At 36.7% G+C, this 116,194-nt stretch overlaps 9 protein-coding genes and 1 long non-coding RNA gene across 15 annotated transcripts in view; 5 read left to right on the forward strand and 5 right to left on the reverse strand.

Moving 5' to 3' along the window:
- Positions 1–1,259, reverse strand: part of LOC148912789 (uncharacterized) — a 1,373-nt gene extending 114 nt beyond the window's left edge. Inside the window, exon 1 of the mRNA XM_089026295.1 lies at positions 23–1,259. Within this exon, the coding sequence (XP_088882421.1) occupies positions 23–1,259 (1,237 nt within the window). The remainder of the gene's footprint in view (positions 1–22) is intronic.
- A 6,099-nt stretch (positions 1,260–7,358) lies between these two features.
- LOC116293844 (endoplasmic reticulum-Golgi intermediate compartment protein 2) lies at positions 7,359–19,255 on the forward strand. The gene is made up of 14 exons (XM_089026533.1): positions 7,359–7,685; positions 9,611–9,719; positions 11,110–11,156; positions 11,313–11,383; positions 12,458–12,498; positions 13,138–13,233; positions 13,844–13,948; positions 14,149–14,204; positions 14,894–14,992; positions 15,427–15,530; positions 16,175–16,217; positions 17,227–17,346; positions 18,416–18,492; positions 18,806–19,255. The coding sequence occupies exons 1-14, from the start codon at positions 7,568–7,570 to the stop codon at positions 18,968–18,970; spliced, it is 1,251 nt and encodes a 416-aa protein (XP_088882659.1). The 5' UTR covers positions 7,359–7,567; the 3' UTR covers positions 18,971–19,255.
- A 138-nt stretch (positions 19,256–19,393) lies between these two features.
- On the reverse strand, positions 19,394–20,802 carry LOC148912790 (uncharacterized). The gene is made up of 2 exons (XM_089026296.1): positions 20,772–20,802; positions 19,394–19,971 (listed from the first exon to the last, which is right to left on the reverse strand). The coding sequence occupies exons 1-2, from the start codon at positions 20,785–20,787 to the stop codon at positions 19,394–19,396; spliced, it is 594 nt and encodes a 197-aa protein (XP_088882422.1). The 5' UTR covers positions 20,788–20,802.
- Positions 20,803–25,531: 4,729 nt separating this feature from the next.
- LOC116293848 (CD151 antigen) lies at positions 25,532–39,175 on the reverse strand. Its single transcript, XM_031701337.2, has 7 exons — positions 38,945–39,175; positions 32,497–32,688; positions 31,636–31,710; positions 30,234–30,332; positions 29,041–29,199; positions 27,844–27,927; positions 25,532–26,924 (listed from the first exon to the last, which is right to left on the reverse strand). Exons 1-7 carry the CDS (start codon positions 38,999–39,001, stop codon positions 26,874–26,876), a joined length of 717 nt encoding a protein of 238 aa, XP_031557197.1. The 5' UTR covers positions 39,002–39,175; the 3' UTR covers positions 25,532–26,873.
- A 1,979-nt stretch (positions 39,176–41,154) lies between these two features.
- Positions 41,155–48,763, forward strand: LOC116293849 (leukocyte surface antigen CD53). 5 transcript variants are annotated; one of them, XM_089026611.1, is made up of 9 exons: positions 41,156–41,484; positions 42,747–43,023; positions 43,799–43,888; positions 44,236–44,424; positions 45,456–45,530; positions 45,834–45,923; positions 47,002–47,166; positions 47,939–48,022; positions 48,301–48,763. In XM_089026611.1, exons 3-9 carry the CDS (start codon positions 43,829–43,831, stop codon positions 48,343–48,345), a joined length of 708 nt encoding a protein of 235 aa, XP_088882737.1. In that variant the 5' UTR covers positions 41,156–41,484; positions 42,747–43,023; positions 43,799–43,828; the 3' UTR covers positions 48,346–48,763. The 5 variants fall into 5 exon arrangements, with proteins under 5 accessions (XP_031557200.2, XP_088882737.1, XP_031557201.2 ...); XM_089026610.1 differs by lacking the exon at positions 41,156–41,484 and adding an exon at positions 41,722–41,898; XM_031701340.2 differs by lacking the exon at positions 42,747–43,023 and having other exon boundaries at positions 41,155–41,484.
- Positions 48,764–49,859: 1,096 nt separating this feature from the next.
- LOC116293847 (CD82 antigen) lies at positions 49,860–58,467 on the forward strand. Its single transcript, XM_031701336.2, has 8 exons — positions 49,860–49,942; positions 52,425–52,482; positions 53,786–53,983; positions 54,364–54,438; positions 55,088–55,174; positions 56,745–56,912; positions 57,002–57,085; positions 57,489–58,467. The coding sequence occupies exons 2-6, from the start codon at positions 52,432–52,434 to the stop codon at positions 56,802–56,804; spliced, it is 471 nt and encodes a 156-aa protein (XP_031557196.2). The 5' UTR covers positions 49,860–49,942; positions 52,425–52,431; the 3' UTR covers positions 56,805–56,912; positions 57,002–57,085; positions 57,489–58,467.
- Positions 58,468–60,197: 1,730 nt separating this feature from the next.
- LOC116293836 (choline/ethanolamine kinase) lies at positions 60,198–70,462 on the reverse strand. The gene is made up of 9 exons (XM_089026700.1): positions 70,268–70,462; positions 67,564–67,798; positions 66,316–66,449; positions 64,925–65,026; positions 63,939–64,003; positions 63,043–63,248; positions 62,384–62,478; positions 61,868–61,949; positions 60,198–61,349 (listed from the first exon to the last, which is right to left on the reverse strand). Exons 1-9 carry the CDS (start codon positions 70,390–70,392, stop codon positions 61,287–61,289), a joined length of 1,107 nt encoding a protein of 368 aa, XP_088882826.1. The 5' UTR covers positions 70,393–70,462; the 3' UTR covers positions 60,198–61,286.
- Positions 70,463–70,542: 80 nt separating this feature from the next.
- LOC116293850 (large ribosomal subunit protein uL15) lies at positions 70,543–73,947 on the forward strand. The gene is made up of 5 exons (XM_031701342.1): positions 70,543–70,589; positions 70,766–70,829; positions 70,901–70,976; positions 72,416–72,590; positions 73,769–73,947. Exons 1-5 carry the CDS (start codon positions 70,587–70,589, stop codon positions 73,895–73,897), a joined length of 447 nt encoding a protein of 148 aa, XP_031557202.1. The 5' UTR covers positions 70,543–70,586; the 3' UTR covers positions 73,898–73,947.
- A 1,682-nt stretch (positions 73,948–75,629) lies between these two features.
- Positions 75,630–92,203, reverse strand: LOC116293845 (E3 ubiquitin-protein ligase TRIM33). The gene is made up of 7 exons (XM_031701333.2): positions 90,181–92,203; positions 82,256–82,416; positions 80,340–80,392; positions 79,681–79,760; positions 79,146–79,220; positions 78,037–78,189; positions 75,630–77,443 (listed from the first exon to the last, which is right to left on the reverse strand). Exons 1-7 carry the CDS (start codon positions 92,080–92,082, stop codon positions 77,288–77,290), a joined length of 2,580 nt encoding a protein of 859 aa, XP_031557193.1. The 5' UTR covers positions 92,083–92,203; the 3' UTR covers positions 75,630–77,287.
- A 13,757-nt stretch (positions 92,204–105,960) lies between these two features.
- LOC148912791 (uncharacterized) lies at positions 105,961–114,216 on the forward strand. Of its 2 annotated transcripts, none has more exons than XR_016119221.1 (3): positions 105,961–105,977; positions 110,552–110,852; positions 112,423–114,216. It is a non-coding gene; the product is annotated as an uncharacterized LOC148912791 (long non-coding RNA). The 2 variants fall into 2 exon arrangements; XR_016119220.1 differs by lacking the exon at positions 105,961–105,977 and adding an exon at positions 106,459–106,663.
- Positions 114,217–116,194: the final 1,978 nt, after the last annotated feature.

Here is a 116,194-nt window from a genome sequence, read left to right on the forward strand (position 1 = left end):
GCAACAAGTTTATTTAAAATACCACAGTTTTCAGTGAGGAGCTTATCAGATGTTCTGCCACCCCAGGCCTTTGATACAAAGGAAATGGTGCCTTGTGGAGTGATTCCAATTAATACCTTTACAGTGTTGTGGTGTTTGTAGGAGCTGAAGGTCTGGGCTCTTGCCAGCAGGTTGGTAGGCCTTTCTATGAAGACCTCAAAACAATCAATAATCACTGTTGTCTTCTTTCCAAACGAAAACTCGAAGCATTGAGGCATTGTTCTCCATAGTTCATCCCGCTCAGGCCAATATATTAGTTGAGAGAGTCGTATGTCCATGATTGTTATCCAGGTAAAAAATATCCTGGAGACAGTTGGTGCAGACACTTCAAAACGGTATGCAAGATCCAAGTATGGCACATTAAGTCGGAGTTTCATCAAGACCATGACAAGTTCCTGGAACTTCGTTAAGCTCAACAACTTTCTTGCTACATGAGGGGCTACATGTTCATATACAGCTTGTAAAATAGTAGCTGAAGGCAATCCAGTGTAAAATAGTACCTTCCCATCTTCCAGCATATCTTCGCGATCGAAAGGGGCTTTCTTTGGCTGAGAAAACATATAATCTAACTCCTCAGTTTGTGTGCTTGACTCGGTCATTTCTGGATTAACTTCGTTTGTTTGTGTGCTAGAGTCAGTGATCTTACAAAGTTCCTCCAGCTTCGAAGTAATCCCGTCCAATAAATCGCCATCTTGGCAGTGCAACTTTGATTTATCACTCGCTGATTGAAGGTCATTTGCGATCTGGCTGATTTCCTCAGTTAAAGAAGGAGAGTCAAAAGAAATATTGTCGATTGTAGCGCCTTCTTCATCCAGTTTCGCTACCTTTGCAGCTGACTCGAACAATGCTCTTTCCTGTTGTCTCTTCCTTCTCACTTTTGCACGTTCACTTTGCGCGGCTTGAAGATCGGAGTTTTTCTCACTTACTACTGTTTTGTTGTGTCCCAAATTTAATGTAGGCACCCAATCGACGTTAAACTTATCCCAATTGGCAGCAGGTTTTCCAGAAACGAAGTGACGGCTGCAAATTCTCCCACTGTTGATGATTTCTTCGGATAACCCAACCCTACTAATGGCGGCCAACCACTTTCTACGTCGTTCAATCGACAGCTCTTCTGCCTCCTCTCCTTGACTTTTTCTAACCGATGGAACACGAAAGAGGGAAATTCCCTTATCACGAACACTCCTGGTATGACAATTTACCATTAAACAAAGAACCATTATAGAAAATGTGCTGAAAATATTGACTTTTAGTCGCTCGATTGTGATGAATCTCTTTTGTTTACACTATGTTGTGCACCAATATGGCGGTTAGCAACCGTTGTCATGCACCAAGTCACGTGGGTGAAAACCGAGAATAGGTAGTATGATGTTTACATGTCTCAAGAAATATAAAAGGGCCATTATATGTATACATCATGTATATTAAATTAATAATTTTTTTGTATGAGATTAATAAGATAGTATTTCTAGATGAAGCTGCTGTTAGAACTATTCACACCAATGACTAAATACAGATGTTAAGAAGCATTCACAAACACAACTACCTACTGCAGTGAATATGTTTGAAAACAACTTTGTATATAGAGAAAGCATCCATTACTGCTATTTTTGTATTTAATTGTATAAATATTTAAATAACTTTGTATATAGATGAAGCATGTATTGTTATTTTTGCATTCGAGTGTATAATATTTTAAATAACTTTGTATATAGATGAAACATGATTTGCTATTTTCACATTTTTAAACGATTTTGTATATACATCAAGCATGTATTATTAATTTTTTACATACTTTTGAGGGCACAAAAAATTTCTAAATAAATTATTTATTTATAAAGTTAGAATCATCATGTTATGGGTTGTATATAGGGAATAATCCAGCTATAGATTGGGACATCAAACTAAAACAAAGATCAATTAAATTGATAATGTACGAAACTTACCATGAGAAACGACAACTTTTGTCCACCAATTATGATGACAAGCTAATGTATTATAAGCCTATCAAATAGCTTATAAATACACCCAGCAATATTACATTGTCTGGAAGCAAATACAAAATTAGTGTTGTAGCAAATTTCTGGAGGCAATCACTGATAAAAATACGACGCAACAACAATTCCTAGGTTAGAAGAACTCGGTATTGTGACCTGTTTCATCCGCAAAACATATAAGATTTATAAGTTCAACTTGTAAACAAGCAGCAAAAAAACCCGGGCAAAAAAAAAAAACAATGGAAAATTTGAAAAACGTTCTTACAAAGCTTGGTGAATAAGATTTGCATCGCTTTGGATAAGCCTTATTGTGTTTAACCTTCAACGGCTCTAATGTTTCTCAATTCGACTTGTAGCAGAGTCAAACAAAAATGCAAACTTCGTGATAATACGGTTTCATTACCGTTGCGTTCGAATCTTTAAAATTTTAATTGACCTTAAAAGGTCAAGTTAAAACAACAACTTGGTATCACTCACCTTCATTCATCATATCTCATGAACTTCTGTTGTTCCCATCTTCAAACATACAAACTCAGCTTTGTACAACCAAGAAAGAAAAATACCTTTCATAGCAAACAACGCTTCGAATCTCATTTTGAATCTTCGGCCGCGTGTATCCCTAAGCATCCGCCATCTTGGATTTGCCAGCAAAGGAAAAAGCTTCGCGGGGGATATTTTGAAACTATTTACCAGGCCTTAATACACCTGATCACACTTTACGGGTCGCACTTCAACGATAAACATTACTTAGTTCGCCATTATACTTTTATGAGATCGAGATACTATATTAAAGACAATATCAGAAAATTAGCCTTGAGTTTTTTCAAGGATTGACTTTAAGTTTTGGCATTTTGTCAAGTCCATTTATCAAGAAATTTGGAAAGTCAAATTTATACATATTTTTATACACATTTCTCCAAAATTATGGCTCATTTGTGTTATCGACAGTAAATGTCGTCATATTCATCATAAGTTGCAAGAGAACAAACTCAGCTGACAACATGGTTGACGTAAAGTTCAGAAAATAAATTTGGCAAACAACGTCGGAAAATTTAAGTCAGTTTACAAAAAAAACCACGCCAAGGTTTCACAGAAGGGTTCCTGAGTCAGTTTACAATAAACCTACGACTAAGTTTCACAGAAAAATTCCTTAAAGGTACCGGTTTTCCCATATTTTTCAAGTTTTCTGAAATCAGGCAAGCAGGCATTGTGGCCCTCTTTCTTGCAGTATATTAGTTCGCCAGAAAGTCCTTTATTCTGTAGATAAGTGACACTGTAATACCGTCTGAGATAACGAAATATTTGCATGTACGGGATCCATCTGCCATTAGTTTTGACCTTCATAACACTCCCCATCTTCTCACTGTGAACATAAATAGTCACGATACCACCAACTTTCCATGCAATATTTGGAGGATAACAAAAAAATTCAATGGCTTCCTTGTGAGTATTAAAAGAAGTGAAGTTTTTCTTCTTAGCAAATTTGGCAAGTACTTCGTAAAAGGCATTTCTGTTTTTATAAAACACAAACATATCGATGTCTCCTGAATCCCAGGGCAATACACCTCGCATTTTGACTGCACCAATAGCAACCCCACCATCAATACTGTACGGGATTCCTTCGGACTCTAAAAAGTCCGCTACTATGAATAAACAAGACTGTAAATTATTTACCATGAAGGGGTAAGTAAATGTTCCTTGATGTGCCCAATGTCCGCCGTCCAGCATCACTTTGTGGGCTGTGGGCTCATCACAAATGTCTTCACCAAGTATAGGACTGTCGCGACTGCACAGGTCAAGTGTTTCAGAATCGGAATTTTTAAAACGAAACACTTTATGTTTATGGGCAAAAGGAAGGTGTTTTAGGAAATAGTCACGCGCGTTGATAGTCATATTAGAGTTACACTTGCTGTCTTGGCAGACTTTGTGGATTGCCTCTGGACGTACACCACTCAGCGCACCTCCTTTCTTAACTTGAATGAAGAAATCGGTAGTTGCTAACGCTGTCATCTTGTCATCAAAAGCATGTGCTTTATCAACGAATAAACGCTTAATACTAGCCGTTCTTCCCATAAATGAAGCACCGATGTTCTCACAGATCATAAGTTCACCGATGGACCGTTGATATTCATATCTCTGAGATAAGGTCCAGTTACACAATATCAAACGGTAACATGGGATTTCAAGATGGTCACCAGTCAAAATAGACCCACTCACAAAGTCTAGCTCGGGAATGCTTTCCAGTGCATGTAACAACCAACCAGAGCTGTGGTCGGATGTATGAGGAAACAATCCATGCTGGCAATCTAAAAACAAGAAATACTTCGTACGAACCTTTTGAATGAGCGAGTTGAATGTCGATCCAACAGTAGAACTATTGAGTGAGAATAGTATTTCAATCTTTGGGAACGAACGAAGAAGAGCTTGCTGCCTGACTTCAACGCATGAAGAGGGTACGTTGTTGTTTCCTTTGTATAGTATTATGGTCACAAATCTAGCAAACAGCTCGATGTTATTGGCTAAGTCGTGTTTCTCAGGTCGTGGAAGGGACACTGTTCCTCGTTTGGCATACTTTTCGTTTGTGGTTTCAATGTCTTTGTTTGTCGTGTTTATCGATTCTTTACTTAATATTTCCATATCCAGTCGTTCTTGAAGACGCTTCAGCTTCTGTTGTAAGCCCTGAATCACATGAATTTTGTCATTGCAATTACACTGAGATACAGGTATCAAGGAAGAACTTTTCTTGACACTAATACTCCTGAAATTCGCTATATTCAAGAGAATATACACGATACACAGCTGAGAAAGAAGAATGAATGCTAGCGCTATGATCACTAGTCTTAGAGCACTGATGCGCCATTTTTCTTTCCGTTTCCACTTCAATGCCACCGTAAGACTGCGTTCATCATTATGTATACCGCAGAAGGGGGGAGGGTGGCAGAAGGAAATTTAGGGGGGATCATAAACTTTTTAAGGTTTTCAAGGGGGAATGTGTAGGTATTAGGACAAAGAAGTGTTTGTATTTAGGTATATGGGGGGGGGGGGGGGGGGTACAAATATTTTCCTGCTAAAGGAGGGGGGCATAATTTTTTTTTACATTAAGTGGGAATAATGAACGCAGCCTAAACTCCATAAGTTACTGAGTTTATGCCCTTTTAACTTTTCACTAGATGTTTTATTAGCTCACTCATGGCTAGTCTCCTCAGCAACCGTTCGTCAAATCGGTCCGAAAGCGAATCAAACTGTCGCATTTTGTTAACATACATAATTTAACAGATGTAAAAAGTAAAACGCATGGGTTAGTAGCAAAGTAGCCTGAGCTAGTTTCGAAACTAATCCATTAGGCTAAAGGAAAATACGGCTTTCAGTGTCTTTAGTTAATAAGACTGATATATACATGAATTTGTCATTAAATACTACGCGGTAATGAAGCTGATAACATTGGCCGTAAACGAAAGACTTTCCATTATTTCGTCAGACGCCACGAGTCTTATATGTTATTATAAAGTTAAAGCGTGGTTTTCACTATGACATTAGCATAAGCATAAGAACATGTCGCTCACTATGACATAAGGTAAAATAAGCACAAGCAGAAGCATAAAAAGAAGGCAAAAGCTATCATATACGGCTGCTGTTTTTTTCCGCGAAATCAATCATATGAGGCAAAATGAAAGCAACAGACACCTTTATGGTTGCCGAAATGTGTCAATATTCAATGTCGTGAATATGCGTTCGATAATTTCAATATATTCACAACTAGACGCTGATCTGTGTGACCTACTCCCGCCCTGCCTCGGGCTACTTTTTGAACATTGAAAGGTTTGAAGGGAAAATGTGAAACTGTTATCGATATCACACAAAACGCCACAAATAAGAGCAAAGTAATTGTTATTTATTGTCATTTATTTCTGATTATTTATACTAATTTCAGTCAAAGTATGTTTCGTTTACGCGCTCTATGATTGGTCGAAAACCATGTTTGATGAGAGTATCAAAACACGCTACTGTCATTTTTAGTCTATCGCGCGCGCTCATTGGTCAGTTTGAATAAGGCCAATGTTTTTGATAAAATCAATAGAATTTGTCTGTACCAAAAAAGTCAGAGGCTTATACTCTGTAACTAGCTTATAGGTGGGATACATATTGAACAGGAGGTTTTTGTGGATTATATGGGGGCCCAGAAAATTGCGACCCTCCCTCTAGCATGCACCCAAAATTTTTTGGTCCTCCCTAATGGAGGGCGCAAAAAATCGCAGCCCTCCCTATAAATTTACCGGCCCTCCCCCCCCCCCCCAATAATTAATGACCGCTCCCTTACAACAGCGAACGAAGGAACACGGACACAAGATAAGTCAAACAAGTATAACGTTAATTTAATTCAAATAATCGAAAGGAAAAAAAACTATAAAAATCCAACCACATTCGGTGTCCTAGTGCCCTTGGTCCGGCTGATAACTTTTTGTATCAATTACATGGGAAACCACTTACATTACAACCATTATCGTTGAAGTGCGACCCGTAAAGTTTGATGTCTTAATTCGCCGACCAGAATTTCAACAACCATCAATCAAAGATCTGAACTATAAAATATTTCAGAGATTTTACAAGTTAATTAAGGACGTTCATGGGCAAAAGATCCCATCGTCAGATTTTTAAAATTTTGAACGATGACAGAACATCATACTATTAGTAAAACAAGCAAATAAAAAGGGGGTCCCGACTTCATTTAGCTGGCAGAATATGTGGAAGTTCACCCTTTTTACGTTTAAAACGCTCGACATCGTAAACGTTTTTGTGAGATTTTGCTTATTAAAACATTGTAATGGCATACACACACATAAATAGAGTGAAGTTATTAAACCCGTGAAATAGATATTAGACTAACACACATTAGTAGACACGAACAAATCTAGCCCCTGGGGGTGGAGGTAAGTTATGTACAAAATTCCTAAGTGGGAGCGAGAGTATACTCGTAGCGCGCAAAAAAAAAAAACAACAACAAAAAACAAAAAACGATGTAGTGCATTTCGATTCGATTTCACTGCATGGTTTTTATAATTGGGAGAAATTATCATCATTTCGAATAAAAAATAATTGAAGATTTTTCCCCCGATCTTATTTTTACCCTTCAGTTTCATTCAAATTGTTCTCCCTGTGACTTCCGTATCGGGAGCTCCGCTTTTAGGCAGTGCCTAAATATATATATTATCTTTTGATCAGGTATATATTTATCGCCAAGCAAAACGATTGTTCTGGACTGTCTGTCTGTCACAGCTCACGTTACCACACACACGCAAAGCCTCCAGGTTATTAGTGCTACAGCGCATGTGTACACGTGGAATCCAACATGGCGTCGTGTTAGTGCTTTTTGTTGTTCTTCTTGTCCATCTGTGTTTTCACCTGCTGTTTCAATTCTTTTTCAAACTTTCTAACTAATTATACAACCCAAAGTCCAATGTCTAAAGCATAATAATTTTAAAAAGAATATTTAGAGTCGTTAAACGGCAGAATTCAGAGAATATTTCAGTAAGATGCATCGTTTAGGAACTCTTAGGAATCGTAAAAAGACTTTGAAAGCTTTTACAGAATTAGATGCATTCCCTAAAATACCCGAGAATTACCAAGAAACAACGGCATCTGGTGGTTCAGGTAAGGATTTAAGTATAAGATTGCAGCTCAGTTAATTGTAAGCTTTTTTAAGCTTTATTATACGCGGAAGTTAAAGAATTTGCAAGTCAGAGTTTATTATTTATTTATTTCTAAATTTATATCTTTGAAATAAGCTTTGAAACATCCGAGAGAAGTTGTATAAAAACTATATTTTCCATATAGTTTCTATCATGGAATATTATTTATATGTATTATTGATACTTGCTATACAATGGATTTTTTAATTTATGTATGGTTCCAGAATGATATAAATAATAATAAGAGTGTATACACTTATTTCAATAAAGTTAGTCACCTGAAAAGCTATAAAGCTGAGGCCGACAAGGATTATGGGTAGATTCATTTTACACGTTCAACCGCTCGATAACTGTTCATGGACTTGAGAATCTTTTACCGGTTACAGTCTCACCTCTTCCATCATCATCAAGCTGCAGTTTGTATTAAAAAAAGCTTTGTATATATATGCTTTTTTGATATGAAAAGTTTCCCATGATGCTCAGTGATCTCAGCTTTCTAGGATTTTGGCGACTAACTTTATTGAAATAAGAGTATGACCCGAAAAAAAAAAAGGTTGTTAGTAGTGATGAATATATCGTAATAAAATTTGTTTCAAAAGCTTATTTCTTGAGATATTTGAGAAAATTAAGCCCAATTTGTGACGTCATTTTGTTGACACATACTTTAGATTCGGTAGTAAGGTACTAAATATAAATTGTAATTTGTATAAAATAACAACAAAAGGCATATTCTATTCCGCTTCATTTGATAGCTTACGTAGTACTCTTTAAATGTTGTGAAACTGAAAAGTGTACTACCTGAAATTAAGATTCTACATTCAAACAACTAAATCTGAAGACTTGTAAACAAAATAACGTCACATCTTGTGCTAAATTTTCTTGAATTTCTAGAGAAATACGTTTTTAAACAAGTTTAACTGTGATATTCTTATTAATGCCAATAAACTACGCATTTTTAACATAAAAGTTTTTTCTGTGTCATATGCACTTTAAGAAGTAATATATACAATATGAGTGGCCGTGTTGTATCAGCTATACAACAACGAGCCGAAGGCGAGTGATTGTATATCTGATACAACACGGACACGAATATTGTATATTTCTTATGAAACATCTAGGTGTATACATACATGTTCTACTATAATTTTAAAGATAAAATTGAATTTGGCTAAGAAAATTGGAGTTAAAGTTTATGCAAATCAGGACGATTTTGTATCAGATATACAACCTCCACGGACGATGGTTTCTATTGTGTTTTCCTCATTAATTATTCATGAGTTTTATAATAACAGATAATAGAGGTTCTCATATAGCCATAGCACATTTTCACATCATCTCAATGCACTTTACTGACCAGAGGATGATTTTTTCAGGCTGTTTTTCTCCAATTTTTTCTCACTCCAAAAAAGTCAACTTCTTAATTCCAATTGGAATCTACATTGAAAGAAGAGCCCTCAGCAGAAGCTCTGTTAAATGTGTAGATGGGGGTCAGAGAAAAAACAAAATTACAGAGTTTGTATGAAAGAAAAATGGAATTTCCAGGGTTAGGAGGGGGTGGGTCAAAGTTCCTCTGTGGGGGAGGGGGGAAGGGTATGGATAATTTCTGAAACTACACATCCCCATTTATTTATTTGTTCGTTTGATGATTGTAAATGATGATGGCGATGTTAATGTTGAAAGTAGCAATGATGATGATGACAGTCTACTGTACATTATGAATTACATGTATGTAGCATATTGATTCTACACTATATTTTTACCTTTGTTTTATTTAGTTTTGACAACAGTTTTGGTTTGTAAATAAACCATAGATTTTACACTTTTAGTATAAGTTAGACCTCCAATTTTTTTCAACATTTAACATTTTGGATTTTCTCTTTATTTTAGTTACTTTGGTGATATCAGTGTTTATATTTATTCTGGTGTTATCAGAATTTTGGTATTACCGAGCAATAGAATCAAAATATAGTTATGAAGTTGATACAGATTATGATAGGTGAGTCAATACAGTCAATTCAAAAAATGTTGTCGTCGACCGGCTCAAGCCTACGCGACTGGACCAAAAGGAATATGGGTAAAAATCACTGAAGCGATTGAATATTCGTTCTGAATAAATTGTTCCCGCTAGTAATAAGGTAATAATGGCGAGAAACAATCCATCAAATGCATGTCTTTGGGTTTAGGAAAAGAAAAACCAAGTAGTTATGATTCAGTTCACAATTTCGAAAATATGAGGGCATTAAAAAAACGTCTTCTTCAACACTTCCCTGCTCGCCTACGAAGGTTCGTGCTGTAAACCAGGCATAATTAGTCAGATAAAATAATGGAGTCAACTCGGCTTCAATGATTGCTACCCAGAATTCCTTTCGGTCCAGTCGCGTAGGCTTGAGTTGGTTGACGACAACATTTTTTGAATTGACTGTATATATGTAATGCATGCATATGAATGCATAAATTTTCTAGCATAATGTCCAATAATGAATTGAATAATGCAGTCTAGGGGGTGTAAGCTTCATGTCCTTTGACTAAAAACCCATTTTACATCACATGTTATTCTCTTAAGAATAAGATTATTATTTTGTTTGAGTTCTTATGTTGTCTCATGCACAACTGTTAAACAAAGAAATGATACTCTAGGTAATGACACATGGTCTTGAGAATAAGAATCTTTGTTTGAGTTGTATCCATATTCTTATGTCGTCTCATGCACAACCGTTAAACAAAGAAATGATACTCTAGGTAATGACACATGGTCTTGAGAATAAGAATCTTTGTTTGAGTTGTATCCATATTCTTATGTCGTCTCATGCACAACCGTTAAACAAAGAAATGATACTCTAGGTAATGAAACATGGTCTTGAGAATAAGATTCTTTGTTTGAGTTGTATCCATATTCATGTGTCTTCTCATGCACAACCGTTAAACAAAGAAATGATACTCTAGGTAATGACACATGGTCTTGAGAATAAGATTCTTTGTTTGAGTTGTATCCATATTCATATGTCTTCTCATGCACAACTGTTAAACAAAGAAATGATACTCTAGGTAATGACACATGGTCTTGAGAATAAGATTCTTTGTTTGAGTTGTATCCATATTCATATGTCTTCTCTTGCACAACCGTTAAACAAAGAAATGATACTCTAGGTAATGAAACATGGTCTTGAGAATAAGATTCTTTGTTTGTGTTGTATCCATATTCATATGTCTTCTCATGCACAACCGTTAAACAAAGAAATGATACTCTAGAGAATGAAAAGTGGTCTCCCAAACTTTTTTTGAAATAACTGTACAGGTATACTGAGTATGGCTGCAAGGCGGTGTTTGTAAAGTAAATTAAAACCATTTCTCAAGTCTTTACCATTTTTTTTTTCATTTTTCTACAGCAAACTTTTAATTAATGTGGATTTAACAGTTGCAATGAAGTGCGATGGTAAGTAAAAAAGTGAATTTTGCAGCACACCCCCCCCCCCCCCCAATAAAAACATATCTTCCCTAGAGATCTTCTTTTATTTATTACAGTATGTATATGATATCAATGTTATTTTTGGGTTGCATGAAGTTTAAGGTAGATGCTATTTGTTTCCAGATTTAGGCGTAGATGTGCTTGATTTGTCTGGTTCTACTATGGATCTTGAAGATGGAATTAAGCTGGAACCAGTGAGTTAATACAAAAAAATGATATTTGTATTTGAGATTGTTGCCCTTACTGCATAATGGCAAATCAAAGATTCCTCTTCATATCAAGAGGCTGTGGTGTAGTGGCACTTCTGCCACTGAGTTAAATCAAACCAGTCCATAGTTGTTTCAGGGTTTAATCTGTGAGTTAGTCATGCCCTGACTTAGATCAGCCCAGAGGTTGTTTCATGGTTCAATCTGTGAGTTAGTCATGCCCTGACTTAGATCAGCCCAGAGGTTGTTTCATGGTTCAATCTGTGAGTTAGTCATGTCCTGACTTAGATCAGCCCAGAGGTTGTTTCATGGTTCAATCTGTGAGTTAGTCATGCCCTGACTTAGATCAGCCCAGAGGTTGTTTCATGGTTCAATCTGTGAGTTAGTCATGCCCTGACTTAGATCAGCCCAGAGGTTGTTTCATGGTTCAATCTGTGAGTTAGTCATGCCCTGACTTAGATCAGCCCAGAGGTTGTTTCATGGTTCAATCTGTGAGTTAGTCATGCCCTGACTTAGATCAGCCCAGAGGTTGTTTCATGGTTCAATCTGTGAGTTAGTCATGCCCTGACTTAGATCAGCCCAGAGGTTGTTTCAGGGTTCAATCTGTGAGTTAGTCATGCCCTGACTTAGATCAGCCCAGAGGTTGTTTCAGGGTATGATCTGTGAGTTAGTCATGCCCTGACTTAGATCAGCCCAGAGGTTGTTTCAGGGTTCAATCTGTGAGTTAGTCATGCTCTGACTTACATCAGACCAGGGCTAGGTTGTTTATACAAAAAATTAAAGGTTTTATTTCTGATTAGGCCAAATAAAAAAATAAGTGTGTTTCCTGTTGCATGAGAAAAAATAATTGGGGTCGGTAGGTTGGATTTTTTTTACTGATACAACAGTGGAAATGAGCTTACTGGGAACCCTGTGGTGCATTAGGGAATGAAAAAATATTAGTGTCGGCAAAAATCGACAAGAAAATTAGGGTTGGTCGCACAACAGCAAACCACATTTTTTTTGTTTGGCCTTACTGCACGCTCATTAGGTCTGCTAATCATGTTTGTTTCTCGTTCATAGGCATACTTTGAGTTGACAGACGAACAGAAGATATGGATGACGTAAGTAGTAATTAAAATTGATAATAATCTTATTCATAATATTTCATAATCATTGAAGATCTATTTTTTTCTATTACTGAAAAGTAATATCTTCACACGATACATATAATGTACTGTACTGTACATTTAATTAATCACTGTTGGGGTTGATTCAATTTTAAAGAATTTTTTTTGAATAAAGTTTTTTGAAAGATCGTTACATACTTTCCAACTTCAAACATTTCACAGGAATACACCTACATTATTTAAAAAAATAATTGTTGCAGCTAAAGGTGATAGGAGATAGCTGGAAGGATATATGTATGTAACATGCATCTAAACTCAAATAACTGAGGCATTTAGATAGCTCTCTGAGGTACAGTAGCTCACTACAGCCAACTCTGAATATATCTCAACAGTAACCTCATTGTTCTTGATGAGAATGATAAAAACATCAAAAGTCATTCAAGCTCTATTCTTTAATCTTTGAATCAACTATTCCCTATCTTTTATTGCCTATTGCTCATCTCTTTTGGCTCTGACAACCTCACACTTGGAATAGGTGAATAAGAATAAGGATGCTCTTTATTATACATGTACATGAGACATTGGTGAGCTACTGTAGTTACAAAATAACAGTCTTATTGTTTTTTTTCACAGAATGTTCAAAGATTTTTACTACTTTTTTGAAGGCTATCGTTCACTTGGTGAAATGGAGTCATTTAAGTCAGGGATGCCTACCTATATGCCTAAAAGGTAGTCAGAAATATACTCTACTGTAGTATTCATTTTAATGGATCTTACTCACGCTGGCAGCCATGTTGACTGGAACAATAGCTTTCCTCCGCATAACCTTGCATTCAAGTGCTTGAAAATTTATATGGTTTAAACAAATGTAGGTTTCTATTATCATGAGAATAAAGATGGCTGCCATGTGAGCAAGGCCCATAGACTTTTTACCTGAGATGTAACGTTTTCCCATTTCAGACCACATGTCATTCTCTTGAGAATAATATTCTTTGTTTGAGTTGTATCCATATTCATGTATCTTCTCATGTATAAAGATTTAAAAAAAAGTAATGATACTCTAGAGAATGACATCTGGGTTGAAATGTGAAAACATTATGTCCAAGCTAAAGTGTTCTACTTTGTGTCAACCCACAAAATGAATGATTTGGAATTTGTGTATTAATCCATTTGGGTTTCTGGTTACCTCCCTCCTTGGAAACCAAGATGAGAGTTGTTGGTTGTAAGTTGTAATTAAAGAATGTAGTGAGTACTGCATGTAGAGGGAACCTCATGGAAGAGCCTGTACAGGGAGTAGTGGTTGTAATATATAATTAGTAAGTTATTTTTTATAAATTAGGAAAGATAGTGATAATCAGGAAGGAAAGCCTCATGATGCTTGCAGAGTGTATGGGTCATTTGAAGTCAATAAAGTGGCTGGAAATTTCCATCTTACTTCTGGAAAGTAAGTAGAATCTATCTTGATCAATACTAATGTAATGTTAGATAGTCATATTAATAATTAATAATTAAAAATAGTAATTAGAAAAATAAAAATTTGAAATTAAAACTTAAAATAAAAAGTATTTACTTTAATTAACTATTACTTTAATTATAGTGTATTTAAGTAATTATTATGAAGGAATTTTAAACTTTTATTTCTAGATCCATTCAACATCCACAGGGACATGCTCATCTAAGTGCATTGGTTCCTGAGCAAGGTAATGCAACTAACCCTTCCCTCCCTCCCTTGCTTCCTTTCTACCACCCTTCTTTTGTTCTTTCCTTCCTTCCCTCCCTACCTCTCTTCCTTTCTCACTCCCTGCCTTTTTTCTTCCTCCATTCATCCGTACCTCCCTTCTTCATCCCTCCATCCCTCCCTCTCTTCCCCTCTCACTTTATCTTTTCCTTCCTCATTGCCTTCTTTCCTTCCTTCCCTACCTCTCTTCCTTTCTCAATCCCTGCCTTTTTTCTTCCTCCTTTCATCTGTAGCTCCCTTCTTCGTCCCTCCATCCCTCCCTCTCTTTCCCCCTCACTTTATCTTTTCCTTCCTCACTGCCTTCTTTCCTTCCTTCCCTCCTTACCTCTCTTCCTTTCTCACTCCCTGCCATTTTTCTTCCTCCTTTCATCTGTACCTCCCTTCTTTGTCCCTCCATCCATCCCTCTCTTTCCCCCTCACTTTATCCTTTCCTTCCTCAACTCCTTCCTCCCTCACTTCCTTCTTTCCTCCCTTCCTCTCCCTGTCCCTCAATTCCATACATTTATTAATACCAATCTCTCACTTTCTAACTCTATCCTTCCTGCCACCTTCCTTCCCTTCCTTGTTAAATAAATGACCGTTCACTCTACCATTCTAACTGCATCAAAGGAAATCCTCATAATTGTTGATCATAATTTCTCTTATCTTCAGCTGTGAATTTTTCTCATCGCATTGACCGGCTTTCTTTTGGACATCACATGCCTGGCTATGTTAACCCTTTAGATGGGGATATGCAGACAGCAGACAAGGGCAAGTAAAGTTCAAGTCTTCTCTCAATTGAAAGAGTACAGGAAGAGTATATTCCTGGGTAATAAGCCTAAGTGACGAGGTTAAAACAATGGTCCAAAATAGGGACCCGATTTGATGAATTAAGGTGGTGTACATGTATACTGGTACATACCCCCTCCCTCCTCCCCCCTCAGAGACCTGTTCAAATGCTCAATGCTGGCGGTCTGTAGTGGCAATTTCTATACACAAATATGTTTTTTAGCATACATGCAGACAGACAGTCCATTCCTTTCTGTCATTTGGCTTTTAGTTTTGGAGATATTTGGGGACAAAATCTAAGATTTCATTTCCAGAGGTGGTGGGTACTGAGTAACACCACCCCTCCCCCCTAAATCCCTAATCTAACTCCTACAACTGTTGTTTGATAATATGTTTTCATAAAAATATTTCCCCAGCTCGCATGATGTACCAGTACTACATCAAGATAGTACCAACTAAGATCAAGTTCCTCGGCTCTTCACAGGAGGTTTTGACCAATCAGTACTCAGTAACACAGAAGGTAAGTCCTGTTTGAACAACCTTTTGTTATATTTATGGTACTTATTTTAATAAAGCTTGTCACCATAACCACCTACAAAGCTGCAATCGCTGAGGATCATGGGAAATGTCATATAAATTGTCCTTGTTTTACGAGGGTAGCACATATCCAGTGGCTAACAAACCTGTGGCACTTGTTCCATGATGAAATTGGAATTTAGGAGTTGATTTTTGTGCACAGAGGAAAACCAGAGAACCTGGAGAAAACCCTTGATGCACTAAAGAGAACCAACAAGCAACCACCAACACTAAGTTTGGGGATTGAACCCGGATTGCATTGATGAGGGGGGAGTACTTTAATCGCTTTGACTACTGTACTTCTCACAACAAGTATCAAACAAGTTTTTGATACAAACTGAAGCTTGAGGATGCATATCAGGGACTGTGGAGGGGGTTGGGCTGGGGGGCTCCCTTGTAAATACCCCTTGAAATGCTAGAAATTGATTTCCAAGGGTCAAAATTTAAAATATTTTTGTGGTTTTCGTAGTCCCCCCCCCCCCCCCCCCGCAACAAAATGAATTATGTTCCGTGGGTCCATGCATATTGGAAGTAAAGCTGTAACTGGTAAAATAATATCCATGCTTTTCATTGTATATCTGATTACAGAGCCGTGAAATAAGTCATAACAGGGGTAGCCACGGTATTCCAGGTACAGTGCATTATCACCCTCTTCTAGTTTTTTTGTCATATTAATATTTTATAATTATAGTAGTTTTTGAGAGTTTTTTTGAAAGAATTATATGGCTGAGAAAAATAAATCCCAATTTGAAAATTTTTTTTTTTTGCATTTTAAGACTTATATGCCTGAGAAAAGTAAATCAAATTATTGCTATTTTCAAAATGTTATTTCCTATTCCCAGTGCAATTCCTTTTTTATAATGACAAAAGTAGCTAACGATTGACACTGTCAGACCCTAGATCCTCCAATATCGATGATAATTTAATACATTATATAGCATATACTACATGTCGGAATTTTGATACAATATCCCACATTTCTATATGAATCACATGAATTATAAATACTTTCCTGTTATTCTGTTTGCCTGTGAGAGGTGGTCTTTTGGTATTTTCCACCGGACCATCTCCTCTAAATGATGCAATATCCCATATTCTTCAAGTGCGTGTGTGTGTGCATACAGCCATTTCAAAAAAAGGCTGTTGAAGGTGTTTTGTTGCATGTTGCATACCTAGTCCCAAATGCACTGTGGGTGCTGCGAATACAATCAGCGAAAGGGTAACAATATAGAATTTTGTCTGTACGTTTTTCCGGCATAAACTCTTCTGTCCTGACATTATTTACATATAAAGATAATACATTTTGAGCTTAGTAAGCAACATGCAGCATGCAATATGCAACATGCAGTATGCAGTATGCAACATGCAACATGCAGCATGCATATTGCAACATGCAACATGCAGCATGCAACACGTAACATGCAGCATGCAACACGTAACATGCAACACGTAACATGCAACATGCAGCATGCAACACGTAACATGCAACATGTAACATGCAACAAGGAACATACAACATGCATCTTGCAACATGCAACATGCAACATGACCTTCATGAACCTTTTTTGAAATAGCTGCATAAAGTATTGTTTTATTTGGTTTTCTCGTAACATTCAATAACGCAGTGTATTTTTTCACAGGTATTTTCTTCAAGTATGATATGTCTTCCATCATGGTTCACATCAAGTATCAACATCGATCAATGGTCGCCTTTTTAGTGCGACTCTGTGGTATTGTTGGTGGGATATTTGCCACCTCAGGTAAGAAATTTTAATAGAATTAGAATTATGATTATACAGCTTCTCATTAATCCCATATATGTAACTAGTCCTCATAATTTTCCCTGTCCAACTATTTCTTAATTGGACAGCATGGAGTCCTATTACATATACAAATTAGCCATTTTGAGGTTGAAAACTGTATTAAACTGGCATTGCAGAACATTTTGGGGCTATATTAGACAGATGAAACAGAGGTCATCTTGGAAATATGTCACCTCAAACAGTCCCACAATGCACTGCAATATAAACTCGACCCAGTTTTTTCCCTCAACCTCGGAATGGCTAAAACTAAACTGAAACATCTAACCCTTGTGGATCACCAAATACATTCATACAATACAGTCTTAGTGGAGTGGTACTCAATGTATGGTACAAACGTGTGGATCTCCAAATACATTTATTGCTAGGAGCATGATAATGTACCATATACAAAGTTTATACCTTTCGGCAATAAGAAAATTTTTTACAGCACTAACACTACAGATAGTTTATATGTTTAAGAAAGCCTCAGTATCTTGCTAGAATTTTCATATCTCAAACTAGGCCTATTCGTAATGTTTAATCTGTCTCACGCGACCTTCATTTTAGAAGTACTGTAGGTGGTCAGCCATCCTTTCATCCACTGACCCAGAGAGCCAACTCGCTAATCTTCGTTCTTATTTTTTAAGTATATGAAATGAAGTTATTCATCGATGGCAAACATGTGAAATAAGAACGAGGGAAAAATCTGAGTTTTAGTTTTTTCTAAGGACTTATTTCATATGGTTGCTACAAGTAATTTTATTTCATATATTTCCAGAATCTATTACTCTTCATCTGCTTTAAGTATGATACCCCTCTTTACCTTGGGAGTAATAATGTTTTGCTATTTCAGACCACGTATCATTCTCTTGAGAATAATATTCTTTGTTTTAGTTATATCCATATTCATGTGTCTTCTTATGCACAACCGTTAAACAAAGAAATTATACTCTGAGAAATTACAGGTGGTCTGTAGTGTAAAGACATGCCCAAGCTAAATAGGTCTATTCGTCGTTATCTTTCTCAGGTATGTTGCACTCATTTATTGGATTTCTGGTTGATGTGGCAATGTGCCGATTTGGATTCAAGAAAGAAAAGGAAAAGGTACGTCTAGAGGTCAAAACAAAATGCTTATTGGATTTCTTCTTTTCTTCTTTCAAGAAGTACTGAGTACTATGCACGAAGCCTCGCATTTTTGTGCGTGACAAGGGAAACATATTTGGGAAGTGGGCTGTTGTTTGAACTTAGGCGGAAACATTGTATATGCTTCAAAACTGAAGGGCGCTATCAATATTGCTATAGATAGAGTTACACTGTAAAAGATATGTGTACCCATCATATACCATAATGCACTGCACTTCCTTCCCCAAAAATAGATTTCATTTAAAAGCCCTTGATTTGTGGTTTTTATTTTCAGTTACCATCCGAGAGTACTGATGCTCCTGTCGTACAGTCCAACGGACCTCCATCTCCTACCCTTAACCCAGGCCTCCCAGTTTCTACAGATGAACTTCAGAAGGTTCCAGAAGTAACGACTATTACTCCCACGACACCTCTCTTACAAAACCAAGCCAATGCATGAAAGTCCTATGCCACTTGATGAAAGCACTAGGAATAGACCTCTTCGTTTTGGGGTAATGTTTTCCCATTTCAGACCATGTGCCATTCCCTTGAGAATAAGATTCTTTGTTTGAGCTGTATCCATATTCATGTGTCTTCTCATGCGCAACCGAGCGCAAACTTTAAACAAAGAAATGATACTCTAGGGAATGACACGTAGTCTGAAATGGGAAAACAGAAGAAGTCTATTGTAGAACTGTATTTTAATCTTCGGAAATTCTAATAATAAAAATTGATAAATCTTCAAGCTTTGTTATGTTTACTTGTTTTGGTGCTATTATTATTTGGAGCGAAACTCATACTTGGCCAGGTGTAGCACTTATTGTAAGCCTTGATTTGGTATGGAATTACTTTAAATATTCAACGCTAGATGTCTGTGATTGTTCTAACGTACTGATATCTGTAATATATCTCCCTTCTCTCCAACTGATTTCGAGCCATCGTCATCACATCTGAGATTTTTACCTGCAATTCCAAATATGAATACTTCGTTAAGAGGATTCTTGTTAATGGAGAATGGTCTAGCATTGATTCGTGTTTTAGTGTTGTAGAGCTGATAGCTCCATTTGTTGACACGGAGTTGTCCAGTAAAATCCTTGCCCCACATAGCGCAGTTCTGAGCCAAAAAGGACGTGTCTTCGGGTAGTCTATCGAACGAGCCACATGCATCAGGGAAGGTGGTGCTTGCATATGTATCGTTTGTAAAGAACTTTACTACATCTTGTCCAGCTGTGTTGTTCTTGGTCATGATACTCACTACTCGACCCACGGATTTCTTGTGACAATAGAAGTGAATCTGGTGGAATCCCATCTTTTGCAGGATGTCCAACATGGCGACTCCTTGGGGATAGACGTTCGAGTCAGTGACGTTGTAATGAGAAATACCTTCATAAGTCAAGTAGCGCTTATTCGCTGGCACATTAGACTCCTGAAGTATTAAGCGTTTGATCACCGTCCAGCCACCTGTTTCAAAAAAATATTATACGTTATTACTACCAGCAATCATCTATCTCCCATACTGGGTCTCTGAGCCAGCATATTCCCAGATCAGGAGCCCATTACTAGGAGCATCCATCTCCCATAATGGGTCTGTGAGCCAGCATATTCCCAGATCAGGAGCCCATTACTAGGAGCATCCATCTCCCATAATGGGTCTGTAAGCCACCATATTCCCAGATCAGGAGCCCATTACTAGGAGCATCCATCTCCCATACTGGGTCTGTGAGCCAATATATTCCAAGATTAGGAGCCCATTACTAGGAGCATCCATTTCCCATACTGGGTCTGCGAGCCACCATATTCCAAGATTAGGAGCCCATTACTAGGAGCATCCATCTCCCATACTGGGTCTGTGAGCCACCATATTCCTAGATTAGGAGCCCATTACTAGGAGCATCCATCTCCCATACTGGGTCTGTGAGCCACCATATTCCCAGATCAGGAGCCCATTACTAGGAGCATCCATCTCCCATACTGGGTCTGAGAGCCAGCATATTCCATATTCCAAGATTAGGAGCCCATTACTACTAGGTGCATCCATCTCCCATACTGGGTCTGTGAGCCACCATATTCCCAGATCAGGAGCCCATTACTAGGAGCATCCATCTCCCATACTGGGTCTGAGAGCCAGCATATTCCAAGATTAGGAGCCCATTACTACTAGGTGCATCCATCTCCCATATAGGGTCTGTGAGCCACCATATTCCTAGATTAGGAGCTATTTTGTTTGTTCCTAAAATATATTTCATTCATTTCCAACTCACCCCCATCTGTTGTCATATCACAGTAAGCTTGTATTGGGCTCCCTGTGTTGGCTGGGTCTAACCAGTACTCGTCTGTCCCAGCTGAAGCGCCGCTCTTCAATACATCTAGACAAGACTTGGCAGGATTGGTTCTTGTTCCCTTTTCTGATACTATGTATGAAAATAATTCAAGGCAAGAATATTAAACAAATGAGAATAGGGAAAAGAAAAAAAATCCAAAGTAAATTAAACTACCTCTAGGCGACACTAGAGAAAAACGTTTGCGCATGCGTGCACTTCAGCACGTTTTCTAAGAATTTTGAAGAGTCTGAGAAAATAAATGTTTGTTTTCTCCAAGATATACAAAAACGTTCGAGAGGATATACTTTTGTCAGACCACGATACTGTATTAACAAACACAATATGAAAGAATTAGCCTTAAGTTTCAAGCATGGACACTAAATTTTGGCATTTTGTGAAGTCCAATTTATCAGGCATGTTTGAATGTCAAATTTACTTATGTTTTGACTAATTTGCATATGGATTCAAAACATGCGCAAACGTTTTTCACTCGTGTCCCTCTGGGCTGATCTAAGTGAGGGGCTAGGACGGGTAATCCACAGATGGAAAGAAAACCGGAGAACTTGGAGAAAATCCCTCTGCAACATGGGAGACACCTAATATGAATAAACTCTACTCCAGAGCCGATGAGAAGGGAGTGCATGCCCTATATCGTTACCGTGGCATTTAGTTTTGGAGTCTTTTTTATTATTTTTGAAGTTTCTTTTTTTTAAGCGTTATGGGCAAACAAATAAATAGTACTCAAGAAAATGATACAGGATTCCAAACGGGATAAACATTGGATTGACTCAAAGCAAAAATATGATGATTTGTGCAGAAGGAATTCATCAACAAAAAGCTTGAATATTTCTGAGGATCGCACTAAATAATGTATGGCTGTCACTCGTTTCAATTGCAATGTTTGTCCACAGCCAAAATATTTTTAGGGGGGGTGGGAACTAATTGAGTTTCTTCCGTCAACACGACGGAAAACAATAAAAAAAGCATCTAATTCTCCAGTTTTGTTTTATTTTGTTTTTCTGCTGAAGGGGGGCCTTTTGCCCCCCTTTGCCCCCCCCCCCCCCACCCTGGATCTGCCCTTGCTTATAAGTTTCTGGTGAGACCCAACAAAACTTCGGAGGTGAGGCGATCGAATATACCGTCAACGAGAAGGGGGAAAAGAACCAGATGTTTGACTCTATAATACTTGTAATCAATAAAAAGATCTTACTTGTTCTTCCAGAAGGGTTGATGGAATAGATACTGTTATGTCTCTGTATAAAATATCGTGGTGTAGACTCCTTGGTCTGTGTGTTCAGATCGCATGTGCTGGTTGACATGAGAAAGTTTAGGCTCATACAAGTCATGTCTGTTTCACAGGCCAGCAGACATGTAGCAAAGCTTGCGGTGCTGAAGGACTTGTATTCGCTGCAACACAAAGCGAATCCATGCACTTGCTCGTGCTCTGATTTATAAGGCAGACATTGTACTGCAAGACTGCTATTCAACTCCAGTGCCAAAATGAAGAATCCGAGATACTGAATGGATAAAAAAAATACGTCTTTTCAAGAAAAAATCTTTTTCAGACAAGTTCATTTACTCAAATAGAGTCAAACATTGGCTACGAAATCTTTCTACAGATTATTTTCCAAACAAGTCATTCACTCAAATAGAGTCAAACATTGAATACCAAATCGTTTTACAGATTATTTTCCAGTCAAGTTCATTTAAACAAACAGAGCCAAACATTTGCTACGAAATCTTTTCTGATCATTATCAACATAGTGGAAATCTAAAGTCTAAGTATTCATGGCAATTTTCTTTTTTGTATGAAAGAATATGTTGATCAAAACAGAACTGATATAAACTTTTGAAAAACTAAGGACAGGAGCCCGAGCCAGATCTCAGGAATCCATACAAAATTCTCTAACGTTAAACAGTTCAATATCTTCAGACTGTTTGCTGCTGCTATGCTTATCTTATTCAAACTTTCAACTTTCATTGATCTTTTACGGCGAATTGTGAAATTTAGGACAACTGAATATGCCATTGAAATAAGCTCGTATAAAAAGCGAACTTCTTCTTGAATCTTAGTGCAGCTTTACTGCCAACAGCGTTATTCCAGTGTTGTAGACCATCAAAAAAGGCCTTCTCACTATCAAATGGATACAAAAAAGTATACCAAGTTCCTGGCAAAACTTACGGTTTTGTAGGATGAAAATATTCTACCCATGTCCATCGTTTCGTTGGAATTTCTTCTCTGTAGCTAGTACTGTAATTCCCAAACACTTGAAGCGAAAAGGAATAAACATTAAAGAGCTTATAATCCACTCACATCGTTAATAGGTGTTAGGAAACGAGTAACAGCTTTCATTGCAAATGAGAATTTCAATGAGCTTTTCAGTAAAGTTTAATTAACGTTATATTGATGGGATCGTGCTTGCCATCGCTGTAAAGTTTTGTGCTATATTTGAGTCTTCCTTACAGTGTTTTTTTCTTTTTCTTCTTCTCCTTCTTTTTTCTCTTCTTTTTTCCTACTTGTATTTCTTTGTTTTTTCTTTTTTTCCTTACTTTCTTGTCTTGTCTTTTTTATTATCATCCTTTTCTTCCTTCTTTCTTACAGTTAATCCCTCCATTATTCCTTTCTCCTTTGAATCAACATTGCGATAAATATTTAATTATATTCTTTGTTACAAGTTGCTTTGAACGTCAACATTATAACATTGAAGAGCCTCGTAGCATTAAAACAACTCCTCCCAGGTGCAACTCTTGTCTTAGCCTCACTAGTCCTTCTACTTGCTGTCATTAATTATCTTCTCTCAATTACTTATTAGTTATATTGTTTTCCCCCTTATTGTTTGTGCCCACAGAAATTGGCTATGCTGTTGTGTTAACCCTATCATTTGCTTTTCGCACTTTCATTTTATTGTAATTATAATGGCATGTTAGTATTAAAATAGCGAATCTAATTTTTAAAATGTTTTTCTTTCCTTTCCTTTCCTTTCCTTTCCTTTTCTTTCCTTTTCTTTCCTTTCCTTTTCTTTTCTTTTCTTTCCTTTCCTTTTCTTTTCTTTCCTTTCCTTTTCTTTCCTTTCCTTTTCTTTTCTTTTCTTTTCTTTCCTTTCCTTTTCTTTCCTTTTCTTTTCTTTCCTTTCCTTTCCTTTCCTTTCCTTTCTTCTTTTCTTCCCTTCCTTACTTTAATCACTTACTTTTCTTTGTTATTTATTATTTCGTAACTTATAAAGTTAAACCATTGATATTTCTAATATCATCAACAATAATAGCCAATTCCAAGGAATTAAAACACGTACACAATGCTGTTTGATTATTACCAACTTTACAATCATCTCTAAGCTCCTATAAGGTGGCTGACTATTTTGGTAGATAATAAACAGAAAATTTAAAATCGAAACTTCTTTAACCTGAAATTCAATGCTGATTTCAAAAATGCAAAGAAAAATGGGGCGTCCCGAGCTTGTTTTTGAGATAATCAATCCGGAATGACATGCGTTTGTACAATTTTGGAAAAAAAAGCAAAAATCAAGCTCTGTACAAAAAAAAAAAAAAAAAAAAAAAAAAAAAAAAAAAACAAAAAAAAAAAACCTAAAACCGAAAGTAAGGAAGAAACATGAGCAATTTTTTCCCCGAACACTTAACTTACATTATATTTATAAAATACTGATAAAAGTTGTTTTAATAAACTATTGTAGACAATGGAAAAACTTTTTTTGTTCAGGTTGTATGGTGTGCAAGTTATCGCAAAAGTTGAGCACAAAAAAAACAGAACGATTTTTAACATTGTTCTAATAAACAGGATTGTCTTAAACTTTCAAAAATAATGGAATATTACCTGTTATTCTGGAAAATAACTAAACAAATATAGAATCCCGTGCAAAATTTGAGGGTTTTGCCCTTCTGAAGTTCAAAACGTGTATGGTTCTTCAATAAAATCGTGAAGATCAGTATTCAGCGGTTTTTGAGCGCGCGCACATCGTGGGCTCAAATCGAATGGTGAAGAGTAGTCAGCCACCTTAAGCTGTCATTTGCAAGACACCCTGTGAAACATTGCATGCAACGCTTAACATTGCACACAACAGGACTGTTGTAGCGTGTCTACCCTCTACCCCTAAAAACTTGTTGCACGCAGCGTTGCATGAAACAAATCTGAAGTTGAATCGAGCTCTACTCTTGCAATTGTGCGTAACAAATTCCATCGTGAACACGGCTGCAACATAGCCTGCAACATTTTGAACCAATCTGCTTTCAACAATTGTATTACCAGTGGCCTAAGTTCTTAGCATAGCGCGCTGACACAAGCAATGTTGCGTGATTTTGTTGCAACGTGTGTAGTCAACCCGGTTCAAATTTGTTGCGTGCAATGCTGTGGCAATCTTGCACCGTGTGTATGCACCTTTAGGGAATGGTCATACAGTAAAGTTATTTTGCACTGCTATTTTTTTAGGAAACAGTGACTATACTTTATTGCTCTTTGCTCATATTCAGCATTAACGATTCATTGGTAAATTTCGAAAAGAAAAAAAAATCGAGTGTATTTTTCTGGATTGAAATGCTGCCTGGGAAAAGTTGACTTACTAGATCTTTTGCTCCACATAGTCATTTTCTGTTCATATGGTACTGCGACTACTGCATCATCTACCCAAAAAGATATTTCCCAGTCCTCGCGCATAGAGCACGCGCCCCCAACCAATCATAAAGCGAGATTAATAACAGCTCATGCAATTTTATTGATTAATATAGTCTATAAGGATAAAAGACTCTAAGAGTTTAAGTTTAAAGTATAGTTTAAAAACGAGATCGTGTTTTATCAGGCTTACGCCTCGTGGTTTTAGATCTGATAAAACACGATCTGCAAGTTTATTGAACACTTTCAAAACTTCATGAATAATTAATGAGTATTTAGGGTCCTTATTCGTGACCTGCTCTTGTACTCTTTTGGTCCTTTATAAAAAATTTCAAAATCTTTATATAAAGATATCCATGTTGAACTATTATCAGGTATTAAGGATCCATGCACGTGATGGATTTGAAGGACCTGATAGGTCTGAATGATCATTAATTATTCATGAGTTTGAATAATTCTTAGAAACTACCTTGTTACCTCGCTAGGGTGTTTGACTAGTGAACCGTTTAGTAGTGAATACAAACACTTTGAAATCCCATGGACCTTCACTGCAACACATGAATATTCTATACAAAATGGAAGCTAACAGACCCTGAGTTCCAGAGGGCTTCTAACTCCCTTCAGTGATTCTCGGTCGTAGATTCCAAGAAGCATTGAAACGAGAGTATTATTTTCTGGGTATTAGAGACCTTTAGCATCAGGTTCATCACTAACCTCTAGGGATCAGGCTCAGAAACAGTCCCGCAAACACAGAGAAACAGTCAGCATCCATAAAATTCAATATGGCGGCTCGTCCAGCTACAACTTCGTTATGACGCCTTGCTACATGTCGACAGTTTGACGGAAAACGCTGGAAGTCGAACTGTAGTTTGAGGTTTGCAGAGCTCGCAAGAACGTCTTGCTAAAAGTCTCTAATGTTGAAAGTTTGACGGAAAACGCCAGACGTCGAGCTTCATTTTGAGGTTAGCGGCACTTAGCAGAAACGTAGTGCTTCTAGTCTTTTGTTCTTAACTTGTGTACATTTACATCGAGAAGGTATTATGTATATATACGTGTGTGTTGTGCACATTTACATTGAAATAAGGTAATATCCTCTTTATATAGGTGTGTGTGTGTGTGTGTGGAGATGTATTTCAAATAGGGATCCTATTCAAATAAAGGATATAGCAACGGAAAACTTTGACATATGTGGAAGCAACGATGACGATAAGAGATTGTTGTAGCATGTGATTGCAATTAATACAATTTCTGAACTCGTAAGCTATTCTGGACCTAGGTTATCTACGAACAGAGGAACCAAGAAACTCCTCAGTTAAGGTGAACCAATGGCTATGATTCTGGAGAGTTTTGGTTTGTTCTTCAGGTCGACGAGCAAGATAACTAACTGTTGTAGTTTGAGGTCAGTGATATACAATATGTCTTCAGTCCACGATAGAACAGAATAGGCAACACGCGAATACCATCCCAAATAACTGAAACAAACGAGGGAAATGAAAGAAGTTAATAGGCAAATTAAAGAAATTAAACCTTTTAAACAATATATGAAGAGAAAACAATTAAAATTATTACTAGTATACGACGCGATCACACTGATGATGATGAGTGGTAAAAAGTAAGGAGCCTGAAAATGATATGATGATGGTGATGATGATGGTGATGATGATGGTGATGGTGACATGATGATGATGATGATGGTGACATGGTGGTAATGATGATGGTGATGATGGTGGTGACATGGTGGTAATGATGATGATGATGATGATGATGGTGATGATGATGGTGTGATACTAGTGATGATGATGATATGATAATGGTAATGATGATGATGGTGATAATGATGATATGATAATGGTGATGATGATGATGATGGTAATTATAATGCATTAATAGTGATGATGGTGATGATTATGGTAATGATGATGATGATGATGATGGTGATAATGATGAGGATGGTAATGATGATGATGGTGATAATGATGAGGATGGTAATGATGATGATGGTGATGATGCAATAATAGTGATGATGATGTTGTGATGATGATGATGTGATGATGATGGTGATAATGATGAGGATGGTGGTAATGATGATGATGGTGATAATGATGAGGATGGTAATGATGATGATGGTGATGATGCAATAATAGTGATGATGATGTTGTGATGATGATGATGTGATGATGATGGTGATAATGATGAGGATGGTGGTAATGATGATGATGGCGATAATGATGAGGATGGTGGTAATGATGATGATGGTGATGATGTAATAATAGTGATGATGATGATGTGATGATGGTGATGTGATGATGTGATGACGTGATTATATTGATGATGATGATATTATGGTGATATGATGATGATGATATGATGATGATGATGAGTCTTACATACCTGTATACCCGATATCCCTGCAGCAATGGCTCCTATCAGAACCATGTGGTTATCTGCAAATGTTTTAAGCTCAGAAATACATCCCTGGAATCAAACAGATATGTTATGAACGACTTAGTAATGTCGCCAACTGCGGAGGGAAATCATGGTTCATACTCACAGGATAATCTATTCCTAGGTGGAGGTAAAGACTGGGTTGATATGGCATGGCAGTGCATCTGGGGCTGTTTTAGGGTACGAAATAGACGCCATTTTGGAAATATGTCCCCTAAGACAATTATGCGCTGCAACATCCAATCGACCCAATTTTTTCCTCAATGGCTTATAGCAGACCAAACGCCGTTAGAATTAAAATGTTTCCATACACCGGCTGTTGGGGTTCAAGAAAGGGCATCCCCTATTCTTATCACTTAAACTTGGTTTTTGCTTCGTTAAATGACTTTTATTCGCAAGAATTTCAACTCAACCACGCTTGGGTTCAATCCGTCGCGGGTAATCGGTGATTGGTAAAAAGATCTTGCGGGATTTAGTGAGTTCACATGGAATTTCCTTCCAATAAAGGACAAATAAACGCATCTAGGCGCCTTAACTAAACATCAAGCGAACGTAACTAAACATGGCACTGGCTGCATAAGCCTATTTCAAAAAACGTTGTCGGTCGCAGATCTAAAACTGAGTAACACGCTGCAAAATGTGATGTATTCACAGCCGAACACCGTAGCTTCCTTTTACATTGAAATATAAAGCATGATCTTTGAAATGTGACAAAAAAAAGTCAGACAAAAATTCCGCTATATCTCAGATCGTCCATCCCAGATCTTGCTACGCTCTTGTTTCCACTTGAGTTTGGATCATATGCTGATGCCATTCCATGTTCAATAAGAGTACAGACCACAGAAAAGGGAACTCGATTTGCTAATTTGCAAATGATATGCTTTTAAGCTGAGGCAAAGCTTTGTGCAGGAGTCTTTAGTGACACAACACAACGGTATTTACAGAATTGATGGTTTTCACGGCGGCCATGTTGGAGGAACTTAACAAAAGAATTGTCAATGAATTCTTTTTTATATCCTCCAACATGGCCGCCGTGTCAATTCTCTTGGGAATGGTTGAAAACCATCAATGAGAAAAGGGACTATTAGAAATCGTTGGTTTCCTTTCACGGGTATATGGTGTGCTCTCCATCTCACACATTACCTTTTCGTAAACTTGATCGTAAGAGGAATCCTTATAACAAGACGTTTTGTTCGCATTCTCGATGCAGCAGCTGAGAGGTACTAGCTTGTTGGGGTTCAGTTCCTTGCGCCATCTGCTCTCCTTGTAGTCCTCTCTGTTTTTCGCACCACAACATTTGAGCTATTGACAAAAAAAAAACATTGCCTGTTAGAAGTCCCTTAAGAATTGGGTGATGGACCTTCTACTGCGCGTGCACTGGAGCCACTTTATAATGCTAACAAATCGTTTGTAGAGTAAAAATAGATTTTTTTCCCTTGGGCGTAATGTTTTCTCATGTCATTCTCTTGAGAATCATTTTCTTTGTTTGAGTTGCATCCATATTAATGTGCTTCTCATTTATAACCATCTAACAAAGAAATGACAATTTAGGGAATGACATGGATGTGGTCTGAAATGGGGAATGGCCAATTAGGAGCATAATCGGTACCATATTGATCTCAGAATCATAATGTGCAAAAAGCTGTTTGTCATATATATAATCAGAACCTGGCTTCATTGCTCGCTCCTGATTGGCTCAAGTTGGTGTAGAAAATATTCTTGCCTTTCATCGAAATTAACTATGCTTTCATTGATCTATATTTATTGGGTCCTTCATGCAACTCGCATTCAATACATACATCTATTTCCTAATCAGATTAAACGAAGATTCATTATCTCTCATGTCGTTATTATTCCATAAGATAGAAATTCTCGAAAGTATGCTGTGTTGATGCGTCGATGTGTCGTGTATCGATGCGCGGTTCACTATAAATACAATCAAAGATATTCTTAGAATCAATCTGTGTGATCTAATACAAACTATAATAGACTTACCGAATGTGTCCCTATCGAATCCAAAAGAAAAACTCAATAACAATCTCCCATATTCCTCTTAATAACTAAATTTCATAACTAAAGTTCACGTGCTGCGTTAACTATCTTAGTTCTATCGCAATAGTACCCAGTGTCTCTCGGACAACTCTTCTGGGCCTGGTGACCTGTCGCGTACAGTTGGAATTTGCTTTGTTTTTATTCTACCTTGTGATTGGTTACCTTTGTCAAATTAGTCCCTGTGGCCTCCACTCTACAATTTTGTTTATACCTACCCCCCTCCCAGTTGGTTAGGGAATGGGGTGGGAAGGGAGAAGCTTCCAATAAATGACAAAGATATTTACCCTTTGTTGAAGTATGTTGACATTATAATCAATCGTTGAAGAAAAACCATATTCGTTTTTGATTTGTTTGGTGATTTCAGTACTGATTTCTTTCTCTACCTGAAGAGTTAAATAAATACAGGATATTACATGGGCGAAATTTGTCTTCTCGTTTTGAAAGGAGAGGAATCTGCGTCGCATGAATACTACAGAATAAAGTGAATATTTGAACTGGCCGTACGTTGAATCAGGTCGGGTCCTTACATCGTGAATTCAGGCGAAGGTCGTCCAAAAAGAGAAAAATAATCCAGCTAGATTCCATCGAAAATAAAGTTGCTCACACACTCACCACGCCAGGCAAAGTCACTCTGATGCATTTTTATTGCTGTTTTATAATTTCTTAAGGCCGGTTTAGACGGTACGATTTTCGCCTACAACTATCGTATACAACACGCTCGCGTCTGTCGTAGGCGAGTTGTAGGCTTGATTTACACGCTACGACTCGAGTTGTAGTTTGGCGCGAGCGTGTTGTATACGATAGTTGTAGGCGAAAATCGTACCGTCTAAACCGGCCTTTATCAACAATCAACCATTTTTATATTATATACAATTGTATGATATCATTATACATTTTACTAAGTATCTCAATTCTGATTGGTCGAGAGCCCTCAGCCAATCCCTGATAGGTTTTCCTACAGATAATACATTTATCATGTCAAGTTCATTCAAGGTTACGCTGTGGTAGCTTTGTTTTTATTCATTATGTGTATTTATTTCCAGAATTATGTACAAAAACAATTATTTAAGGAATCCTTAACTTATTTTCATATATTTTATGGAGAATTCTTAATATATTTTTGAATTTAGAATTTTGCGTTTTTCACGCTACATCATGGCGTTCACAATTCTTGTCTCTATAATTCAATGTTCATGTTCCAATATAAAAAAAAAGTATAATAAAGCAATTATTGAATTCGGTATCGCATAATATCGTAAATATCAACACCTTGGCTGTGTTATAACGTAGCCTCGGTCTTGATAATCTACGATATCATGCTCAACCTCATCCAATAATTGCTTAATAACAGATTTTCATATGCATGATGGATGAAGGAATGGGTGATTGGGTGCACGGTTGGAGGGGATTGTTTATTCTTTTTAGTTGCTTGGTTATATGGCTGATTCTCATATAGATGGATGAAGGAAGGAAGGGGTGTTTAGGCGCATGCATCAGGATTGGAAGGTTTCTTGGTTGGTTGTTCGTTGCTTTTAGCTATCTACTCTTTTAATTTTTGTTTGTTCAATTGGTTGTTTGGAAGTTCGTTTTTTGGTTCACGTTTCTGAGTGGTTAGTTAGTTTGTCTGCGGGTTTGGGTCGCTTGGTCTATAGCACAGACATGTTCATTTGAGCACAAAAATCTTACCTGGTCGCGATAAATAAATCCAAGGATTCCAGCAACAGCTTCAGCACAGAATATGAGAAGAAGCACCGCAAAAAACTGAAATTTGATAAAAAGGTTCATTTTTGAATCTGTGTTTCTATTTATCTTCCTTCTTCACCTATTTTTTTTTTTACCCTCTTTCTTCGCTATTTTCATTTTCGTTTCTTTAGTTTCTCGTTCTTCTTTCAAAATCCACGGCTTTTCATTATAATACGAGCACAACAATCACTCTTTCACGTACGTATTGAGTGAAAAACGTCTGCGCATGCTCTGAATCCGTATGCAAATTAGTCAAAACATATGTAAATTCGACTTTCAAACATGCCTTATTAATTGGACTTCACAAAATGCCAAAACTTTATGTCGACGCTTGAAACTTAAGGCTAATTCTTTCATATTGTGTTTGTTAATACAGTATCTTGGTCTGACAAAAGTATACTCTCAAACGTTTTGCATACTTGGAGAAAACAAACATTACTTTTCTCACTCGAACTCTTCAAAATTCTTAGAAAACGTGCTAAAGTGCACGCATGCGCAAACGTTTTTCTATGGTGTCATCTTCGTCTTCGACTGAAAATTCACCAATGAATTTAAGCCCTCAATACTAACTGACCAAGAACCGTGGATCACTCTCAGAATAGGACATTTTGTAAACAAAGTATTCGACAAACAGTTTTGTAGATTGAATACTGTGGAATTTTTTTTCATGACGTCACGTGCAAGCCAAGAATTGGGAAAGGAAAAATCCCATTTGACAAGTAAAGAGTAAAATGTCGTAAAATGTTGAGAGGTTTAAGCCCCAGGCCCTTTTCTGCGCGGTCCATGCTTACGTCTAATACTCACCGTTCCCAGCATGCATCGGTTTTCTCTGACTGCACCACAGCATCCCAGGAAAGCAACGATCACCACGAAGGCACCGGCTGCTATCAAGATATTGGCAGATATAGCATATCCACTAGTCCCTAAGAACGAATCAAACTGTCCAGCATCTATCTTGGTCCAGATACCAATACCAAGTACTGCTAACCCTGATAACTAAACGTAAAAGACATTGACACGTTAAGACACTTTGGGGAATGGGTTTCCTGTGTAGTTGGTGAGGAAGGCGCTGGAGGACTCTGGGAACGAGATTGGAAATTTTTCTCATCCTCTACTTTCACATCCCCATAATGTCTTGCGTTTTTGGGGGTAACCAATCAAAACACTGTCCCAAATTGAAATGTTTCCTAATTGAATTTATACTATGCCTGCTTTTATCTGTACAATACTGATTATCAGTTTATTCCAATTATTTTTGCGTGTACAGATCATCAAGAGTTTTGGTCTTACAGAAAATGTATTGACTTACGAAAAAATGTTTAAAATTTACCTTAAACGTCTTCAAGCTTCTATCTTTTTCTGTTTTTTTTTTACTTCTTCATTTTATTTTTGGATACCAAGCAAGGTATTGTCAACATTGTCTGATCAGCCTTCAGCAAAATAAGTGGGATTTTACCCTCTGGTTACCCCCCAAAGACGCAAAGTATTATGGGGATGTGAAAGTAGAGAATAGTAATGGTCAAAACCGGCTTGAAGCAGCCAAACAAAAACAGTTTGGGCCCAGGCTGCGACGTCAAGCAAACATACTGGATATTTACTCAGTTCAGAATACATAACTATCATTTCATTGTTTGCAAAGGTACTGGGAAAACTGAGTTATGCTGAAGGAGAAACATCAAAGCATAATACTCTCTATAAAAGGGCTTTTTGGTTTTGGGATTCCTGTGTGTTCCTATTAAACATCTCTGAAATTCTACCCATGAGATTAGTACGTGACAAAATCTGTCAATAGGTTGCTATCAATAGACGTCACTTCCGGTAATAGCTCTTTTTTAATGGCTTGTAGAATCCTGGAGGTAGTTTTGATCTCTTGTTTTCTGGTTTGATGTCGTGAAAATAGTCAAATACAATAGTGACAAAAGATATAATCGATTGCACTGAGTTCCTGTTTCAATTATCATGTCATCTCACGTATCATTTTTTTTACGACCATGGTAACAAGTTTCAGTCAATACGAAAGTAGAAATCCTGAATATGACAGGAAACTCAGGAAGAACTTGAAACTTGAGTGAAATTGCATGCCCTGTTTATGACAATAAGCTCGAAAAACCATACCCTGTTCAGCGGATCAATACAATACAATACAATACAATACAATTTTATTTGGCACCTTATACTAATAGTACATGAGTGTTTGATTCCAAATATATTATAGGTATATATATATACTATGTATTAGGTAATTTTCTTAATTCATTTTCACGTATCAGCATACGTTGATGAATGTATGCTGATATGGCTCTTTGTAGAGACGCTTATTTTGAATTGATTAAGAACATAAAACGACTGTCAGCGCTCATATTGTTGAAATTAATGCTGGTGTTTTTTTCTATGAACTCTCTTAAGTCGTTTCTATGAGAGTCATATAGTGGACACCAAACTAGAAGTGTTTTTCGTTTTCTACTCCCGACTTACACACTGGGCAAATCCTTTCATCGTAAATGAGATAAGGCCTCTTATACCTCCCCGTTTCTACTTCAAGCTTATGGTTACTAATTCTTAATTTTGTAAGCGCCACTCTGTGCTTAACATTGGTGACTTGACTTAAATATTCTTCAAAGTTATAATCCGTTTTGAACTGACGAAAGACTCTGAGTTTATTTTTATGTCTGTCGTCTTTCCTTTCATCATTGTGGAGATTACTCCATAAAATTTGCCTCTCAATGTCATATATTCTTTGGGTTATTATTTTTCCATATTCATACCATCTTGGAGAAAGTTCATTTTGTTTCATCCAAATTATCCCCAATCCGAGTTGTTCTAAAGTAGTTTTAATTTTTATGCTCCAAAAGGCTTTTTTAGTTTCATTTTTAATATCTTGGTAGACTTCGGCTGAAAGTTTTTTTGGGTGTAGTTCCGACTTTATAATTTTATGCCAGAATTTAAAGCTTTTACTGCATGCTTTGCATTTTAGCGGAAACCTTCCTAACTCAGCTCTGCATGCAAGGTTACTAGCATTCTTTGTCACCTTGAGGAGCATTTTGCAAAATTTCAAATGAACAAGTTCCATGGGCTCTTGGTCTTTGGTGCTTAATGTTTCGATACCCCATATCTCACTTGCGTATAGAAGTATTGGTGTAACAAGCGAGTCAAACAGTTTTATAGTTAATTTGATATTGGATGTGAAAAATTCACCCATTTGTTTTTTCATCTGAAATAGTGCCTTTAATGCAGCTTTTTTTAATTCTTGTTTTGCAAACGTAAAGTTTCCAAAGGTTGTAAAATTTAATCCTAAATATTTATATGATTTAACGTTTTCTAGTTTAGATTTGTTCAAATAGAATTGGAAGTTATTCATTGTCTTCCCTGTATTATTGAAAACCATCACTTTTGTCTTTGTTATATTAACTGTTAAGCCTGATTGTTCACAAAATGCCTCTAGCTTGTCGAGATATTTCTGAAGCCCTTTAGCAGATTTAGAGAACAGAACCAGGTCATCTGCATATAAAAGAGTACTAATCGGTTTGCCATTCAACATTACATCATTGTTGTTACACGAATTTAATGAGTCAGGCAGATCGTGAAGATATAAATTAAATAACGTAGGGCTCAGCATACAGCCTTGTTTAACACCCATATAACAGGAAAATGTCGGAGAAATGTGTCCATTTACTTTGATTGCTGATTGATCAGTGGAGTACATCGATTGTATCACTCTTAGAAAATTTCCATTTATACCAACATTTTCAAGTTTTGCCATTAATTTTTTCCTTGGGATGCAGTCAAACGCTTTTTGAAAATCTACAAAGCAGGAAAAAAGGAAATTATTTTTCTTCCGTGGCTTACTTTTAACATATTTATCGATTACGGATTTCAGAATAAAAATACTATCTGTTGTTCCGTGCTTTTTTCTAAACCCACCCTGTTCCTGTTTAATTATATTATTCGTAGTTAGGTAATCATAGAGCCGTTTGTTAAGTATTGCCGTAAAAACTTTGCCAATTGCAGAAAGGAGTGTTATTCCACGGTAATTTTCAGCTTTCGTTGGATCGTCCTTTTTATGCAATGGAACAATATATCCTAGATTCCATGAAGAGGGAAACTTTCCGTTGTCTAGGATTTTATTGAAAATTACCATTAGGTGTCCTTTTAGTGCTTCCTTTCCCGTTATCAATAGCTCATTTGGAATATTATCAGGGCCGGGAGCTTTATGTTTCTTTAGGTTACTTAGAACTTCATATACTTCTTGATCTGTAATGGAAAAATCTAATTCCCCTTGACTTTGCGACTGTTCTAAGGTCTCCGTAGTATTTACTGCAGATGTCTGGGAGCTATTAAGCGTCTTGAAGTGATTAAATAAGTCCTTTTCGTTTGCTCGACAGGAGTTTGCATTTTTTGCTTTGCCTACATTAAAAAGTTGTTTCAAAGACTTCCAGGTGGATTTCGAATCTTTGAGGTCAAGGTTCATTAATTTTGAATTGAAATATTTGTTTTTCTTACGTCTCATGCTTCGAAAGGACCTTTTATGGGTATGTAGATTCCTACGAAGTTGTTCATTATTTGGATTCCTACAAATTTGTTTTCCAAGAGATCGAAGATTTTTCTTTTCGTTTTCACATTCTGAATCAAACCACTTTTGTGAATCTGTATTTTCTTTAAATGCTTTAGTTTGTTTAGTTAGGGAACAAAGACCTGCTTCTGTTCCTATGCTTGTTAGGGTTTCAGTAAATGCCTTTAACCATTGAGTCTACATTATCTGCGTTTTCTATTGATTCGCGTAGCGTTGCTTGCATTTCTGTAGTGCTTAAAATGTTTTGTAATTTATCGATATTTCCAGTATGCCACTTTAAGCTAGAAATTGTCGAAAATTCCCTATTTTCTTCTCTTTCTTTGTTTCCACTGTTTTTGGGGTAAAGTTGGATTTCTATTCCACAAGAAATATGACAATGATCGGATAGATCTGGCATTAGTGGATTAACCTTCAAAAATCGAGCTTTTTCAAGTAGATTTGTACTCCCGATTACATAGTCGACTAGACTATTTCCGTTGTATCGAAAACAAGTCTTTTTGCCCGTCAAGTCACCAACAACCCTTCCATTAAAGATTCGTAAATTGCAAGCCGTGCAAATATCTATTAGACATTTACTCGTAGTTGGTGTTATCTTCTATGTTGTTCAAATGTCTCAGAAGCTCTCTTGTACCGCCTGCGATGTACTGCTTATTAACATATCTATTTGGCGCAAACTTGTCTTGCCTTACTCCTCTAAGCATGGAATCACTTAGGATAAGGATCGGTCCTTTTTCATCTTGTTGTGGATGCGAATCTTGTTTACTTTGTTCTTCATCAGTATGCTTATGGCTTTCATTGTTTACTTCATTGCTATTGTTCGACTTTATTGATGTGTTTGAAGGTGGAACATCATTACTGTCATTCTCTTGAAGTGCGTCAAATCTGTTTTCAGTCTCTAATCATCCCCGTATAGTCCACATATGGGAGTACCCCCCCCCCCCCCGGGGTTACCCCCAGTCAACCGCTTGTTTGCCCCCCAGTCAACTCCAAAAAAGTCACGTGATTGATAGTAAGCAATCACAAGCTTAGCAGGCCTCGACCTAGTCTCCTACGCAGCCGCTATTAGAGTCGTGAGCGTTGCGTGACGACACTAATAGTGCTGCGTAGTCACCTGCCCGGCCCTGCCCGGTCAGAGTATAACCCTTGGTCTCCTTTGAGTAATTAATCCTCTTACAAAAGTATCTTCTTTTCAAAACATTGTATAGCTCGATATCTGGACAGTCTAACTTTTTAATGTCTACAAGGAGTAAAAGATAGCAGGAAGATCTTGACGAAACGCCGAAAAAGTGAAAAAGGCAACACAGTTAAACGAAAGATAACTATTTAAGGATTTGTTTCTTCAAGCAAATTTTTTTCTCGGGAAAAAAAATGTCCGAGCTCCAGGAGGGAAACTAGCTAAAGTTATGAATATGATATACCACTAAAAAACGACTATAAACTAGGAACAAACTTAATTGATGCTATCAAAATCAAATGATCAGTAAAAATAAAAAAGCTGCTACTAATGAGAATGCTGCTGAAGCACTTGAATCTGCTATGACTATAATGTAACTAGGGATTTGAAAACCTCTGGAAACAAAACAGAATTGTTTTTGAATATTTACGTACTCGTTTTTAATTTCTTTAGACCAATGATATTTTATTATCGTTTTAGGATATCAAATTAAGTTTTATTCTGGTTATTTGTAAAATATTCATCCGGTTTTGACACAAAAGAAGACTCGAGCGTGCGGAAATATCATACTCATTTGGCCCCACATGCTAATCTGTGTACATCCTTTCCGACTGTCAGAAATATATTTTCCTATTTTTTTCCGACAGAAATGAACCTCCATAAAGCACAAACAATGGCATATGCTTTTATATCAGTTTTTAAGCGCGTCCCATCCTGCTTAATTATTTAACATTTCTATTGATAAAGTCCAGTGATGTCACGGCATGAATTGCACTGAAGACTCTTCGTAACGAAGTTATTTAATTGTTTTAGCTATATCTTTCCCTTTTCTAAAAAAATTAAAAAGAATTCTACTGATAGAAGGAAAAGGGGAGTCGAGGTTTTTTATGTAGCTAGACATTCCACGAGGCAGTTCCTTTGTTACACTTCTGCTTCTTTGTCTTTATCTCTGCTAGCTGCACCACATGGCATAAACAGTTTCCACTTTGCTAGTTTATCTTTCAGTGCTCAGCTGCATTTCTGCAAGGCTTTTTCCTCGCATCTTTTCGCATAACGTTTTCTTTTAAGGTTGTAAAAATGACTCTAGGACTTCTAAGAGTCATGTGTTTAGAAGCGAATACCTTTAGCAACGCTGAAAACCTTGGACAGAGTTTACACAGTGTTACTTGACACTCACACTCAATATTGATAATCCTTTCAAAAAACTCTTTCTTCTGTAAGCAAATAAACCAAATTAAATCTGCCCTGGCTGAAGGACCTTGGTTGAATATTAAACCAGCAGAGATTTGAGCAACTCAATACATTATAACTTACTCTGCAAACCAAAATAACGAGTTGTCGCCATGTAATATTGTTAAAACAATGTCTGTTGAGTATAATTATGCCCTCTTATAAAGCATCTCATTTTCACGCTACGAGTCATGTATGATATCATCTAAAATATCAATGATACGTCTCAATGCTCAAGAATTAACTTAGTTTTTAGCAAATAAATTCAAATATCTTACCAAAAAGAAGAAATTAAAGACGAAAAGTAGATACTTGGAACACTTCACTCCACACATAATTGCAGTTGTCTCGCTGCTTTTTGTCGGCCGGTTGACGAAGGAGTTCTCGAGAAAAATTTGTGCTGGAATCGTAGATGGCCGATTAATAATGATTTCCTGCTGGGGAACTCATGACTAAAGGACAAACTGTTTACGAGTGAATGATTGGGGAAATATTCAAAAACAGGTCACAGCTTCCTTAAATGGTTGCAAGGAAAATAACCGATTGTTCTGATGTGTCAAGTTGCTATGGATACTATTGAATGTCAACGCTATTGTGTTTTCCTTCAAATTATGTCGATCTCACTATAATTATACAAAATGAAAATTGCATATTAAATTTTTAAATATATATTTTACATTATTGCTATTTTCTTAATTTGTTCGCTCTTGCTTCCTCTATTTTTCGAGGAAAACACGGTTTTAGAAGAGTCGTTTTGGAAAATTTTCAAACCACAATGCAAAATGAAACAGCTTTTCTTGATGACACATCACTCAGATATTTCAGTTACAATTTTGATAATTTTCAAAACAATTTGGATAATCAAAATTAAAGCTGAAAAACTGTAAATTTAATGTTTTATTAAATTTTCTTTTCCTTGCTTATTTATTTGTTTTTTATTATTTTTATTTTTATTCTTATTCTTATTCTTATTATTATTATTATCATTATTATTGTTATCATTATTATTATTATTATTATTATTATTATTATTAATAAAGTTTTGTAAATTTTCAAGTGTTCGTAAAGTCATATTCGAGTAGTCAATTGCCCTATTTCACTATAACGTCACATCAAAACAATCTGTTGTTTAAACGCAAAGGATCATGGTCGTCGGAGGGATTCAAAATCAAAGCAAATTCACCGAAAATTGTTCTAAAACTCGTATCAATCCACGAAGAGAAGTAGAATAGCCAGCATACGCTCAGGATATTATTTTAGTACATATTAACACATATTATATCTGAAAACCAGGCCATTTTAGATTAAACTGTTTCGCTAGGAGCAAATTTTGTTGAATTTTCTATTGGATTTGGTGATTCTATCCCCGACATAAACAAGCAGTGACGTCATAGTGAAATAGTAGAGAGATTTACAATTGCTGTAAAAATGTTAAAAACATAAAGTTTTCATTATGATTAGAAAATCTCATTACGCCATTGCGCTCCTTATTTAAGAACTGAACTAAAAGTCAGTGTCGATACAAACTGTAAATGTTTCTGACAACGGCTAAGCAGTTTTAGATTTATGTGTTGTATCGTCGTGCGAAAAGAAAATGACAGCATCAGTATCATGTCTCGAAACAGCAGAGTCAACATTTTCTCGCTTAAACAACAGAAATGCTGCAGAAAGTTCATGTCTTTGAACTTTTCGATACAACCAGTGTCAGTTGAAATTAGAGCCGTTGCTGGGGTGCGAGATGGTAGACACTGCAGTAGAAAAGTTATAAATAGGATTGAGCCTATGGTCATCGATAACAGCGGTATTGACCAATTTCCGGAATGAGAAAGAGGACGTTTAAGGTCCCGTTTACACGAAGCCGGATATTTATATCCGGGTAAAAAAATTTGCGTTTACATGCAGCTTCGTGTAAACGCTCATCGTTTTCGATCGTTTATGATTTTTATGATTTATGATTTAAGATTTATATAGCGCCTTTTCTATATGATTATAATCAAAGGCGCTTTACATTGAGTTGTGAATGACAGATTGCTTTTTATGCAATTTACAAGCACGAGATATGGTTAGTATGAAGTGTAGGCACTGAGGGTGGTCACTGCCAGGGTTTCTTTACGTCCTCAGTGGTTCTTATGTTCAGGAGTTTATGACCGTTTACACGAAAACGCTCCATCGACTCGAAAACGCTCATATGAGCTAAATGAACATGCGCATAGTTCCTGAGCATACGATCTCCTTTGTTTAGTGACGTCAGCGTTAACGAAAATATCCGGCTTCGAGTGTTTACACGGAAACGAATGGCCAGTGTTTTCAAAAATATCCGCTTTGAAGAGCGTTTTTGAAAATAGCCGGCTAAATACCGTCTCCGTGTAAACGATAGGCCTAAACAGATAAAAAATACAAATAATCGCGCTCACAAAAATATCCGGCTTCGTGTAAACGGGGCCTAAGTACGATCCTGGGCCCAGTTGTACGAAGCCTGGATAGCGCTATCCGGCGGATAAATCCTTATCCAGTGAATGAGTTGATGCTGTTTTCCAATACCAACCAACTGGATAAGATTTATCCGTTGGATAGCGCTATCCAGGCTACGTACAACCGGGCCCTGGTTATTAGACATTCTGAGGACATCCATTCTGAGAAGACATTCTGCATTGTGGGGCAGTTTGGACATATTTCCAAGATGACATCTAATTCGTCCCCTAAAACAGTCCATTATGCACTGCAATGTCATTCTACGAAACTATTACTGCAGCCTCGGTCAAAGTTCCCTTTAAACGAGAAGGGTATCAGAAGAAATCAGACGAGGGAGATCGAGAAGGTTTGTTGAGAGGGAAAACTGGGGAGAGCACGCAATAAAAGTACAGTCTTTTTTATTTTATAACTTTGGACCAAGCATGCATTGTACATTACAGTGACATCCTCGGGAACCCAGCTAGAGGTAAGATTCTGTCGCTCCTTTATTATACCCTGTTTTACCGAGGATGTTAGGGTCAAAGACGTTAAACGAGTGGTTGACGGTTCGAGTGCGCTCACTGTCAGAAAGGCGTTACGATACCTTGCGTTACTTTTCCAAGCATACTCGACTCGCTTCATGAACACACTCCACCGAGATCTCTTGTTGTTCATGGCAAAAGGTTTACGGCAAAGATTCTAGTCTTGAGTCTGACTGCAATCTCCGCGATCGATACCACGTTGTCGATCGACTGGTTCAATCTGAATCTGAACACTAACGGTAAGAAAAACATTGCTTAAACTGATATTCACTCACTACAACAGACATTTGATATTGTTATTGCATATTTGCCACTCAAGCAAACAGAAAAGCGAGAAAGCAATTATATGATAGTTTATCTGCTCGTTCCTCTCACCATTCTTTCCTTCCTTCCTTTATTTAATAACGACAGATAATTTTAGGAATAATTTAGCGAAAAATATATTTCTGCAGCTTAGACGTTGAGCTCGGGGCCAAGGAGTCAAGTTTGTAAACGCTCACTTCGAACGCAAGGAATTAAGTGAAATATTGTCTAGATTTATTTACAGGCTGCAAATGCAAATTTCAAGGTAGCTTCTTAGGACAACCAGCAATAATAAGATCCTCATACTATTCTAGTTGGTGAAGACACATAGCTCGTTATTCCCAGCAAAAGAAATATATTGAATATAAATTTCTTAAGGGTGGACTGACAGTTTAAAAACGCTTATCATTAGTTTGTGTTTAAAATGCAAATCATATCAATCGATTTGATCATGTTGTTACTAATCTCATCTTGTTTATCTTTGACCGTTTTGTGGTCTCATTCTGTTTGTTTTATTCAATTTGTAATCCAAAGAACAGCTCTTTAAAAAACGTTCAAATAAAGAATATTTCATCGTCTTATTATAGAACATTCGACATGTATCTTTATAACATCATATCACAGGTAGCACAATATTTGTTCTAAAATTTATTATTTATCTTAATTATTTTATCAATGAATTTAACATTTATTTTTTATCATTTATTTACGATTGTAAGCAAAACCGTTACAAAATGTCAAACGTTTTGCATGATATTCAGTTCCTTGCTTATGGTTTTTGCAGTTCTCAACGACTTCTCAACCGCATTCAGTCAATTCTTGACCACGTTCCATACATCGTTGCAGACCAACACGTCACAAGCCACATTTCTCTCACCAGACCTAGGCTCCAATTTAGGCGAAAGCCCAAAGATCGAATTAGAATTTAGAAGTTGATTTTTGAGGAGGGAGGAAAACCGGAGAACCTGGAGAAAAACCCTCGAAGCACAGGAGAGAACCAACAAACAACTCTACTCACATACGACATCGAGATCGGCAGGACTCGGACTCGGGCCGCATTGGTGAGAGGCGGCGCATTAGCAGCACACGCCACCCGTGCTTTCCTAAATCTAGAATTGTATTGGGTGATTTTTTTCTCTTTCAACCAAAAATAGTTGACCCATAATTCTATTCGGGGAACGCGGTCAACTTTTAATTTGAGATGCACCTGTTTTATAGTTTTCATAATCATCATCAACTTTTATATTATATTATTATTATTTATCAGTTATTGGATGAACATGATATCGTAAATCATAAATGTATTATTTGTATAGGAAAAAGGCTCGTGCAATTACAAGAACTTTCAAAACATTACTCGTGTCTATTAATTTCCAAATTGTACGAGAAGATAGTGCGATTTTTTGTTTATAGTTCACTTAACAAAATTTCAGTAAAAAAATGCGAAGCGACGCCGTTCATCTTTGACTATTTGGCGGCCGACTTTCAGTCCATCGCGCAACTGAAATGCATAAAAAAGATATATTAGTTCTTATTAGTTGTTACGGCTTCTTTTTTTTTTTTTTTTTTTTCTTTTTGCCGCTGTTGACATTGTTTTGGCCGTGATGCCATAGCGACTTAATTCGGTACTCCTACGGAGTACAATTAACGCTATAATTGTACTCCTCTCGACCAATCAGAGTCGAGTTATTTTGTTGACTGTACTATAAGCAGAGAAACCTACAGATAACACACATTTATCATGTCACGTTCACACGATATCAGGGATTGGCTGAAGGCTCTCGGCCAATCAGAAACGCGATAGTGATTAAAATCTATAATAATTATCGTTATTAGTTCCTTTATAGGTAAACCCTGGTCAGCAGCATGTCAAACTCTGTGAAGATCATCAAGTGTCTAGTTATCTTTTTTAACCTTCTATTTTTCGTGAGTATACTATTATTATTTTAAGTGCCTATGAACCCTGACTCAATATTTTCAGCATCGATTTTACATGAAGTGAATAGTTGAATGGTTAAATGTTACTATTTTATTTGAGTGATGCATCTTGGAGTTATCGAGGCTTATACTTCCAATATGTTAATGATGTAATCATATTCATCCTCGCTTAACTGTTAAACAATTAAAAATGATATTCTAGAAAATGACACGTGATCTGATATGGGAACACATTGCATCCATGCCATATGGGTCTATTTTCTTTGTTATTTGATCCAATCACAATCTTTGTTCTACCTTAAGTGGATTACCAATCAAATTTCTTTCACGTGTAGGTTTTAGGGATTTGTCTGTTGGCTATAGGAGCCTGGGGAGAAGCCACTATTGGACCATATGTCCAGCTGTCAAGTGTTAACTACGCCACTGCTCCACGTGTACTGATGGCTCTCGGCGTAGCTATTGCTGTTGTTGCCTTCTTTGGCTGTTGTGGAGCTATGAAGGATAACAAATGCATGCTAACTATGGTGAGCTGTTTTGTAGTCATTTGTAAAACATCTAGGAAGACATTTATCAAATTCACCATCCATCTTAATTATCCTTGAATTTATCGATACCCTGAAACAAACTCTGGGCTGATCTAAGTCAGGGCATGGCTAACTCACAGATAGAACCCTGGAGCAACCTCTGCGCTGATCTAAGTCAGGGTATGGCTTACTCACAGATCAAACCCTGAAACAACCTCTGGGCTGATCTAAGTCAGGGCATGGCTAACTCACAGATAGAACCCTGAAGCAACCTCTGGGCTGATCTAAGTCAGGGCATGGCTAACTCACAGATTGAACCCTGGAGCAACCTCTGCGCTGATCTAAGTCAGGGTATGGCTTACTCACAGATCAAACCCTGAAACAACCTCTGGGCTGATCTAAGTCAGGCACGGCTAACTCACAGATAGAACCCTGAAGCAACCTCTGGGCTGATCTAAGTCAGGGCATGGCAAACTCACAGATAAAGACCTGAAACAACCTCTGGGTTGATCTAAGTCAGGGCACGACTAACTCGCAGAATGAACCCTGAAACAACCTCTGGGCTGATCTAAGTCAGGGCATGGCTAACTCACAGATCAATCCCTGGAACAACCTCGGGATGGGCTGATCTAAGTCAGGGAACGGCTAACTTACAGAACGAACCCTTTAACAACCCGGCTCTGGGCTGATCTAAGTCAGGGCATGGCAAACACACAGATAGGACCCTGTAACAACCTCTGGGCTGACCTAAGTCAGGGCACGGCTAACTTACAGAACGAACCCTTTAACAACCCGGCTCTGGGCTGAGCTAAGTCAGGGCATGGCTAGCTCACATATCTAATTGTAATTTAGCTAATTGCTCAGGGAGGAAAACAGGGAAACCCGGAGAAAAACCCTCAAATAAAGGGAAAGATCTAACAAACTCGACTCGTATGTGATAGGGCTCGAAATCGGTTCCGAGACCCCTGATGTGGGCCATTTAATCCATTGAATTTAATCCATCTGTCTTACTCAACATTTTGTATCTGTAGTTTTTCACGATGCTGTTAGGTCTACTGCTGCTTGAGATTACCGCGGCTGTGCTTGCATTCCACAACAAAGACAAGGTAAGGCCAAACATCTTACACTACTTACCATTCTCAAAAGAGCAACAAGATAAGGGGAGTTGCCTCGCATGGGTACTCTCGACCCCTTCGCGTCTCCCCTTTGGTTTTCTACAGCCTTGTTCTTTTCTGGTTTTCTAGATTGCCAATAGATAAAGAAAGATTGCCAATAAATAATGAAAAAAAAAAAAAAAAAAAAAGATCATGAGCGTGACTTTGTGATCTCACTAAGGGTCCAGTCTTATATATATATTTTTTTGTATGTTTTTTTTTGTAGTACTACGTAAAATTTTATTGTCGTTTCAGATCCAAAAAGAGCTGGAAAAAGATATCAGAAAGAACATCGTGCATTATCCAAAAGAAAATGTTAAAGCACTCGATGATTTACAAAATAAAGTAAGTCAGCCATGTTCGTAGACTCATTTGCATAAACCCAAGATGATTGGTTTGAAACGGCGGGTCGCGATGCAATGATTTTAGCTGCAAGTTATGGTGCTCCGCTATAACATGTAAGGACGACGAAATTTAATTTAGTGTAAAGAATATAAGACGCTCTTTTACTCCGACGAAGGATTAGCGTCCGAAACGTCAGTAAGTTTTTTCATCTTTTCACGGTGTATAATTTACCCTTTTATCATTACTGTTTCATTAGAAACACCAACGCAGCTCACACTAGTTTTTAGCTAGTTATCTCTTCAGAATATAAGACTGAGAATCCAAGTTTAGTGAAAGCTCTTTTTCTAAACCAGGAAGGCACAGCTCGTTTTTTTCAGATCAAGATACCGTTAATGGTAAATGCTGGCAAAAAAAAAGTAGACATCCTTTATGGAAAAAAAAATCCTCATTTTCTTGAATTAATAAAAGTCGCTTTAAAAAAATAAAAAATAAATATTTACGAAAAGAAGAAGAAAGTACTCTTAATACGGTGGGAATCGAACCCGCGTCCATGAACTTTAATTAGATAATTAATTCCAAAATAATGGGGAAAAATAGTGCCTTCATGCCATACCCCTAGACATCCGCTGGGTCATCGTATGGACTTCGGACATGACGGCAATTAAGTCCCTCTGCCCTTGGGTGTACGGATTACGCAGTATAGTGTTCTAGCCGAAGCATCAGGGGAGAGACTAGCCGGCCCCCAGACCATATCTACAACTAATCCCTTGCACTCTGCCACGCACTGGCACGTTGATTTGAAGTGGAAAATAATCTAGTCTACCTGCTGCATTGTTGTCATGGCTATTGTTGTGCTAATTTCCTAAAATCGTGGCCCAGTGGAAAAAACTTGGGCTTCCAAGACACTGAGTCAAGCACGTTTGAGGGAGATTAGTACCTGGATGGGTGACCTGAAATTTATAGTTACCCAACTTACACTGTTTTTGAAATGCTTTTTTTATTTTTTATTTTAAGATACTCGTTGAGAGCGCGGCTATAATGTATATGAATATGAATATGTGTTATATTTTTCTTCTAGTTGAAGTGTTGCGGTGCAAACGGGCCCAGTGATTGGTTAAACAATACTGATTACATAATGACAAATTACACGACCTCGGTACCAGACTCCTGCTGCAAGACAGAATATGAAGGTCAAGATTGCGGGAGAGGTCAACTTGTTAACCAAACCAAAATACATACGACTGTAAGTTGCAACGAATAAAACTATTGTTGGGGTACAACCACATGACTCAAAATCATTTGAGATATAGATTACAATGAAAATGTCACCATGATGGTTGATCTAACAAGGGAAGCTAATGATGAATGCTTTGTTATCGTGTTATTGTGGTAGCGATCACAAATAATGCTCATTTAGTACTCGAATGCCGATCCTTACACATCACCATTAATTTAATCGTCAGGTGATGGACCTATTTACGATAGGTCAAAAAGCAAGGTTGTTGTGGCCGTATTTTTGATATAATATAGATCCAGCCTACAGAAATACGCCAGATTTAATGCTAAAGTAGACCTTTTTAGAGTCGAGTAGACCACGAGTCATTCCCCAGAGAATACGATTCTTTGTTCGAGTCGTATCCAATTCACATTTCTTCTGAGATAATGCGCAACTGTTAAACGAAGACATGACACGTGGTCTGAAATGGGAAAGCGATAAGCTCAAGGTAAAAAGGTCTTTTGGCCTCTGAAAAAAATTCTATTTATCTGGTAAAAATTTTATTATAAAATTATTATACTATTTTATTTAATAAGTGAGGCTTAGCCAGCACATTATAGAAGCTATATGCTATTTTTAAGAGTAGTGAATTTCATTTAAGCACTCGACGTGTGTTATTCTTGCTTATATCACTAATTTGGCCAAGTTTTTTGTTTAAACAGGTATAGGCCAATTAAAGACCTTCTCCGGGCTAGGAAGTGATATCTTTAACAAACTGCTACTTTTCATAAATCCACAGGGATGCTACCCAGCACTAAAGGAAAAGATTGAGGATAACCTGGTACCAACTGGTGCCTTGGCTATGACGGTACTGGTCATACAGGTATGTGAAATCTACATTTAAATTATCATGATTGAAGCATATTCATGCATGTGGCTTCTCGGGTGCAACCATTAAACAAAGAAATGATACTCTAGGGAATGACACGTGGTATATTGGGAAAACATTACACTCAAATTAAGAAGGTTTATTTACTTAACCACAATGTTTCGAAGTTGTTTTTTAGTTTTATCATCATTTTCACTGACATATTTCCTTCCTATCCTGCAGCTATCTTCCTTGTTGTTTATGCTTCACGGCTATCTTTTTTCTTTCTCCAGATACTTGGAATGTCATTTGCCATAGTCCTTATTTGCCGCATGTAATGCTTCAAGACGTAAAAACAACAGAAAAATATTATTAACACCTTTAGTCAATATCATAAACAAATTTTTCACGCTCCAAAAAATCTCTCATTAGCAAAACAGTTCTACAAGATGAGACGTTTGGTAGCGAAAGAAATGGCCTGCCTAGCTGATAACTTATCAGTAAACCATTTATAAAGTGTAAAACAGAAATAAACGTATTGGTGATAAGTTATAATTAGAATGTAATAGAAGTTGCACAGGTTCTGGGCCTATAGTCAAAAGTTCAAACCTGTATACAAGAGGTTTTTCACTGAGCTTTAGTAAAGTCATTACATGTATTTATTTCAACAATAAGTCTTATTAAAATTGTTATATAATGGAGCATCATGATTCATCAAAAAACTGCCGGAGACCAATAAAAAGTGTTTTGACAATATCTCTGCTTGTAGACAGTGCTGTCTTTTGTAGCTCAAATACTTGATTCTTTCATAAACACTTATCTTAGGTTTCTTGTTACATCCATTACTATTATTTCCAAGGGAGTAAGGGCAATTAGACAGAAATTCCGATTCCAAAACCCACGATCTTGTCTAGCTACTACAAGGAAAAAAAGAAGTTTTTGTTAGCATGTGACATCATCGCCGCCATGTTGGTGTACCGTCAGCCAAAGATTTCTCGTTAGCTTCTCTTGTTATGTACACCAACATGGCTGCCACGCCTCTATTCTTGGTTAGCATGTGACATCATCACTGCCATGTTGGTGTACCGTTAACCAAAGATTTCTCGTTAGCTTCTCTTGTTATGTACACCAACATGGCTGCCATGCCTCTATTCTTGGTTAGCATGTGACATCATCACTGCCATGTTGGTGTACCGTTAACCAAAGATTTCTCGTTAGCTTCTCTTGTTATGTACACCAACAAGGCTGCCATGTCTCTATTCTTGGTTAGCACGTGACATCATCACTGCCATGTTGGTGTACCGTTAACCAAATTTTTCTCGTTAGCTTCTCTTGTTATGTACACCAACATGGCTGCCATGCCTCTATTCTTGGAACATAGCATGTGACATCATCACTGCCATGTTGGTGTACCGTTAACCAAAGATTTCTCGTTAGCTTCTCTTGTTATGTACACCAACATGGCTGCCATGCCTCTATTCTTGGAACATAGCATGTGACATTATCACCACCATGTTACTACTACATCTGCCCCTTCCTCCCACCACTCATTTTGCTTTAATCTGTCAGTCCCTCAATTTCATATAGCCCCGAGTCCCTCTCTAACTGTCAAACTCTATCACCAGTCCTTCTCCGCTTTAGTTATCCAATCATCTCTCCTCATTGTCTGCACAATACTAATGAATAGATTCAATCCATCTGAACCATTAATAGTCTCTGGTCTACTGCTCCACCGAATATATTTAAATGAATGCAGAAGCCTTAGAACGAGCCCTAGTTACTATATATATTAACCAATAGGTAGCAGCCAAGGTCTGGGCATTGTCTAGCGTAAGATTGAATTAATACCATTTACAAGGTGTGCCTTATCGGGTGTTGTCTTACTCTCTCTTGTTCTTAGCTGTTCTGAATTTACTTTACATTGTGGGATAGCAGGTAAGTTTCGATTCTTCTTGGTACTCCGATACTAGCTTAAAAAGCATATTTTCTTTAAACGTTTGAATAGGACCCCTGGAGATTTTGTATTTAAATAAGCATAGATAAGCCATTCAATGAATCGAGAATAAATTGAGAATATTACTAAGATATTATAAAACGTATATATGTCTAAATTGTATTTCACTCTCGAGAAATATTCTAATGCCCTGAGCGCGTTTTTATTCTGTTTGGAAACATTTTAAAGATCAAAGTAGCTTTAGAAAGCTGAAAGAAAAGTTTGCCAGCTTTGCACGCTAGAATAGAAAGAGTGACAAATCTTTGATGACAAACGCAGAATATATAAACATTGTCATTAAGACGACATTTGTTTTTATTATACAATTGATAGAAAACAATTGCATTCAAAATATGATTCACCTTAGGGGTTCTGCATTCATTCAATGCTTTTTGTTTTTATAGAATTACTCACACACACTCGGTTTAATATGAATCAATTAATATCTATATGCTTGTAGTTTTGTTTAGTTTCTCAAAAACTCAACCCACGACGATTACACAAGTTTGTTTTCAAATTGCAACTATTTACATGAAATTTAAGGCCAAATTTGATATCAAAACTAATTGTAAAACGACAATTCATTCAGACATGAATAGTTAAAATCTAGAGCTTGCATAATTTGTTTATCTAACGCAAAACCATGTAGAGTTTTTTAAACGAGAAAAAAAAAAAAGACTACCACAGGAATAGTGAAATACGATTATTATTTTTATAATATTCATCTAACGCCTCCGAAATAAATTGAATATAATATAAACGCTGCAACAGAATATTAAAATACGTAGAAAGATTATCATATTATGATGATATTTGTGAATTATTTCCAAAGAAATAAGATGTCTTTGAATGAAATTTGAGTCCACGATACTGGATATCATCTTATAGCTGAATGGAGCTATAGTTTTTAAACTAGATAACTGTAAGGAGATTGTTCCCTTTTACGATAGATTCTATTACCATTATCACTGAAAATATAAGAAGTAATTATGATTTTTCAGTAAAAGAGCAGACATAACGAACAGATTTGATTTGAATAAATACACTATTTGAATCTTCAAACACAACTTCAATAATATCTTTGGTGATGGTAATAGAATCTTTTTTTGCAAATAGAATGAGAGCAAATTAAAAAACCTTTAAAAAATATTTTTAACTGAGGTCTAAGCACACGTCACTAGTTTCAATTCAAAAGCAAAGTTAGGCCTAATTGATGGCCTTGTCAATGGGTTGGAGTCAGAGACACGTCAACCGTTGAAAAGGACGCTGTGTTGACCAGTGAACCATTCATTGAACGATATAAATATCTAGTATGTCACAAGCGAAAATCTTAAGACTTGCATGTTTTAAAGAGTTATTTGAATGATTTGAAGTACCTTTGTGGTTTCACCTTGGGTCTCATTTTCTTTATATTTGGGTAAACAAATCTATTTTTGTTGATATTTTTAACACCTTTGATGTAAAATTTGGTTGGAATAATGACTAGGACTTCAGAAATATGAATGGATGGATGGACGGACGGACGGACGGACGGACGGACGGACGGACGGACGGACGGACGGACGGACGGATGGATGAATGCATGCATGCATGCATGGATGGATGGATGGGTGGATGGATGGATGCATGGATGGACGGATGGATGAATGCATGGATGAATGCATGGATGAATGCATGGATGGATGAATGCATGGATGGATGGATGCATGGATGGATGGATGCATGGATGGATGAATGGATGGATGGATGGATGGATGAATGGATGGATGGATGGATGGATGGATGGATGGATGCATGGATGCATGGACAGACGGACGACATGCTGAGAGCGATATCTTATCACGACAACATCATTCCCCAATCCAAATGGCAGTTTCCATAACGATGAGTCAGCCAGTGCTTAGCTAGTATGGTTACACATTTATTAAAGAGAAGAGAAACACGAGGAAAAAATTATAATCATATTCACAACAGACTTAACTCGTTGTGGTGCAATGTTTTCTCTTTACAGTCCATGTGTCATTCCCTAGCGAATAAGATTCTTTGTTTGAGTTGTATCCATATTCATGTGTCTTCTCATTCGCAACTGTTAATTAAAAACAGAAATCAGGTAATGGCACGTGGCCTTGAGAATAAGATTCTTTGTTTGAGTTGTGTATCCATATTCATGTGTCTTCTCATGCACAACTGTTGAACAAAGGAATGATACTCTAGGGAATGACACGTGGTGTGAAATGGGAAAACATAGTATCACCACGAATAAGGTCTATTGCTTAAAAAGAATAAAGAGTTTAATTAATATCACTCCCATTGTCAAATACGCAACATCGTACCACAGGAACCCCAACACAATCGATTCCCTTCCCAAAACCCCACACGTACCGCCGTCCTTTTTTCATATTTTAATGATGATCTTTTTGTTAGATTCATCATGGCAAGCCCTCTACGATGCTTGGTTCTGTTCTTTAACTTTTTGTTCTTTGTAAGTACTTTTTACAGGAAAAAAGTTGAAGTTTGCCCATGTTTGTTCCTATACAGCTATTTCAAAAAACGTTGTCATCGCCAAAGGCAATAGGTGATATAGGTAATTCCGCCATTGAATCAGTCTCAACACTAAGGTCCATGTTCTTAACGAGAATAAGAAGCAGAAACACAAGTCATTCCAGCTATCTTGGAATGACCAACCTCCTATCGCTTTTCGCCTATCGCCTATATTGCCATCGCCTATATTGCCATCGCCTATATTGCCATCGCCTATATTGCCATCGCCTATATTGCCATCGCCTATTGCCATCGCCTATATTGCCATCGCCTATTGCCATCGCCTATATTGACATCTCCTATATTTCCAGCCCCTATATTGCCATCGCCTATATTGCCATCGCCTATTGCCATCGCCTATATTGGCATCGCCTATATTGCCATCGCCTATATTGCCATCGCCTATATTGCCATCGCCTATATTGCCATCGCCTATATTGCCATCGCCTATATTGCCATCGCCTATATTGCCATCGCCTATATTGCCCTATATTGCCATCGCCTATATTGCCATCGCCTATATTGCCATCGCCTATATTGCCATCGCCTATATTGCCATCGCCTATATTGCCATCGCCTATTGCCATCGCCTATATTGCCATCGCCTATATTGCCATCCCCTATATTGCCATCGCCTATATTGCCATCGCCTATTGCAATCGCCTATTGCCATCGCCTATATTGCCATCGCCTATATTGCCATCGCCTATTGCCATCGCCTATTGCCATCGCCTATTGCCATCGCGTATATTGCCATCGCCTATATTGCCATCGCCTATATTGCCATCGCCTATTGCCATCACCTATTGCTTATAGCTTTTGGCGATGACATTTTTTTTGAAATAGACATATATGGCAATCTTATTGAACTGACCATTATCACTGTTTTCATTGCTACGATCGATTGTTTGCAGTCCATTGCCTCATTTCTCTGTTGCAACTGTTGTCTCGATCAGCGTATAGGAATAAAAACAGTTGTGATTTTAAGAGTTCAACTTTACTTTGCTAAAATGTTGCCCAAAATGCGAAAAAGTCCTAAAGGACACTCAAAATATAGGATAGAACTCCAAACTCGAAAAAATGCTCAAAAGTTGCTCAGCGCAATCGGGGTATGCTTGCTTAGTCAAAATGAATTTCTTTTGGAGACTTGAAACAACCCCTTAGGGCCCCAAGGACTTCTTTTGTTTGCACCGTAACCATTATTTACGCCATATTACACAACTGAAAAATTAATTTTTTTCCAGGTTTTTGGCTTGATTCTTCTTGGGATTGGAATATGGGGCGAGTTGACGATGAGTGATTACTTTGAGCTGGCGATGCTGGATAACTATGGGATCAACACTGGACCACGACTACTGATTGCTGTTGGGGCCATCATTACTGTTGTGTCTTTCTTCGGCTGCTGTGGGGCTTGGAAAGAGAACAGATGCATGTTGATCATCGTAAGTTTGCAAACTCGAATGAGTAAACGTTTAACTGACTGAAGAACCAATACCAGGACTAGAAAGAGCATCTTTACTTTTCAGGGCATGGCTAACTCACAGATCTAACCCTGAAACAACCTCTGGGCTGATCTAAGTCAGGGCATGGCTAATTCAAAGATCGAACCCCAAGAAACCTCTGGGCTAATCTAATTTAGGGCACAGCTAGCTTACAGATCGAATTGGGATCTAGCGTGTTAGGTTTTTTGGAAAATCGGGAGAAAAACCCTCGACTTAAATTGTCCTGCTCTAAGAAGACTGGACCAAAACACGGAAGGAAATAAAGAATGTTCAACTAAGTAATAGATCACTTATTGAATTTGACATTATCTTACCCTCAGTTCCTCGTCCTTCTGGTCATTTTGTTGGTTTTGGAGATCGCGGCAGCTGCAGTGGCATACAACAACAAAGACAAGGTATAGATTACTATCACGAGAAAGGCGTCACTCATGACCGGCGCCAAGGCATGCACAGAATGCGCCATTTTCGTTCTGCCGGAATAGACCGTTTGCATGACGTCTTTTTCAGGGGCGTAGCAAGAGGGAGGGGGGCGAGTTTCACTAAAGTTTTCCAACTTTCCTATATTGTTGGGCTACCTGTGGATTTTGGCGGGAATTTCCCGCCAAAACGCGTGTGCTCGACCCTCCAACTCTGGCGCTCTCGCTTCGTTTTTTTACAGCTAAAATAATACTTTGGACTTTGCAAGTTTCCTTCACAATCACAACAGAGCAAATCCAAACTAGGTGAAAACCAAAAGATCACTGAATTGAATAGACTAATCTACGGATAGCACGCCATTTTAAAGGTAGAAGAAAATCTAGTTACGAAAAGTTACGAAGTGTTCGATGACATCTTGTCATCACCATCAAGTAAAGTGAAAGCAGTGAACATGAACAGAAATAAACTAGTTTTTCTTATAAATTATATTTCTAAAGTTATAGCCTTATAAAAATCAAAAAAAATCAAAAAAATTTTTTTTTTTAACGGCTATACACAGCAGGCCGAGAACAGACTTGAAGTCGAAACAGGCTCGACAATTGAGAATGAGTTTTTTGTGGTTTTTAGCTAAAGAAGGATTTGGCTAAGGAAATAAAGAGCAAAATCGAAAAGTACAAGGCAAGGGACAGAGATGTTGATGACTTCCAGGAAAAGGTATGTCGGCTCACTTATAATGACTTTCTTATCTTTCTTTTGTTGCTTTTTACCAACTCTTGTTTCAGCCGTAAGAATGCTTAAAGCTGAACATCAAGCCGGCTAGATCTCTAAAATTAAAAATCTGAATAGAAGGTTCTGCCTTTGCTCGAAAAATGACTGCAAATGGTAAGACCTTCAAAGTGTGGCTCGGATGACCACGTACGATCGATTTAATGGCGAGATTTAAAGGACTTTAAAGGACAGCTGACCCCAAAATCAGTCATTTTAAGACAAAAAACATCAACTGGGAAACTCAAAAATGCAGTTTTTAAAGCAGATAGTGTTCCTAAAAATTGTTTTGGAAAACGGCTCACATCGATTGCCCTGGTAGCCGCCGTCTTAGAGAGTACTTTGAAGTGGTTCGTCATCATCATCATCATTGTTTTGTTAAATCAAATATCTTGGACCCAAAAACGCTTGAATTTAGAAATATTTCGACTGTGGATTTTGAATGCACCCTTCTTAAAATTGTCTTTAATGTGAGGCTAAAATAGAAATACAAAAGAAATGTCACACATTCCATCGAGAAAAAGTGTTTTTTTTTTTGTATTTCCATGTTAGCCTCCCATCCAAGTTCTTTTTGGGGAGGGTCCATTTACGCCAAATCCACAAGTGTTCACAGCAACGACAATGAGGTGAAAACATTGACAAAACGACGCGAGGTGAAAAAAGTATTGTAAACTTTTGAAACTTTATAACCTTCATCCAGATTCATTGTTGGTTTCCTGTGTGTATTATCAATGGCCTCTTTAACTTTCCTCTTGATGCCAGCGATTTTCTCTTGTGATAATAGTAATATGCTCAGGATTGATGGAATGTCCGGATTCTTTTTTTGAATGTTCGTAAACGGTCAATTAGGTTCTTGATACATGCTCGATCTTTGACACGGGTTTCTAAGGGTCTTGTAGCTTGCTATCAATCATTGTTAAGGCGCGATTACACGGAGCAATATCCTCTGCAGCTTTTCATGGAGTACTGCAGCGTGTAACCTACAGCGCAATTTGAAAAATGTTACGAGACAAGTTGCAGCAATCGTTGCCAAAAAAGTAGAATTCGTTTCTACTTTTGGCAACGATTGCGTCTCCGTTGCACCGTACAAACACTCAGTTGCACAGAAAATTGCTCTGTGTAATCGAGCCTTTATCATTACTTTATTAGAATTATCGTCAGCATTTGGGTGCAAGCGTTAAAAGTAAAGTTATAAAGATTTCAGGATCAAACAAACAAAAAGCAAGGCAAAAAAACAAAAACAAAAAAAAACAAAACAAAAAAAAAAAAAACCAACGAAACAACAACAACAAACAAACAAACAGACAACAACAAAAGCGTATATAAAAGCACAGCACAGCACAGCACAGCACAGCACAGCACAGCACAGCACAGCACAGCACAGCACAGCACAGCACAGCACAGCACAGCACAGCACAGCACAGCACAGCACAGCACAGCACAGCACAGCACAGCACATCACAGCACAGCACAGCACAGCACAGCACAGCTAAACAATCGATATAAATTTCTTTCACAGCTCAACTGCTGTGGTGCTAATGACTACAAAGATTGGAATGTTAACGTTGAGTATAAATAGAATTTATCCGTTCCCGATTCTTGCTGCAAGAAGGTCACAAAGGCATGCGGAAAGAACGCTCTTTCTCCTGTAGCTAACAACAAGACATTAGAAAACATCAATCAAAGGGTAGGTTATAGGATATAGTGGAGTGGAGTGGAGTGGAGTGGAGTGGAGTGGAGTGGAGTGGATTCTAAATGTATACTTCTTGTTTTAAGGGATGTTACCAAATCGTCTTGGATGACAATGACAAGATAATGGGAGCGATTGGCGGAGTGGCCATTGCACTACTCGTCATTCAGGTTTGTTCATGGCAAAACCAATCAATACTAATTGGTGTTTAATGCTATTTAATGATCAGTTATTTACGTGTTTATTAGTTTGCTCGTTTCTCTCCACTTGTTTTGTTTTTCGCAGTAAACGTTTTAAAAATTGTTGTGTCCAGCTTTCACTCAGTACGTGAACCCTCTACAAGAGTTCAAATATTTTTTTTTGATGATCATGACCCTACCTTAGCTGAAGAACCAGCCCTCACCTCCCACCAATAAAAATGTACCTTTACTTATTTGTTCTTTCGATGGTTGCTGCCTTTAAGTTTAAATTTTGTAGACTGATTTTGTCTGTCTGTCTGTCTGTCTGTCTGTCTGTCTGTCTTTTCCCCTTACCAGTGATTCTAAGCTTGTTTTTATTTCCTTTTCCTTACAGATTCTTGGCATTATCTGCGCCATCGTGCTTATCGTTCGCATGGGATCCAAAAAAGAAATCAATTAATCAGTAAAAACAGAAAACAAGCGCCGTTCTTGCCTAATAAGTGTTTTCTCTTTGATCAAAAATACAATAAATTAGGATTCGAGGTTTCTTTAGTCTTTTTACTGATACAGCGGCCATTTGAATTCTATATGGGATGCTGAGGGGACAACTATTGGAAAATGTATAGACTGCACAGCTGTCAGGGTGTCTTTTTAAATTGATGACTTTACAAATTTGAATAAGATGCACACCTAAAAAGCAATTGAATTTTTTGGTAGTTGGAGCCGATATGCGAAACGCCAAGACTCTATGCTTTATGAATGTTCTTTGTTAGCCCTCTCGGTATCCCATAATTCAAAATGGCCGCCGTATAAGTAAAAGGTTTATTATATACAAGTAAGACTCGTTCATAAAGTGACTTTCGTTTGCACACAGATGGACTGGCGGATCCATGGGTGGTTCCATAAGTTCATTTCATTGAGCATGCGTATTAAGAAATAACGGCTCTGGGAATGAGAGCTTAGTCAATCTCGTACCCAGAGCCTGCGGCGAAGACCGAGGGCTCTGGCATAATACTTCCGGTATAAAAGCGCATGCGTTCAAAGACTTGCCAAAAATAATAATAAAAAAAATTCCCCGCTCTCCCCTGTTAGTATCAATACTGAATTCAAAAGTACCCGGGACAGGTTTTCCATCAAAATTCAAATCCGACATCAAACAATATATAGGGCGTGGTTGGTTTTTGGTGTTCACGTTTTTCTTAGTTTGAATGTAAAAGCTCTACAGGCATAAGATCTCCCTACCTCCAAGCAAAACCCCTTTAGAAATCTTTATTTGGATATGTAAAGCTCAAATAACAAATAAGTAAATAAATAGGAAGTTTGATTTTTTCCTTACTTGTTGGTAACCGCAAATAAAATCTAAAACCAAAGTAGCAAGCTGAAAATCGTAATATAATGTTCACAGCCTAAGTTTTCTTTTAGATTGAAATATGAAGCATGACCTTTGAGTTAGAAATATGATTTTCTTTATTCTACCCAACCCCCCCCCCTCCCCCCCAAATGCAAAAACACACACACACACAAAATTAAATATCCGACCTACATTGTTTTTTGAAATGGGTGTATGCATACGATATTATTAAGATATTGTACAGGCTTTGATCCGGTGCGGCTGATGATATGAGTTGATTAGTTACATTGTAGCCTGGGTGACGTCCACTCCAGTCCTACAACTCCCTTCAAAATCCATTCATAATGTAATTGAAAATCCTGTGTTCAAATGTCGAAGCACCTTGAAACTTAAAATGTAAATTTATTGGTTTTTCTTCAATCTAATTTCCTAAAAAAATACTTTTACCTTGAAACTTATTTCAAACGTTAAAAAAGCCTTGAATTACATCATTTGGTAGAAGAATAACATGCGGAATGTCACTGTTTATTGTCTTCTCGTCATGGGATTTTTTTATCGTCTTTATTAATCCATTCTTTGCAAGTTGTTGTTGTTTCTCTTCGCACCCATCTTTGCATCCTGCACTCACCTCCTCTCAAATCAACCCTAGCTAATTCATACTGGTTAAAGCTGTGCTCCGGGGTCATACATGACCTTTATATTGGCTTTATAGCAAGCAAGCAAGCAAGCAAGCAAGCAAGCAAGCAAGCAAGCAAGCAAGCAAGCAAGCAAGCAAGCAAGCAAGCAAGCAAGCAAGCAAGCAAGCAAGCAAGCAAGCAAGCAAGCAAGCAAGCAAGCAAGCAAGCAAGCAAGCAAGCAAGCAAGCAAGCAAGCAAGCAAGCAAGCAAGCAAGCAAGCAAGCAAGCAAGCAAGCAAGCAAGCAAGCAAGCAAGCAAGCAAGCAAGCAAGCAAGCAAGCAAGCAAGCAAGCAAGCAAGCAAGCAAGCAAGCAAGCAAGCAAGCAAGCAAGCAAGCAAGCAAGCAAGCAAGCAAGCAAGCAAGCATACTTATTTCAATAAAGTTACCAAAAACCTAAAAAGCTGTGATCGCTGAGGATCATGGGAAATATTTCATATCCAACAAGCAAAGCTTTTGACACAAACTGCAGCAGTTGATGATGCTCAGAGGAGGCTAACTTGTAACTCGTAGAAAATCTCAAGTTAATGCATAGTTAGAGTTATCAAGCGGTTGAAACATGTAAAATGTATCTACCCATAATCCTTGTCGGTCTCAGGTTTGTAGCTTGTCAGGTGACTAACTTTATTGAAATAAGTGTATATAAAGTTAACCCTACAAAAGCTAACAATACAATAATATATCCAAAAAAATCACCTAATTAATCAATATACAAATTAATTAATTAATACAGTGGACTCTCTTTGAACGTCCACTTTTGTAAGCGACCATCTCCTATAAGCGACCATCAATTTGAATTTTCCGTTTTGTTCCCCCCCGCATGTAAACTCTGTAAAAAAAATCTCTCGTAAGCGACCACTCTCGTAAGCGACCACTCTCGTAAGCGACCGCGACCACCTTTGGGGTTAAAATTTTGGAATTTTCATTGTTTTTCTTCTTCAGTAAGCGACCACCCAAGAGCCAGTAATGGTGACAGATCCTTTGACAATAAAAATTTAAGAACATAGAGTCATCGGGTATTAGATACCCGACGAAATATTGACAATTACACTACTGTAAACAAATAGCACATTCAAAATTTTGATTAAAACAGTTTAATCGTTAATACAGTAGTTTTTACACGTGAGTTACAAAATTATAAATGGTTTAGGCTTCCTGTGTTGGGATTCCCATTGTTTGGGCTTCCTATGTTAACTCTCTAGTAAGCGACCATCTCCCGTAAGCGACCACTTTCTCCTGGCCCCGAGGTGGTCGCTTACGGGAGAGTCACCTGTATACAATTTCTGACCCCTATTGTGCTAGCGTGATATATTATAAGATATTTTTATTATCAGAAAAGGGAGTTTCCTTTCAAATTTGTCACATCGATAATAGTAACAATTTAAAGTTTTGAAAGACTGTTCTTAATTAAACTGAATAAATTACAAAATCTTTTGTTTTCTATTGATAATATTTGAAATTTGAAAAATATGAATTTACTTTTTCGTCGAAGACCAGGGAGTGATTGCTCAGATCGAATTGGAATTTAGAAGTGGATTTTTGTGTAGATAATAATATTATCGGACTTTCTTATATATATTTAAAAAGGCAAACTTCAATAAATTAAGTGGCTTTGAATAGCAAAATGATACTAAAATGAAATTTTATAATTTTATAAAATGAAAAATTATAGCTTAGATAAAATGGAACGAAGTTAATTAAGCATGGGTTTTACTTTGCGTTAAGCGGTTGAGAAAATATTAAAACTTGAAGAAACAGAAAATGTGCACGCGTAATGTGTGCAGTTACAAAGCACGCGGGGAGTGGCAGAACACGAGAGAAGTGTTGGGAGAGTGTCCCGCGTGCTTTATGACTGGCCTTTTCAAAAATAATGCTTAACTTTGTTCCAATTCATCTCAGCTATAATTTAGGTTATTTTTGGGTCAAACCAGCCAAATGCACGCTTGTTATAACAAAAAATGAAGGAGTGATGACGTCATTCATTTAACAAATTGGTTTTATGTATGAGCGTAAAACATAAGAAAAACCTCTTAAATATTTGAATCCTTTCCATAGTAACCGTTGCTGGTAAATAGGTAAGACCCCTTTAATGAGAGCCAAAGCTAATGCTTTTTCTTATTATTTATTATGCGCCCCTAAATCAATTTATTCCAAAATATCGAGTTAGCTAACTTAGCCCATGGATTTTCTTCTGTTGAACGTAGATTTCAAATCGTACCTTGGCATATTTCTAGGGAAAAAATGAATTGAAAAAATATTAAATATGTAAAAATCTATAGACTCTTTACACTAGTTCTTATTTAATCTGGGCGTTAAAACAAATAGAGAATCATAATCTCTTGATAACTGGAATATTAAATCATAGGTTGGTTTAGAGTAAGGCCCCGTCCACACGTATCCAGAAACTTTTGTATCCGCACAAAAAATTTTGCGGATACAAAAATTTCCGGATACGTGTGGACGGGGCCTAAGTAAACAGTCTATGTTTCTATGTAAGACTAGATTGGTTACAGCATGGCACCGGAATCACCAGGGCACGGACGGGTTCAAATCCCGTTCCAGAATCAGAATTTTTTCCGAGTCTTTCAATTGGCAGCTGCATAAGTTGCTTGATATACTGCGAGAATCAGCTCAATTTGATATATTTACTACCGCAGTACAAATATATATTTCTTATATATTCTCATACACACGTGAATAAGACTAATAGGTTATTAGTATTCCATGAACAATTACTTTGATACGTACCGAAAATCCAAAATCTATAGCGGAAAGTTTGGATTGTACAATTGCCCATACAGCCCATAAGAAATGCGAAACCATAGTAAATCTAATGAAGAACAGACAAAAATAAGAGAGGAGAAGTGAGGTTCAGTGAAGTAAAAGGATGAAAGAAAAAAGACAAGACAAGACGAGCTGGGATGGGAGAGGAGAGGAGAGGAGAGGAGAGGAGAGGAGAGGAGAGGTTTGAGGTTTGAAATAGCTTTATTGGCATGACCTACGATTTACAGGTATTGCTAAAGCATTGAGAGGAAAGGAGATGAGAGGAGAGGAGACTGGGGAAGAAAAGGGAAGCGAACGAAAGAGAAGAAAAGAAAAAAAAGGGAAGAAAAAGGAAGTGAAGGAAAGAAAAGGGAAGTTTAAGGGAAGAAAAGGGAAGAAAAAAGAAAGTAAAGAGATAAAAGGAAAAGGAAAGGAAGGGAAGGAAAGGGATGGAAGAGAAGGGAAGAAGAGAAAAGATGAATGGAGAGGAAAGAGCCTCACATTTTAACTTCATCTAGTATTTCCTGTTCTTCTGAAGTAATGTTATCAAAATGGTGGTTTGTATCTTTCCCAAGGTATGCTCTTATAAATGTTAACTGAAAATCAAAGCAAACATGGGTTTGTTATACTTTTCCTTTGGTGCAAATGATACCTTGAATTCTGGAAATCAAAAAAGGCTGAGAACAATTATTGAAATGCTCCAATTGCAATCAACCAATAGACTATTTCGACGATGTGGTGGGCATCTTGAATCACAAGGCATTAAGAGTCATGAGGGGGCAAACATACAAACTTTTGATAAAATAATGCTGTCAATTCACCTTTTTGGCGCTGGCTTGGATTGTGTTACGGTCACCAAAAAGTTTGGACACTGTCTCGGATTCCCATACAAATTCACTGACTTTAAAGAGAAAATTTAGGCAGATTTCTTTAGTTAGCTATCTTAACAGCAGTAAGAAAAGCTTCGGGACGACCTGTATAATGCCTAACAATTCAAGATGGCTACCACATTGTCAAAGTACTCCATTGTCCTTCAACCACTGGCACCTCCCTCCCGTCATGATAAATACTAACCAACAATATAGAACAGTGACCAAGGGACTCATTAACAGTCTAGTTATTTTAGAAGTGGAAAAATATTTAATTTCTTTTGCAATCACCTGTTCATCTTTTGTTGGAAAGTCATTCACTTTTACCCCAAAGTGAGGTGGTTCTTTGACTGTGTAGTTGAAGATCCATTCACAGAAGTGGTTAGCGATATCATATGCTCTGTAATTGTATGCACTGTATTCAAAATCAATAAATTGGAAGTTGTAGTCTTCCTTGCAGTCATTGTTAGTACTTTGGGGAACAGCTAGAATGTTTCCTGTGGGGATGAAAAAATAACAAAATAAATGATAGAGGGGAGGAGAGGGAAGGGAAGAATATAGACAGCAAGGAAGGATAGATGAGTGAACAAAAGGAAGGACTCCGACGAAGGACTAGCGTCCGAAACGTCAGTTTTTTCATCTTTTCACGGTGTATAATTTACCTTTTCATCATTACTGTTTCATTAGAAACACCGACGCAGCTCACACTAGTTTTTAGCTAGTTATATCTTCTTAAAAGGAAGGAAGGAAGGGAAGGAGGGAGAGAGGAAAAAAGGAAGGAAGGAATGAAAAAAGAAGGAATTAAAAATACAGACGTAGAAAACTAAAGGAAAAGAAAGAATGCATGCATGCATGTTGTACAAAGATCATGTTATAAATTGACATATTTTGAATCCATTTTCTGAAACGCCAGTTTTTTCATCTTTTCACGGTGTATGATTTACCTTTTCATCATTACTGTTTCATTAGAAACACCGACGCAGCTCACACTAGTTTTTAGCTAGTTATATCTTCTTAAAAGGAAGGAAGGAAGGGAAGGAGGGAGAGAGGAAAAAAGGAAGGAAGGAATGAAAAAAGAAGGAATTAAAAATACAGACGTAGAAAACTAAAGGAAAAGAAAGAATGCATGAATGTATGTTGTACAAAGATCATGTTATAAATTGACATATTTTGAATCCATTTTCTACCTTCTTGAAGATCATTATGGCAGAATACAATTGCAGCCTGGGAAGACTTGGAGGTAATGTAGTTTCTAAATGAAATAGAACCCACTAATTAATCAAATAATGTTAGAGTGCAAAAAAATATCTGTGATATAGCACAAAAACTAAATAGCACTAAACACATCTACAGTTGTTTTTCTTTTGATTTCAATTGTTTTATTGGTGCTATTTTGTACTAATTAGTTAGTACTATTTCACAGATATATGGTTTGCACTCCATAGCATTTATTGTTACTGCTATCAATAAATAAGACAAAAAGTTGATAATTAATGACGTGGCTCAAAAACTGCTGATTGGCTTATCTAAATCTCAACTGAGAGTGGCAATGTGGTTCACTGCTGAAATAATCTCAGGCGCTGTGACAAAATGGTGGACGAGGATGGATTCCTGTTGAGCATTTTTCTGCTAATAAATATGAAAAAAAAAATTATTTACTGGCCAGGAGGTCCGGATTGGGAAAAACTGTGCCCGAGGTCTTGAATATACTGATCAAGGCCGTTAGGCTGAGGTCCGTTTTCAAGACTGAGGGCACAGTTTTTCCCTATCCGGACCGACTATAGGATGGTAAATAACTTATTAATTTTTTCCCCTATTTTTTTTACTTGTTTTTGTAATCGTTTTGTTTTGTTGTTTAGCGGCAAAGGATACCAGACCGTGAGCGCGGGCAGATACGTACTGACAAAATACCGCCCGCTCAAACAGCCAATCAGAAGACACGATTTTTTAGGATACTGGACTGGAAAAAAAAAAAAGATAATCTATGATTTTCAAACTCTTTTCAAATCTCCTAATGATGGGTTGATGACTCAATACCAGTTAGAAAGTTAATCTCAATAAGGTACATTTTTTATTTGGAGGGAAAGGGCTGGGGGATTCACAGTGAACTTGGTTGTAGCCCTCCCCCTTTCACTACCTACATACGACTATTTCATCAAATGTTCATAATTACCTCAAATTGTCAAACTCCTTGTTAAGATCAAAGTTTTTGCAAATCTCTTGTACAACTGAGTCTTTGTCACTTTCAATCATTTCGTCAATATCTTTTAAAAGTCTGTACAAAGTGAAAAACATCAACACAGCAATTTAAATATTTGACTTCTGTTCTAAGCTTTGGGCTCTTGACCCACCCTCAGGAATAGGATACATGCTTCACAGTGATGGAGTTTTTTAATATCACGGTAAATGCTATTGATTGGAAACAAAGAATATAACCATGACCAAAAATAAAGGTTGCACACAATGTGTAGTTCCAGAAATTGCCCACATCACCCCCCATTGAGGATTTTTTGAGACCCCCCCCCCCCCCCCTCACCACCAGAAATTCCAATTTTCTTCCTTATCACCTCCGTAATTTTGTTCTTTTTCTGACCCCCCACCCCTCGGCCAAATTCCTCTGTGTGTGTGAGAGGGGGTATGGATAATTTCTGGGACAAGGCAGTGTGTGCAAGCACAATAAGTATAGGTAATAGGACTACATGCTGTCCAATGTGGAAATAATTGGCAGAAAAAAATTCCAAGGACTGACAAAATTGGAAGAGGCTGATAGGCCGAGTCCAATATGACCGTCAGAGGAATTTTATTCATTTATTTCCAAATTGGAAAGACATGTAGCCCTATATTGCAAATTAATCATATCACCCCAAACTCTACTAGACTGATTCCTTAAGTCATAGTTTTCCATCGAAAGAATGTGAGTGGAAACGATCCAAATTAATCTTTAATTTGGACAGGAAAGAGGATTTGAAAATAATACAATTATAGTTGCTTATATGGGATTATAGTGATGATACAATTATAATACTTATAGTACACTCAACAAAATTACTCGACTCTGATTGGTCGAGAGGAGTGCATTTATAGCGTTAATTGTACTCTGTAGGAGTACCAAATTAAGTTGCTATGGCAACACGGCCAAAACAATGTCAAAACAATTATTTTCTATCATTTTGTACTTAAAAAACATAAATGAAATTTCGAAGCCGTAAGAACTAATCTTTTTTATGCATTTCAGTTGAGCGATGGACTGAAAATCGGCCGCCAAATAGACAAAGATGAACGGCATCGCTTCGCATTTTTTACTGAAATTTTGTTGAGTGAACTATAAACAAAAAATCACACGATCTTCTCGTACAATTTGGAATTAATAGACACTCGTAATGTTTTGAAAGTTCTTTAATTGCACTCGCCTAAAGGCTCATGCAATTACAAGAACTTTCAAAACATTACTCGTGTCTATTAATTTCCAAATTGTACTTGAGATCGTGCGATTTCCTATACAAATAAATATATCATAATTTCTAGATTGTTTTGATACAAACACAGACAAAGAAATTCTTTCACCTTGATATAAATTCCCACATCCATTTTGGTTTTTTAGATAAAGGAAGACTCATTTCATGATATTGTCTGAGCTTTCTTGCAATTCTGACTGAGTTGCCAGGACTTCTTAGTTCTTCACTGGAGAGATTTCTTGCCTAAAATCAGGAAAGAGTAAAAAAAAAAGAATAATACAAAAATTATTCAAACTCAAAAGAAAAAAAAAAATCAAATTTTTACCCTTGCCCTCTAAATAACCTCTGGTCTGCATATCAAACTCAGACATGGCTAAGTAACAAATCAAATCCTGAAAAAACCTCTGGGCTGATTAAAGTCAAAATCATGACTAACTAAATACAGATGGAACCCTTAAACAATCTCTGGGCTGATCTAAGTCAGAGCACGGCTAACTCACAGATCAAATCCTGAAATGACCTCTTGAATGATCAATTCCAAGCCAGGGCATGGCTAAGTCACAATTAGAATTGGAATTTAGAGTGTTTGGTTTTGCACTGCAGGGAAGAAAAACAAGAGAACTCAGAGAAAAACCCTTAAACCTTGAATCAATAGAGAGACCTAACACCTGAAAGCTGTGTGCTACTATTGCTACAGCTCCCTTGATTCACAATTTACCACAATATAAGATGAATGGATGAATGAATGGATAAATGAATGAATGGATGGATGGATGGATGGATGGATGGATGGATGGATGGATGGGTGATGGATGGATGGATGGATGGATGGATGGATGGATGGGTGGGTGGATGGATGGATGCCATGGATGGATGGGTGGGTGGATGATGGATGGGTGGGTGGATGGATGTGTTGTGGAACTGACGACAGAAAACGCCTTTTACAACTCAACAACTTTACTTGAGACGTTGACTTCATTACAAACATGTCAGCACGAAATTCGATTCCTTAAGGGGTTACAATTTATTCCCCACCCGGGGAGGGTACTAATATCCTAGTCTCTTGGGGCTTCGTACCACTCGTCCTCCTTTCGTAACGTATTGGGCTGTAACAGGATGGATGGATGTGGATGGATGGATGGATGTGGATGGATGGATGGATGTGGATGGATGGATGGATGGATAAATGGATGGATGGATGGAGGAAAGGAGGGAGGGAGGGAGAGAGGGAGGGAGGGAGGGAGGGAGGGAGGCAGGCAGGCAGGGAGGGAGGGAGGGAGGGAGGGAGGGAGGGAGGGAGGGATGAATTAATTAATGAAAAATGTGATTCATTTTGCAAATACCCAGGAATACTCACCGGTATTAACTCCTCAAGGCGCCCTTCTGGAAAAATTGCATATAGTTTTGGTCCAACTTTTCGTTCGGCAAGTAAGGCAAAAACCATGACATCAGACACAAGGGCGTGAATGTCCTTTACTAATTCTCCATACAGCTGTCCATAGATTCTAAGTAACACCTTCCTGTGCTCTGTTGTATTGATGGGATAGTTATCTGGTAGTGAGCATATGAAGAGTTCATTGGACAAGCCACCACTAGTAAATAAAAGAATATGTAAGGGTTGTGTGAAAATAATTTTCATCAACTGCTTGCTACATAGGCTCTCTCAAAACTATATTATTATTATGATATATCCAAGCTGTAATAGAGGTAGCATAGTATTTGGTTGATTGATTGATTGAAGACTTTATTTAAAGAGGGTGATACGTGACAGTAATTTTGGTAACTGATTAACTTGTGGCCCTCTTGTGTTTAGCACGGGCACTGAAGATGGTCATCACCAGCGTCTTCAGTGGATCTTTTACGTCCGCCTTATACAGGGTTATATAGTGAAGACAGACAGGGCCTACGGTTTTAAGTCCTTGTCCGAGAAGGGCTGGTGCTAATGGTTGGTGGTAGTCTTAAGTAAAACACTCATCCATTATTCATGCATTTATAAGCAATTTTTTTCCAACACAATACCTACAATTTAATACAATTTATACTAGATCTTTATAGAACATGGATGTCATCTAAATTATTTGTCAAACAGATATTATAATAAGTCTAACAATTACACTGTAATGCTATAGAGTGATTTTCATAAACCCTTGAAACAGATACCATTAGTGTTAGTATGTAATAGTGAATTGACAACAAAAGAACACAATGGCATTAGGGTCTACTAATTTGTATCAGGCTAGTGTGTATTTCATGGGTTTATAAAAAAAACACTTTATTGTAATGATACACATATATAGAAAATTGATTAAGCAGACTTAGGGGGACCAAGGTGAGTTTTCTATGTCTGTTTTATCAAGGCAGAGCCTATAGGGGGGTACTCCCCTATATTTGCTATATGGATATGTGCCGCCCTATAGGGTATGGTTTTTCGGCTTTTGGGTCTGGGGTAGGATATAATTTTTTGGCATTTTGTCTGGTATAGGGTTAAGATTTGGTCATTTTAGTCTGGGATAGGGTTAACGATTTGGTCGTTTTTGTCTGGCGAATAGGCTACGCTTTCTGCCGGCACAAAAACAATTAAAACGTTAACAAATATTGATTGCAATCTATAGACTGTAACCGGGCTTAGTCTGGGATAGGGTGTACAATTCTTAGTTTTAGTCTGGGGTAGGGTATGTAAAATCAAAATTTTAGGTCTGGGATAGGGTCAGGGTTTTGAGGTCCTGGCGGCACACCCCTACCCAAGTTGGGAAGGTAGTACCCCCCCCCCCCCGGGCTACATACCAGGCAGTTGATGTAATCTATTAATAAAAATACTAGGGGTTTAGCCAGAATCTTGAGGAGAGGGGGGGGAGGAGGGGTTGCACATCAATTTTCAAAGCATCGCTAAGCCAAACGTATCATGATCTGATTACATATAGATGTTTAGGTTTTTACAGTGCAAGGAGGGGAGGAGCTGGGCCTCCTTGGCCACCCTTGCTATGTCCCTTAATACAATGAATCGCTCCTAATACAATAGATAGTACTAAATAATACAATAGATTATTTTGAATACATAACACTCATCAAATGAGTGCTATTATGTGGGTTCTCCTGTTTTATCCATTTTCTACATATCTGTTTAGTCAAATCAAACTAGTGGTTTATCATCAATGCTACCTTCTGATTGGATGAGCTACTACTAGGCTTATAAGTTATAAGTTACTAGTAGCAAAAGGTGCCAGGTATGAAAACCAAATCATTGAAATTCACTCAAATCCCATTCGGACTCAAGGGCTAATAGACAACTTGTGCTAACAGGTCACAACACCCTAGGGCTCTTCTAATTATTTTATGAGCAAGCTTTGCCATCCAGCACATTTTCCCATACAAATCCTTATAAAACATATCCATTTCATATTTAATGCCATTTCTCAGTCAGCATTATGAGCTGAAACTTCACCCTCTTATTAATGTTGAGCTGCTCTTTTCATGGCTAAAGTTCGTTTTTCAATGTATCATAATTTCGAACCTCGACTTCCATAGAAAATCAAGAAAGACGCTAACACGCCAAATTTCAGGAGAATTGGTTGAATAGCAAGAGGGATACAGCCGTTTGAATATATAATTACCCCCTACAAATATCTGTAATTATATATTCAACGGCCATATCTCCGTTGCTTTTTAACTGTTATTCTTAAAATTTGGCTTGTTAACGTCTTTCTTGATGTTCTATCGAAATTGAGGATCGAAAATTGTCAAAAGCAAAATTTTGTTTTTCGTGACGTCACACTTCGGTGCTAACAGTTTGATATTTTTATCATGCCATTAACGCATTCCATTTGAATAGCGTTGTCAGCTAGTAACCTGAGCTGGACATCTAAATTCTAATCTACCAATAAACATAAATATCAAATATACTGAACTATATGTTATACACACATATACGTGTTAAGCTAAGAAATACGAATATTCTTATTGACTAAAAATGCCCTCAAATCCATTCATTTTGTTCTATATTTTGTCGACTCCAAAGTGGATTTGCAGAACACGTAAGCTTCGAATGATTATTCAACACTTACGAAAGAATTTTAATATGAAATTCCTCAAAAGAAACCTCCTTCCAGCTGCCTCCAAGATATTCTTTGCATAAATCGTAAGCTTGGTTTTTTCGATCTTCTAAAGATACTTTACAACTTGTCGCCATGCCGTAAATATGTACCTTTGTCGAAGCTTTTGAAGAACGTCGGCTATAATTCGGATACTCATTTTTGAAATTCGTAGCTCGTTCGTAAAAACTCGTAAAGTTTCGTAAGCGGAGAATTACCGACTGCTAAATTTCAGGGGGAATGAGGCCGAGTCTGCGCAGTTGGTTCTCTCTTCCTCTCTTCCCTTTCCAAAATGGTGGGTAACGAAGGTTTATAGATTCATAACTTTACATCCATCTCCATCTTAGTTATATTTTAAAATATCCTAAATAAAGCAATTCATATCGAAAGGCTGATAACTACTCTATGATTTGATGCTAATTTTTTCATCAAATAGACTTAGAATTAATGACAATCTAACCTTTTCCCCAGACTGCCCGTTTAAAGAAGACCAGAAAGCTTAGAGGCCATGTGAGCCATGGCCACGGCCGTGTTGGTGAGTGTATTTAACGTTTGCTATATATTTTTAGGAGCAATTGAGTAATAATTACGTTAAATTGTTAACAGGAAAGCACCGCAAACATCCCGGAGGTCGTGGAAACGCTGGTGGACAACATCACCACCGAATTAACTTCGATAAATAGTAAGTCTGGTTTTGTAAATCAATTATTTTTTTTCTTTAATTTTACAATCCTTCCGATGTTTACCAGCGGAGGCATTAGACCCTAATAATATTATTTTTAGAAAAAGTAAAACACATCTGTTGCGGTGTTTGTCGTTGTTTTGGAAGGGTTCATACCTTAATAGATTATTTCGTGGCAGCCATGTCGTTGGGCAGGACAATAGAAGTTTTCTTCTTTGGAAAATATTCTATTTTGAGTAATGCAAAAGTATTGCTGGTTTTCAATCATTCCCAAGAGTATTTAATTACCAAAGACATGGTGGCCATGTTGGATGATATAACAACAAAAGAGACTAGTAATGAATCGTTTGTTAAATTCATTCAACATGGCTGCCATAAAAACCATCAATTGCATTGACCCTGCCTTATAATATGGTTTCTGTGAAACTCCTCTATCACAGAGGGTTTAAACCATCTAATCAAGTGTCTACAACTGTATTTCATTCTTCATTTGTACTAGAAAAAAGTGATAAGAGTGTAATGAATTAATTCTTGTTTGATTTTTTTGATAACAAGTTTTATATCAGACATATCACCAGATATTTGCCTTTTTTGCTTTTTGCTTGTTCGTGATTCACTCATGTTGGAAACTTTGGGTTTTCATGTTTCCAGTTAGTGTCTGCTCAATTCACCTTTTTGGTGATAACCATCACGTTGTTAACACTTTGTTGGATTGTGTTATGGTCACCAAAAAGTTCGGACATCGTTCTCGGATTCCCATACAAATTTGCTGAGTTTAAAGAGAAAATGTAGATAGATTTCTTTAGTTAGCTCTGATAACAGCAATAAGAAAAGCTTTAATCAAGTTCGAAAAATGATATTTTACTTGTATTTAGAGAACTAACTAAACAAACCAAGTAAATAGTTCATTTAAATTCAGTACATTTGTATGGAAATCCGAGAACAATGTCCGAACTTCTTGGTGACCATAACACAATACAACACAATTTATACCATGTGACGGCTGGCACCGAAAAGGTGAATAGTCTAGGCTATTAGATGGTCCCTAGTTAGCTTATCATACTAGGCTAGGCTATTAGATGGTCCCTAGTTAGTTTATCATACTAGGCTAGGCTACCAGATAGTCCCTGGTTAGTTTATCTTACTTAGTTTATCATAGGTGATTGAGGAAGTCATAGTGGTAAAACGCTCCCCTCTCACCTCTGAGTTCAAGGGTTTGAATCGCATTCACCCCATAGAAGCTAAGTTGGTTTGTCTGTTCTGACTTCAAGGGTTTTTACAGATTTCCAGTTTTTCCTCCCTTTGTTTTGTCTTCAAAATTAAGCTGCATTGACATTTTTATTTATTATTTATTATTGTTTTGAAACTGTTGTGTACTGTTCTCTGTCAAACAAAATTGCACACATTTATTAATGATGCTGTGTCTTATTATTTCCTAGCCATCCTGGTTATTTTGGTAAAGTTGGTATGCGTCATTTCCACTTGAAGAAGAATGTTTACCACAAGCCATCCATCAATCTTGATCGTGTTTGGACGTTAGTCAGTGAACAGACCAGACAAAACTACAAGAACAAAAAGGATGGCCCAGTACCTGTCATTGATGTCGTCAAAGCTGTAAGTATCTTGTTAACTACTGTTGGTGTAGCAGGGATTTCATTAAGTTTTGAAATAATAGAATGTCTTGAACGAGCCAAAGAGTCTGAACGAACATTTTACAGATTATTAAGCTATAAATGGTAGTTTAGGCCGGAGAATTTTGCTCATTTACTGGAGCATCAATCCGATACCTAAACCTTAATGAAACCCCTGTGTACCATGTGATTTTCGAAGTTAAATGTTGAAATGTGCACACATTTTTCATAATTCTCCAGTTTCGAGATATCGGTTGCTCTGGGTAAGGATAGAAGTAGAGAGAATAAGAGAAAAATATCAAATGCCTTTGGCAGGATTCGAACCCACGTCTTCGGTATTCTAGTCTGATGTGTTAACCACTACACTACAAGGACCAACCACGCTGGTAACACAGCCGGAATATGAAATGTAGGGTATTCATGAGGATCCCAGAGCGATATTTTTTCTCTATAGATAAGTTGAACACCGTAAATAAGTACGCAAAGAATAGACATAGTATAGTAGTAATAAATTATGCGTTCGGTGTGTATATAATGAAGTAGAGAGAATAAGAGAAAAATACCAAATGCCCTTGACAGGATTCGAACCCATGTCTTCGGTATTCTAGTCCGATGTGTTAGGATACAGTAAAAATCCGCGTATGAGAACCTAGGATTTTTCAAGTTAGCCTAAACAGGTTCTTATATAAATGGTATTTAGTGTTAAATTAGGCTAACTAGGTTTTTAATTAGGTTCTTAACTTTTGTTCAAGAAATAAAATAAAGTTTCATTTTCAGTTGGATTTTTTTGCAGTAACCACGTACAGTTATAGTGTTTATAGCATTATTTTGTACAGACTGTGTTATAAATATATATTTGAAATGATTGATTCTATTTCTTTCTTCTTTTTTTAAAAAAAGAACCTGTTTCAGAATTTTAGCCTAAAATGGTTCTTATGTGAAGGGTGCTTAAAAATGAAATTTTAGCCTAACAGGTTCTTATGTGCGGGTTTTTATGGTAGAAGGTCTGTTCTTTTGAGATAGTGAAGAAGGTTTGTGCTACTGCTTAAGATTGATTGTGGGTTGGAATTTGAAATCCAATTCAACTCGGTCTTTTACTCAATGGCTAATAGCCCATTGACTTCAATGTATTTCATACCAATTCTTCTCTGTGTTTACCAGGGATACTTCAAGGTTCTCGGCAAAGGTCTTCTCCCTAAACAACCAGTCATTGTCAAGGCCAAGTTTTTCAGTCGGCGAGCAGAAGATAAAATCAAGGCAGTTGGTGGTGCTTGTGTACTCATGGCATAAGCATTGAGGAAAATTGGTCTTTGTATAAATGAATAAAACAATTACACCTACTTGATGTTGTTGTCATTTGGGGATCAAGGGTGTTGTACTTTAGCCTTCATAGCGGCCCTCTGGTGTTGTACCTTTTCCCCCACCCCAATCCCCCAACACCGGAGGGGCACCACGCAGATGAAGGGGGTGTGGCATAGCACTTCCCTCAACCCTTTCTGGAGTCTCTAGTTTGATTCCTGGACTGGGTAGAGTGGAAAAAGTATAGAGTGCAAACAATTAATCTGTGAAACACTAATTACTAAATAGTACAAAATAGTGCTAATTAAACAATGGAATTTGCATGAAATTGGGGTACTTAGTATTGCTAAAGTTTCGCGGTTATATTGTTTGCACTCTAACCGTGAAAATTTAGTAAAACTAAAGAGCACAATTTCATGCAAAATTCCAATGTTTTCTATTGTTCTAGCACTATTTTGTACTATTTAGTGTTTCACAGATTTATCGTTTTTACTCTATCACATGATTAAAATGTGCTGGGTCTTTGTTGTATGAGACCCTACAAAGTTAACCAAGGTATAAAATAGTAATGAAATGTCATGACAATGATCAAGGTGTTTCCATTACATACATAGGCACATCCTTGAACGAAACTGTGTTTTCTGACTGTCAAATATTTGTCATCCACTAAAACTCTTTAGTCATGACAGCAAATTGTAAAATTGTGTGCTGTTGAGAATAACTGTAAATAAAATATGTGCTACGTGCCATAAACACGTTAACAAGATTTCTTGTTGACAATTTAATGCTTTTTACCACTAACCAAATTAAGTGTCCGTGTTTCACTTTAATGTTTTAAAGGCAGAGTTTACACCTTGTTCAGCACGTGATCACTGAGCTGCAAAGGGCCTTTTGCACAGGTTTTTCTCAGTGCTGAATATTTAACACACAATTGAGGCTAATAGAGTACTCAAGTGATGTCAAAAATTTATTTTTGTTAGATTATATTTTTGGTTAAAAATTTCAATAGACAATCAAGGGACATTTACACACCAAATTTGATGAGAATATCAGCCGAGATATGGTCATTTGAATATATTATTACCCCATACATCACTGTCTTTTAGTTTGAACGTCTTGAACCAAGCTGAAAATACAATGAATTGTATGGGGTAATTATATATTCGATGGTCATATCTCGGCTAATACATTACAATTGGTTAAAAATCAAGGTTTATTTTTTAGTGGTCACACTTTAGTACTCTATACTGAGCAAGAGATAAGGCTGCGCTCATAATGTATGGCAGGGGGGGGGGGGGGGGGGGGGGGAAGGGCAGGGGAAATCTTTAAATGACAAAAAAATTCTTAAGACCCTCCTTGAAGTCCCCCCAAAATAACTATCCTCCCTGGGCAATCTTTCGTAGCTTCTTCTAAAAATTTTGCATCTCCCCTAATTCTCTGAGAACATTATTCAACCCCCCCCCCCCCCCCCCCCCTTCATTTTACTGGTAAAAATGTTCCTGATCCCCCCTAATATTCTCATTAAAATTGGTTAAATCGAAATTTATTTTTTTGCGTTGTCAAACTTTAGTACTCTAACTTTAATACTTTTCCCCAATCCCCCCTAAATTTCACCTGCCCCCCCCCCCCCCCCCCCCCCCCGCCATACATTTGATGTCCCATCTTAACACAGGCAACCCATACATTGAAAAAAATAAAACAATAAAACTACAAGCCTACAGTGTACTTTGAGTTTCTTCTGAATTCTTTAACGAATATTAATTCACAATCGTAATATTTACATGTCTGGTGTGTAAGATCTTAAAGTTGTAATCTTTTAAACTTTTGGAAAAAGTGACTTCAACAAAATATATAAACTTAGTCACGAGATCCATTGAGTTTGACATCCTAGCTAAAAACATCAGGGTTGAATGTTTGAAATAACACCATTTTTCCCAAGCCATGTCAAACAAGAAACTAAATAATACTAGCAGTCTGAACCGGCTCTTTAGCACAGAACAGTCACAATGGTGTTTATGATATACCTTATAACAAATGAATCTATTAACAAGGATCACATTAGTAGAGTGCATATCATATATCCCTGAATTTTTTTTGAAAGAAATTGCACAAATAAGTAAGTTCAGTAAACCGTAAACCTACAAAATTTTGCACTAATTTGTATGATTTTGTTAGTTAACGTTTTCACAGATATTTATATGTTATTATGCACTCTAATTTGGATCAGCAAAAACAATAAATAAGGAAATAGTTTTGCATCATCACATGATGGCAGCCATCCCCTAGGAAACTGAATTCTTTCTCATGTCAACCAGATTAGACCAGATTCAATTGTTCCTGCCACCTGTCACTGCGACGGCCATCATGTGCTGGTGCAAAGCCTCTATTACAAATGTTTGCCAGTCAGTAAAAGTCAAAAAACTATGCCCTACAGACTCCTCACATGCAACATCAAAGAAGGATAAAGCATTAGAGGACAAAACGAAAGAATTTCAATTTCCTGAGAATTGGATTGTTTTGTCCTCCAAGTTGAGCTGCATTCCGAGGAACTGCAAAGGGGCTATTGAATTGAATGGGTAAAAAAAAGTCCAATTCACCTTCTCTTGACATGACTACACATTGAATTTATGACAAATACTCTTATAAAACACAATTATTATTTTAAATGCGGAAGGATGTCTTGAATACACTTGTTTGAATTTTCCTTTGAATAATTTCTTTATATGAGGGCTAAAAACAGAGGCTGTTTGTTAATGATTGGATCTATTGACCAGCCACATTGGAGTGAACAACATGTGACCCATCAATCTGAGGACCATCATCAAGAGGACTGGCCTAAGAGATATTCGGCAAATGACTTGGAAACAGAAAAACCAAGATTGGGGAAATGAGACAAAAAGGTAGTGACTGTGGGCTGGAGAAACAAAGTTGAGGAAAAATGGGATTTAGGGCAACGAGAATGAAAAAAGAGAACAAAAAAAAAACAACAATAAAAACAAAAAAAAAAAAAAACAAAAAACAAAGACAAACAAAAACAAAAACAAAGAAAGAAAGAAGACAACAAAAACAAAAATACAACAAAATGGGAAAATGCTCTTAAAGAAAAAAGTTTGGAAGCTGGCATTTCAGAAAAGTTCTGAGTGGGAAATGGAATTGGCAACTGCTCTCCCCTCCCCCGCCTTCCGTTAGTAAGAAAACAGACTACATAATAATGTGACAATGCTGAACCAAAAAAAAAAACCTTGGGAAGCCCTACTTCCATGACCATTCTGAATATGTACACTATTGAACAATTTGACAAGACCAGCTCTGCGGAAATGTAATTTTCGTATAGTTATTATCAATAATTAGATTTATAAAAGATGTCCTTGATTAGGTGCTTCATAAGCTATGTATGAATGCTTTTGGATCCTCTCTTCTCTTCTTTATCACTGGCTCTAGATCAGGTACTTCAATATCATCTGGTAGGTACTTCTGGACCATGGTCATGAAATACAATTCAAGGTTATTTCCCATTCGACCGACTTCAGAATTCTCCTATAAATAGAATAAATGCAAATAATAATAATTTTAATTATTTTATTACTTATATAGTGCAAAAATCATTAAAATATATGATCTAATGCAAATGTAAATGCATTTTCTAAGTATCAGGATGGGCTTAAGATAAAAAACCCTTTCTGTTATTTTGTTGACATTTTACCCATTTTCATTGTTTATACTATGCATTGACTGAGACAAATGTTGCTCTTGACAGGGATATAGGCCAATAGACTACTAACTGTCAATCAAATAAAACATTATAGAGTATATAAAGCTGCACAGGTATTGTTTACTTCATTGAGTGTGCACCAATAAAAACAGTGGTAATTGACCTGGCAACATATAGACCAAGACATCTGGGTCTTTGGCTTTCCATCAATCATAAAATTACTAACTCAGAGATCACTGGAAAGTTTATTTGAATGAAGGAAGCCAAAAAGCCAGATATCTGTGAATCAAAGTCTAAGCTTACTAATGTTCTATCACAAATCCTGCACTTTGAATGGCTGAGCTACTAGTGGTGACAAAAAAGTGCATGTTATGAAAACCAAAGTAAGGATATAATGTCTTGAGAAAGTAATACTCACATCATTGAATGTCTGACAGTTTTGAAAGATAAGCTTGCAGTCCCTGAGGAACTCTGTGATACTTGAGTAATGCTGGAAGTGTTGGGGCTGGAGTTTGGCTCGCATGGTTGACAGATCCATGGGGTTGGCTATGACCTTATAATAGTTGGGGACCTACACACACAAAATGCATAATTATGAGATCAATACAGCCAAAATATGGTCCAACAAATCAAAGTAAAAGGTATATTAAATTTCAGTTGAACAAACAAAAGTTTTCAGTGTAGTATTTTCCATTACTTGTTTGATCCAATAGGCCATGTTTAAATTCAAGATATTAAAATTCTAGCAGAATTCTCCAGAATAAAAAGTTCAAAATTGCATTAAAGCTCTTGAAAAAGGACCAGTACTAGACTAGTACAGTGAAATGACTAGCATTTTTACCAACATTTCCTTATTATTGGCGAAAGGTAAGAACGTTGTACATATGGTACATTATTTCACTTCTACCAATAAATGTATTTGGTATCCAGGTCACTGTTTGTACTATACATTAAGTACAATTTTAATAAAGCCTGACATTCAAGTCTGGATGTTTGGAAATAAAACATGGCCTTTTGCTATGATATTAAAGTAATCAAACAGTAAAAATAACTTATGACATACTAAAAAAAAAGGAATGCTGACAAGATACACCTTATGACCACTGATGGCAAATGGATTGCCAAGACAGGGAAAACACTACACTGACAACTGCTGTCCAAATAAAAAATGATGGGGAAAAATGACTGGGAGACAAGGTCCAAAATCTGGACACTCCCAGCTAATCTGGGAGAATTGGCAACCCTGCTTTTCATTCTTCATTATCAGGGGTGGATCCAGGAATTTGTTCAGGGAGGGGTGCAGCGCACATAGTTAACCCAGGGAGGGGTGCACCCCTTAGAATCAAAGTGAAAAAACATTATTTTGTATTGATTAAATCTTTGACGTAGGGGCACAAAGTTGAACCAGGGAGGGGTGCGCACCCCCTGCACCCATCCCCTGGATCCACCACTGATTATGACTGTTTAACTTTATAAGAGTAGACCAATTTAGAGTGTCTAAAGAGGAATAGACTGCCAAGTACTTACAGATTTACTGACTTTCTGTTGAAATGGTATACTATCAGCATGACAAAAGAGCTCCAGTAACATCTTCTCGCATATCTGAAGACAAACATCTCAAAAGATTATTATTTTAATCCTTTCTTTTTTAATAACTGATTAAAAAAATATAATCATGGTTCATTTTTTGCCATTTGCACACTTTCAAGCTGATCTTAGAAACAAATTTAGCCAATGAGAATTGAGAAAATTGGCAAAACTGAGACATTCCGTACTTTTTAAGCAAAAGTGAGTCGTTTCAATACATGTTGGTTTTGATGCGCAGTATAGACAATGGAAACTGAAATGTATTGAAACAACACTAATTATCTATCCAGATTTATACATTCATTTATATTATCATTTACTCCTCATATATCCATAAGATTTTATTTAAAAAAAATCACCTTCACTTGTAAATCAGATGACTGTATTTTTATTCCAGTAAAGTCAGCCAATTGATAAAAGTTTATCATTATTATTATTATCATTATTATTATTATTATTTTACAAGACTCAATACCTTTCTTTCCCAGTCCATTAGTCCTGATAAAGATGTTCGTCGTTTGTTTGGACCTTGTACTAATGAGGTTGCTGACTCAGCTTTTAATGAAAAAAATAAAAATAAACAAATAAAAACAAACCCAGTTATTCACATACACGATCAGATGATGAGCAATAGTCTTTTTGTGAGCTCTATCAACATGATGCATTGTGGTCTAGCTTGGGTACAAACAACACCATATAAGGCCATGTTGAATAAAAGATGTTTGTAGCCAAGCTAGACCACAATGCACCATATACGCTATCTAAGAAAAGTCTATAGAAGAGTTAATTAATATGAATTATTTATCATAAAGGACTTTTTAAGGCCAAAGGTTTGAGAGTCTACATTGTAATCATCATAGGTGGTAGCTTGCGTAGCCTGCATAGCGGCCCTTCCCTTCCCTTTGGGCAGCTACGCAGGCTATATAGGAGGGGAAAATACAGGTTGATGAGAAATCAGTAAAATCTAACAATTTCAAAGCCATCAACTCATTCACAAGTTTAATGTCTTTTGTGACCTTTGAACAGGTTTGAAATAACATTTGAGAAGAAAATCCAATCCTCCATCATACACAAACCAATTCCTCTGAATTTAGGGCATCAGCTAATTAAAGTGAATAGGAATAAATTATTTACCTTGTAATGTTTTGGCATCTAACTGGAGACATAGACCACAGCTCCAACTATCACTAAAAAAATACAGAACAAAAAATTATCATTTTTAAAGTATTTTAAATTAATTTTTTACCTCATTCGGATTCCCATCTCTGCTTCAAATACAAAACCCACTAACATTACTATACTCATCTTCATCTTTGTCACTAAATTCACCACCAACAGGAATTAAAATAATAGCTGGATATCGGACAATATCCACCCAGAATTGGAACTTGTCCGGTCAAACCAGCCTTGCTGGTAAATTTGATCAGTTAAACTAATTTGGATGGTAGTCATGACCGGCGACTTATGGGCCATTATTTTAAGCCCTGCATCATAATCACCAAATCTACCATCCATCACCACTATCATTATTTGATTATCATTACTATAATTTTCGTGATCAAGATCTCCACCATACCACCATATGATTTATCATCATTTTGACAACCAAACCACTAATGACCACCACCACCACCATCATCATTATCAACATTAAAGTGCTTATAAGCCTTTACACAATATTTTCAGAATTGATTCTTTAAAATAGTGAATAGTTGATTGAGAAAATAATTCGTCAAATGTCGGGTCTTTAACATATGAAGGTTTATATTCTCAATATATTAATGACTATGACGTAACATAAGGGATCATTTAATATACAACACTACACTCATTCTGGAATACAGTATTTTAAAAGCATCCCCCTTTTACTAGTGACTCACGTAAAGGTTCTTACAAATTTGTTTTCAAAAAATGTCCAGCGTTCAATATTAAATTTTGCACCATTTAACTCAAATCCCTAATGTTATGTCATAGTATCTACTATCCACTATCTAAAGAATCAATTTTGAAAATATTGTGCAAAGGCTTATAAGCACTTTAATAACGTCATCATCACCATCATCATCATCATCACTACCATCATCATCAAGATCACCATCATCATCATCCCTTTACCGAATCATTAATTAGGACGAGAGCAGACTTTTTCATATAATATTGTAAAAAGCTTGCAGCATGAACTTTTCCCCGCAGCATGAGCTTGCTCATGACACTGCCAGGCAGGAATATGCCAGTCCAATCACATTGCACATTAAAAATATCTGTCAATCAAAATTCTAGAGAACATCAAATTAAAGGCAAGCATAGGGCAGATAATTTTTTCACAGTCTAATAAAAAAATGCTCTATCACCATAAAATGAATAGACCATTAATTTCAAATTAGTCAAAAACTGCTGTGTTCCTCTATCACAGACTTGTTTATTTTCACAGGGTTAGTCTTATTTCAGTATCTAAATATTCACAAATAGCAATGGTAAAGTAAAGAATGCACAACTTCAACAATACAAACACTTTGAAATTCCACTGACCCTCACTTGAATGTAGGAATATTCAAAGTAATAGGTCTTTTGCAGCAACAGGTCACATGACCCTACCAGTCGTAAAAAGAGACATTGTATCAAGATTAACACCAGAAATCGAAAGAGCACCTCAATATTAGTAAGAAAACAAAGTTTCAGCTTATAACATGTAACACAGGAAAAATGGTTTTGAATACAAAATCAAATATTCTATAAGGATCTATGCCATCGCTACCATGCCATCCAGCACATTTTCCCATACAAATCCTTATAAAATATTCAATTTTATATTCCATGCCATTTCTCCTATAGTCGAAAGTATTGGCTATAAGCTTTTCTTTGTTACTAATATTGAGGTGCTCTTTCGATTTTTGGTGTTCATTTTGACACAACATCTCTTTATATGGGGGGTAGGGTCACGTGACCTGTTGTTGCAAAAGGCCTATTCTGTACAAAGTCAAAGTTAACCCTGTAGAACAGAGAATTTGAAACTGGAGTGTTACCATCACCGTTATCAACTGTTTCCTCACCTTGGTGTCTGTGTGACAGCAGGTACGTGACACTGCAGATGAAACACACGTGGACAGGTGTCACAACACAACAATTCTCCTCCATTACGACACACTGCACACCAGTCCTCATTGGTGCTTTCCTCATCTATTCCGCTCTCACCACTTGCTGCATCTTCTTGCTGCAGGTAGAAATTCAAAAATGGAAGCTTTAGTACAGGATGCCAGATATAACCCATACATGCCACATTTGATAACTTTCGGACCGTTCATTATTTAACTGGGGGAGGGGGATGGGTGAGAAATTGGAAAAGGCAAGTGGGACCGTTCATTATTTAACTGGGGGAGGGGGATGGGTGAGAAATTGGAAAAGGCACCCATTTTTTAAGGGGTCCCCAACAAAGAAAGTGATCTTTTTCAAGACCCCCCTTCAGTATCTTCAGACCTTCATCTGAAATTTCAAGTCCCCTCCCTTAAATCCATAAGAAAATTCCAGGGCCCCTCCTTTTGTACATGAAACATTTTCGAGGCCCCTCCTTTTCTCACCCAGCCCCCTCCCCCAGTAAATAATGAATGTTCCCTTGAAATTCAAACTTGACCATGAGGCTTTAGTTGTATGGTACTTAATGTATAGTACAAGCAGGTGGATCACCAAATACATTTATTGGTATGAATGAGATATTGTAACATTTATAATGTTCCTACTTTTTGGAAATATTAAGAAAATTTCAGTAGCCGGCTCACTACTCCACAATGTTATAATCAGACCTACAGTATTATATCTACTGAATGTTATAATCAGACCTACAGTATTATATCTACTGATACTTGTGAGGTTAACTGTGATTTTCACAAACATGTGAACTCTATGTCTGCGAGCTGCACACTTTGGTTTTTCACTGCCATATATCAAACCTAATCAGTCGGTACGTTTCATATTTTTGACGGGCGGCAGTGAAAAACCAAATTTAAGCGTGCAACTCAGAGACACAGAGTTTGCATCTTTAAGAAAATTGCAGTAATGCAATTAGAACATTATGATCTGGAAAGCCTCTCAGTATCCTGCTAGAATTTTAATAATCTAAAATGTGGATTAATCATCATCATCATCATCATTGCTTTTCACACCAGAAGGTGCATAAGGCCATCATTGCTGCCTCAGTAGCAGCACCCTGAACTATCGATTTAAAGTTATGTTGGTTTCTGTAACACTAATTTGGGTTGTATCGATATAAATTTTTTTTTTTGTTTCTGTAACACTGCACTTTTTACAGGGTGGAGTAGTTATCTCTGTGCCTAATCCACAACCTAGAGGACCAGGGACAAGACAATATTATGGGTGTTTTTCAATCCAAGTCCCGAATTTCACAGGAATGTTAACATTTGGGTCCCATGCAAGCATTTCGTTGTGGGTGGCAATATTTTGGAGCCCTTGTCAGCAAAGTGCATTGCATTATGATATTCTATAACCCACGTAACTGCTCAGATTTGGATCCAAAGCATTGTAATGTGGGTGCCAATTAATATTTAGCAAGCATTTGTCAACAAAAATGAAACGAGACCTGAAACGCATCAAAATACATTTTCAGTCTTATTTTGCATAAAAATGTGCATGATTTTTGTTGTTGAAGCAATCCCCTGATAGTAAATAGAATACTTTTCTTTTTCCCTTTGACATAGTTCTAGGAAGATCTGTGGTCATGGATCAAAACATTTATATTTTAAACCAGTTGATTTGGAATCTAGGCACACAATTCATTGTTTGTCACAGTGAAAATTTCCAAGTATTTAGTAAAAGAAATATTTTTTTTCTACCACCACCACCAACAAAATATGCTATTTCTAAGAAATTTGTTAAATCTTTCCAACTATGAGTTTTCTTTTCTTTTTTTTAAGTAATTTTTTTCAAGCCGAAACTTGGAACTAGGAAATGTTGATCTATGAACAAACTGTTTACTGTTTGGCTAATTAGTTTGGGCTGAGAGAAGTGAAATCACTTGGAAAACAAACAACAAATTTCGTCTTATAGTTAAAAAAATGAAAAAATTCTTTCCAAGATATTTTTATTCTCATTAATTTTGGGAAAATATATTCTTATGAAAATAACCGTGACATGGTTAATATGCTCACACTGTGAAACAGTGATTTCTTTTGCACTAAATACCTGTAGTAGAGTGCATACCATATATCTGTGAAAAAATTAGCTAACAAAATTGTACAAAATAAGTTTTGTAGGTTTATGATGGTTTACTGAGGTCTACTGAACTTACTAATTGGTGCAAATTTGTGCAATTTCTTACAAAGTTTTAAAGCACTCTACTCAATAGTTCCAGGCTTTTCATTAATACTTTTAAAATAATAGAAGATCATGGCAGTTTAAGCCAGAGAATCTGCTCAATTGACAAAGATTTCTCCAATCTCTGACACTTAATGAAAACCTTGGTTATATATGTATATATATATTTATTTATCAGACGTGCTATTCAGTATTAAATAGTACTTGTTTTATAGTACCTTTTCAGATATATTATCATAACTCTCAGACACTAAACAAACACTCTGTTACAAGTATTTTCTCTAGTTTTTACTTCATTTTACAATAAGATACTCACTCAATAACAGGTTTTTTTTTAAAGGTTAAGATATAGTGATGACCTTTCATTTAATCTTACTCATTACATTAGTTATTAATAAATGACAGTGTAAGATAAACAGGACAGGTGTGGACCACATGTAAAACCACAATTACACAATCATAAAGACATCCAAAGGTCAAATGCAAGCTTTTTTCTTTCATAACAGGAAAATTCTTCATGAAAGATCATTATTTTGAAGTCACATGTCAAGTGGTTTAACTAGAGTATTTAGGAAGTTTAATCACAGCTTAGGAACACTTTTGTCAAAATAAATGTCTATTGTTCAACTTTGTTTAGCTTTATAATAACAACATGGTTTTGACACTCTTATTTGATTTACTAGGTCCTTGATATGTTATGGATCATGACTTTTTGTAAGTGCAAACATTAAATCAAAGGCTGGGGTTGTAGTTTACTATACAAAACCTTTTTCCTGTAATGTAGTTTTTCAGTTTTAAATTGTAATGAAAAAGTCTGATTTCGATATGACAACCTTAAGACTTGTTTAGCAATAATAGAACTTGTAGGAGTTCTGATATTCAACTTCTGATAGCTTTGCTAAATACATAGACATCAATATTACTTTGTAACTGTTTTATGGTCCCTAGAGGCAAGTGGAAAGGATAAACTTTGCTATCTTAAAGCTGAAAATGTTAACAGCTACAATATAAAATAAGGGCTTTTTTGATTCATGGAGTTAAATGTATGAGAAATGATGAAAATGGAAAAATAAAATAGCAGTCCAAAAATGGAACTTGTTATATAACATTATTTTTTGTAGATTTTGATTCTCAATTAGTGTACTACTTTAAGAGATTATGCTAGAAGACCAAACTTATAATAAAGTTCATGCAAGTATTCTTGCTAGTACAAATGTTTTGCATCTCTCAATTCAAAAAGAAGTCTAGTTTTTGTAAGATTTTAAGATTGTTTGTTCATAAAATGCAAAATTTTTTGGTCCAATACGTAAGAACTCATTATTATAATTGGCCAATAATTAAGCAGTTAAGTTTAAACCAATATCCACCGTAACTGATATTATTCTTGTTTAAACATGTTATATTCACAAGAATTCACTTCATATCTTATCATTATTCGATAAAAAAGGATTGAAATGTAAATTAAATTTATTACAAGTTGATTTCAAGTTGGGAAACAGGAATTTCTTGTACAGCACAGTCAGATCTGTAGACATAATAAAACAGATAACTTCCTGTTACTGGAATAGATTGTATATTGTAGTTGTAAAAAATATCTGCGTTGATTAAATGACCATTTATTTGATTAAATATATATCGTCATTATATTAACGCAGGTGGAGCCCTGTTTTTACAACTACAATTTGTATGCTTGTGTGTACAAAACATATTTTAATTGTATAGAATATTATAGTTTTATTCAAAGTTTTTGTTGATTTTATTTAATAGGTTGGCATGAGCCTTTGATTTTAATTAATTTATCATTAGCTTTTGGAATCCTAGTTAATCAGTAATCCAGTGATCCTATTTATAATTTTTATATTTTATATTGTAATGGTCTAACGTTTGCTATAATTCAAGACGGCATTTAAAATGCAGAAAAACACATGGAATAAATTATAGTTTATGGTTTATTTCAAGTGTTTAAACTTACTGAGTTTATTTTTGTTATTTCATGTAAAGGGTCCTCGAAAACCTACTAGCAGCACATGTACAATTAGGTTTTAAAACTTTTTACACTCTATAGAAAGATATTTGGTTTAATAAAAAATATTCTACTTCCTATAGAAATACATATATAATATCTTTATTTCATTGATTAAGAACAAACCAATGTTACATTATTATGAGAGAAAAAAATATAATATATATATATAGTAAGTAAATGTAAATTACAATATGTGGATAAAAACAAGTTAAGAATATTAAAAAGCCAAACTTATACTTATAAAAAACTAATCTATTTAGGAAGCTATTTTAAAATCTTTCTGAATTTATTAAAGGCCTAAAAAAAGATGGTCTTCTAAACCGTAATGTTTCTGTTTTCTTCTTCCTTCATTTTTTTAACATTCTTTGATTCTTTGAACTTGCCAGGCTCTACGAGACTAACTGTGCATTCTATTATTTAACTAAAAACCTGAACTAAGTTAACTGAGTTAAATTTATCATTTTTAGACACCTGCCAAGTGTTTGGATGTGTTTTGATATGCTTAAGTAAATTTAAAGAAATCCTGATGAAACCCTTTTTCCAATGAATTTGATCTTCTCAAGGTATAAAATGGACATTTGTCCCAACTACATTATATTTGTATCTTCAACTTTTCTGACAGCTAGATAATCTTGTAAAAATCTGATTAGATTCTTTCACCAATGAATGTCTTTTTTTTCAGTGTGAAAAACATATTTTGTCCCATTCATGTATCTGCTCTTTTGAAAAAATTTTGGTCAAAGAATTTTTTTAATTTTTTTATTACAAATTGTTTAAAATTCTAACAACGAAATTGGTTTATTAGCTTCTTGAAAATGACTTCAATTTTTTATCAGGGTTAAAAGCAAAATTATGGTTCACATTAGTCAAAATAAAAAAGATTAGTAGGGAAGAAGGAAAACATGTACAATAAAATAACTCTTTTTCTAATGACAAAATAGGTTTATTGGCTTCTTGAAAATAACTCCATTTAAGCAACATCAAAACAGGGTTATATGCAAATAAAATGATACAAATTGCTTAAAAAAAAGAGATAAGTAGAAAGGAAATAACAATAAAAAAACTAGTCTTATTCTAACAAAAAACTTGGTTTATAAGGCTCAGGTCAAACGTCAAAACTTCACGAGTCAAACCTAAATTAAAACAATGGATAACTAGGCGGTCTTCTTTGATGATATTAGGTTTGGCTCATGTGAAGTTGGGCGTTTAATATGGGCCTTAGCTTCTTGAAACAAAATCCATTTTTAAAATCAAAACTGGGTTACATGCAACTAAAATGTTACACACTTAAAAGGAAAAAGATAGGTAAGAAGGAAGGAAAAGAATCTATATTTACTAAAGAAAAAAAGCGTAGTAACAATTACACAGGATATGATTATTGTATTACCATTAATTTCATAATTATACATCTTCTCATTAATCCCACATAAGAAACTGTCCAATTATTTTCTTAATTGGACAGGTCTTGTTAATATGGGATTAATTAGGCAGCAATATAATTAATAGGTAATGGGATTTCATGCTCCCCAATCAAGAAATAATTAGACTCGAAAAATTCCTCTGACTGCCAAATTGGACTCGGCATACGGCCCCATCCAATTTTGTCAGTCCTCGGAATTTTCCTCGTCCAATTATTTCTTAATTGGACAGCATGGAGTCCTATTACATATACATATTAAACAAACACAGCTGCTTTCATATTTTTTTGCAATATCCATTTTTATCATGGAATCAGCTCAACCAACAAAACCTAATTACTTCAAAAACATTCCATTTTCAATTTTTTATTCCTTCATGGGGATTTTAAGACAATTAGTGCTGATTGACTGAACAAAAGAAAGTGTGCAAAGGATTCTGGTAGTTGATATATTATGGATACGTCCTAGCTAATTCTTAATTTTTCAAACCTTTTTTACTTTGATTCTTTACGTGTTTTAAATAAGGCTCACTCTTGCTTTGAAAAGTACTCTTAGATGCTGATGATGATTCAGTAAAAGAATTATAAAAACATATAAGCTTATAATATTGTAGACCTGTAAATTCTACATGCTTACATACAATGTAAATAAGAGCTCTTACACCTTTGATATTAGAATTAAATATTTTCTAGAGTAAAACACCATTTAGATTTAGATATATTCATGAAAATATATAAAATATGTAGCTAAAAGGAAAATTACACACACATATTCTAGAGTGATGCTTGGCACAGATCAGCACCTGTTAATGCGGAAACAAAGAACTCCATCTGCTTGCATGTCATTTTATAAAAGATATCCTACAATGTTTAAATGGAAATGATTTTCTAATAATAAAATAATCGAGCATAAATTATTTGTTATTTCAGTAATGACAAAATTTATCATATTCTTGACAAAGAAACGCAAAATTAACATGTAATTAATATACAGATGTATTAAATATGCTACAAAATATGTTTAAAAAGGGAAGGGTTTTCTGCAAAGCAAGGAATAAATAATTTTCACCATATTTAAATCGAAGGGAAAATCAAAGTTCAATATCTAAAGCAACATGCCATATTCTACAGGTATTTTAGCAGCCTGGGGATGAAATTAAAGCAGAGGGGAAAATGGGTTATAATCAAATATGATATTTGATAGTTTTTCTACATAATGAGTTCTTTTAAATCTTCATAAATTAGAAGTATAATAAAAAATATCCAATTCTCTCTGTAACATGACTGCACCAGGCAGCGTAAATGTCATAGTTAACTTACAGTTGTAATAAATTATTCTATATACATAGATCTGTCTTTGGTTTGTCTTAATCAAAGCTTAACTATTAGCTTGGGCTGTTTTATCACAGCATGACAGTCACAACAGAGCCCTAAGCACTACATTAGGCAAAAGCTATTGAGCTACAATTTAGAAAAAATAAACAAGCTTCTTCACTCACATACCACACCAAGCCCAGGAATGAAACCTAGGACAAATTGGTGAGATGTGACGATTTACCAGCCCACACCACCTGTACTCTCCTTAACAGGCCTTTTCTTGAATTTGCTTAAGTGACCCTGAAACAATGGCCCCATGTTGAGGTTGAACTTTATGTGTTCAATCATTTACTGTATTTTATCAAGAACAAACTCGACTTGAAGTCATTGTTTAGTGGCCACTCAAGCAAAGTCGGGAAAAGTCTAATAAAATTTTCGACAGACAAGGTTAATCGAGAATGATGTATATATACTGGAGTCAACGATTATTTCAAATTTCCCTTGCACATAGTCAACATTAACACTTTTCTCTGTTGAGGGATACCAGTACTTATTTCTTAGTCTCCCAAACAATCAATATTTTTGGTCTCGCAAACTTTTTTTTTTGCATGCTTATCATGCTATATGACAATATACACCACACCTACAGTATCCCACACCTGACAAAAATTAAAAATATTGACTGGAATATTTCTATTCTGAATACCTTCAATTTAGCTATCTTTTTGATGATGTCTTGAAATTTGGTAAGCTTTCTTTAGATCAATAATGACTAATAAACATGCAAACATGTTTGATACCAGAACATAATACAATGACATAGGATAAGTCTTACTGACTTATTTCATAAGATAAATATAGCTGAAAAATTCTTGTAATTAAAAACATACCTGTTTCTTGATACCAGTACAGCTAGAGTATTCCCCTACCGAGTCTTGTCTCTCCTGTTTTATTCTTATCTGCGATGGGCTTGTCTGCAAACCAGATGAGCTATGACTTCTCTTCATCAAAGGTGATCTTCTGATGTACGAGTTTTTCAGACTTCTTACATTGGTGATCATGCCTCCAAAACCATTTTGACTTTGAGGTGAAAAACTCCGAATATCCATGCCAGTACTACCACCTGTTGAGGACTGAGGCGGAGATCCACCTAAGTAGTGATGCAAAGGTTTCGTCTTGTTATAATCAACAGTGCTCATATGGTCTCTACTGCTCTGATTGGTTAAAGGACTTGTATATTTCATTTGACTTTGGAGTCCTAGTTGTTCTTTGGGTAACAGATTGGGTGAACCAACATGGCTGAGCTTCGGGCTATTTGATGCTGTCATGGCAACCTTGTTATTAACCTGGTATATACCTCCGTTTGAAGGGTATTTAGCCCCAACATTACTACTCGAACTGGAAATTTGATTCAGTTGTCCATTTGCCATCTTTACTGTTATGTTGTTGACGACAGTGCTAGTAGCGGTAGACAGCAAGCGCTTGTTGAGTGTAGACAAGACCTCATAAGGGTTCACACGATTGGTATTTGATGTGTCCTGTACAGCTGATGTTCTAACCTGTTGGATCCCGCTGGTACTAGCTACAGGCCTGAAACCTGATTCAAGTCTCACTGATGGGCTACCTGTTGTCCCTGTCTTGTCTCCAGGAGTAATAACTGAACCTATTTTTCCAATAAACGATGCCATTTTATCAGCATCCATTGAAAACTTCAAATCACTATGTGCCACAGGGTTAACCTTGTATTTTAAACTCAACAGGTTATGGATTCTTGAACTTAGTTGCTTTTTACTATAAAGTAAGGTCATATCACTGCTAGATTTTAAAACATGCCTCGTAAAACCGTAGTTATGTTGAAGAATCTTTTGCATCAAGCGCAAATCTTTATTCTGCTTGGCTAACAGTTTGTGTTTAAAGTGAACAAGTGCTTTCAGCTCCGTAATCAGAACACTCTCCCTTTGTTTCACAGCTTTTATCAATGTCTCACAAGCTTTGTGGATCTCTGTAGTGATTACTTCTTCTCTTTCTTGTAGCCCCCTTGCAGCCTTCTCGATATCTTTGATAGATTCGGTTAATGGTTGAGCTTGTTCATATAGACGATTAAGCTGTGCCCTTAGATATTCTCGGTAGGAACACGCCGATTCTTTTACGAATTGATATTTGTGATCCTTATGCTCGAGAAGTTGACAGTCTCTACAGGTTAGCTTCTCACAATTACCACAGAATAATTTCAACGGTTCGTGAGGATGAGTAGTGCAAAAAATGGGCCGTTGATCTTCGGAAGTAGAGTTGGCATTTGCTCTATACTCTTCCATCGTTTGTATCGTATGATCTTTCGTTACTCTAACTCTTTGATGGGCTTGTACACACGCATCACACAGCCAGTCTGTGCAGTCTAAACAGTAGGAAGTTGCCGGGCTTTTGTCTTCACATGAAGTACAAACTCGTTCGTTGTTTTCTTTTTTACGAGAGATTTTACTCAATGATTCCAACATAAACTGGTTATCGAGAAATCCGGTAATACCTTTTTGTGGAACCAAAAATTCTTGCCCACAGGTAGGGCATTTTAGCCTGGAAAGCCCTTGAGATCCAGTATTGGCCGTCGGGTTTTGTTTTTGATCCTGTAGTTGCTGTTTATACCGTTCTTCTAAGCAAGTAAGACAAAAACTATGAAGACAAGGCAAAAGCTTTGGATTAGACTCCACCGAAGCTTTACGGCAAACACCACATATCATAAACAGCGTCTCTTCGTCTGTATCTTCAGGAGTCACACTCGAGCCTCCTTCGGCCATTTTGGGCTGATATCAAAGGTTCCCGGGTTTAAAAAAAACCGAATTTAAAAACCACTGTACGCTACAGTTTACCATTTCAAAATGGCGGCCGCATGTTGGGATTCTTCCATTGACATGGTGGCCACGTGACGTAATGGCTGCTCATGAATATTCATAAGGATCAACCCGCGCGCTTTTTCATCGCACTTCCATCTGTCCATTGGACCATTAAAAATATCTTATAGCTTTTTTCAGTTGACCTCATTTTACCTCATGCCCTGAAATTCCCCTCCATTGACGTCAGAAAAGTTATTCTTGAAGTGTTTTTTTTTATTTATTTATTTCATAAACATGTCATGATTTATCAAATATGATGATCGACTGAGAAATATTCTCATCAAAGATCTTTGTTTCCTGGGCGGGATTACGTTCTAGCACATGATTGTAGTTGCTACTCAAAATCTGCTGAAGCCGGTTTGTTGTTGTTTCAAGCCGCTTAGACCATCTTTATCGATTTCGATTCTCTTAAACGAGCGGAAGAATTGAAATATAAAACCCTTGGCTATAAATACAAAACAAGTTTAATCAAAAATCTTGCTCAGAAATATATTTTTCTTCGAGGTGTCTTTAGTGTTTTTTTGAAGGAAGTTATTTCGCGATTTACAATAAAAACACGTAGTGAATACTAAAATGTTTTCCAACGCGGTGTAGGGCTATCTATAGTTAATGAAGGTTGCAACGTCAGTTGATGGCATTATTCATGCATGCCGGCATCAGAATAAAAAGACCTGCAATAAGGGGCAATATATATTATGATTAGCTGTAAGGGTTGCTTAAGGAAGTAAATGCAATAGCACCTGTATCATTAAACATGATGTTCAAGGACTAAAAACGTCACATCATGAACAGTTGCTATGACATGTTGCGTGTTTCGAAACTGGCTCGTAGTTGAGTTGCCAGGTGAACCAGCGCTTTCGGAAGTCACGACTGAATCAGCCCTAGGGCCAAGAATAGGATGTTGAACCAGAAGGAGGAGCTATAACCAAAGACCATCCACAAAGGCCTGAAACTCATACCACATGAAAAGATTGAGTTTCTATACTATTATATTATCTTGTTATTCATCCGCTTCTTCTATTTTCTTCAATTTTTTTGGGGGGGTTCGTTAACGTTCTTTGAGTTAATTTCACTTCTTTCTTTCTTTATCGCTTTGATGATAAAACTAGTCTAGTCGTTCTAGCGCTTTCGCACTAATTGGTGATACTTTTCACTCATTCAGACTACTACAATCAATGTTCTATACACGCAACGCTCAACCCAAAACTTATCTTAACGGGACGACAATGGATTCATCACATGTCTCGCCTTTCTTGATACACATCATCAAAGGTGCTGCCACGATTTGATATCTAAACACATTGTTTTCCTTTCCGTTCTTTCATTCTTTCAATTGTCCACGCGCCCTTTTTAATCCCTTTTTTTTCTCATTTTCTTCTGAAGTATATTTTTCAGCAACATTTTCCCCTTTCATGGCTCAGTTGGCATCCATTCATTCATCTATTAATTCCCGTCCATCCAACCATCCTTCCTACTCTCCTTCTCACACTAATTCATAATTCATGAGGTCAATGATGACCAAGGGTGACTTTGCATTGTAGTCACGTGCACGCACCTTGATACTTGATCAAAAACGGGATCAAGACACTGATCAAAACACTAACCCCTTTTTTGTCTAACGAGATTCAAGAACAAATGAATTATAATGAGCTTGATCGAAGTCAGTTCAAAAACTCGTGCTTCGTGCTTGATCAGGGCATCCAAACACCTCGAAACAATAAAAGCACTCTGTCTAACGCCTTCGTGCTTTCATCTGTTTCTCGGTGTTTGGATGCCCTGATCAAACACTCGCACTCGTTTTTGATCTATTACATCCTTCCATTTATTTTGTCAACCACTCCTTTTCTCCCTCTCTCTTGTATTCACTTCATTCATTTGTTTATAGATTTGTTATAATACCGTCATCCAATCATATCATTTTGTGCTGATGCTGGAGTCTTTATTTGCTCAATCATGGACTTTTGCGGTATTATTTTGAGTCGTTGATAACTACAACTACCAGAATCCCTTGCACACTTTCTTTTGTTCTGTTAATTAGCACCAATTGTCTTACTATCCTCATGGGGAAATACAAACCATCACGCAACAAATAGCCTATTTATCTCAGATATTCACATCCTAAAGAGTCAGGGGGGGATCCCAAACGCGGTTGATTCGTGACTGACACGTCTTTTTCGCTACATAATAGTAATAATAACAATAATAATAATTTAAATTTAATAATAATATAATAACAATATGATAATATTCGACCATCAATTTACGCTACATATAATACAATAGCCACATCACAAAATAATCTGAACGTGTCCAATATGAATATATATATATATATATATATATATATATATATATACATATAAACGAGTTGACACTGACTGGGGAAAAGACTTTATTTCAGTACGTTAACTTTTTGGCTATGATACTTCGACGTTTATAGCAAGGATGAAATAAAAGGCAGAACACTAAACACTAAACATTAATTTATTCGCATCAGCGAGTTAGCCCTATCGTGAATATCTTCTAGGATCGAATTAGCAGAATGGATGTTATAAAGGGCAGCTAAGGACTCACTCATATGTGTCACAAATGATCACTGATCAGCAACAAGGCAATAGGTACCTGTTGGGATATGACATGGGCCAACAGGTACTAGACAAGACTGGCCGGTCGATGATCAAGGGCATATAGTAAAATCACTTATCAACGAGTTATTATGAAAACACTAGTAATGATATGTTAATCGTGTTTAAAACACGTTCAAACTTGCCAACGTGGAATCGAAATTAAACTAAAACACTTAATCATAATGTAACAGTTTTGGAATAAGAAACTGGTCACCGTTGTGGCTTCGACTGACCTCAGCTTAATCCCAAATATAAACTTACTGAAAAGAGCAAATGATTGGGTAGACGTTGGCAACTGTCTCGTGGCATCCCTGATTGCTGCCATAGAGACGTTGTCAATATTTAATCTTTCGCGTTGCTCGTGTTTATACTTGTAGGAATATCATCAAGCCAACCACCTGACACAAGCCAATGTTTGACTTGTCAGTTGTGGCTCTAATGCATTTATATGTCGAGTATATGAAGTATGGGGACACTCAAATGGTTTAATTATATACTAATTGAACGAATATAGAACAGTTTCCGTGTTTGATACTCTGATCAAAACACGAGGGATGCTGAAAGAAGCGTAGGAAACCACTTGTGAAGCGTAGGAAACCACTACGCGAGAACAAGTGTTCTCTCAATATCCCAAGTGTTTTGAACAAAGTATTAAACACGGGAAACTGTTTAAAATTTTACCATTAAATAACAAGCGCACGATCAATTCAGAGCGCGCGTGCGGAAAAAATGGTAGACATGAGCTTGTTTGACGTCATACTCTCATCGAACATGTTTTTTTTGACCAATCAGAGTTCCCGTTATATCTAAATTATTTTCTAAAGTGAGATATTACTTAGTCTAATTATACAGCTTCTCATTAATCCCATATAGGTAACTGTCCAATTATTTTCTTAATTGGACAGGTCTTGTTGATATGGTATTAATTAGGCAGCTATATAGTTAATAGGTAATGGGATTTCATGCTCTCCAATCAAGAAATAATTAGAATCGAAAAATTCCTCTGACTGCCAAATTGGACTCGGCCTACGGCCTCATCCAATTTTGTCAGTCCTCGGAATTTTCCTCGTCCAATTATTTCTTAATTGGACAGCATGGAGTCCTATTACGTATACTAATCAAGAATCCAATGGACGCTTGACCGATGTCTTATGTTTAATTCTTTAGACTTGTCTATGTTTGCTAAACGTTCAGCCGTTTCAGTTCGAATGTACAAACTCCTCCACATTTAGGCCATACTATGACCCTAGCTAGCTGGTTCTGTGATTTCGTTACGTTTTCCATAATCAGTGGTGTTTTCCTGATGCAGGGGATTAGCCCACAGCCCAACTCCAAGCCTGTAAGGCCCGTGGATCACTCATCAATAATATAAACCCTAGACATAAATATTTGATTTTTTCGTCGTATATCAAGTTGTTGGTTGTTACCCGTGGATCAAGATCAGCTCAGTGCAATTTGTGTGTGTTCCAGTCAATTTCAAAATGTTTGTATCTTGAAGTTGTGCATTCTTTATTTTACCGTTGGTATTTGTGAATATTTAGACACTGATATCTGCCATCAACTGGGGGGAAAAGTGGTACTTTCTGAATGCAAAAAAAAAAAAAAAAAAAAAAAAAAAATGCAGCTAGGGATTTTAGCTAAATGAAGTGAATTAGAAACCCTTTATTATTTAAGATGCTGTTGTTTTTTCAATTCCAACATTTTGAAGGATCTCGGCTACATGTGACACAATGAGCTATTTCGAGGCCCCACTTTTCAGTTTCGCTAAAATTACAAGGCCTCCATTATCTCACCTACAAACCCTCTCAAAGATACAGCAATAAGGAAATTAAGGAAATAATTATTTCTGTTGGTAAAAACTACTTCAGACAAGTGTAAAAGCACAGTAGGATACAAGCCAGAACAATTCTTATTCCAAATCTACTTAAGCAATATGTGGAAAGTCAAACTTGATTTAAAAATAAAACGTAGTTAGAATTAACGCACAATTTAAACCACTTAACCTAGTACGTTATTTCAAGCGATGTTCCATGGGATATTAACTGACACCCTACCCTTGTACCATGGGATAACACAGATACTCTACTCTTGTACCATGGGATAACACAGATACTCTACTCTTGTATCATGGGATAACACAGATACTCTACTCTTGTACCATGGGATAACACAGATACTCTACTCTTGTACCATGGGATAACACAGATACTCTACTCTTGTACCATGGAATAACACAGATACTCTACTCTTGTACCATGGGATAACACAGATACTCTACTCTTGTACCATGGGATAACACAGATACTCTACTCTTGTACCATGGGATAACACTGACACCCTACTCTTGTACCATGGGATAACACTGACACCCTACTCTTGTACCATGGGATAACACTGACACCCTACTCTTGTACCATGGGATAACACAGACACCCTACTCTTGTACCATGGGATAACACAGACACCCTACTCTTGTACCATGATATAACACAAAGACCCTATTCTTGTACCATGGGATAACACAGACACCCTACTCTTGTACCATGATATAACACAAAGACCCTACTCTTGTACCATGGGATAACACAGACACCCTACTCTTGTACCATGATATAACACAAAGACCCTACTCTTGTACCATGGGATAACACAGACACCCTACTCTTGTACCATGATATAACACAAAGACCCTACTCTTGTACCATGGGATAACACAGACACCCTACTCTTGTACCATGATATAACACAAAGACCCTACTCTTGTACCATGGGATAACACAGACACCCTACTCTTGTTCCATGATATAACACAAAGACCCTACTCTTGTACCATGGGATAACACAGACACCCTACTCTTGTACCATGATATAACACAAAGACCCTACTCTTGTACCATGGGATAACACAGACACCCTACTCTTGTACCATGGGATAACACAGACACCTTACTCTTGTACCATGGAATAACACAGACACCCTACTCTTGAACCATGGGATAACACTGACACCATACTCTTGTACCATTGGATAACACAGACACCCTACTCTTGTACCATGATATAACACAAAGACCCTACTCTTGTACCGTGGGATAACACAGATACCCTACTCTTGTACCATGCGATAATACAGACACCCTACTCTTGTACCATGGGATAACACAGACACTGTACACTTGTACCATGGGATAACACAGAAACCCTACTCTTGTACCATGGGGTAACACTGACACCCTACTCTTGTACCAACGGGATTACACAGAAACCCTACTCTTGTACCATGCGATAACACAAAGACCCTACTCTTGTACCATGGGATAACACAGACACACTACTCTTGTACCATGATATAACACAAAGACCCTACTCTTGTACCATGGGATAACACAGACACCCTACTCTTGTACCATGGGATAACACAGACACCTTACTCTTGTACCATGGAATAACACAGACACCCTACTCTTGAACCATGGGATAACACTGACACCATACTCTTGTACCATTGGATAACACAGACACCCTACTCTTGTACCATGATATAACACAAAGACCCTACTCTTGTACCGTGGGATAACACAGATACCCTACTCTTGTACCATGCGATAATACAGACACCCTACTCTAGTACCATGGGATAACACAGACACTGTACACTTGTACCATGGGATAACACAGAAACCCTACTCTTGTACCATGGGGTAACACTGGCACCCTACTCTTGTACCAACGGGATTACACAGAAACCCTACTCTTGTACCATGGGATAACACTGACACCCTACTCTTGTACCATGGGGTAGCACTGACACCCTACTCTTGTACTATAGGATAACACAGACACCCTACTCTTGTACCATGATATAACACAAAGACCCTACTCTTGTACCGTGGGATAACACAGATACCCTACTCTTTTACCATGGGATAACACAGACACCCTACTCTTGTACCAGGGGATAACACAGACACCCTACTCTCGTACCTGATATGGGATAACACAGACACTCTACTCTTGTACCATGGGATAACACAGACACTCTACTCTTGTACCATGGGATAACACAGACACCCTGCTCTTGTACCATGGGATAACACAGACACCCTACTCATGAAACAATGGGATAACACAGACACCTTACTCTTGTACTATGGGATAACACAGATACCCTACTCTTGTACCATGGGATAACACAGACACCTTACTCTTGTACCATTGTATAACACTGACATCCTACTATTGTAACATGGGATAACACAGAAACCCTACTCTTGTACCATGGGATAACACAGAAACCCTACTCTTGTACCATGGGATAACAATTGTATGATTATATCCTATTCATACATCGAATAAATTCGAAATACGTAAGAACCCCTGAGTCAAGTTGTCAGCTATCCAGATCTAGTCCTGCTCTAACTCCAACTAGAGCGCTTGCAGTAAAACCATGAAAAAAACAAAACAAAAACAAACAAAACAAAACAAAGTTGATACTGACAAATAGTAGCTATTTAGTTAGTAATAGTTGCTATCACTCAACCAGAACATTCATTACACAAAGACAAATGCACAAGAGACCATTTGTGTTTTTGTGCAAAGAATGTTCTGGTTGAGTGATACGAATTATCAGTTGTGCAGGGGTGGTAATATAGATGACTAGTCACCCCCTTTTTGCTCACATTTCTCAGTACATCGTTAGTAACAGTCACCCCCCTTTTCCTCGAATTCCCGGTAAAACATTTGTAATAGTCACCCCCTTCTAAAATTCCTGGATCCGCCCTCGTTAAGCCTCCTTTACGCTAGTTATTTTCTCTGTTTTATCCTCATGAATTAGGAATGAGTTTGAGGGTAAATACCAATGACAAATACCAACGGTAAAGCAAAAGAATGAAAAACTCAAACAACACGAACATGTTGGACTTCATTGGAACATGAATATTCTGATAAAATCGAGGCGAGAAGAGAAAAGAAGACCTAAAATAGCATCCCTGATGGTCGAGAGACAGGAGGTTCTTCACGAATCTGCAACATGTGTTCCTATTGGAGGGCACACATGTGTAGAACAATAGAAAACAATGACCTTTCCCCAACCCCGCCCCTAAACCTAACCAATCACAGGGGACGTTGCAAATTTGGGAAGCCTAACCCTGAGAGACTCAGGAGAGAAGAAAGAGCTGCACTGAAACTCCATACTGCTGAGTTTTAACCCTACTTGGGTGATGCTATTCCCCGGGCGTGGAATAAGTCCAAAACATCTTATTACCATATAATACACAGGGCACCCATGTAGTAATAAACCAATCAATCAATACTTTATTCACATCAAAATTAAAATTAAATCAATTTACAATATATTAAAAAAAGAAAGGTTTGATGGTGCTGAGGAACAAGTAAGGAAAAGTCTTTACAAAACTACCTGTTGTTCTTTACAACACTAAAATCCCTATAGACATAAAAGATACTTGACTGTAAGGCCCCGTCCACACAATGCCGGATAAATTTGAATCCGAATTTTCAAACCGAAACTGAAAAAAACGTTTTCCGACCACACTAATACGGCTAGCCGGCATTTTCAAATTGTTCCACTCTGGAGACCGTATTCGAAAAAATTCATTTTCGGTGAATCGCCCGGACTAGTGTGGACGGTAGGACTAACCGAATAAATAAAAATTCGGATTCAAATTTATCCGGCATAGTGTGGACGGGGCCTAACATAAAAGCTGCTTTGGTTATAGTTTTTCTAATAGAAATAGGAAAATAAACTCAATATCAAGTGAAACTGATTTCTAACGTATGTACACATAAGAAAAATGCTCTAGCTTCCCAAAAGACTAATGTCAAACGTCGAATTCACATGAGCCGAACTTAATGACATCAAAGAAAACCGCCTTGTTTTCCATTTTAAAAATTAGGTGCGGGCTCTTATGCAGTTCTACGTTTGTCCTGAGCCAAAGAGAACAATCAGATACATTATTCAAGAGAGAGAGAGAGAGAAAAAAATTTTTCTAAGTACATCATTCAGTATTTACAAATTTTGCAGTATTTTTGAGACAATGCGTTCGTAATCGGAAACACATCCAAGTTCGTAGTTCGAGTGCGAATATTAAAAACGCAAAATAATCTATTAACTAAATAGTACTAAATAGTTAGAGTGACCTTAGACTGCTTGGCCCACGATAGAAAAATGTATATAAACTGTACGTGACTAACAGACAAAAAAAAGGACAAAAAAGACAAAAGCAAACAATCGAATATAATAGCGTTAAATGTACTATATATTCTAGTTACTATAGTTCATAGAGCAAGTAAAATCTATTTGAATACAAACAATAAACCTTTAAAAATAACTATTAATTAAGTGCTGCACAGACTAATAATTCTAAAACAATGAGTTTGCCTAATGGTCGTGGGTCGTGGGTCGTGGGTACGAAGTCGTGGGTCGTGGGTACGAAGTCGTGGGTCGTGGGTACAAAGTCGTGGGTCGTGGGTACGAAGTCGTGGGTTCCAATTTTTTTCCAAATTTATCATTTATAACTTTAAATTTATCACTATACTTCCAAAACGAAATCGTGTGGCTTTGTTCCTATAAATTCGGTGTAATTGTGGGTTGTGCAAGGTAGTCTGTGTCTGATTTGCGTGACAGTGTTATAAAAATACACCAAAATTGGTGGCCTGGAAAACCTTTTAGCACTTTCTTACATTTCATTTATATTGGCCTTGCTGTTCAAACATAAATTTGGCGGAAAAAAAGAAAAAGAAAAAGAAAAAAACAACAACAACTAGTCTTCTACCTTGTCTCGCTTTAACGAGGAGTCTTCAATGGACTTTATCAAGATGTTACCTAGAAACTGGAGCGACAAGCCGCTGCAAACGTGTGAAGTTGATGGACAGCAAATTCGCGTTTTCGGCATCGCGTTTCTCCTCGTTCTATGTTTTTTGTCGTTGCGAGAAAGCTTGTTTCACTATTTCTTAGTAGTTTTCTGTGTTAGTATGGAAATCCTGAGTAAACGACTCGAAAGTGCCGGGTTTACCGTTACCTACGACTCCAAGGTTGATAGGGACTGCTTTTATGCAGCGGCAGTGTATCAGTTGGGCTTAAATACCAAGAAGGTCAAAGAAGTTATATTTAGTAACTTAGAGAAGAACCGATTTGATGTAAGTATAATCAAAACGATGTTTTATTCTTGATTTTGCGGGTCCATACCTAAATTATAAGGAAAGTAGAAATTCCAATAGAGTCAGCTCTCTAAAAATCATGTCCACCAACTACATGGAATGAATAATCGCCGGTTTAGGAGATTCCAACACGTGTCTCCATCTTCATCTTCATCACCAGTCTCAAACCTTTTATTCAGTTTTATTGGAACCAAATTTTAATTTCATGTCTTAATGTATACGAGAGATCTAGTATCTTTTCGTATTGGGTGCGACTGGAAAGAGCCTAGCTATGCCATAGATTGAAATATTTTACTCTGCATTGCTCACGCTGTGTGGACACTACAAAAACCTTTTTGAATTTCGAATCATTCTCAACACACTTCTAATTCGATCGCTTTTCACATAGTCTATTTTTGCTTCTAATTGTTGGTGTAAAGTTTATGGAAATATCTGATAAGATGCTCCTTTCGTTTTCTATTATCAAGCCAAAACTCAAAATATTTGCTTTTAACAACTACCAATGACAAACAAGAGGTCAAGATTTGCGTGACTAGCTAATTTTGAGGACAGCAAGGTTTGGGGATTTTATGTAGACGTTACCGGTTAATCCTGGTTCAGAGCTTGGTTTGCCTTTTCAAAAAAAGGAAAAACCCTGAGTTATAACGCGGGGAGCTTGCGCAGTTTTGAGAACCACCTTACTGAGAACCACTTTGCATAGTAGAGTCGATATTTAAACCCATAAAAAAACCTATAAACTAATAATAGAGACAAAAAGCTATAAGCTTTACTTTAATACTTCGAGTCGAGTTCGCGAATTTACAGGAAGAAAGCTACACAATCTCGTTTTAGAAGAATAGTGAAGAAATGATAAATTTGGAAAGTTGGAAAAAAAATGGAACCCACGACTTCGAACCCACGACCCACGACTTCGTACCCACGACCCACGACTTTGTACCCACGACCCACGACCCACGACCATTAGGCAGACTTTAAAACGATAATAGAAAACAAAGGTTCTTACGCAGTTTAGTAGTATTTAGCTCCATTGTTTTTTTATTGTTTTAGTCAGTAATTGGTACTGATTATCAGGGCATTTCTTGCTGTGAGTCTTTACATAGTTTTACTTCATCGATTTCCAAATTGAAAACCCTTTACTATACACTGCATGATTAAAACTATTTTGATCGTTAAGAATGTGTATTTATATTAAAAACAACGCATTAACTTCTTGAAATTTAAGACAAAAAATAGTAAATATATATATTTATACAAAAAGAGAATACTTGGCTATGATAGGCAAAACAGCCGGTTTGTTTTATAAAAGACCTTTTATATAATTTACAGCGAAGACTCGAGCTGCAAATCAGTATACAACCTCTCTGTATTCATACAAAAAAAAAAAAAAAAAGACGTATTGGCTACGAAAAGGCATTATACAAAGCATGTTGGTTTATCCAGGTTTTAGCTTCAAAAAATATCTTCTTATATTTTACCTCGAAAATTCTAGGCAACTAGTCGCAGTGCTCGGAAACATCCAGTAGTGCAATCAGGAGAATTTTCATTTTGCAAACAGCAAAGAGCTTGAAGTCTAATATAATCCAAATATTCGCATGTAGCTGTCAATAATCTTTAAATCCTTCTTCGTCTTTTATGATATATTTTTCTTCACTAGTAGTGAATCGAGCAATTATCCTCGCCGGCATGGTCGCTAAAGGAAGGTGCATTTGATTTAGTTGAATTCTGTCGAACACTCAAAAACGAACTGTTGTACTGTTGTAGTCTTTGGAATCCATTGGGCTGCAACGTATTCCTATCAACATTTCTTTCATTATCTTCGTTCTCGACTTCACCAGGGATATTTGTCATCGAGCTGTGTACTCCAAAGGGCATTCTTTTTCCTGTGAAAAGATCTTCTGTACGGTCCTTGCGAGTCATGATGATATTCGGTGTTGATATAACATTGGTATTATCTATGGCGGATTCCTCTAAATCATCCTTTTCGTACTGGTTCTGTTTGTATTTGCGATAACAGCAGAAGACGAGAAGAATGATAACACAAATAAAAATCACTCCAAAAGCACACACTAAAGCAATTACTAGTGGAGTTTCCATGGTTTGATCACTTGGACACTACCTTCCAGTCTTTCTTGATTGTTTTTCTCACTTCACAAAGTTCTCTTCGATGAAAACTAGAATATCGTTCGTAAAGTTCACTTCACGCCTGCCTTGCTTTTTCTCACGCCAGTTATCTCATGCAATTCTGCACACTTCTATTCTCTGCCGTTTGCACTTCGAAAATTATTTAACTTTGTGTTCCATTCAGATTCACTTACAAAATAACGCAAGAGTTTTGCTTTATACAACAGCGATGTTGAACAAAGTCTTTAGTGATTTTGCTAGAAATATCTTGCGCGAAATTCAACAGACCCTGAAACCTCCAAGACTGTAATGGAAGAGTGATCTCTTTAACTTAATATAATCGTAAATTATGATTTATTACCCTTAATATTATTATTTGGATGTCAAAAAGAGATTAGGATTAAAGGTTACTTTGTATTATAATCAAAGAAAAATTTACTCGACAAAAAAGAAAAAAAAAACGTTAACATTTGAAGAAAAATCTGAAACCTGACCTTCTAAATGCTTCATTAGCGATAATTAATTGTTCAAATATAATACGCATAAAAGCTATTATTCAGCGGAGCATTTAATGCTTTTTTGATTATCAACGTCATCATATGCGTATCTAGTTTGTTCTCAGATCATTCTTAATAAAGCTCTTATTGAAATAAATTTTAAGTTATTTTCCAAAAATATATTTTTTGCTAAATGTTCAATTCCTTCAATTGAGTGATATTTCATTATTTTCAAAACGTCTTACTTAGTTGGAAATTTTGAGACCACTTAGTTTTACGTGTATATCAGTTTAACAAAAGTCATATACAAGAGAACCATATTCATAGGAATGTACCATTAAAAATATTGTGCTTAAGAGAAATTGTTTTTGAAGTATTTGATTTATTTCTGGATACCTCATCAATCAAATATAGCGCATGAAATAAAACTGTCTAGAGCCTTCTTCGACTCCGATCATAATTGAACAAAACGTGTTAACGTAGCTAAAGCTTTTACTACGTAATGATTTTTACATGTTATTGTTTGGCAATATTCCAGAAAGAAGATGTATACTACGTAACAAAACTTGTAAAAATACCAAACTTACGTACGCCGGGACGATTCGCAACGACGATTTTTTGTTATACGTGGCTGCGAGAAAAAATGATGCCGAGTAACGCTTCGCAAGTTTTTGATGATTTTTCGTGTAAAGCTGATTCGTGTAACACTACTGAGCTTTATCAACGATTTTTCGCGCAACGCATACCCAAAATGCAGTTCAGTACTCTCATAGAAGCGAGGCGATGTCAAGAAACAAGATCAGTGGCTTCTTTTAAAAATCGCTAAAAATCGTCCCGTGTAATATGTTGATGTTCAAATGACGTTGCGTGAAAGTTGACTAGTGTAACATGTAATAAAATCGACGAGTCGTATAGCAAAAAATCGTCGTTGCGAATCGTCCCGTGCAACATTAAATAAATTCAGCTTTAAACACTATAAAGTTGAGGTATACATGCAATGGCACAGGAATAAGCTACTCTGAACGCGGCTTTGCATGCCATTATGCATCTTTTTGTTATTTGACATTTTAAAAATAATTCCTATGACCGTAAAACAATAAATATATGAAAAGTTAGGAATAATTAGAAGAAAACAGTGCAAAATCTTTGTCAGAGTCTATCGTTTAAAGCTGGCCAAGGTACCTCTTGCAATTTATATATTTTTTAATGATGTCTTTCAATAATTTAATAATATTTTATAGATTAGAGAGTAATAAAGTAAAACTATCAAAAAGTATTGGAAAAGTTTAGTACTAAACAGTGTACGATTTTTTCTCTGAGGTATGCTCAACTTCTGCAAATTTGTGCAATTTCTCACAAAGGTTTTCACGGATAAATGGTAAGCACTTATAACTAACAAATTAACATTTTAGTAGCATCAATATTGTTTGCAACTTGATGTCTGTCAACACGTACGAATCATCCAAGCAATTATTTTTCTCATCGTGAATGAAGTTAGATGAGAGAGGCTATAGAGAACTTCCACATGACGTCACAGTGGCCATGTTGGTTTACCAAAACAATACGTTTTCTATCCTCCGGGAATTGAACTCTATTTTTAAGCAAAAAACTGTGCAGAAAGTTTCTATTGTTTGGTACAACAATATAGCTGCCTTGTAACATTAGTGAAAACGCTCTATGTCGATAAAGATCGTCGTTTGTACGTGTCAACGATCAGTCAAGTAATCCTATTATACGATCTATTAATTTTTTTGTCAAGCTGATAAATTGCCATTAATTGAGCACTTAAAGAGACAAGGTGACAATGAGCATTCAATAGGAACAATCAAGACAAATATTAGAATGTCACTAAAGAGAATTGAAGAGAATCAGTCGTTCATTATCGTAGATTATCAAGACCATGTTATCTGCCGAAGCTGTAGGTTTAAGGAAAACTGGGCTACCAAGATGACATATATTATCAGTCCTCTGAAAGATCTAAAACAGTCCCATGCATTGCAGTACGATCGGAATGTTGCATACCATTGGTTTTCAAACCGGAGTTTCCAGTTTTCCTGGTAAATGGTAAGCACCCAGTAGTAGGAAAGTAGGAAAGAATATGCTATTTCTTAGGGTGTTTTAGTATTGAAGTATAATAAAGTGTTTGCCATGTAACTCAAAATCCCTTGAGATATGAATAACATTGAAATTTGATCTAATCTAACAAGAGTAGGTAATGCTTTGTTATCGTCCACCAAGATGGTGGTTATGACGTAACATGCACATACTCTATATTATATTCCGTCCGACGAAAAGGAACGAAACCGAGGAGGTCTGAGTATGAGAATGACGTTCCTGACAGACTTAGAGCATGCGTAAACGGTTCTTCACTCGGGTACTCGTGTAAGGACGGTTTATCCAACGTAAGAACGTAAATCCAACCAAAGTTTTCAGAAAAGGCGGCGATACAAAATATATTTTAAGTTTTTCAGTTTTGTTTCGAAAACTCCAACTGAACTGATCTGAAATAGCGATGTAGAATTAATTTTCAATCTTCGTTTACTGTCCAAAATTCTAGCATATTGTTAATTGAAAATTGGTCACGTGATTTTGGTTCGTTTGACGATGAAGCACTGCATGACTGTGGTGTCATATAGCATACGAAATTGAACAGCAAAAAATAAAAATATGCCCGCCATTGCAATAAAAATATATAACTAGTTAGTTATTGGGCCACGTATAAGCAACGTTATTATTTCAATTCGTGGCCTGAAAATCCGTTATTTCAAGAGATAAAGCGACACTTCAGTTTTGCTAATTTTCTCAAATCTGATTGGCTAAAATGTTTTCTTAGATCAGCTAGAAGCTTTAGTATAATGCAACAATTCAATAAGACCTTTTACAATAGCCTGCATTACGAGGTCATATAAAAACGGTAGGCGTGGATTTGTGGCTATTTTTGAACAATTTCCATCCTGTGAAGGTTTCTTTAGTACTGAATGTAAAACAGGCATATCTATTATAGGCAGCAGCCCAATGTGGTACGATGGGATTTTTAGATCGTGTCTCGTATGTTTAGTTAATAAGAAAGTGAGGGCAGGAGAGGCAAACAGATTGATGACATTTATTGCTAAATATTTTAAAATCATCTTGTTAGACAATCGTTTTATTTCCTCTTATTTCCAATTCTTCTGTTCTGTTCTGTTCTGTTCTGTTCTGTTCTGTTCTGTTCTGTTCTGTTCTGTTCTGTTCTGTTCTGTTCTGTTCTGTTCTGTTCTGTTCTGTTCTGTTCTGTTCTGTTCTGTTCTGTTCTGTTATTTTTTGGACTTTATTTAAAATATCAAACTTACACAGAATACACAGTGGATTTTCCATTTTACTATACTTTATAATCAACGACAATTTCAATGGACAGAACAACAGGTTTTTTGATGCAAAGTGACAATTAACAGACGGCCGAATGTGCGTAAGAACAGACCCTTTTAACCTAATTTAATTGTCCTAAAAAACTCCTAACGGACAATGGTTTAGCTATCCATTTTCCAGTAATACAATATTTAACCTGCAATAAAGATTCAATTTAACCAAAATTAGTTGTAATACAGGAATTATAAAATGCTTGAATGAGGTGGCGAGCTTCAAGCTGGGCTGGCTCCATTTGTCTTTGGTCGATGGGGGAAAATATAACGACACACACATTTATCTCTCAAAAAGCACGAAAATTATAAAATTGCGAATCGTCTTTCTCACTTCCTTCTTCAGGGTTCTATATGTGAGTTAGCCGTGCCCTGACTTAGATCAGCCCAGTGGTTGAATCGTTTCAGGGTTTGGTCTGTGAGTTATCTGTGCCCTTAGTCAGTGCAGATATTGTTTCAGGGCTATGAAGGATCCAGGAAATCTGAGAAATCTAATTAAAAAAATAAATAAAATAATAATAATAATAATAATAATAACATTTAGTATTTGTATAGCGCTTATACGAATCAGCTCTATAAGCACTGTAAAATAAAATCGGAAGGAGAGAGAAGGAAAAAAAAACAACTAATATATACATAGCTAATTACAAATTAAATGCTAGTTTAAAAAGATACGTCTTAAGCTCTCTCTTCAATGACAATCAATGTTTCTTATGGACGAAGGAAGTGAGTTCCATAAAACTGGAGAGGAGACCGAGAAAGAACGATAACCATAAGTTTTCATATTATACGTTTTAGAGACCAACAGTAATTCATTGAAGAGCAAAGAGTTCAACTGGGTTTATATTTTGTCATCAAATCACAAATATAGGAAGGAGCTAAACCATGTAAAGTTTTGGATGTCAGCAGAAGAATCTTGTACTTAATGCATTCATTTACAGGCAACCAATGTAGATTGACGAGGACAGGTGTGATATGATTGTATTTTTTTTTAAATTTGAGCAGAAGGATGGTGACTAGCCACCTGTTCACCGCCCTGGATCCATCACTCTGCAGGGTATCGATGATCTTTAAGTAATACAGTGTTACCTCTATAAACCGGAATCTTTTTATCAAGCGGACACCCTCTATTAAAAGGAACATCTATTAGTTGCTCTGTCCCGTAACATATTAACATTTTAGAAAACGTTTATATCATTAACACATAAGAGCACCGAAACTACAAAATATGACAAATCAATGTATCTCTCTGTCTTTTTGTCGAAAATATCCAAGTATTATCGTAGAATGGTTGACTAGCCTTCATTCGTGCAACCATATAGTCTGCAAATAACTATTATCTTATGAATCGTAATATTTTTCTAATCACTTCCGGTGGCGCAAGTTTTGCTCCAAAAGCTTGCGCGTAGGCTTCCATTAAATTCTGATTATCTCGAAAACAGGCTCGGGACAACCAATTTTTCTTTCCAGATTTGGAATCAGAAAATCGAAGTTTTAAAAAAAGTTTAAATCGTTTTCCAAAAGTAGGCAGTCACCTTAACGGAAGAGACCAAAGGAGTTGTGGAGGAAAAGGAAAAGTGGAGTACCTCAATCGATAGACCGAGTTTTCCAGACTTTTTCGATCGGAATAATGCATACCACAGAAGTGCAGCTTTACCGATGGCTTCTAACTCACGCAGTGTGTAGACAAGTATAATAACCTTCAAAGTGCAGTGTATCTTATTTCTTTCCTTTAAGATCTTCAACTTCCTTTTACTCAAGCGATGAGATACTAATTGCTCCATCTCTTTATCTTGTACTTTAGGAATGAGGGTTTAATATATTTTTAGTACAGACAATTCAGCAAAGTAGTCCTAAATCACTTCAAAGTGCTTCTATGGCGAAAATCATTCAAACTCGGATTCAGCTGAAACTTCCTATGAAGTGTTTTCTCGATATTCAGGACGAAAGTATGATATTTTTACGATTATGTTTTGGAGTCTGTGACGTCATACACTCAACATCGAACATCGCTCCATACATTTCTTTGTAGTTTATGATCAAAATATCATTAGTAAAGGCAGAAAGAAATACCCAAACACCCCAAAATATAAATTATAGTCACAAGTAATGTGAAATAAGCACATTAGCCACCCTTTGGGCTTCATAGGAATAAAATAAATTAAGGATTTATATACAAAGAAATATATGTAGCAATGTTTGATGTTGAGTGTATGACGTCACAGACTCCAAAAAATAATCGTAAAAATATCATACTTTCGTCCAGAATATCGAGAAAGCACTTCATACAGTGATTATTGGACCTTTAAAGAGTATTCTTAGGAAGTTTCAGCTGAATCCAAGTTTGAGCGATTTTCGTCAGGATATAATAGCACTTAAAGGAAAACGGAGATGTCATCCATCGAAGGTCTGCTTATTAGTTCGACCCACTTTCGGCTAAACTACAATTTAGGGTATTGTATTTGAATTGCCGTAAAATGAACAGCCGTAATTCTAACCATTCTTACCTGAACAGCATGAAATGCTCATTAAAGTGGGACATCTATTATCCTTGTAGGTAAATCACTATAGGAGACCAGATAAATCACAATTGGAGATCCCTCGTACTTGTAATCAAGACGTATTTTCTGCAGCAATTGTTTTGTATAAATAGCAGCGTTAACAACCAGCATGTACACCGTTGTGAGAAGAGGTGGTAGTCATTCTAGCTATTCACGATGTCTTCACATAGAATCGCAACCTCCTTCTTCATACTGTTGGTTCTCGGGATGGTTTTGCTTGAAAGTGATGCTGTTTTGGTCACATATCCTTTACCGGGCAAACCCTCAGGCAAGAGACAGTCCATCGCTCTAACTAAGGTATACACCTACATATTTCACAAAACGTTGTCGGTCAGAGATATGTAGTTTGAAATCTGAAACCGAGTAGCCGGCGATGCAAAATGTAATACTTTGCATTGGATTGGAATATAAAGAATAATTCATAAGTTTAACCTTTGTTAGGAATGTGATTTTTCGTATTTTAGCCAGAAAACATAAAAGCACAAAATTTCCATTTAGTCTCAGATCGCCCATTTCAGAACTCCGACCGACATCGATCGTTTCTTGAAATAAGTATATACGCGTTTTTAGATAAAAAAACAAAGCACTGAGTGATGTGCGATGTTCCGGTTCTCCCGCTTTTAAGGTGACTGCCTACTTTTGGAAATTGATTTCCGAATTGAAATTTAATGCTGATTCCAAATCTGGAAAGAAAAATAGGGTGTCCCGAGCTTGTTTTCGAGATAATCAGCATATAATGGAAGCCTACGCACGAGCTTTTGGAGTAAAAATTGCGCCACCGGAAGTGATTAGAAAAAATTAAGATTAATAAGACAATAGTTATTTGCAGACTATATGATTGCAGGAACGAAGGCTAGTCAATCCTTCTACAAAAATACATGGATATTTTCGACAAAAAGACAGAAAGATACATTGATTTGTCATATTTTGTAGTTTCGATGCTCTTAAAAAATCTCCTAAAGTCGAACAAAAATCCCTACAAAAATCTATTTTTTCACGTGTTCCTGATTTAAACTTTTCCTAAAATGTTGATATGACCTAGATTTTTAGGAGTTTTTTCGAATGATCTATCAAAAAATATAGAGTTCCGTGCAAAATTTGAGGGTTTTGCCCCGTTGAAGCTCAAAACGCGTATGGTTCTTCAATAAAATCTTGTAGATTTTTCAGCGGTTTCTGAGCGCGCGCACATCGTGGGCTCAAATCGAACGTTCAAAAGTAGGCAGCCACCTTAAGCTTCTAAATTCCAGTCCAATCTGGCGTAGAGTGCTTTTAAGGCGGCAGGTGTCCCCGATTAGTATGCTCACTGGTGGCAAGCTAGTAGAACGATTGATTGATTAAGACGTAAGTCTCTGGCTCCTATTGCATTTATACTATAAAGAACTGAAATTAGTTTTTGCATGTGCTGTGCGCGCCTGCCTTAACACGCCTTCATTTAACTGCAACTTTGAAAGTACAGTGCATTTAAAAGTGCACGCGCGCGAGAAACACCGAACCAAGAAGATGATGTCTATGCCGACTCTCTTGAATAGAAAAGTTTAGAATGAAAAGCTTAGAAAACATTAGAAAATAATCAAAACACCTTTGGTGATTCTTATCTTCAAACTCATATTTTATATATATATTCACTTTTATCACTTTATGAGTAGATTATATTATCTATTTTTATGAGAAGCGCGCCGAGAGTGTGGAGCTGCACAATATAAGAACCTTGAAAATATCATATCCTTGTGATCAATCGTTGACCTGGCCAAGGATAAAAAAGGGGCGCAATGTTTTCTATGTTAAGCATTAAAAAAACCCCCAGAATATAAGGTTGAGAAGGGTTGAATAAGGTCGACATATATCGTTTTATTTGGTTTTCTTACAGGTGAGAGAGAGCATCCAAGCGATCTGTGAAGCTTCAAGTAAGCTCAATTGTGATACAGTTTCAAGAGATAACCCAAGGAAGGACAAGTCGAGAAGGGAGTACAACGGAAAAAAACTGTTATAACTATTAGGGTTCAGGTAATAAGCAACGAGAAGTGAGTTTGAATCATATCAAGAGCCAATGCAATACATTTACAATGGAAGAAAAATAAAACTGTTATAACTAGTTTAAGTAATCATGATACTCAATAAATGAATAAGCCAAAATAACATTGCATCTGGACTATCGTATTAGCAAAAGAATCCTGTTTGTAAGACTATTTAAAAATTAAAGATTCTCTGGATAAATTGAGGTAATGCAGACGTTTTTGCTGATATGGCGGCCATCTTGAATTTATAAGGAATAGAGAGGTGGGTTATGTTTTCAAATAATTTGCAGTCTTGGTGTTTCAAATACTGTTCCAGCTACCAAACAAATTAGTTGCTTTTTTGATTTGCTTTTCTATGAAAAACGTAAAGTTATATAAAAAGATACCCTGACAGCTGTGCAGTCTATACTTTTTCCAATAGTTGCCCCTTCCGCATCCATAATGTCTCCATTAAAACTATAGAATTCAAGATGGCCGCCGTATCGGTAAACAGGTCTATTCCAAGACGGAAAGTAAGGAATCATGGCAACTCGTTTGGTCGACTATAAACAACACTGAATATATCTCAACCCTATAGCCAGCCTCCACGTTCTTGAAGAGAATAATGATAGAAACACTATCTATTCCAAATATCCTTGGATGAGGGTGCTAATGGGGATGTACCCAATTGTCAGTTAGCTATAAATTTCTCGGCCGAATGTCGTTTAACTGTAATAATTTTACGAGCGCTGGCCATAATATTGACTAAAATCATGAAGTATATATATCAGTTAATTTAGTGTTAACTACTACTAATACTTTTTGGCAAATTGTCAGTTAACTACGAACCCATTAGTCTCCCTCGCATCCGTTTTTAGTGTCGGTCGTTCGAATGCAAGCAGCCATTTGTGGAGAGGGAGCGTTGCGTGACGACCGACACTAAAACGGATGCGAGGGAGACTACGAACCCATGGGCACCCTCTTTGATCTTGTTGATAGTCCGGTTTCCGCGATAACTTTTAATTTCAAATCGGTCAGGATACGCTTTCCACTCTTTTCACTGTTACGCGCTGATCGAGACAACAATACCAACAGGGAACATGTTGGGTAGCTGGAGTTGCCTTTCCTCGTTCGCCACTTCTTCTAGCTCACTTTCCTCGCTCACACTTTCATCGGGTGTATTATATTCTTCTCCTCAAGCAATTTCCGGCTCAAATTGATAAAGAACAGCCATACTTCCATAGCGAAATTTGGCTGATTCAACTCCAGCTACCCAACATGTTCCACTATCTGACGTCATCACAGCCCAGGCATCCCAAGCCATCAAATCCGTGATATTCCACAGGGAGCCCAGCTTAAGTCATTTCGCAAATTTGACGGACGATATCACCCCAAAAAACGCATTTCATGAAATTTTCATTTCGATTTTCAAAATCAACAAGGTTTGATGTACATTTTAAGCTATGATGTGTCTGGCACCTCAGAGTCCATTTAAGGTCTCTAAAGTTAAGTTCTCTTAACCTCTATTGCCCGGTTTGATCAGGGAAAACAAAAGAGCAAAGCATGGCTTACTGATCGGCATTTTTTTGTGAGGGAAGTATTCAGCAATATTTGGGACACAAAAATAGCTTTTGAATTATCAATTAAACAAGCTGGAGATTGTGAAATTCAAGTTTAGTTATTGATTGGTCTGGTGTCTGTATCGGCCCTATATCTGATTGGATTTTATCGATGGAAGTTTGGTCAAATAGTAAAAGAATCAGTAAAACGACCGATTTTTTTCTTTTTATAGAGTGCAAACAAGAATAAAGTGTATAGAACAACAGTATATTGAATTAGTAAGACCCTTTGCAAAAATATGGCGGCCGAATATTGAAATGAGTTATATTAAAAAACCAATATCAGCACTGGAAAGACTGGCACATTTATACTTTAGTATCCCTAAGAAGATTCATTATGTTAGGTGTTATATCGGCCGAGAAAACTTTAGTTGAAAATTCATTGACAAATTTACAGACATTTGCAATTGTATGTCTGGGGTATAGCTCGTAGAGTCTTCGAGTGCCCACTAAAAACAAGTACGCTTACTGCTAGTCTTTTATTGGTAATTATTAGCAAATGTTGTACTTTTTTTCTTTTTTTGGTGGTGATTTTTGTTTAAGCAAAACATTTATCTGTTTGACAAGCTCTTGCTTCGCAATCTTTTTTTAAAGTTACATTTTTGCAGTCAGCGTTGAGGTATACATATGTGCTATTAGGGACACGTATCCGCATGTAACTCGTTTTTGCCTTGCGGTAGAAGATACAGACAGGTGTCAAGCTTTTCACTGACTCTGGACACGTTCCGTTGAACGTTACATGACGGTTACAATCATTTTCGGAAATCTTGCTGTGGCATCCTGGACAAACTAGATCCTGATAAGCTGTAAAAGAATTCAAAAAATTAAATCTATCTTTTACTAATAATTATTAGCCATCCCGAGGACGAGGAAAAAACTGGGTCGAGTTGGCAGTATACAGTGCATTGTGGGACGGTTTTATTGGACGTATTTCTAAGATGGCGTCTATTTCGTTCTTCAACTTCCCTGCTGGCAGAGTCTCGTCTGTCTCCCTTGTTGGCGATTCTTGGCGGAGAAAATGGGAGACTGCCGGTCTAGGCCGTTTTCTTTGATAATAATAATAATAATAATATTTATTTATAAAGCGCAAATACAAATCTGTTCTAAGCGCTAGTAAACAAACGACAAAGACAACGACAAAATAAAATTATTTACAAAGAATATGCTAATTTGAAGAGATAAGTTTTAAGTTCAGTTTTGAATGAGGCAAGACTTGATGCATTTCGGAGAGATATTGGAAGTGAGTTCCAGAGTTCAGGAGCAGCCACAGAGAAGGAGCGATGACCATAAGATTTAAGATTATAAGAATGTGCTGATAGAAGAACTTGTGATGCAGAACGAAGATTACGGTTCGGTTAGTTTATACACTGAAATGAGTTCCCGGATATAGATAGGAGATTGGCCATGAAGAGCTTTAAAAGTAAGTAATAGGATTTTATATTTGATTCTAGATTCAATTGGTAGCCAATGCAGATTAACGAGGATAGGTGTAATGTGGTCATGTTTATGGGAAAGAGTGATTATTCTGGCAGCAGCATTCTGTACAGATTGTAGTTTATCTAAGAGTTTGTTTGGTAAGCCAAAGAGCAGAGAGTTACAGTTGTCGAGTTTGGAGGATATGAACGCGTGGACGATATGCCGCCCTCCACGATCATGGACGAACCAAACAAGTTTTGAAACTGGTCTTAACCGGAAATAAGTAGTAGGCATGAGCAAATGTAGAAAACCGCTAAATATTTTTTGAGTCCACAGTTGGTAAAGACACTATAAAATCTTTTCGTTATAAAAACTTATTCGTTGGGTTAAACCTAAGTTTATACCACAAAATAAGCAGGTTCTGTCTTTATCTACTCGTAGTGGCTTTACCGGAGTCCTCGGGGCAGGGGATGGGAATTAGGGAATTCTTCAACATGCAGCACAGGTATATAAACAAAAAGAGAGACTTTTATTTAGAAAAAACTGAGACTGGGCTTCCTGTGCATGGGGTGGCTCTTTCAGTGAAATATAACAGGGAGAATGGGTAACT

This window comes from Actinia tenebrosa, unplaced genomic scaffold (assembly GCF_029948245.1).
Source record: "Actinia tenebrosa isolate PJP-AT-01 unplaced genomic scaffold, QUT_ActTen_1.0 PGA_scaffold10__47_contigs__length_13832649, whole genome shotgun sequence".
NCBI lineage: Eukaryota > Metazoa > Cnidaria > Anthozoa > Actiniaria > Actiniidae > Actinia > Actinia tenebrosa.

Excerpts from the sequence above, each read along its gene's own strand:
- LOC116293844 (XM_089026533.1), top strand. The coding sequence starts at position 7,568 with ATGCATCGTTTAGGAACTCTTAGGAATCGTAAAAAGACTTTGAAAGCT. Across the intron at positions 14,205-14,893 it reads TGCATTGGTTCCTGAGCAAG|CTGTGAATTTTTCTCATCGC; the intron begins GTAATGCAACTA and ends TCTTATCTTCAG. Across the intron at positions 17,347-18,415 it reads TGGGATATTTGCCACCTCAG|GTATGTTGCACTCATTTATT; the intron begins GTAAGAAATTTT and ends TATCTTTCTCAG.
- LOC116293848 (XM_031701337.2), bottom strand. The coding sequence starts at position 39,001 with ATGTGTGGAGTGAAGTGTTCCAAGTATCTACTTTTCGTCTTTAATTTC. Across the intron at positions 31,711-32,496 it reads ACCGATGCATGCTGGGAACG|TTTTTTGCGGTGCTTCTTCT; the intron begins GTGAGTATTAGA and ends ATCAAATTTCAG. Across the intron at positions 27,928-29,040 it reads ACGATCAAGTTTACGAAAAG|GGATGTATTTCTGAGCTTAA; the intron begins GTAATGTGTGAG and ends GTTTGATTCCAG.
- LOC116293849 (XM_031701340.2), top strand. The coding sequence starts at position 43,829 with ATGTCAAACTCTGTGAAGATCATCAAGTGTCTAGTTATCTTTTTTAAC. Across the intron at positions 45,531-45,833 it reads CATTCCACAACAAAGACAAG|ATCCAAAAAGAGCTGGAAAA; the intron begins GTAAGGCCAAAC and ends TTGTCGTTTCAG. Across the intron at positions 48,023-48,300 it reads TGACGGTACTGGTCATACAG|ATACTTGGAATGTCATTTGC; the intron begins GTATGTGAAATC and ends TTCTTTCTCCAG.
- LOC116293847 (XM_031701336.2), top strand. The coding sequence starts at position 52,432 with ATGGCAAGCCCTCTACGATGCTTGGTTCTGTTCTTTAACTTTTTGTTC. Across the intron at positions 52,483-53,785 it reads TCTTTAACTTTTTGTTCTTT|GTTTTTGGCTTGATTCTTCT; the intron begins GTAAGTACTTTT and ends ATTTTTTTCCAG. Across the intron at positions 53,984-54,363 it reads ACAGATGCATGTTGATCATC|TTCCTCGTCCTTCTGGTCAT; the intron begins GTAAGTTTGCAA and ends TCTTACCCTCAG.
- LOC116293836 (XM_089026700.1), bottom strand. The coding sequence starts at position 70,392 with ATGGCGACAAGTTGTAAAGTATCTTTAGAAGATCGAAAAAACCAAGCT. Across the intron at positions 63,249-63,938 it reads CCATAATGATCTTCAAGAAG|GAAACATTCTAGCTGTTCCC; the intron begins GTAGAAAATGGA and ends TCATCCCCACAG. Across the intron at positions 62,479-63,042 it reads TTCCAACAAAAGATGAACAG|TTAACATTTATAAGAGCATA; the intron begins GTGATTGCAAAA and ends TTTGATTTTCAG.
- LOC116293850 (XM_031701342.1), top strand. Across the intron at positions 70,830-70,900 it reads CCATGGCCACGGCCGTGTTG|GAAAGCACCGCAAACATCCC; the intron begins GTGAGTGTATTT and ends AATTGTTAACAG. Across the intron at positions 70,977-72,415 it reads CGAATTAACTTCGATAAATA|CCATCCTGGTTATTTTGGTA; the intron begins GTAAGTCTGGTT and ends ATTATTTCCTAG.
- LOC116293845 (XM_031701333.2), bottom strand. The coding sequence starts at position 92,082 with ATGGCCGAAGGAGGCTCGAGTGTGACTCCTGAAGATACAGACGAAGAG. Across the intron at positions 79,761-80,339 it reads AGATGCCAAAACATTACAAG|CTGAGTCAGCAACCTCATTA; the intron begins GTAAATAATTTA and ends TTTCATTAAAAG. Across the intron at positions 77,444-78,036 it reads ACTGTCAGACATTCAATGAT|GAGAATTCTGAAGTCGGTCG; the intron begins GTGAGTATTACT and ends TTCTATTTATAG.